Source organism: Prunus mume, linkage group LG6 (genome assembly GCF_029339155.1).
Source record: "Prunus mume cultivar Tortuosa linkage group LG6, ASM2933915v1, whole genome shotgun sequence".
Taxonomy (NCBI): Eukaryota; Viridiplantae; Streptophyta; class Magnoliopsida; order Rosales; family Rosaceae; genus Prunus; species Prunus mume.
Window position 1 is genome coordinate 20,182,709 of NC_142703.1, and position 144,179 is coordinate 20,326,887.

At 37.2% G+C, this 144,179-nt stretch overlaps 3 protein-coding genes, 1 long non-coding RNA gene and 3 pseudogenes across 6 annotated transcripts; 1 reads left to right on the forward strand and 6 right to left on the reverse strand.

Annotated features, from left to right (window-relative positions):
• Positions 1-443: 443 nt before the first annotated feature.
• LOC148916387 (uncharacterized) lies at positions 444-101,660 on the reverse strand (annotated as a pseudogene).
• Positions 12,129-16,558, forward strand: LOC103335981 (gamma-glutamyl peptidase 5-like). 2 transcript variants are annotated; one of them, XM_089054985.1, is made up of 4 exons: positions 12,129-12,638; positions 15,738-15,890; positions 15,969-16,142; positions 16,224-16,558. In XM_089054985.1, the coding sequence occupies exons 1-4, from the start codon at positions 12,330-12,332 to the stop codon at positions 16,323-16,325; spliced, it is 738 nt and encodes a 245-aa protein (XP_088911111.1). In that variant the 5' UTR covers positions 12,129-12,329; the 3' UTR covers positions 16,326-16,558. The 2 variants fall into 2 exon arrangements, with proteins under 2 accessions (XP_088911111.1, XP_008237237.1); XM_008239015.3 differs by having other exon boundaries at positions 12,131-12,638; positions 15,969-16,136.
• Positions 27,557-28,041, reverse strand: LOC103335983 (pathogenesis-related protein 1-like; annotated as a pseudogene).
• Positions 101,661-109,435: 7,775 nt separating the features above from the next.
• Positions 109,436-112,403, reverse strand: LOC103335996 (uncharacterized; annotated as a pseudogene).
• Positions 112,404-131,186: 18,783 nt separating this feature from the next.
• On the reverse strand, positions 131,187-131,559 carry LOC148916388 (uncharacterized). The gene is made up of 2 exons (XR_016128038.1): positions 131,530-131,559; positions 131,187-131,498 (listed from the first exon to the last, which is right to left on the reverse strand). It is a non-coding gene; the product is annotated as an uncharacterized LOC148916388 (long non-coding RNA).
• Positions 131,560-132,316: 757 nt separating this feature from the next.
• LOC148916389 (uncharacterized) lies at positions 132,317-132,999 on the reverse strand. Its single transcript, XM_089055122.1, has 3 exons — positions 132,847-132,999; positions 132,612-132,680; positions 132,317-132,418 (listed from the first exon to the last, which is right to left on the reverse strand). The coding sequence occupies exons 1-3, from the start codon at positions 132,997-132,999 to the stop codon at positions 132,317-132,319; spliced, it is 324 nt and encodes a 107-aa protein (XP_088911248.1).
• A 3,531-nt stretch (positions 133,000-136,530) lies between these two features.
• LOC148916390 (uncharacterized) lies at positions 136,531-139,258 on the reverse strand. 2 transcript variants are annotated; one of them, XM_089055314.1, is made up of 3 exons: positions 137,010-139,258; positions 136,846-136,888; positions 136,549-136,691 (listed from the first exon to the last, which is right to left on the reverse strand). In XM_089055314.1, exons 1-3 carry the CDS (start codon positions 138,100-138,102, stop codon positions 136,682-136,684), a joined length of 1,146 nt encoding a protein of 381 aa, XP_088911440.1. In that variant the 5' UTR covers positions 138,103-139,258; the 3' UTR covers positions 136,549-136,681. The 2 variants fall into 2 exon arrangements, with proteins under 2 accessions (XP_088911439.1, XP_088911440.1); XM_089055313.1 differs by having other exon boundaries at positions 136,531-136,691; positions 136,846-139,258.
• Positions 139,259-144,179: the final 4,921 nt, after the last annotated feature.

Below are 144,179 nucleotides of genomic sequence, written 5' to 3' on the forward strand. Positions count from 1 at the left end.
TTTTGTACAAAAATGAATTTGATTTTTTTTTGGTAATAAAATGAAATTGCAAAAAAATATATATAATAATTGTAAAGAATACATCTATTATATAAAATAAAATAAATGTATATAATACAAGAGAAAAATTTTAAAAATAATTATGAAAATAAAAAACTAATCAAATAATGTTCCAAAATCTACATTGTCGTTTGGGTGGACAGGCTCGGAGGTCGACGTATGAAACTGCTGGATTGAAATGCCGGGCCGTGCGAGGACTCTAGAATCACCGACATCCGACTCGAGCGTGGCCACTGTGCAATCAAAGCGATTACCTAACTTGGGGTTGTTGGGCGGGTCCGGGTTCCCTCTGCGGCATTCCCATCCTCGACCTTGAGTCCTCCTCCCGAGAGTCTCGATCCAACGTCTCCGTCGGGATCTGAAACCCAGATCCTGTGGAGGATTCACAGACTCGATCGAGTCTCAGGAGGAAGCTGGGAGGCGGACTCCTGAAGAACCAATTGGCTCCTCTCCACCATCGTCGTCTATTTAACATAACATAAAATATAAATTAAAACATTCATATAATAACGTTTAAACTTGAATGCATAACATAAGAATTAACATTAAAAAATACTTACATGAAGGGACTCGACCAACTCATTCTCAGGCCGAACATAAATGTCACCAAAGATGTCGATCTCTGGGAATTTGGACCCCCTAAATTGAACAAGAGAAGAAAAATATTAGTACGAAAAAAATAAATTAAGAATAATGACATATTAAAAAATAAAATAAAATAATTTTATTATTACCCGGCGCCGTGCATCCATCCTATAGGAAAAAGGCCTAGAACCTGAATGGTGGAGAAGAGTCTTCGTCTTCCTATTGCCCTTATTGACTTTGGCCCTGTTATACAAAAAATAAACAGTATTAGTTGAAAATTGAAATGAAATATAAAAAATTAAATAAACATTAATAAGAAGTATAAAATAAATTTGAAATTCATATTACAAATTACCACAAAATCGGGCGCCTGAAAATGAGTGCAGAGCCACGCCCAACTATCCTCCCGCCCCTCAAGCTCCTTCGGGCAACCCTCCTGAAGAGCGACTTAGGATCCTCAAAAGCCTCAAAATAGTGGTGCAAGTCGCTCTTCCACTGCTTGTACCTATCAGAGAAGAGTTTGTTGAGGTACGCCAAAGACTTATCATTGAGGTCCTCCAAGTTGTAGTTCGTCTGCAATAAATTCATTACATACAAATATATAAAGTTTGAAAGAAAAAGAATGAAAAGATAGGATACATACCGACAACTGGCCGCGAACCTCTGTCTTGATCTCGTCAAGCATGACTTTCCAAGACTTCCATTGCATCGGGCAATGGGTACGCACGACCAACGTCGTGGGCCAAGGAGCTATGCAACTCGGCGTCGGTGCAGCCCGATGTCGCTCGTCGTATCCGATGTTGATACGATCGTTGGTCATCCGGGTGACCTTCGCCGCCTTCAACTGCCGACACAACCCGCGAGTGTTCCTCTTGGCTGCAAAGAAATATGACATTAATAAATAACAAATTTAACTATAAAATACAAAAATAAAAACAAAAACAAAAACAAAAAAGAATTGGAATTGTAGGAAATCTATACGGTGTGAGCCCGACGCATCGATCGATGTGGTGTCGGTGGTGTTGACGGGCCGATGACGCCGCTGGCGCTAACAGGCTGCACCACCGATGAAGCCGATGAAGCGGATGAAGCAGGCGTCTGGAACCCAGGCCAATCGCCAACTGGTCCATCTGTCTGGCGCAATGCCGGCAGAATCTTTGGCCGAGGCGGGGCTCAGTACTCGGTGTAGTTGTCACCGACCTACGACGTCTAATCAGGTCTGACATCTGCACAATTTCATTAGTACACATACAAATTTAAAAAATTATACGAATATTTGTAAGCACATATAATTTTATTCAAATTCTTAACTAATTAATTAAAAGCATAGACCTAGGGTTTGCGAGTTCGGAGTATCTGAGACTCCAATCCACGATCCGTCGACTCCTATACAATCCTAGAAATACAATGTACAACATGCATGAGTTTGAGTTCGATCCAACGGTTCGAGCATATCGAACCCGGAAATCGCACAATAGGCAAAATCCGTTCGACACTCAAACGGTAACCAAATTCCAATCCAAACACATCTACTCGGGACAACCAGGATTGCTGGGACTCAATGCACCCGCTATAGTATCCCACGCCACCACACGCGGTGGCAGCGCGTGGGTGTCCAAAGCGATAACAATCGTCGGAATTTTCTACAAATTAATGGCCAAGGTTCCTACCCAGGTTCAAAACATGAATTAGAGGCACTTTTGTTCTCGAACCTACCCCAAAAAACGGTCGGAAGTGGCCGGAATTTGAATTCAAAAACCGGCCGAAACCTAGGGTTTCAAATAGACTACCATATTCGAACAATTATGCAAATCCTACCCAACCATCAGCTAAAGCATAAAAAATAGGCAAGAAATCATACCTCAATTGTCGGATTTGGTGGCCGGAGGAGAGAGAACGAGGCCGCCGAGGATTCGGTGAAAACCGAGCAATTTTGGCGAGAGGATCAGACAGTGGGAAGGGAGCTTGGGGTGACGGTGGGAAGCTACAGGGTTAGAAGGCACTTTGGGCTGAGGTGACGGCGGAGAGAGAGACAAAGAGATTTGCAGAAATCGAATATGGGGAAGGAGGCGCTCGCGTGGTTTTGAAACTTTATTCGAGTTTGCGCGACGAAGTGACAAACAGCGTCGCGCAATGATGTGGTATCGCCCAAAATTTGGGATTAGGGTTTCGAGTTTGCACGACGAAGATTAAAAATCGTTGCGCAAGGGTTTCTACAACAACTTTGCGCGACGCAAACACACATTATTCGTCGCGCAATGTTCTGAGTCCGCCAAAATTTGGGATTAGGGTTTAGGCTTTGTGTGGCTTGCACGATGAAGATAACTGCGTCGCGCAAGCTTGTGATTTGCCAAAAATTTCGACCAAGTGTTGACGGGGAAAATGAAAGGTCTGGATGACATTGCGTGATGAAGACGTCCTGTCATCGCGCAATGCTATGCTCTGCGCACATTGCGCGACGAAAGCTGTCACACTTCGTCACGCAAACTAGTGATTTGCCAACAATTTCGACTAAGTGTTTAGGGGGGAAGAGTAAAAGGTCTAGATGATCTTGCGCGACAAAGAAGCTCATCCGTCGTGCAAATCCTAAACCCAAAACACTAAACCCTAAACCCTAAACCCTATAAAACCTAAACCCTAAATCCTAAACTTGTTTGAATGATCCAACCGGTAAACTTGATTTTTTATACTGCGAGATCGTATACGCCGAAAATCGGAAAAAACAAATATTCAGAGATCAAGTAACGAGCCAAAACTTTTCGACGGTTATAAATAAAAAGTCACGATTTAACGGTAATTTTAACTCCGATTTTGGTGATTTTTTACAGATACATTTCTTGACCCAATATGAATACAATGACTGAATTTGATCTTCAATTTAATATATTTACACTAAGGGATAACACATAATCTTATGTTATGAATAAAAGTCATGATTTAACGGGACAAATCGGAAAAAATAAAAATAAAAGTTCAGAGATCAAGTAACGGGACAAAACTTTTCGACAGTTATAAATAAAAAGTCATGATTTAACGGTTTTTTGAACTCCGATTTTGAAGATTTTTTACAGCTACACTCCTTGACCCTATATGAATACAATGAACTAATTCGATCGTGAATTTCAAATATATACATGTGTATATATTAAAATATATATATATATATTTGCTCGACGAGGGCACTGTTTCATCGTGCAAAATGTCTTCTCATACGGCTGGTTTTGTCAAGCAAAAGTTTAACTTTACCCGACGAGAGGCTTATGCGTGGCGCAAAATTAGCGCAATGATGTTTACTTCGTCGCACAAGGGTTTGGCGCCAATTGTTTATCATTCTCATTTTTTGAAACTTTGGTTCATTATTAAATAACACAATTTTTTTTTTCTTTTGAAAACTTATGTAAGTAGTTGAATAAAAAAAAATTTGTTTTGTATAAGGGCATTTTGGTAATAAAATTGGTTTTGATTTCGATTTTCATTATGATTTCTGACCGTTAATATTGGAATGCTAACTCTGATTCCTTATTACAATTCATGTACATATATGCAGACATTTGTATTACACAAAATATGTACACTAACACAAAAAAATTACAAAAAAATTCATTATTCATCATCTGAACTATAATGACTTTCGTTATCGTAGCTATCATCACTTTCGGTCTCTTAATCCTCCTCCTCCTCCTCCTCTATAACTACATCATCGTCGTTTTTCGGGCCCACTGCAACATCGTATCGCGGAAGATCACCGAGGTCAATTATAATTGACTGAATCAGTATTTCGATTGAAGACACTCCTTGTATTTGAAACGGTTCTTGTATAACATTTGTATCTCGAAGTGTTTCCGCATCATTTTCCATTGAAGATTCTAAACGATGGTCAGCCACATTGTCGACGTCGTTATCAGTTGGGTCTAGTTCTGGTATAGCATACACGTTCCTATGATCCATCTTCTAAACAACTTCCCAACCGTTCCCGGCTTTAGGGTTATCTAGATACACAATCTGTGTTGCCAGGTTTGCCAAAATGTAAGGATTGTCATCATACCAAGTTCTGTTATTGTTCACAGATAGTAAGCCATTGTCGATTTTAACATTTCCCGACTTATTTGGGTTGGTATCAAACCATCGACACTTAAACATGATAACTTGGTATCGATCTTTGTAAAGCAACTGCACGACAGTTGTGAGTTTGCCATAGAAATCAATGTTCGTACTTTCGCCTCCACCTGGGATATGGACACCGCTGTTTTGCGTACACAACTTGTCATCTCGTGCAACCCCCAAAAATTTGATCTGTTAACATTACAGCCCGAGAACAATTCAGTGCGAATCGGACCGAACGCCAAGTTATATAACTTATCACTGTCGTGGGGGAATTCGATGATTTCAACTTATTCACCTAATATTATACAAAACCATTCACATGTTAGTCTGACAAAATTAAATACTACAATTTATATTTTTCAAATACAAAACACTTATAACTTACAGAATCCAAAAATCATTGTGGAAACAATTCACGGTGTTTCTGGGCAACCAAACGTGATGGATGTTCTCGCTTCATCATCTCTTCATGCTCATCTAAGTATGCCATTATCTTGTCACAATTGTTCAGTATGAACCAATGCGCTACCTCCATGTCATTTCTAGAAAACGACTCTCCTAGTCCAGGATCTCCAAAGGGTCGTGCGCTTTGGGCAAAAACAGAAAGTTTTTCATTTCTCATACCTCCGTCATTATTGCACTGAGGATGATTGAAAGCCGTCTCCACAACTTTTTAATACATTCTACAAAAGTAAGCGACTCATATTGAACCCAAGCCTCTATAATTGATCCTTGCCTCGCCTGTTGCGTACATTTTTTTCAACTCTCAAGAAGCGGCCAAAATAAAGCGATATGATACAAATTAGCAAGCTTGTGATAATGATGCATACACAAAAACGGGATTATATACCTTTCTATGGATACATGCGATAGTTGACAGGACCAACAAGTAATGCCTCTTGGCAAGTGAACCATCACGTGGATCATACTTGTATATCATCTCAAACTTGCATCGGACTTGGACAATGTCATGCCGCAACTAATTAATGTAAATGTTTTCACCGTGAGTTGTGAAAAATCAACATGATTACTACATCTTCCAATAAATACCCACGAAGTAGGCGAAACACATGGCGATCATGGCTCTTCAAAGAAATTTACGTAACATTCATAGCGTCGATATTAGAAGCATACCTATCGGGAAACTTTACAGGCGATACAAACTTTAGAAACTCTTTCTTGTCATTCGGTTTCATAGAAAAGAATGCAAGATCCCTTCTAGCTTTATCACTTGTCCCTATTCATCCATAAACCCCTTAGTATGCCCATTCTTTCCAAATCAAGACGAGCTTTGATCGTATCCTTTGTCTTGCCCTCGATATCTAGAATCGTGCCCACCAATGTGTCGAATACATTTTTCTCAACATGCATCACATCTAGATTATGCCTCAATTTGAGTTTCGACCAATATGGGAGCTCAAAAAACATAGGCTTGTGCGTCCAGTTCATATGTGTAGAAGGTCTGATCCGGCTAACTGTTTTCCCAAACGAAGCAAAATCTAAACGGTTAAGCTGTTCCAATATCTCATCACCGGACCATTCTCTAGGTCTGAGGCGACTCTCTGTATTTCCGTCGAATTCTTTATCTTTTTTCCTCCACTTGTGGTTCCATGGCAACCATCTCCGATGACCAAGGTAACAAACTTTTCTAGCGTGCCAACCAAAAGTTACATCTTCCTTGCATACAGGACATGCCATATAACCCTTTGTGCTCCACCCAGAAACCATTGCATATGTTGGGAAATCATTCACAGTCCACATAACTGCTGCTTGCAAAGTGAACATCTTCCCAGTTGATTTATCATATGTGCATACACCGTTTGTCCATAAATCCTTCAGCTCATCAACCAGCGGCCTTAAGTAAACATCGATTGACCTGCTAGGATCCTCAGTTATGAAAACAGTCATCATCATGTATTCTTTTTTCATGCATTTCCAAGGCGGCAAATTATATGGGAATACGAAAATCGGCCAAGTGTTGTGGTGTTGGTTTAGAACCTTATACGGATTGAATCCGTCAGTGGCAAGTCCCAATCTAACATTTCATGGATCAGCAGCAAACTCGGGGAACGTTCGATTGAACTCTTTCCATGCCTCCCCATCTGCAGGATGTCGCATCACATCATCGTCTACCCGTTTTTCCTTATGTCATCTCATGTCTGTGGCAGTATGCATCGACATATACAATCGCTGCAACCTAGGTTTCAGGGGAAGATAACGCATGACTTTTTGAGGGATCTTAGTCGTTTTATTCTGAGATGTCGTTTTGAACCTCGACTCATTGCATATAGGGCATGTATCCAACGTTTCATGCTTTTTGTAGAATAACATGCAATTGTTTTTGTAAGCATAAATTTTTTCATAACCCAGTCCCAGACCATTCAACACCTTCTGCGCCTGTTTATGGTCTTTCGGCAAACAGTTGTCCGTCGGAAGCATTCTCTTGACAACCCCCGAAAAGTAATCGAAACACAGGTTCGACATACGATACTTTATTTTTCCGTGCATTAGCTCCACAATGGCCGTGATAACAGAAAAGCTCTCGCACCCCGGATATAACTCTTAGTTGGCATTTTTTAACAATTTTTTATATTGTTCAAACTCCGCACTGTCTATTGGTGTAGGCACGTCATCTTCCCCTTCCTAATTGATATTGGTCGATGCAAATGGAAAAGTATCATGTATAATATCCATGACTTCATCATTAGGATCCACAATAGTTTCAACATTCGCCACTCTTGTGGCATTTGAAGACGAGGCATGGTCTAATTATTCCCCGTGAAGGTTTCAAATGTTATATGTCTCAATCATTCCATTCCTTACTAAATGAAATCCAACATTTTCAATTGTCTCCCACAACGTGTTGTTACACCTCCTACAAGGACAACGAATTCTAGTTGCACGGGTTGTGTCTACGTGCAAACTCAATAAAATCCTGGATTCCATCCAAGTATTCGTCTGCGCATCTATTTGGGTTCTGTATCCACCTTCTGCTCATAATTCCTGAAACCACAATCACAACACAACAATCACAACAACTTCATATGAAGTTATAATGTCACCTTATGCCTCCAGTAAGGGTCCTATCCTATTCGGGAATGCATAGTCCTGTCACGTAACCTACAACTACATGAGATTAGATTTCGACGTGGATGAATTTCGGCAGCATCTCGATGCAGTTCTTGAGGTGGGCATAGGTATAAATACCTACGTACCACCCGAAGAACGTACCGAGATGACACCGAAATCTCCACAATCGAAACCTAATCATGTAGCCGTAGATTACGTGACAACACTATGCATTACCAAACCGTCCAAATAATGGGACAATTCAAGAATTAATTGGACCGCAGTCATGCATTACGTATCCATGCACGAAATCCAACTAATCTCGAACGGGAAACTAAGTGTTACTAAACATAAAAATAAAAGTACGAAGTTAATTTCAATTAACTTCGTACATCACAACATATTGTACTACGTCACGCACAATTTAACAACATAATATAAATATAACTTCACAAAAAAAAATTTAAACATAACAAACTAACTTTAACATTATTAATTTATAAAACTAATAAAATACCTTCTCAATCGATCTCCACCAATCGCTAATTACAAATATCCCTAACGAGAACAAAATAAATAGCGTTAGCACGAATTTAAATTAATACTTTTAAACTAATGACGAAAAATACTTACCCAATGAATGTATTGAAGTCCCAGCAGCAGCAGAAAGGTTGAGAGAGAGGCAGAGGCAGAATGCTTTTTTTTTTTTTGCATTCTGCCTCTGCAATGGCAGAATTCTAATATGAAGAAGAAGGACTTTGCGCGACGAATCAATAATTTCGTCGCGCAAACTGCCGTCGCGAAAAACCAAATTTTCCGTCCCACAAACCAAATTTTTCGTCGCACAATCACGTGCCAACATCGAACTTTTGCGCGACGCATGGTATTTTTTGTCGCACAAACTTTTGTCACGCAAAAACCACCATTCGTCGCATAAACGTGAAACTTTACACGACGAAAATTATTTACGTCACGCAAACAAAAATATCCCACCCAGGTATTTTTGGAGCCAAAAATAAAATATCTCTCATTTTCTTACGCGACGAAATATCTTCCCGTCGCGCTAAAGTCTTTTGCGACGAACAGTTTCGTCGCACAAGTTTTTACCGCCAAATAAAGGGACCCACTACTTTCTGTCCATTTTTGAGCGACGAATTTTAGAATCGTCGCGTGAGGTTGTCTTAAGTGACGATATTCCTCGTCATGCAAGTGTTTCGCGCCAAAAAAAATTTCCCGGCTATTTTTAACTCACTTTGCGTGACAACGAATTTGTTTGTCGCGCAAAGCCATTTTGTGCGACGACAAATTTGGTTGCGCAAGTTTTCAGTAGTATGTGCGAATTTTTTTCGTCTCCGATCGTTTTGCACGAATATTTCTTCGTCACGCAAACTTTCTTCATGCAAATGGTAAAACATAGTAGTGATATAACTATTGATCTGAAGCTATTGAAATATATCATTGTAAGTAAAATTGCAATTCAAGTATAACACACATGCGTACAAGATGTACCACGTGATCGTACTACCATAGTATTCTATAATCACTCCTAGTTGACATCCAAATCATTCCAGAATGTCCATGTATATGAATAAAACGACGAATAGTGAGAGAAGGATAATGAAAACAACATGGACCATTTCTTTAATTGCGTGAAAACAAAATAATGTCATAATTAATCACATAAATCGTACTAAAAGTATTCCTTATTTTCTTTCCCATTCTATTGCTTTTTCCATGTCTTAAATCCTATTAAAGAATCCTTCTATCTGTTAGGAATGTTATGGAGACAACGAACAAAATTTCTAGTCCAAAGAAAGATCACACAAGCCAATGTCCAGAAAAACTAAAGTAGAAAACACAAACCCAAGATAAAACATGGTGCACCTCGAACCGTGCTAAGTCCACGGGCGATGATGATGAATCTAATAAAAGAGAAGACGATCAAAATGGAAGAGAAAATAACCTCTCACATATTCTCAAAATAATCACTCTCTACCAACGATGGGTGATCTGTAAAAACAATACCTCTTGGTGGGTAATCTGTAAAAACCAAAAAAGGGACTAAGACCCTCTCTATAAGTTCTCAAAGAGACCTTAATATGCCCTGACTATGAAATGGGGTAGCTTCCTCTCCCTACTTTTGTTCATTAAAAAAAAATAAATTCAATCAGTCTCCTCTTCACCCAAATCTCAGTGGAGAATATTTCCCTGTAGGCCCAAAAACACAATCTTGTAGAGTCACAAATCCAATACTTTAGTTGTGTCTCTCTCAACACTAACAGAGATTCAAACGTCAAACTTTTCTAATTTCTCAAGATAATTTTGTTTCTATAAAAAAACTTTATCATATAAATGGATAAACGCTCATAAAAAAAAAATAAATGGACAAACTCCCATAAAAAAAATATATAAATGGACAAACTCTCATAAAAAAGATATATAAATGGACAAACTCTCATAATATATATATATATATATATATATGGACAAACTAATTTCTCAACATTATCATATATAAACCAACAAACTAACTTTTTTTCTTCTTTATGATAAGGAAGATAATAAATAAATTAGATGATTATCATTTTGCAAAGAAAAAAAACTAAATTTTTTTTCTTCTTTTTTCTTCTTTATGCAAAGAAGAAAAGCTTTTGGCTCGAACTTTTTCTTATCAATGGAACAGTAGATTTAAATTTGGAACTTATGTTTGATTATTAAGATTGGATTGCATTGAATTACATTGAATTGAAAATGATAATACTAATGCGCTGATGTGTTTAATACTACACACATGATTAAGGAATTGGATTAGTACTATTGAATGGCTTAGTAGGGGCTTAGTATAATCTTATCCAACTTAATCCCAACATTTTAGTAGAATTAATAAGCCTACTAGTTTTGGCCCTAGTAGAATTAAACATAATTCAATCCATGTTGTTAAGCCACCAAACATTTGACTAGGATTATGCATCTTATCCAACTACATAATCCAACTTACTAAAGAAACACAACTAGACCAAAAATTAATTTAAAAATATGGACTATTTTTAACCTAAAATGCAATACAAATAATGCTACAAACGTAAATTCGAAACAGGGGAGGGGTGTTTTGCTTTTGCCAATGTATCAATAGGGTTCAAACTTCATACTACTAATTTGTAAAGTAAGGTCTTTTTTATTGAGGTATACCCAATCAACATTTGTTTATACAAGTAAGAATATGACACATTATTTTAATGATCATTAACATTTAATGAGACTTGTGATGATTTGTGTTCCTTCTGCATGTATTGCCTATAGCTTTTATATCGATCAATGGAAAAGGGTTCTGTTCCTTTTCAGTTCACCAATGGCCACTAACATGCACATAAGTTGCAATACAGCAAATTTTTTTCCACTTTTTTTTATACAAATTTATAAATAAACCCAAAGACATGTATTTATAAAAAAACCCAAGCACTATTTAAACATAGAAACACACCCAAAATCAACCCCAAAGTCAACTTTTTGGGTGTGTTTATAAATGGGTTTTGAGTGTGTGTAATGATAGGTTTTGGGTGTGTTTATATGTTTAAATAGTGCTTGGGTTTTTTTATAATTTCAACCCCCATTTTGGGTGTTTTAGTGAAACTCCTTTTTTTTATAAAAAAATGCATTAAAAGAGGGGCGTGCGGGCACTCCATTCTCCGATAATCTGCATGGGACAAAAGGTCACGAAAGGAAATAAATAAAAAAAAGCAAACAAATTGTTTTCCATTTAAAAACAAAAATAATTTTAAAGAAACTACTAATATAATGATTTGGAGCAATTGCTCCTCGAGATAAGGCCTTAGGTTGAGTTCGAGTCCTAGAATCTGTGTAGTGTGTGTGAGTTTAATATATTATCGTCTCTTTCAATATCTTCAAAAAAAAATTATATTGTTTAAACAAAGCCTCCAATACAATGCCTTATTGGGTTAAAATAATAAATGAAAATACCCCAATCAAACACCAAAAAAAATGCTTTAAAAGATTAGAGAACAGATTTTGCTTTTTAGGTCTTTGTCTCTTTGACATGGCAGTGCAAAAAAAGGCAACTTTGCCCGGGGATTGTGAGAAGGTTCATTTCTGGTTCAAATGGAGGCCAATTTGGTAGCCAGATTCATATTTGTTCACTGTAGAATATTTTATACAACAAAATAAATAAATAAGATGAGGCAAATGGAAAGGGGTAGATCTGACAAATCACCCTAGGGTGTCAAATTTGTAAAATAGGAAGCCAAACATGGCCCTTTCTAGAACACCACCAGTTTAAAACCAGCCCCATTGGTTTTCCAATTGCCCCATCTGGCAATCTCCATTCTTCTTCAACAGCCAAGTCCAAGGAGTTTCAACTTTCCACACCAAAATCCTGTCTCTCTCAAAAAATCCCATTTTGAAGAGTCAGAGAGGCCTTCCAACCTCTCTCTAGAAACCCCTAAACAACACAGGAGTTAATCCACATTAAGAGGGAGAGAGAGGGAGAGGGGAAGATGGGTGGGAAGAAATTTGCTCTGCTTTTGTGTGCAGAGGACTCGGAGTACGTGAAGAAGATGTATGGGGGTTACTTTGGAGTTTTTCTGAAAATGCTGGCTGAGGAAGGGGAGGCCTGGGACCTGTACAGAGTGGCATGTGGTGAGTTCCCATTGGATGAGGAGATAGACGGCTATGATGGGTTTGTGATATCTGGCAGCAGCAGAGATGCCCATGGCAATGATGCTTGGATCTGCAGGCTCTTGGCCCTCCTGAAGAAATTGGATGACATGAAGAAGAAGGTCCTGGGCATTTGCTTTGGCCACCAGGTAAGTTCATTTTCTCACCCCTCAAAGGTTTACAAGGGCATTATGGTCATATCAGTTTAATTTGCTTGAACAGGTTCCCAGTTTTTCCTGGGTTTTTGGGTTTTGGATTTGATTCCAAGAAGAAAAAAGTTCCAATCCAAGGCATTTTTTGGCTTTTAAAAGTGAGGGCAGTTTAGACATTTTCATGCTATAAGGGTATAAGGGTCATTTCGGGTGTGCGGAATTAATTGAGATTAAAATAAGTCCATCCAATAGGCGTCGATGAAAACGAAACGCCAAGACACGCTTGAAATGGGAAGGTGTGTCTTTTTTGGGTCGAATGGGAAGTTTGAGGCCGTTGTCAGGTTGTTCTTGCGAAAGGGAGGGGTCCACCGCCTATAACGTACGCGCAGACAGTTTGGGGTTTGAGTTGAGAATGGCTCCGAAAAGGTTGTTGTGTGGTCCATCAGACGGGAACTTGTGTGTCAGTGGTCCATCGACCGTACGATTGTGACGCCTTTGTCCGCACATCGTGTTTATGAGATTCTCATGCTATTATAACCCACGCGCCACCTCCTTTTATAGTATCTCTCTTTTCTTAGTAACAAATAATTACGGTGTGTCATAAGATTATATCTTATATACAATCTACATGAATTTAAATACTATGATTTTATATGCTTTAAAATAAAACGAAAAAAGTAAATCTTTTGCCCTCTTTTGTTGTTTACTTTTTTATTTATGCGAATACGAGAATTACAAACCGAAATTTTACAGGCACGCATGTCCAAAGAGGTCGAAAAAGAAAACAGAAGCAACAAAAAGAGAGAGCGCAGTCTCCCAAGGAAAGGAAGTTGAAAAAATTTGTCACATCCTAACAATTTCTATAATATCTGAAATAATGCTAGGTTTACCACAATTTTATATCATATTGTGTACTACATCTCTAATACTGAGATACTGTGAGACTCATCTCTATTAAAAAGATGATACACAATGTAGTATAAAAATATGATAAACTTAGCATTTTCCTACTTTTTAATGTTAAAAAAACATGTCAATTTCAACGGTTGTAGATGTTTTTGTAATCAATTTACAATCTCCATTTGGATTTTGTTGTTAGGGACAGGAGGGGTTCCACTCCTCTCTTATGGGCCCAAGTTAAACCATTTGTTTGTTCCACGTGTTAACAACGTGGCTTACTCACTAGTGCTTGGCTTTTACATGACATGTAGATCATGGACACCAAGTACGTGGTGCCCACTAATAACCTTACCCAGTAGGGCACTAGACTAAATGCTTCACCTAAAGGAGTTGATATTATTTACATAAAAATGAATAATTCATACTAAATAATTGTAATATTTGGCCATATGGATATAGATTACATTATTGAGCGGACAAATAATTTTGTTATTATTAGACATAGAGAAACAATAGCAATTGTCAAAACCCTAAATTCCGTAAACTTTGTCAATACACATATAGTGTGGTTTAAATTTGTTGAGTAGCATCACAAATCTTAGTCCGTTTTGATATACAGTTTAAAATTGCCTCAAATTAATTAGACCTGATCTTTTAACTGAAATATTCTACCGCTGTATATGCTTTGTCACATAGTATCATGTATAAAAGACTCATTATAGTGAATATGTTACACGTGTGACACGTTTTGAATGGAGATTATTCTCATATACATGTATGTGGGTTCTCTTGATCATTGATGACTGGGTTAGGATAAACTTCCACATACGATTGAGGGGCACACAAAAAGCTGAAAACCCATGTCACTGAAAGCTAATTCAATTGACGTAGGCCAGACTTCAATTATAATATGTATGGAAGTTTCATTGCATTTGCATGCTTGATATCTATCCAACAGTCTAATGTGGACGAAAGGGTAGTTTGTGGAAGTCCTTTTAGGCTCATGTTGTGTGCTTTTCACATTGAAAGTAGTCGGTCGCTCTCTCCCTCTCTCTCTCTCTATCTATATACTATATATAACTTGTGGAAAAAAATGAGGACCTTTGCCATTGTTTTTATTAAATTTGGATTTCTCATGGCTTTTACTTTCACCATTTGGGTGCTCTCTCTCTCTCTCTATATATATATATAACTTGTGGAAAAAAATGAGGACCTTTGCCATTGTTTTTATTAAATTTGGATTTCTCATGGCTTTTAACGTCACCAGTTGGGTGCTTTCTCTCTCGCTCTCTCTCTCTCTCTATATATATATATAACTTGTGGAAAAAAATGTGGACCTTTGCCATTGTTTTTATTAAATCTGGATTTCTCATAGCTCTTAACGTCACCAGTTGGGTGCTTTCTCTCTTGCTCTCTCTCTCTCTCTATATATATATATATAACTTGTGGAAAAAAATGTGGACCTTTGCCATTGTTTATATTAAATCTGGATTTCTCATGGCTTTTAACGTCACCAGTTGGGTGCTTTCTCTCTCGCTCTCTCTCTCTCTCTCTCTCTCTCTCTCTCTCTATATATATATATAACTTGTGGAAAAAAAAAGTGGACCTTTGCCATTGTTTTTATTAAATTTGGATTTCTCATGGCTTTTACCTTCACCAATTGGGTGTTTCTCTCTCTCTCTCTCTCTCTCTCTATATATATATATATATATATATATATAACTTGTGAAAAAAAAATGTGGACCTTGCCATTGTTTTTATTAAATTTGGGTTTCTCATGGCTTTTACCCACACCAGTTGGGTGCTTGGTGCAAGGTCTTGCTTTGTCCCCCATTATGAACATTTAAGATAAAGTTGTGTAACATCAAATGCACAAATTAGAATATCATTTTTTCTTTAATCTTTTTGAATTGTAATGGAATCTGTGATATCGTAGAATCTATGTAGGATCAATGGAGGTAAAAAGATTGAGCTCAATGGTTATTATTATTATTATCAATGGTCAATTCTTTGAATGAAATAATAAGATATTTCTTTATGTTATATGAAAATGGTTGAGCTGCCAACCCCTTATCCACCCTATAAATTATTTGCCTTTCTCTATCTTGAACATCTGTTTCTTTTTCTGGTCCCTATATATATATATATATATATGATAAATGATGTAATTGATATTGTTTTTTATGGTTTGATTAGATTTTGAGCCGTGCGTTGGGAGGAAAATCCGGCAGGGCCATCACCGGGTGGGACATAGGAATCCGGACCGTCCACTTGTCAGCATCTTCCAAGGCTTTCTCATCTCTCAAAATTCCAGCTCTTCTCTCCATATATGAAATCCATCGAGATGAGGTTTGTATCTCCAGAAATGCACTGCTAATAGACCTAGTAAGTTTTGCTTACTGGAATTAAAAATTAAAAATGAATTAGGTGTGGGAGCTTCCTCCTAAGGCTGAGTTGATTGCATGGTCGGAGAAGACTGGGGTGGAGATGTTCAAGTATGGAGATCACATCATGGGCATCCAAGGCCACCCTGAGTACACCAAGGACATCCTTCTCAACCTTATTGATCGTCTCGTGAAACTCGAATACATCGTGGTACGAGTATGTATTGTGCTAGAAGCTAAACTGAGAGTGCTATTTTTATTTCGCAACGTAATTTCTTTACTGTTAATTTGGTTTTAGGACACTGAAACTGAGGAGTTGAAGGCCAAGCTGCAGGCGAGTGAGCCAGACCAAGAGGCATGGAAGAGTGTCTGCAGAAGCTTTCTCAAGGGTGAATTATGATGATAAATTTCCAATGTATGGGAAAAAAATAAAAAAAAAGAGATGTGTAAATATGGTGTGTTTTGAGGAGAGGCTAAGAAAGGGTTGGGCGGGTTGGGCAGTTGTCAGTGTGATAGGCAGAAGAAGCTTAGGTGGGTAACTGTGTTTAGGTTGTAAACTTAAGATGTTATCTAGTGTATTCCCAAGGGAATTTGCAAGGTTGGTTACTCTAATAAAATCTGTGTTTTTAAAAATATTCCCACTAACATTATATTGAGATAAATATGGCACTTGGTGAATGTTGTTAGAGTACCAAACTTAGCCAACACATCGTGAAATTAAAGCATGCACCAAAAAGAATAAAATAAATTTTACTATCCTCCTTATTGATTAAATTTTTAGAGTAATATTTCTTTTCAGATTTTGAATATAAGTGATGGTCTGAACTACAAAGGAATGGTTTTTCACACACACTACCAATGTATCATGGGGATTTGAAACTGAGACCATTGGTTTGCAAGCCAAGATCCTTTTCCACTTGGCTAGAACTCATTGGCTATTTCTTTTTAGAATATTATATATTTTTTAGAACAAGCATAATTTCATTAATAAATGGGTAACTACAAGAGATGTACAAGAAGAACACACCTCACAAGGAGGTTCTTGCATACAATAAATCCAGTAAGACAGTGAGTAATAACTATTACAAATTCAAGCCCAATTCACTTAGAGTGATAGATAGAAGATCAAGAAGACTCTTTATAGCACCAGTGCTACAAAGAGACCATGAGAACAACTAATTTTACATGAACAAGGATCCAAAAGCACCAAAAGTGAAATGGTTTTACCGCTCAACATCCACTTAGCCAAAGAAGGCCACAGCAACTCCAACATTCCACATGATCTTACAGCCAGTATGAAAGATCCATCTAGATCTAGCAACTCTACCTTCTCAACATAAAGGACTTTAAAAGCCAATCCAAAAGGACTAGGAAGAAGCAAAACCCAGCATAGAATTGGGGGAAAAATATCTCTACAATATGCGGGGGAGAGAGTCGCTCGGTTTATGTAATACCCCAAAAAATTCAAAGTAGATTTTTGTATATTAGTGAAAAAATAATATTACGGTGAATGATAATTATGGGTATTTTATCAAGTGATTTTGGATTGAGAATATTGGATTAACTGTGTTTAATTTCAAGTTGGACAAAAATGCCCTCATGTAACATTTTTTGAATTTTTCAAAGGAAGTGTAAGAAATTGAAGTGATGTCATTATCATTCTTAGGTAGAATGATAGTATATTCGACTCAACAAACACGTAGGAAATCATTTCTGAATTTTGGGCCAAAATGATCAAAATACCCCTACATGTGAAAATTGCCAAAATGCCCTTGTAGGAATTTTAAAAAATCAAATAAAATCAAATAATTTGAAAAGTGGAGGGCAGCAGCCCACTCTTCCTCTCATTCTTTCCCCCTTGCTTCAACCTTTCAAACACAAAATCATTTTGGAGATGAATTGGTACCTTAATTATTGGTGAGTCATTAGCCTAAGGTGTGAGTTGGAAGTCTACTAGGGGGTGAGTCACCTAGGCTAAGATTCCTCAATGATGAATATGATTTTTTAGAGCTAAGAGAGGTGAGTCGTTGGCGGGAGGGGGGAAGATAATGAGAGAGAGAGAGAGAGAGAGAGAGAGAGAGAGAGAGAGAGAGAAGAAGAAGAAGAAGAAGAAGAAGAAGAAGAAGAAGAAGAAGAAGAAGAAGAAGAAGAAGAAGAGGAGAAGACTTAGAAATAAGGGAGATGGAAATTTATTACTATTACATCCATGAAAGAATTAAGAAAGCAAATGTGAGAGGTAGAAAAGAAAAGGAAAGAAGTCCTTCTCGGTTCATGTAATTTGTCAATTTTACCACTTTGGTCCATGTAATTTTAATTTGATCAATTTTGTACCTAAAAGATAAATAAATCTTGGGACTGTCTCGGATTGACCTAAGCTGGATTAAGTTCTAACCTATGTTTGGTGATGCATCATACTACAAAGCTGGATTGTAAAAATAGTGAAGACATAGTTGGTGCAGTGTCGGACTAAAAAAATAATTTTATAATATTTAAATTTAATTGGATTTTTTACCTAAAAGATAAATAAATGCTACAAAGAAACCCAATTCAAAGATTTATACAAATATATAGCAAAAAAAATAAATAAAGATTTAAAACAATAATTTTAAAAAAATTATGTTTTTATTTTTATTTTTTTATATATAAAGAATAAAATTATGATATTTGTCTTTTGGCTTCTCAAGATTAATCTTAAAGGAGCTAAGCTCACTGTATATAATTCTAGGTTTTTCAAGGACCAAGCAAAACAAAAATTAAAAATATTATATATATATATGTGTGTGTGTGTGTGTATGTGTATAATTTTTGTATATTTGACTTTTGACTTCAAACTGAAAAATATAATTTGATAAGGTAAAAATTTATTGCGATAAAGAAAGCATCACATCATGAATTATTAAACTTGTTTCAATATAAAAAAAATATCAAACATTTTTAAGTTACTATAGTTGATTTTCCAAATGCAATATCAAAATAATTATTGTAATATTTAAATTTAATTAAGGATTTTTATCTAAAATAAATAAATGCTGCAAAAAGAACCCATTTAAAGATCTAAAATAATAATTAAAAGAAAACAAATAAAATTTAATATTTTTTAAAGAGAAGCATCGGACTCACGTGTTTTATTTAGTAAGTGTGCTATTTAGCGAACCACTTTTCAGGCTCACTATATTAGATGAGCAAGTGAGGCGTTTTTTCACTATTAGACTATACAGTCTCATTTAAGTTAGTCCCGTCTCTTACCAAATAAGGATTTCGAGTGCTATTTAACTCAGTCCAGTCCATTGACGTTTAGTAAACATGGTTGTAGTTTTCAATTTAAGCTATTCAAGGACAAATTATAATCTATATCAAAATAGAGTAACTACCATTAGTTGTTGAGGGGCATTTTGGTCCAAAAACAAAGGTAACCAAAATCCTAAAACAATCAAGAATGAAATAACAATTTTTTTTTTTAAAAAAAGTAACAGAAAAAAAAAACCCAGATTATCCAAACCCCACCGGCCCTATCATCTGTGGCGGATCCAGGATCAACACCCCATGGGGATGGTGTAAATGTTACAAATTTTTTTTTTCTTTCTACAAATAAAACTAAGCTAGAGATAGAGATGTTCCTAAATGGCTGGCACATGGACGCCCAAAGAGCAACTTTATGCTTTTGAGTGATTTCAAACAATCCAGCAAGCCCCACCCAACACCCAATTAAACCTAATAAAATGAAAAATGAGGGCAAGTGAGGCCATCCTAGAAAACACCCGAAGGTGGTGGGAGTTGGGAAGACGAGAGAAAGGAATTGGGAATTTGGGGTTTTGGGGGCTTAGGGTTTGAGAAGATGAGAGAGAATTTGGGAATTGGGGAATTGGGGAGACGGAGTCGAATGCTGCTCTTTAAAATCGTTCTGACCTTTTTTATTAGAGATTTTCTATTTAAACCCCACACTTCTCTTAGTTCACCTCATGTTCTAAGTTCACCCCAACTTTTAATTTAAATTTTCAAAATTTCCAAGAAAACCCCACTATCTTCCCAAACTGAAAAAATAAGAATTAAAAGAGATTTTCTATTTAAACCCCACAATTTTCTTTGTTCCCAACAAAAAAAACACAAACAAATGAAACCCTAAATCCGAAATTTAATATCTAGAGGAAGAGAACAGCTTTACCTCTCTTCAATGATTGTAACTGGAATTCTAACACTTGGGTATTGTTGAGTTGAGAACTTGAGAGAGAGAGAGAGAGAGAGAGTTTGTAAACAGGAAGTTGGAAGGATGTTTCTAAAACTTAATATGAAGAGTGGTGGAGTGTGTGGGGTGTGTGTACTAGGGTTAATTATTAAGTTCGATGACCTTTTTTGTCTTTTTACACAATAATAAAACTTACAAATTAATGATTTGAGTATTGGGGTGAAACAAAAGAAGTCAGGGTTTAAATAGAAAATCTCTTTTATTATTATTATTTATTTTTTTATTTTTTTAAGGCTTGGCTCAAAACGGTGTCGTTTTGGACAGTTCATTGAAAAAATTGTATCTGCCTGGATCAAAACAACGTCGTTTTCGCTAGGGTTTTTTTTTAAAATTTTTTAAAAGGAACGTGCGCACACAATTCTCCTCCTCTAGTTCAGCCATTTCGTCGAGCACCTGGGGTAGAAAACCAGCCATCCATGGGGTCTAGCTCAAGACCTCCATAACTAGTTTTCCAACCGCAATGGGGTCCCTAGACCCTTCTGGTCCCTCTGTGCTACGCCACTGCCTAATCATTCTCCCCCAACCCAACCCAACAACCTCCCCCACCCCATCCCCTGCCACATCCACCCCAACTGTTCACCAGCTCCCCTCTGCGAACTCTCTCTCTCCCCCCGTCTCTTATTCTCTATCCTCGTCTTTTTCTCTCTCTCCCCATCTCTGTCCAAGCCCTCCTCGACCTCATCAACTCCACCCTCTATGTCCTCCTTCTCGCTTGTCTCAAGACTATGTCGTTGGCGACGCCGATCCAGACTCCGCTAGTCTGCACAAAGCTAGGCAGTGCTGAGAGAAGTTCCCAACCGCCCAGCTCGGCACCGTGCTTCTCGTTTTGGTGCTCGCGATTGGCTACTTGGCGTTTAGGAGCGGGGACGATGACATGGTGAGCGACGGATTACAAGGACTGGATGTGAGAGATTTTTGGGTGAGCGTGGGTTGCAGTTGTCTTGGTCTGGTATTGTTGGGGTAGGGGAGGCTGCGGCCTAGGAAGAAGAGACGGGGAAAGAGAGAAAAAAGACGGGGAAAGAGAATAAGAGACGAGGAGAGAGAGAGAGAGAGAGGGTTCACACATAAGGGGATTAGGTAATCTGAGTTGCGGGGTTGTGTTGGGATGGGGTGGGGCAGGATGAGGTAGGGGAGCATGATAGGGGTGGGTGGGGTTTGGGTAATTTGGGTTTCTTTTTTTTTTTTTTTTTTTTAAATTTGGGTTTTGGTTACCTTTGTTTTGGACCGAAATGCCCCTCAACAACTAACAACAGTTATTTTAGTTTGATAAAAATTAGAGTTTGTCCTTAAATTGTTTAGATTGAAAACTACATAGACAAAATTGATCAAATTAAAATGACATGGACCAAAGTGGTAAAAGTGGCAAACTATAAGGACCTAAAAAGACTTTTTGCCAAAAGAAAATGATGAAGTGTAGAAGCAATTGGAATGATGAAAAGTGGGACTCTTGTTCTAAGTTCATTTTCAATTCTTGAGTTTTTGTATAATTATTTGTTCGAGTGAATTTATAGTCGTAACTGAGTAAGAGAATGATTTATGAACCTTGTGAGGCATAAGAAAATCAAAAGAAGAATTTTGAAATCAAGATTTTCAGATTTTGGGTGTGTTGATAAATTTATGGGTTTGGTTGTTCAAAATTTAGATCCAAATCTTATTTTTGGGAAGCTTAGGTCAAGGATATGATTTTGGAGTATGATTTCGAGCCTTAAGGATGGTATTTGAGGTGTTGAAAGAGACCCTTGAGAAAATTTTGAAATTTCGTATTTTTTTTGGAAATTTTAGTTCATGGGCCTTATTTTGCCTCTCATTTTCCTTTGATTTGTGAAGTATTTTTTTTGAAAGGTTTTTGATGTTTTGGAAACTAGGAATAGCAAGGGTCAAAACCCTTTTGATTTCACTGATTTTGGTTAAGTTTTGGGGATCAAATATTGGAGTGAACTTAGGTTTTCAAAACTACCAAAACAGAGGAAGCTGGAAAACGAAAATTCAGATTATTGGGTCTGTCTTTGGGTTCGAATTTCTCACTAATCTTGGCTCTGTTTTGACATATCTTTATATGTATAGAAAGCTAAGGTTACAAGCTTCAATTTGAGTACAGTCTTGCAAAGCTTTCCAATTTTAGTTACGCTAAAAATGAAGTGGAAAACAGGGAAAAAGAAAAGGTCTTTTGGGAAGATGAATAGTACCATGCAGTCACCATATGTGTGTTCAGCACATGTGGTGTGATGTTAGTGTCATTTGTCATCCTCCCCAACTTGGTTTTTCATTTTAAGTTCGTTAATGTTAGTTTCGGGACCATCCGAGACCCGTTGCTTTTTGACCAAAATTATGTTAAGCGAAAGTACTAGTTATTATTTGTCACTATTGTTCGATTTAGGCTCAAGTAAAAATAGAAGAATTGGAAGGGTAATTCAATAATCTAACTAGTCGGATATGAGGTAAAATTTTCTGATTTCCTGATGATTGGGCTATGTCACTTTTAATCTTGGTGCTTATATATAGTATTATATATGAATATTATTGTTGTTTTGCTCCATGAATGTTATTTGATGTTTGATAAAATACTATTTGATGTTATGTGAATATTATTATTTATATTGCTCCGTGAATAATATTTGACGTTGGATGAAAATTATTATTTATTTGATTAAACTTGAAATATTATTGTTTTTATGTGAATTATTATTATTTCGTAGAGATTAATGATGTTTGAGTTGCATTACATATGCATCATAAATATGGTTATGTTTTGAGTTTGTGTATGGTTTGAGGTATATCTAAGGAGTGGGAGAAGACTTTAGATATATTTGAGTAAAAATATAGAATATATATTTAGGTGACAAAAGCAGATGATGGGAGCAGGCCTTTAATGAAAAGTGAAAGTTGAGAAATTCATAAATACAAAAATAGGGTTAAGGGACGGATGAGGGCTAGTTCATCTTTTAGGTATTCCGAGCCACAGTGATAAAACTCATGGTATGGGACATATAGGCTTGTTGCTCTAAGGTATGAATTAGTGAGATTAGAAGGGAGTGAGTTCATGGTATCATTGCATATGCAAATTTATTTATTTGGTATGGTTGCATATTTATGTATCTTGTGTTGTTTGATGATGACACTTTGATTAACTATGATAGCTGACCTTAAGGGTTTGAGATACTCTATTAGGCATTAGAATGCTCAAATCTTAACAAATTGTGCAGGATTCAAATGTGAAGTTTGAGGAAGTAGTTGTTCCACTAAGCTACTAGGCATTTGTTGTTGACTTGTGTAATATTAGTAGTGAGTAGTCAATCGTTGAATAAGGATCTTAGTGTGTTTTTTACTACGAGCTACTACGACTTTGATTTTGTATTATTAAGTAAATTTATATTTTTTTTTTGCTCTAATTTTCATCATATCATGGTCATAAGGATTTATTCTATAAATATGATATGACTCACACTCTAATTTGAGAATATTCCTTATTTTCAGATTGAGACATGACCATTCAAAACTAAAGTGGTTTTGTTTTTCGTTTTGGCCAGGAAACTACAATGGAGTGCAAACAATGTTCCTTTAATAAAAGAAAGAAATTAAAGTTCACAATCAATTTATTTTTGGGGCATTTCATATTTATATGTTAGGGCAAGTTTCACTTTATTACTTAGAAGTTTACCAAATTTCAGCTTTTACTATATCTAAAGTTATTTTTATCTCACTTTATATCTAACGTTTATTTTCCCCACAACTTTCATACCTTCATCTGTGTTTTAGTCAAGATCCCTATTAAACTGTGACGTGGAGAAGTTATAACCCATTAGATGCGCGTAAGTTAACGTGGCCCAAGTAGATTCCAGACTTGATAAACTCCTGCAAAAAGGGAAAAGAAAGAAGAAGAAGCATATAGATACCGAGCCATGAGCTTGCCAAATTAGATACCTCTTACCTATAGCCTACTAGGCATTCTCTGTTTGACCTTCCATGTTGTTTGACATATTCTTAATACTTTTGTCACTTTAAGGTGAAAGTAATTATATTCTACTTTTTCTAATCAATATGATTTATAGCTCAATGCGATTCCAATAAAGAGCAGCAAAGAAATTAGCTAGCTTAAACAAACCTCTTACTGGGGGCTATACATTTTGGCCAGCACAAGAATGGTATACGTGGCAGATCCAATAGTTGATGATGACTAATTAATAGCTAGGGCGGGTCCTACGTACTTTTCAGAACACTTGGGGAGAAAATGAATGTGTGCCCTTTTGTAGACACTCGTTTCTCATTTTCAAAGTATATGTTAAAAAAATAACTTTTGTTTATTTAGATGAATTAAGGGCCCTTGAGCTTTTTTAATTTTTTTATTTATAAACATTTTATAAGAATTAGTAAAATCATAAATGAATCAGACCTTTTAAATTTTATACAAATTTAGTCACATACCCAATTTTAGACATAGTCTTATAAAGAAACCCTATACCATTTAAAAACTATAAACACACCCAAAAAAAACCCAAAAATCGCAGCTGTCAATTTTTTTAAAATTAAATAGCTATTTTTTAGTTTATTTGTGTGTGTAAAATACCTATATTGCCTTTGTACTATGGATTTGAGAGAGAAAAAGCAAATCTGCCCAGATCTGTCCAGATCTGCCAAAAACCAAATCTGCCAAAAAAAATCAAATCTGCCAAAAAACCAAATCAGATTTTATTTTCTCCTTTCTTGTTAGTGTTTTATCAATGTTGGAGCAAGAGGAGCTTCCATTGAAGCTCAATCTCAGGTCCAGCTATATTCTTCATCTATCTTCTACAATTTTTAATATTTCATCTTCGATTTCTTGTTCTAAAATCGTGCTTATATTGATTTTTTTTTTCCGGATTGTTTGGAACCTTGAACGAACCTCAATCAGATGCTCTTAGCTCTACTCATCATCTTCAAGCTCTACTCCTCTTTCACCATGTCATTGTCCTCGTCATCATCATCATCATCTTTATTGTCGTCGTCATCGTTTGGTTTGGAGACTTGAGATTTTTGATCTTTTGCTTCAATTATGTGTTTCTCTTCATATTTTAATTGATTTTCGAAATGTATTTTAAGTTTTGATGATTGATTTATCCATTGTTACTATTTCAGTTATGGATCTCATTTTTGTTTAACAATGTACTTCTATGACAGAGTATTAACAATGTCATTTTTTAACATAATAGTATTAACAATATGGGCTCGGCTTGTTTTGAGTTGGTCTAGTTTGTTCTTTCTTCTTTTCTTTGGTGGACATGTATCAGAAATAGTAACAAGACAAACATTAATCAATATGACAGTAAACTAGCAGTGTTATTACCTTAGACTGGAATATTACAGGGGTAGATATGCATTAGTAATAGGATATCATCGGAACTTAGCAGTGTTATTACCATAGACTGGAACATTACATAAGTAGACATGCATTAGAAATAGGATGTCATAGGAAACTAGTAGTGTTATTACCTTATAAATAGGATGTCATAGGAAACTAATAGTGTTATTACCTTAGACTGGAACATTACAAGGGGTAGACATGCATTAGAAATAGGATGTCATATGAAATTAATAGTGTTATTACCCTAGACTAGAACATTACAGCCATTAATCAACATGACAGTAAACTAGCAATGTTATTACCCTAGATTAGAACATTATAGCCATTAATCAACATGACAGTAAACTAGCAATGTTATTACCCTGGACTAGAACATTACAAAATAGCAGTGTCATTACTCTATACTAGAACATTACATGGGTAGACATGCATTAGAAATAAGATGTCATAGAAAACTAGCAGTGTTATTACCTTAAACTGGAACATTACATGGGTAAATATGAATTAGAAATAGGATATCATAGGAAACTAATAGTGTTATTATCCTAGACTAGAACATTACATGGGTAGACATGCATTAAAAATAAGATGTCATTTTAAACTAGCAGTGTTGTTATTACCCTAGACTGGAACATTACAGCCATTAATCAACATGAGAGTAAAATAACAGTGTTATTACCATAGACTGAAACATTACAGCCATTAATCAACATGACAATAAAAGTGTGGAACATTACAATCATTAATCAATATGACACGTTAATAAAGCTACAGTTTTCAAGACATCTTTTTGTAATGAATTGTTTGGGTTTTTTTATAAAATTGGGCTGGGCTTGTTTTGGGTGCTATTTAAGTTTTTTTTGTTGGGCTTCTTTTAAGTTGATCAATGGCAGTCATGTAATTTATAGGAACTTCAACACTAATTTCTTATGTAGTAAATGAATTTTGGGTGTGTTTCTAAAGTGCATTCCATGTGGGGGTTTTTTATAATTTCAGCCTCTATTTTGGGTATATTAGTGAAGCTCCCTAAATTTTATTATGGAAAAAAATATTAATTTTTATAAGAATGGGGCTCTTTATAAACAACATTTTCTAAATAAAATAAAAAAATTGGGCCAATATAAGTTACTTGGGCTATGGACCGTCGCTCTGCCTGCATAAAAGGGGCTACAATGAGGAGTTTAAAACGATCAACAAATGTAAAGAAATCATGGACTTAAACATTTTGAATGTTTTGATGGTCAGATTGGTCTCCTCAAATAGTCTCCTTACTTTAAATTCCTCATTTATAGCCTTCCCACTGCCCGCCCTAGGGCTAGGACTGGGCCTGTTAATAACCCAAACAGTGAAGGAGAATAAGGTAATGAGGTATGTTTAGAATGGATCTAAGTTTCAATTTCCTTCAATGTAACGAAGAAAAAAGAAAATTAGGAACAAATTTTGACTAGATTAATGGATTATTACTGTAAGCTTTATTTTTTAGAAGCACTTAACACCTAGTATTTTAGTAAGAGACTTGTCATGTTCTAAATATTGGTTGGATGACAAGGGATTTGTAGCTCAAATGGTTATTAAGACAGCCTGCACCTGAGGTCCTAGATTTTTCCGCCATTATCAATTGTATAAAATAAAAAAAAGTATTCGTTGGAAGAAAATTAATTCAACCAAACTGACATATTTCATAGATGATTTAAATTACATGCTCTAAGCCTCTCCCTTATTAATTAACTGCAGATGAAACTTCTTCCACAAGTATATGGTTGGTGCTATTAGCGAGATCCTAGCTTAATTAGGAGATTTATTTCCTAGTTTATTATGACTATATTTCTTTCCTTTTGTATAGATATTGTGTAATTAGGATTTTATCTTGTTTCCTAATTTGACCCTACTAGGGTTACATCCTTGTATTATAAATACATCCTTTTGAATAATGAATTACAACCTGAAAATATTCTACCCATATTGTTTGACTTGGTATCAAAGCCAGGTTTTCTGGTGACCTATGTGCTGTGCCCACCTGTGTTCTAGCCCCATATTTTCAAAAGCTTAGTTAATAAGGCCTCTATCCATTATAATCTTCTGGGGGATCATGGTTGCACCCAATGAAGGTGCCTCCATTGTTCCACCTTGCTTTTGCACACCCTAGACGAACTGAGTTGGGCCAAACAACTTGAGTATAATGGCCACACACCTTGCCGGAAGCACGTGAGTTAGAATTGTAATCATAGCTAGACCTCTCTGATACAAACATGTTCAAGGCCGCCATGGCCGACAAGTCACGGCTACTCTTCGCTATGTTTTCGCCATAAGGTCCACGAGAGTGAACAAGATTGCAGTCACCAATACGGGAATCGAGGTATCTTTGCGCATAGGCCTCTACGTTGGGATCCCAGGTCAGGTGCGGAGCACCCACCTGCGCTTGAGCGGGGTTGTGGGCATTGAGGTAGTCTTATGGTGAGTCTTGGCCGACATTTTTTGGACTAGGGTTAAGCCTAGGAGAAAAACTAGGGCAAACGAATTCTTACACAACCCCATATTGGCTTGTATGCTCATTGCAAATAATATCTTGGGTGCGATTGATGAGGAATGAGAGATGGAGCATGCAGTTTTTATAAGGGAAATGTTTGAGGGAGTACTGTATTTTACCCGTACGGTTGTCACATTGTACATAGGTTTGAGAGCCTTTGAGAGAGTAAATGATAGTGAAATAACAACTTAGGTTACAATTGAAGGGAGCATTCACTTAAATAGGCAAGGCTAGGGCCTTCCATTGTGGCTTCCTTGTGGGCTTCATGTAAGCTTAGTGAGGCCCAATGTACAAACATTCTCTACATTTACATTGATTTGATACCCCATGTGTAAGATCAATACGGTTCCCATAAAGCATGGCAGAAATTTAGTTAGCATCAAAACACCTCTCATATGGAATTACATACTAGTTCATCTTCTTTCTTTCCCTCTGGTCTCTCTTTTTATTATCCAATCAAATTATAGATGTGATCTGAATGATTTTTGTTGTACAAAACAAAGCTTAAATGAGTAAAGTTTTTTCTGTTGTTGAGAAGATTGGATTTCATTAACACATCAAGAAAACAATACACGATATGATATCATGTATACAAGTGGCCGCATTAAAACCTTTTTGAGGAAAACCCAAAGACAAAATCTCAGAAGAGGAAAGAGTATCACATATGCCACAGACTACAGAAGAGTCAAACATCACCAAAACTATTAGGACGGTCCCACAACAAAGAAGGTAGCTCCTGAAACCAAAAAGATAGATCCTCCTGACAAAAGCTAAAACGTGCAATACGATATGCAACCCCATTAGCAGTCCGGAGAACATAGTGAACAAAATATGATGACACTGAAGCCAAGAGGTGATGGATGTCCTCCACTAGAACCCCTTCCGCCGCATAGCATACCTCATCCTTGAGAATAAAGTGGGTTGCAGATAAAGAGTTAGTCTTAATAACCAAGGGAAAAAAGATGCATCACTCGCAAAGGAAATCCTAAACTTTAACTTATATAACTTAGTGGCTAGGACATACAGCAAACTGGGAGCACGCAATGCAACTACGTCATAGAAACAGCCCATTGAATCACACATCACCATACCAACACCATGGGTCCCTGAAGACATATTGAGTGTGTGGGAGCATATATTTTCGTCTCCAATCAGGGCACGCCACGTGGAAAAGAAGATTATCTCTTAAATTAATTAATTGAACCAGTTTATCTGGTCAATTAATTAATTGGGATAAATATCTTAATTAATGAGATATTATCTTTATTTAATAAGATAATACCATTAATTTAGATATTATCCTAATAAAGAGAAGATCATTTAATTCAGATATTATCTTCAATAAAGAGAAGATAATGTCATTAAATCAGATATTATCTAAGTCCGACTCGATCCCTACGAATTTAGGTAGAGAATAAACTCAGCATATTCTCTACGAAACCTTAGCCCCGAGGCTTCTATAAATAGATGACTTCGTTCATCATTCAAGGTACATCTAAACCTACTCCTAAACCAGAGAAAAAATACCTGAAGCTCTCTCTCCCTCTCCACTCTCCATATTTTCTCCATACGGCTCCGGCCACCATACACGGCTCCAGTCGCCTGATTTACACCATACATACAACTCCGTACCGTTTGCTTAGCTATTGTTTTCCTACAAACACTCGAACTAACTTAGGCATCGGAGGGCCTTTGGCCAACACCCCCCGGGTGTGGTCTATTTACACCAGTCTTTTTTACAGGAAACGAGGAAGAGAGAGAAGGAAGATCGAAGGTTGAAGGATCTAGAAGCGAATATTCTCCTGCGAGATTATTTGCACAAACAGAGTGCACCATTAACATTAAGTTTACAAAAATCAGCAGCCATCACTTTTCAGGAACTGACACAGAAGATCGCCTATGATGAAGTAAAAGGATCTTTTGGAACTCAGCATCATAGTCCTTAGCACAATAAACAATCTGCGTAGGGGGTATCACCTCTGAATCAAAGAGAATATAATTGTGGACATTCCATTATAACCAAAACATAATCGAAAACAAAGGAACGGTGACCACTAGGTACAATGTCCCAAGCAGCCAACAACTAGCTGGCGGCATCAGTAACAGGTAAACTAACAAGACATGACTCCTAGCCCAAAAGTTCCCATACCGGATAAACAACCTCACAATCCTTATGGGCATGTAGAGATGTGTCAACCCGGTCGGTACACCGTAAACAATTGACCTCATGCGTGATCTTCCGCTTAAAGAGAACATTACATGTAGGTTATTTACCATTTTTTTGGCCAGTGTAGGTATTTACTTGGAAAAAAGTCATTTTGGTCCCTGTGGTTTATCACTTTTATCATTAAGGTCCATGTGGTTTCAATTTGATCACTTTAGTCCTTGCGATTTCAATTTGAAGTAATTCAATGACAATCCTCAATTTCAGTCAACCGTTACTTGTGGAGGGGTAATTCGGTCCAATTATTAAAAAATTCAATCCTTTTAAAAATAAACGATAAAAAATGGAAAAATAAATAAATAAATAAATCTCTTCTTCACCCGCTCTTTCTCGTCCCCTCACCCCCCACTACAAAACTTCTCAAGATACCCCACGTCACTCTTTATCTCTCTCTGTTTCTCTCTCTTCTCCCAAGCCTAGCCCCAACACCCACCCAGCCATGACCTTCCTCCTCTCTCGAGAGCCCTTTAGAGGTTGGGGGTGTTAAAGCTTTCCACGTACTGTGGGATAAATAGGTGAAGCATGTGTTTTAGCCTAGTTGAAATTTGGTCGGGTCATGCCCAAGATCCGACAAATGAATCACCATTAGGGCCTAAGCTTTGCTCGAGCTGTCCTAAATCAATAAAGATGGCTAGAAGCTCAAAATCATATATGCATTTGAGCACCTAAAAGGTGCCAAGAGCCTAAATGCGGTTGAATGCATAAAAGCGGCCGAATGCCTAAAAACGACCAAATGCTTTAAGCAACCAATGCTAAGAGAGGCAATGACAGATTAATTGCATTTCCTTTCAATTCCTTATACTTTCTCGTTCAATCTTTATTACCACACACTTACGGTTTCAGATTTATGGTTTTAACCTTCAAATTGAAGGAATGTGACAAAAAGTCTTAATTGGCATGACTGGGAGAGTTGGATGACCAAATTGATTAAAAAAATAAAAATTTAAGGACCAAATTGCGGTTAAAAAACTAAATAAAATTGATGCAATGCTTTTAAAATTGAATCACCATGATAGCATATATTTCATATAACCATTTATAGAATCCACAACAGCAATTTTTGTAAGAGGAAAGCAATTGAAATTAATAAGATGAGCTCCCAAAGTCAATGAACTCAAGTCATCTCCGAAATATCTTGGGATTGACACCATTTGAACAATCTCCCCTTTCATTTCCACTCACAGCTCCACCTCGTCTATAGGACAAATTCAGGAACATCGAACAGTATTTCCCACTAGTTTTCCTTCTTTTGACTCTATCTTGTTTAGTCTTTGTCTTGAACTTGCGCATGATAGATAGTCATTTAAATATATCATTCCAAATATGTCAATTCCAACGCCCATGGAATCTACAAGCTCGTGCCGGGTAGTCATCAACGCACTCAAGAGGAAGGGATCAAATCAAAGCTGGAACTGAATCCTAGAAAGATTTACGACACACACACCTTTTGCTGATAGCTAAAAAAGGTCACAATAGTCATTAGAAAAAGCGTCGAGAGTACCGACATCAATAAAGGGTACTATCGTTCTTGACACTTATTATTTCCTGACATCTAAAAAAAGGCACAAACCAGTCGAAAATCGTCAATGAACTCTTCTCTTAATGCTTTGTAACTATCAACAAATATATTTCCTGATATTCAAGAGCTCTTTCTTGATGATTTTAGCCGAGTTAGGGTAACTATCTATATAAAGAAATCAATATCGAGGCTAGACTGCGTATTTTTGTACTTAATGTGAGGCAACCTGGCTATAGCTATATTTAGTTTACCATAATTCAACCAAGATAACCCACCAGATACAATTAAGTCTTCCCAAGTTATTTATTATATGCGAAATTATTATTATCTAAAATTCATATTTCATTGATCAAGGTGTTGATACCGTGACTAACCGAACAATTAGCTAAACAGGATCAGCCACGTGCCGTGTTTTGAGAGTGTAGAGGTTCTTTTCGTTCTGGCAGCTACTGATGGGCCTAGACTGCTGTAAATAGCCTAATGTGTGAAATTGCCCCTTGAGTTTAAGTTCAAGTATTAGACCCCAAGAGTGTTTCGAAAGGGTAGCTGAGCCTTAGGAAACACCTTGGTCTTCTTCACCAATGAAACCAACAGTCGCTTACAGATAAATTCTTGGCTTGACATGAGAAACTTGTGGCATGGGAGTTGAGCATTCATGAGTTTGGCATGAGAGAGAGAAAGAGCTGCGATTTCCTATGAGAAACAAGAGTTTTAAGGCAAGAGGGAAGGGATTCTAAGAGGGTTCCTTGAAGAGAGAGAAAAGAGGGAATAACAATGGGTGTGTTGAGTAATCTTCGACAGCCTGACAAAAGCTCGCCAGACTCTGGAATGGCTTGCCATAAGAGAAAATGAGAAGAGATGGAGGAATAGAGCTCGAAATTAAAGGGTTCCAGGGATGAGAGATGAAGCTTGCTTTCTGGATGTGGATTGCTTGCCCTTTTTTTTGAGTTGTTTTTGGTGGGTAGAAGGTGGCTCCCTTTTATAAGCGCTGGAAGCTTTTTCTTCCCAAGAAAACACTAGTTGGTTCTCTCCAATTTTGCCAAGTCTCCCCCTCCCTTTCTCTTCTCGTCCTTTGATTCATCCCTATTTCATGAAATCTTCCTTAGTCCAAGCACTCAAAGACAAGATTTTTGGGAGCTCTAAGGCTTTCCTGCAGCTGCTTTAGTAATGAACTCCCATTTTTGGCTACCTCCTCACTTTCTTTCCTTCCCTCTTACATGGAAAAAGCTGGTGGGAGAAAGAAATGGGTAAGTGTGCTGGTTTGAAGGGTGTTTTGCTCAAGTATCTTTTTGGTTTTTTGATGGCTTCTATTGAGACTTGTCTTTGGCCATGTGTTGGAGATTCTCAACAGCCTGCAGATGTGAGTGGCTGTTGGCTTTTGTCATGGTTTTGTCTCCAGCCATGTGGTGGAGACTTTCAAATATTTTGTTGGTCACTTAGGCCATTCTTTAAGGTAATGGGCTAGTTCACTAAAGGTATGGGCAAATGGACTATTTTTACTAAGGTGATGGGCCAATTTTCTAGGGTAATGAGCTACCCTTTTTTCTCTCTTAAATACTTACCCATATATTTGGGCTCAAGAAATGGGTTTGAGTTTTGGGGCTCCTAAGCAGCCCAAAACTTCAATTTCTCTGCTCATCAATGGGCCTCATGAAAACTCGTAACCATCCATACAACAATCCGCTTAGCAAGTCCCAGGCATTAGCGTGGCTTGGGCCCACTTAAGCTTGTAGCGTGGCGTTTGCTTATTTGCTTGGCGTGGCAAGTGTGCAAGCGTATGTGACGAACTCTTGCCCAAGTTAGGTGTCGTACTGGGCTAGAAATATATTTGGGCCCAACCTTGGATTTTTTTGGCCTCAATAGAGAGGTCGTCACCTTTTCCATAGAAGCCTTGCCACAAGTCACAACTAGGGGCAATGTCAAGAGTCCCACATTGGAAGACTACAAGAGGTGTAGACTCCCCTTCATCTAGAAAAGAAGACCACTTTCCACTTAGAAAAGGGTCTTGACTTTTGGATCTTGTATCTTGGACCACCATCTTGGGCCTTGGGCCTTGGGCCTTCCCTTTCTTTCCTTCACTTCGGGTCTAACCCCCCATGTAAACAACTACTATTATAATGAAAACATCCTTCTTTGTGAATGTAGCCCATCATTCGGGTGAACCACGTATATCTGTCTTATACATACATACTTACTTTATTTATGTTGACTGTCATAACCTACTGAAGGCAATAACCTACGGAAAGCCTTTACTATCCACTAACCTACCGAAGGTCCTCACTTTCACTCAACCTGCCGAAGGCAATTACTTGCCTTGCTTCCTGAAGACACATACATACACATGCTGAAGGCCCTCTCCTTCATACATCATCCATCACTTCACATCTATCTAAGTTGAACCCGATTTTGAACATCAACACAAGGATTACGTCATACACATGTTTGCTTTTGTATGATAATTGCTGAACATAGAAAATCATAAATATTCTTCACTAGATCCACTTTATTATTGCCAACGAAGGTATGGTAGAGTCACAGGAGTTACACTATTATTTAGAAGCAACGTAAGCCCTTATTTTTCATATTTCAAACCCATGGGCATCCAAAAGCACGGACTGAGTCAGCAATTGAAGCTGTTTAATTTAGCATACCCAGCCAAAAACATGATTTTCGACCTAATGCTTCTTACAAAAGTAGCAGAAACACTCGAATCCTGTACGGACTTTAACCCCGAAAAATTTGCCAAAAGTAGCATGGCAAGCACCGTGCTTCGCGCGCTCCTATGTTCTGCATTGTTTTTCACAGTTCTTGGTTTTGATACAAATGCCTGACCATGTCTTGCTTCGCCTCGACTCCAACCAGCACGGCACTGCTGTGGCTTCTGCCATTGGCACTAATGCTGTAGCACAAATTGCAGAAATAGAATAGTATATTAGAATTAGAATGCAAGCATACACTTAACCCAATAATAATGCATGTTTCTGATGTTAAACAAGGATGATATAAGCTGTTGATGAGTTCATATAAAAGTTGGGTTCTAATAACTCACCCCAAGGAAGCAATGAAAATCAAAACAATTAGAAGGGCAATTATTGTACGGAAGGCGGCGAGAGACTTTGCCATCTTTGAACTCTTTCTTAGTTCTTGTGCTTGATACTGCAAGTGAGGACCAACCCCTAATTTATGGTCTTAGGAAGCAGTTTCTCTCTTAATTTTTTAAAAATTTATTTTCTTTCTTTATGAACATCATGACCATTAAATTAATTAGTTGTTATTCTCCACAAATTTGTAGAATCCGGCCTTTTAATATTTCTATACACACCTCATTGACTGGATCTCTACAAATGTGGATGCAACAGTATTCTAATTTCTGGAAATAATTCAACTTCCGTGCTGGAAATTTCCGGAAAGCGAAATGAAATGGTTCTTTCCGCAGGAAGAACCCTAAAATCTACCGTGCGGCTCAACTAATCAAAACCTTTTCTTTTATTCTTATCCACAGGCGCAGCCTTCTCTGACAAATTCCAAGTGTTTAAGTACATGTTTTCTCTATCTTTAAAAATAAAAACTACAGTAGAAACAAAATGAAAAAGTTATCAAACGAACCCATAGACATCACATGTTGGTAAAATTGCTCTAGTTTTCTAATTATCTAGTTTTCTTCTTGTGATGAGATAGTTGACAATTTTAATGTCACGGTCAATCCTAATTTATAACCTGATGACCTATTTCATGTACAGAGTACAAGCAGCAAAACAAAACCTATAGATACTGCCCATGCATAACCTGATGACCTTGCACACTCAGATACCTACAGGCCCTTCCCAATTTGGCCTTCATGGCGGTGACAAGCCTACAAATATTTAAAACTTTTATTGACATGGAAGGTTACTACTCTTTTTGTAGACTACAATATTCTGACCAAGTTATGAGCACTAAGTATCTGAAACATTAACGAAAATTTGAAATATTTATACAACTACTTTCACTAGCGGACCTATTACGGAGTAAAGAGGTGCAGCTGCACCTCCCATCACCAGAAAAACCATTGTTGGTGCTTGAAATTGCTCATTTGCTCCTTATTTACTTTCACCAGAAAAACTTAAGTAAATGTCTGTTTTTTTTTTTACTTTCATTTATTTTTATATTACTTCATTTACTTAAGTTTACAATGTAAATAAGGAAGTACCCCCCATTTGGATTCAAAGAAAAATACTAGAAAATCAAATTCCCCCCAAATCAAAATTTGAAAAATCGGTTTTAGTGCAAAATACGATTTATGCTAAAAATGATAGCTTAGTAAGTCAATATATACTTCATAATAAAATCCCATAAAATCGAGTTTTCTTATTTGATGTGTAAGGAATAAAAGCCGCCAAAAATTATCTTAAGAAAATGATTATTTCGAAAAATCATTTTTCATACGTAGTCAATATTTTTACATAGAACCATTTTTCATGTATGATCTGATGCATGAAGGGACCTACGGCCAATCTAGGTAAAAAGTCTTAGATATTCAATCCACAAAGAATTTTTAACATTTCAAAATTGCACATCCGCTAAAAAAAATTTAGGTCCGCCAGTGACTACTTTCTTTTATATTAGTTTGTACCAATGTTGCCAGTAGGATCTGGCCCAAGCTTTACGAGCTAGTTATGAGATCCAGACGTAAAAAAGGGCATTGACTTATAAATCAGAAATCTCAATTTTGAACCCCCATGACCAGTGACGGAGCTCGAATTGTATGTATGGAGGGCCGAACTATAATACATGTATAGAAAAAAAAAAAATCAATCTTAAATCAATAATATATATACTAGCCTCTTTGCACGCGCTATAGAGACTTTTTTTTAAAAAAATTTAAATTTATTTTAGAATTAAAAAAGATAATGGGCAATTATGTTTCATAAAAATAGGATCCATTATATAATTTTTCTTTTAATTTTAATTTTTTAAATATGAAAAAGTGTGAATTTACCATATTATCCTCATTTAATTAATAATTTCAATTCTAAATTTTTGCATTATCCATGGGCATTTTATAGTATTTTGAATGTTTCACCATTCTCTGTCTTTTACTTTATATATATAAGAAAAAATGGACATTTTTTAGAATTTTGCACTCAATTTCATGTATCAAAACGGCAAATTCTATTGATTAAATCTCATTTCCCCTTAAATCTATATTTTTTTTTTGTCAAACTATTTTCTATTCCCTTGGCTTCCCGGTTTGATTATTAGAGGATTAATACTTTCCTTTTTTTATGTCAGCTGTGTAATGAGCCCACAACATTTTACATATAATTATAAATGAAGTTATTATGGATTGCAATTGGGAGGCCATTAGAATGGTTATATGGTTTGCATTGTTATATATATGAACTAAAGCCCAAGCTTTACTGTGTTGAGAACAAATTGTGGAGGGGCCAGGGCCACCTCAGACCCTAGTGTACCTCCGTCCCTATTCATGGAATTATTTATGTGTGTGTGAGAAATTCTCTCTCTTTTTATAGGGTTTATCTTGCTAAGATTTATTTTTAACTTCCCTTAACAACTTCGTATTTACATTTTTATGTGTAAAAAATTCAGCTAAGTAGTCTTTGCTTGGTTCAAGTATTATCGCAAGAAGTCTTATGCAATCAAGATGGAATCCCACTCTATGAAGGTTTCAGACGGTAAGTTATTACATGCATTTCATTCATTCTGCATTTAGCATTTCGAATGTTTGAAAAATGTTTTTTTTTTCTGTTATCTGATGTGTTTTATTCTGCTTTTTCTTGCCAGATCATTAAACTGTTCCACGTGATTTTCACATGGTTTTCATGTTTGTCCTCTTGTGAGTACCATGATTGGCTGAGAGCTGCATTGAATTTAGGGTAGAATTCTGTAGGACAAGTAGGGCACTGTGCATAGCTGCCGTCACGACTTTTAGCTCATTTAAGGAAATTTTTTGAAAGTCACTGCCTTTGCATTTTTTCCTCTGAGCTTGGTCTGAAATGTTTTTGAGCAAGAGAACCTTTTTAAAATCTGCTGGTCTTTTCCTTCTTGAGTATGCATAATCTAGAATCACATCTTCATCTAGATTTAGATAAGATACTTGCATTTGAAGTACTAATTTATACACTACTTTTATATTACTTTGGTACTTATAGCTCAATTCAGTTCCCAAAGAGCAGGGAAGATTTTTTATTTTGTATTTTTGAGTATAAGCGATTAGGGAGGGGGTTTTACACAAATATTCATTGGATGCATGGGAGTTTCGAATCTCTGCTCACATGAGTTTCACCTAACTCAACCAACTGAGCTATATCTCACTGACAAGCGTGGAAGAAATTGGGTTTGCTTGAAAAAAAAAAAGGTGCAATAGTGAATTAAACAATAATTTGAAGTCCACAAAAAGAAAAAAGAAAAAGAAAGAAACAACAACAAAGAGCAAAGTACATAGTTGGTAAACTATATCATGCTTCGATACTACAAGTTCTGAATCGAATGTCAAACAAATGTTACAGATAGTGTGACTAGCTAGCCTTTTCAAAGGTTTCTTTTTAAAGGAAGTCGAGGTTCCACTCTAAAATTAATTAACAATACGGGGAGTAGCCCAACACTTTATAAGTCCTTACTAGGTTTCTTAACTTTCCAATGTGAGACATTGTCACCTTCACATGCAGACATTTGAAGGAAGATTGACATCTAACTCAAGGGTCTCGAGCCAAATTTTAGTTGAACAAGTTTTTTTTCTTTGGCTCGAGACGTGAGCCAGTTTTTTTTCTTTTTTTCTTTTGGCTTTGAAATTCAGTAGTTCGAGACGTGAACTTAAATTCTGGCTACATTGCCGCACATATTCAACGGGGCCAATTTTGCCAAATTTCATCTTTTTGTGGTTAATTTAATAACCGTAATTAAATTAATGATGAATGCATTAACTGGTTAAGATTCTACGATATCTTCATGAAAGTCAGTCAAACATGTATTCGCAGTACGGATTCTATCTATCTATCTTGATTCTCTCAACCCTGTCTTGACATTGTTTAGACCCGATGCTCAAATCTCAATGCTCATAATTCATTAAATTTATATATGCAGGGCGACATTAGCTTCTTTCATTAGTCTGCAACAGCAATGCATATGTTAAGATTTAAGCAAATTAATATTTCATTAGATTAAAGAATAAATCGGTTTGTTGTCTTCATCAATCATATCTTGTTGCAGGGATCTCAAAAGAGACAAATAATATAAAAAGAACATTAACTAAATGGTTACTTTCTATTTAAAATTACACCGCGCGCTTTGAATTAGTATTATTTGGTTAAATTATATTAAATGGTTGAATGGTCTCTAAAATGATCCTCAAAAGAAGACCTAATTAACAGATGAATGATTTTTATTATTAGGTCGTATCGAGATTTAGGTACACATACACTACAGATTACAATACGGAATGGACCTCATAATTTGAACAGTTTGAATCACCATATTGGAAACGGAGATATATAGCTTATTGTAAACAACAAGGGGAGGGTACAAATTTAAAGCAGCATAACCATGAGTTACATGATTACTTAGCAACAACACGTGTAGGTTCTCGCCGATCCAGCAGAACTGCGAGAACCCTTATGTTTTAGCTTCCAAACAGAAAACTACTCGATCCACAAGCATAGAACGAGGCAGCAGCAAAACCTCTTTATTTCCTGCATGCCTAGCCAAAACATAAACTTGCTTGGTTGACCTAATTATTAATGTTTTTTACAAAAGTAGCAGAAGCATGCAAACCCTTTAAAGACCTTCACACCGAGAACGTTGCCATAGGTTGCATGGCAGGCACCGTGCTTTGCACGTTCCCATGTCCTGCATTGTTTGTCACAGTTCTTGGATTGGGCACAAACCCCTGACCATGTCTTGCTACGCTTCGACTCCAGCGGGCATATTACTCCCTCTGCCGTTGGCACCACTGTTTATCGCACAAATTCAACAAAATATTCAATATCGCATATATTACAAATAAAATTTATAGGATGATAATTATAAAAACAATATAAATAAAAAATATATATGATTACGAAGTTGGAAAATGCAACTTTTTTATGCCCTACATGAATAAATTCATGAGTCCGCTACTGATACAGATTAGGGTTTAGCTATGCTCACCCAAGGAAACAATGAGAAGGAAAGCAATTAGGATTGCAACTGTAGGACGGATTCCAGCAACAGACTTCGCCATCTTTGAACTCTTTAGTTGGTTCTTTTTCTTGATGATACAAGTGAGGACCAACCCCAATTTATAGGCAGAATATGTTGTCCCTTCTCTCTCTCTCTCTCTCTCTCTCTCTCTCTCTCTCTCTGTTTGTTTATTTTATTTTTGTTCTAAATGAAAATCCGATCAGTAAATTAGGCGTTGTTCACAACGTCATCAATCTGTACATGACACGTAGAAGTATATATGAATAAGAAGTGTTTATTAAAATGTTTACTTTCTTGTAAGTTCTGCATGTGCTTATGAAATATTAATAATTCTATGAACCTCATGGATCTGATCTCTACAGTCTAACTTGTAGGCACGTCTTTGGGCAAAATTCTGGGAACAGTGAATTATAGCTGCTTTAAGTTTAAGCAAAGTCAAACCTAAGACGGCAAGAGCCTTGTAATAAAAAGTCCGTTTCCGCAATCGAGGGAAAGAAGCCCCAGCATCAAAAGTGAAGTCAAATCCCTTTCTAAACTGAATCCCCTTAATTAGGAAACTTAATTAAGGTTGACCTCAACACAATTACAACATATATTAATTTATCTATGTTGGTGTAAGTGGCTCGATACAAGCCATGATGTGTAAGTTTCACATTGAAGAATACAACAATAATCTACAGTTCAAATAGAGATGTTCTACTTCTAATTGCACCGAGGCTTTTCGTGATAAAACCTCATATCTAGAGGTCTATTCGGCCAAATTCAACCCAAGAATTAGATCTAGTGGTTAGTGTATGGACAATATCAATGCATGATTTAGATATGTAGTGGACTACCATTGAGCCGTTGGGAAAACAATCTCAACTCCTTTTTAATATGTTCTCTTGGCATACTCAACGCCTTGGAAATTTGCCTTATATGTTTTTTATGAAACAACTTTCACCCGAACGAGTTGAATCCAGCATCTCGCCAATAGACTTTACTAATTAAGGTTCCAATAGTTACGGATGTTGTTTAGTGGTTATTAACCCCTTATTAGACACGAATATCATCTCGACATTTATCTGCCTTATAATGGGAACACCTATGTGTGTAATACGTGTGCCCAATTTGAGTGTGATAGCCAACAGACATCCGTAATTGTTTAGGCTCGCTTTTAATAGTAAACGTGGAAACTTGCTTTACTTTAGTTTCACCAGGTCTGATTCTGTTGACGTCCAAAATGGAGTTCAACTTTGATAAATGTGAAGTGGTGTATGTGCCTTCAAGAAGTAAGGCAAGAAACTACCTTCGATAGGTTATTGCTTTCGGCAGTCAACGATGTTCAGCATAAGTAAAGTAAATAAGTATATAGAAAATAAGGTACGTATATGTGGTTCATGACCCGAATGATGGGCTATGTCCACGGAGAATAATGGTCTTATTATAATAATGTTTGTTTACATTTGTACAAGGGGATTAGACCCAAATATAAAGGGAGGAAGGAAGAGGCCAAAGGCTTAAGGTTCAAAGCCCAAGAGTCTGAGCTCCAAGGGTCAAGACCCTTTTCTCAATTAAGAGTGGTCTTATTTTCTAGGTGAAGGTGAGTCTCCACATCTTGTAGTCCTACACTGTGGGACTCTTGATATTACCCATAGTTGTGACTTTTGGCAAGACTTCTTAGACTAAGGTGATGATTTCTCAAAGCATGGTATGTGGCTGATTTTGCTTAGCTAATTGCTCGGTTAGTCATGATATCAACAAGGTATTTATCATAAAACAAGAGATATAGGAATGTTGATCCTCTGAACAATCTTAAAACCGCCATTTTAGAGATCTGTATCTTTATTTTAAAACCCCAAGTCTTTCTAATAAATGTTTCTGGTATCATTTACCCTAAAATTACGCATTTTATTGTAACTTAGACAAAGCGTATAGAGATGTGAACCTTCTTAACCTGACACCTGTGAGGCATTCTCATTTTCATCTTCATGGCATTGACAAGTCTCGAAACATAATTTTAAAGCTTCTTTTCATTATAATGATTGGAATAATGAGATAAGATTGGTTGCATATATCCTTTTAATATATGGTTTACTAAAAACAGAAGCACATGGCGTTGTAGTGCTGGCCTATAATTTCTACTCTTTTTTAATAAGATTATAATATTTGGACGATTGACCAAGATTTTGAATATTAGATTATTATTATTTGTTTCCTCAAAAGTTAGGAAGGAAAGAGAGGTATTTCTCATACACACTGTCAAAATACCATAGAAGTTTGAAGGATTTTAAAACTCAATTTTAAGAAAAATCAAATTTTTTGAATTTCCCACTCGGAGGCGAAACCACAACCAAGGCTGTTTTGCCAAGTTGGTGCCTTTTGGTTTTTTCCTTTGCAAAATCAGCGGCCTTTGGTTTTGTTTTTTCTCAAAGTCTGCTGTCTTTTATTTATTTATTTATATTATGCCTTTTTGTCGTGAAAGTATCTGTTACCTTTGGCAAAAGATTTTTTAAGAAGAAAAAAAACCTGGCCCATCATCAACTATAACATTAGGGAAATATTATCTCAAGTTTATTTGTATTGTCTTTCAACAACGGAACAATACATTAACCAAATTATATTGTTCTTGTGTTTACGACTTATATATTTATGTAAAACTTAATTATTAACATTTTTTTACTTTGCATTTTAGAAGCTTATTCGGTTGAGCCAGCGAATAAGGGACTCACCTGGACCATAGCCCAGGTGACTTGTTATTTTATTAGTCTAAAATTTAATTTAGCCCACCTATGTCTACTAATGACGATCATGCCACGCTCACATTCAAAGACTCATAGACTCATAGCTCATTCAACAATACACTCAAGGAAAAAAAGATGAGACAAACTAATGAATTAAATTCTCTTTGACTATTCCAGGACATTCTTGTGTAGGGCATATTTGTAAAGTTCTCTCTAAAATGAAAAGTACTTCCATCTTGTTATTACTTTTTTAGCCTATTGCCAACTTTTTATTTATTTATATTTATATTTAGTTCTATGAAGAGTCTATTGCTAATTTTCCTTTCACTAAGAACCATCTTCACACATAATCCCTTTAATTGAAAAATAAATTAAATTAAATAAATAAAAGGACGAATTGGTATGCTGCAGCAGCTGCATCTTTATGTTCCACTTTCCGGTGCTTATATAAGGTAAATTTAACTCATCTCATTTTAAAATCCTAGGTCCGTCCCTGTGGAGAAGGTCACATTAGAGAATACAAATTGAGTATATATGTGTAAAGGTAGGCAACGGAACTAAAATATCTCTGGAGGTCGGCAACCGCATGATGAACCTCAGTTTGCCATTTCTTAGGACCAACGCTGAGCAGACACTCAGTTCAACTGAAGGATCGGTTAGTTGAAAAATTGGCTAGATTGTCAGTTCACGGTGGCTTAGTGGAAAGAGTGAAAGAGAAGAGAGAAGACAGTGAAGTCGGCGACTAGAGAAAGGGGAAAAACAAAAGGGTTCTTATATCTAGGTCCATAATGATTAGCTGCCCTGGGGTTAAGTCAACACATTGTTGGTTTTAGATGTAGGTCCTTTGACTTCTTTGACTTCTTTTGCTGTGTCAATTTTACTCTTTGAGGTAAATAAGAAAAACACATTGAAAATCCAAATTTAGTGCATTATTTCCTTGTAATTGAATTTCAGAATTTAAATTTTGAATTCTTTCCTTGATATTATGTACTTATGCATAGGTAAACACCCAGTATTAAACATATTGAAAACATAATATGTTTAATACTTATCAATTTGATTGGCGGTGTTCATGCATAACAACAAATAAAAAATTGAGAAAAAACAATAAAAACAAGAGAACTATTAATTGATGATGGTTTCTTAAATAATATGTACCTGATACATAGGTAGTATGAGCTAAATATATAGGTAGAACTTTCTAACATACCTGATTACTAGGTAAATATGAGATAATGTACATGATTACTAAGTAAATATGTACATAATTACTAGGTAAATATGAGATATATGTACCTACAAGGTAATTTTTTAATGCACCTAATAAACATGTGGTATGGGATAATGTGTGGATCTCATTAATACAACTGATTCTTGATAAGTTCATCATGTTCTAATTTCTTTTTGCTAGGGCTATGATGTAATCTAGTCATGAATACCTTACTTCGGAATAAGCTGAATTCCCTAAGTATGGAGAATGTTGAATCAGACGAGTGGTTCGGATGGTTCAGATTTCAATTTAATCATATGTATACATGCATGCTTGTGCATGGTTACTTTTTGAATATTTTCATTAAAAGAACCATTAGTAAACAGAAGTATCTGAATTGTAAAGAGTCACACGATTATTTTTGAAGCACAAGTGTTCTTCTAGCCTGTACAACAGAGCCACAAAAGCCTTTATTTCCAGTTTCAGACCGAAGAGTACTCTATCCACAAGCATATATAGAGCGAGCCAGCAAAAGCTGTTTATTTATCAATTTGTTTTCCTGGCCAAACACAGACATGCTTGACCTAATGCTTTTTGCAAAAATAGCAGAAGCATGCAATCCCTAAAGGGACCTTCACGTACACCTAAAACATGGCCCCAAGTTGCGTGGCAAGCACCGTGCTTTGCCCGTTCCCATGTCCTGCATTGGTTGTCACAGCTCTTGGATTTGGCACAAAAGCGGAACCATGTGTTGCTTCGCTTTGCTTCCAGGGGCATATCGCTCTGCTGTTGGCGTTGTAGCACAAATTCAAAAAAAAAAAAATCAATATCGTACATATTACTGTTAACTGTAAAATTACCAATAGAATTAATCTCCGTTGCATATCATACGGCTATACAGATTATAGAATAATTATAAAATGTATAATTGAGTTGAAAAAAGTTAGATTCTAGCTAATAGCTCACCCAAGGAAATGATGAGAAGGAAAGCTGCGTATTCCTTCATACGGCTCTCTCTCTCTCTCTCTCTCTCTCTCTTTTATTCCTTCATTTGTTTAATTTTTATATATTTTTGTAACTTTGTTTATAAACATCTAATGCTGCGTAAAAGAGAGCTACATGCAAGCAGTGGGCATGACACGAGGAACCCGAGGTGTTTTAGTATTTTATATTTTTTATGTTTTTGTTAGCAATTTCTAGATTGAGCTTATATGGCTTGCATCTCTATAAACATGGATGCAATGAACAGTCTAATTTGTAGGCAAGTCTTGCGGCAAAACTTTCGGAACAGCGAAATACAAACTTATAAGAAATACAAATCATATCTATCTTGGAGCTTGAGTATTTCTTATTAGGGAGATTTACTATTATACCCAATATAGGATCCCAAATTTAAAAAATTTAAAAAATTAAAAAATAAAAATCCTATATAAAATGGACTTTAGAAACACACACAAAACTCATTTACAACATAACAAAAGGCTTTTAACTTCTTTTAAATTACCAAACTACCATTGATTTCTTAAAACAAACCAAACCCCCCAAAGCCTCATAAAAAAGCCCAAAACACTCAATAGGGCATCAAAGTAATTTAATAATCAAAATTAAATTCAATAGAGCCAGCTTTTATTTTTTGGGTTTTTTTTGGGTTTCTTTATAGAAATTAAATGGTGCAGGGTTTATTTATAGTTTTAGTACTAAGAATGGATAAATGACTAAATATCTCTTGTTGTTACTGAAATTAACATTACGTCAGATTAAATAAAAGCTCGAGTATATATGTGTGTATGTATATTATAATATATAATATATAGATGGGTATGTTATAATAATAATAATAATAATAATATACATGCATATACGTGTATATATGTATATTATATAATATATATATATATTATATGTGTATATACATGTATATATGTACATTATAGTATATGTGTATGTAAGTATAATATAATATAATATATATGGGTATATTATAATAATAATAATAATAATAATAATAATATATGCATCTTATACATTGGTGAGTATGAGACTAGTTAATTCTCTCTTTCCACATAGATTTAGCAGTCCTCTTCTACGAAGGTGTTTTTGGTGGGCCCGGTATTCGAATCAACCATGGCATACTTGAGAAATTTGCCAATCACGGGCATCTTCTATTTTGTTTTTTGTTTTTTAAAAAAAAACTTCCTTTGCAGAATTGTATGATGAATAAATGTCATACAGAGAATCATAAGCCTGTTAAGTAGTCTCTACACAGGAAATCAAATTGTTTCCAAGCCTCAATGGTCAACATTGTCTCCTTGGACATTGGATTTTCGTCCATTTTGGAGTCGCCTCTCTGACAACATGTGCATGATTCAGGGTTGTGAGATAGAACAACATCTTATGTGGCCATCTCTTGAAGTCAATTCCCATGAACTTCTCAGGATTCTCGTCATGGGGATTCTTAGTCACCCCCATTCACAGTCACTAATGATTGTGAATCCATCAAATTTACTGTCTTTAGATTGTTGGAAAAAAAAAAAAAACAATCAGTGACTAATAACAATATATAAATACCCACGAAATTGAATTTATAACAAACTGTAACTTGAAATATAGTAAACAATAAATAAATGAAATTGACTTGGATTCGAGGTAGAGACTTGCAGATTTGATGCAATGTCCTAAAGACAGTCATTTCACCTCTTCTCGGTGTTTGAAGTTCTAAAGGTGACCGCCGCCCAGGATTCAACTATCTATATTCTAAGCCCTAGCACTAGGATTTACAATCTAGCGAAGTTTGTTTGTTTTCCTCTTAGAAAATATGAATGTGCTTATAGAATGCTTTTTCTACATTGAGCGAATGAGACCTCTTCTAATTTAAATAGACCTCTGAAACCCTATCAGAAGAGATACAACTGTTAAAAACCAGTTAATTAAACTAATCCGAATTAATAAAAAATATTAATTCGAAACTAAAAGACTAATTTAAATCTAAAGTGCCCAAGTGCCCCAAGGATTAGGCCCATCTTTTTGATAATTAAATATTAAATATTATATATATAATATTTAATGCCCAAATCGAATTTAAAGCCCAATTGGCTTCTACTTAGTCCAACTTCTATTTACTAAGTGTGGGGCTACCACACTTATAAAGACCACACTTTTTCTTCTTTCTATCAATGTAGGACAAAAGTCCTTGAATTTCATTCAAACTTCTAACAATAGTGAACTAGTCACTCAGTGAATTTTATATCCAATTTTGCACTGCATGAATTACAAGTCAAGGGAGTAACCATCAATAGAAACTAGTTATATCTTCCTCATATACATCCAAAGGTTGATTCTCCTCTGAGCCACCTTTATTGGCACTTGCATTAGGCCCGCTTTGCCCATCCTGGTCTAGCATCTTGCTGAGTAGGCTGGTCTTGCGCTTGGGTGTCTAAAGCCCGGCCTGTTTGAGCCCAAAAAAGCCCATCTCAGCCATAAAAGCCCAATCGGCGAGCCCACATACATATAAAGAAATATAAAAATATAAAAAAACTCAAGTTAAATGAAAGATGGAGAAAATCATTATCTATTGTAATTGTGAGAACAAAAAAAATGAAGTGGGGGATAAAACATGATTTTGTTAGTATGGCGGTAGTATAATTATATCTTCATATTTATGGAAAAAGTAAAAAAAAAAAAAAAAAAAACTATGAAGTTATGAACAAAGAAAACTATGGAAGTTATAAGCATATAGACAAATGTAAAAAAAGAACTATGAAAAAAAGGGAAACATAGAAGAAAAAAAAAAAACAAAGAATTGTCCAAAAAAAATCTATACAAAAAAAAAGGTAAAATAAAGTAGGCCCATTTTGGCCCTCCCTTGCCTGATGGGCTTTCTTAGGCTCAACCCATGGGCCAGACCTAGGCTTTGAATTTTTTGAGGTTGGCAAGGTCCTTGCCTCCATTATTGTATGTTTGATGTTTTCAGATTTAGTATGGTGATTTAGATGGTGGCTATGGTGGTGGTGTTTTAGACGGTGGAGGGATATAGGAGGTGTGTGCTGTGGTTGGTGGTGGTGTTTTAGACGGTGGAGGGATATAGGAGGTGTGTGCTGTGGTTGGTGTTGGGTGGGTCATTGTGGTTGAGGCGTCAGTTTATTGGGTGAGGGCTGGGAAGGAGAGAGAGAGAGAGAGAGAGAGAGAGAGAGAGAGAGAGCCCTTTAGAGGTTGGGGATGTTAAAGCTTTCCACGTACTGTGGGATAGATAGGTGAAGCATGTGTTTTAGCCTAGTTGAAATTTGGTCGGGTCATGCCCAAGATCCGATAAATGAATCACCATTTGGGCCTAAGCTTTTTTCGAGCGGTCCTAAATCAATAGAGATGGCTAGAAGCTCAAAATCATATATGCATTTGAGTGCCTAAAAGGTGCCAAGAGCCTAAATGTAGTCGAATGCATAAAAGCGGCCGAATGCCTAACAACGACCAAATGCTTTAAGCAACCAATGCTAAGAGAGGCAATGACAGATTAATTGCATTTCCTTTCAATTCCTTATACTTTCTTGTTCAATCTTTATTAACACACACTTATGGTTTCATATTTATGGTTTTAACCTTCAAAATGAAGGAATTTGACAAAAGGTCTTAATTGGCATGACTGAGAGAGTTGGATGACCAAATTGATTAAAAAAATAAAAATTTAAGGACCAAATTGCGGTTAAAAAACTAAATAAAATTGATGCAATGTTTTTGAAATTGAATTACCATGATAGCATATAATCTACTTTCATATAACCATTTATAGAATTCACAACAGCATTTTTTGTAAGAGGAAAGCAATTGAAAAATTAAATAAATTTAGGTTTTAGCCAAAAAAAAAAAATTTCACTTTTGGAAAAAGCCAAATTTTTTTCAAAAAAGACAGAAAAACCTCTCAACTTTCAAGTCAAAGACATGCAAATGTAAAGGATTCCTTAGGAAATCCAAAAATAAATAAGAGCAATTTTGTTCATTTTGGCTTCTTTTACAAAATTTCTCTCTCCTTTGTGTTTTTCCAAAGTCTCCCTTGAAATTAATAAGATCAGCTCCCAAAGTCCATGAACTCAAGTCATCTCCGAAATATCTTGGGAATGACACCATTTGAACAATCTTTCAGTTCCACTCACAGCTTCACCTCGTCTATAGGACAAATTCAGGAACATCGAACAGTATTTCCCACTAGTTTTACTTCTCTTGACTCTATCTTGTTTAGTCTTTGTCTTGAACTTGCGCATGATAGATAGTCATTTAAATATATCATTCCAAATATGTCAATTCCAACGCCCATGGGATCTACAAGTTCGTGCCGGGTAGTCATCAACGCACTCAAGAGGAAGGGATCAAATCAAAGCTGGAACTGAATCCTAAGATTTACGACACACACCTTTTGCTAATAGCTAAAAAAGGTCACAATAGTCATTAGAAAAGCGTCGAGAGTACCGACATCAATAAAGGGCACTATCGTTCTTGACACTTATTATTTCCTGACATCTAAAAAACGGCACAAACCAGTCGAAAATCGTCAATCAACTCTTCTCTTAATGCTTTGTAACTATCAACAAATATATTTCCTGACATTCAAGAGCTCTTTCTTGATGATTTTTTAGGCGAGTTAGGGTAACTATCTATATAAAGAAATCAATATCGAGGCTAGACTGCGTATTTTTGTACTTCATGTGAGACAACCTGGCTATAGCTATATTTAGTTTACCATAATTCAACCAAGATAACCCACCATATACAATTAAGTCTTCCCTAGTTATTTATTATATGTGAAATTATTATTATCTAAAATTCATATTTCATTGATCAAGGTGCTGATACCGTGACTCACCAAACAATTAGCTAAGCAGGATCAGCCATGTGCCGTGTTTTGAGAGTGTAGGGGTTTTTTTCGTTCCGGCAGCAACTGATGGGCCTAGACTGCTGTAAAGAGTCAAATGTGTGAATTTGCCCTTGAGTCTGAGTTCAAGGATCAGATCCCAAGAGTGTTTCGAAATGGTAGCTGAGCCTTAAGAAACACCTTAGTCTTCTTCACCAATGAAACCAACAGTCGCTTACAGATAAATTCTTGGCTTGGCATGAGAAGCTTGTGGCATGGGAGTTGAGCATTCATGAGTTTGGCATGAGAGAGAGAAAGAGCTGCGATTTCCTATAAGAAGCAGGAGTTTTAAGGCAAGAAGGAAGAGATTCTAAGAGGGTTCGTTGAAGAGCAAGAGATGAGGGAATAACAATGGGTGTGTTGAGTAATCTTCGGTAGCCTGACAAAAGTTCTGCCAGACTCTGGAATGGCTTGCCATAAGAGAAAATGAGAAGAGAGAGGAATAGAGCTCGAAATTGAAGGGTTCGAATGATGAGAGATGAAGCTTGCTTTCTGGATGTGGGTTGCTTGCCTTTTTTTTATAGTTGTTTTTGGTGGGTAGAAGGTGCCTCCTTTTTATAGGCGCTGGAAGCTTCTTCTTCCCAAGAAAACACTAGTTGGTTCTCTCCAATTTTGCCAAGTCTCCCCCTCCCTTTCTCTTCTCTTCCTTTGATTCATCCCTATTTTGTGAAATCTTCCTTAGTCCAAGCACTCAAAGACAAGATTTTTGGGAGCTCTAAGGCTTTCCCGCAGCTGCTTCAGTAATGAACTCCCATTTTTGTCTACCTCGTCACCTTCTTTCCTTCCTTCTTCTATGGCAAAAGCTTGTGGGAGAAAGAAATGGGTAAGGGCGCTGGTTTGAAGGGTGTTTTGCTCAAGTATCCTTTTGTTTTTTGATGGCTTCTGTTGGGACTTGTCTTTGGCCATGTGCTGGAGATTCCCAGCAGCCTGCAAATGTGGGTGGCTTTTGGCTTTTGTCATGGTTTTGTCTCCAGCCATGTGCTGGAGACTTTCAGATATTTTGTTGGTAACTTAGGCCATTCTTTAAGGTGATAGGCCAATGGACTACTTTTACTAAGGTGATAGGCCAATTTTCTGGGGTAATGAGCTACCCGTTTTCTCTCTTTCATACTTACCCATTTATTTGGGCTCAAGAAATTGGTTTGAGTTTTGGGGCTCCCAAGTAGCCCAAAACTTCAATTTCTCTGCTCATCAATGAGCCTCATGAAAACTCGTAACCATCCATACAACAACCCGCTCAAGAAGCCCCAGGCATTCGCGTGGCTTGGGCCCTCTTAAGCTTGTAGCGTGGCGTATTATTTATTTGCTTGGCGTGGCAAGTGTGCAAGCATATATGACGAACTCTTGCGTACCTAAGTTGGGTTTCTTCCCAAGTTAGGTGTCGTACTGTGCTAGAAATATATTTGGGCCCAGCCTTGGATTTTTTGGGCCTCAACAGAGAGGTCGTCACCTTTTTCATAGAAGCCTTGCCAGAAGTCACAACACCTTAGTCCCCCATTGGAAGACTACAAGAAGTGGAGACTCCCCTTCATCTAGAAAAGAAGACCACTTTTCACTTAGAAAAAGGTCTTGACTTTTGGGTCTTGGATCTTGGATCACCATCTTGGGCCTTGGGCCTTCCCTTTCTTTCCTTCACTTCGGGTCTAACCCCCCATGTAAACAACTACTATTATAATGAAAACATCCTTCTTCGTGAATGTAGTCCATCATTTGGGTGAACCACGTATATCTGTCTTATGCATACTTACTTACTTTATTTATGTTGACTATCACAACCTACTGAAGGCAATAACCTACGGAAGGCCTTTACTATCCACTAACCTACCGAAGGTCCTCACTTTCACTCAACCTGCTGAACGCAGTTACTTGCCTTGCTTCTTGAAGACACATACATACACATGCTGAAGGCCCTCTCCTTCACACATCATCCATCACTTCACATCTATCTAAGTTGAACCCAATTTTGATCAACACAAGGATTACGTCATACACATGTTTGCTTTTGTATGATAATTGCTGAACATAGAAAATCATAAATATTCTTCAATAGATCCACTTTATTATTGCCAACAAAGGTACTGTAAACAGTGATGGTAGAGTCACAGGAGTTACACGATTATTTAGAAGCAACGTAAGCCCTTATTTTTCATATTTCAAACCCATGGGCATCGAAAAGCAAGTACTGAGTCAGCAATTGAAGCTGTTTAAACATGATTTTCGACCTAATGCTTCTTACAAAAGTAGCAGAAACACGCAAATCCTGTACGGACTTTACGCGCTCCTATGTTCTGTATTGTTTTTCACAGTTCTTGGTTTTGATACAAATGCCTGACCATGTCTTGCTTCGCCTCGACTCCAACGGGCACGGCACTGTTGTGGCTTCTGCCATTGGCACTAATGCTGTAGCACAAATTGCAGAAATAGAATAGTATATTAGAATTAGAATGCAAGCATACACTTAACCCAATAATAATGCATGTTTCTGATGTTAAACAAGGATGATATAAGCTGTTGATGAGTTCATATAAAAGTTGGGTTCTAATAACTCACCCCAAGGAAGCAATGAAAATCAAAACAATTAGAAGGGCAATTATTGTACGGAAGGCGGCGAGAGACTTTGCCATCTTTGAACTCTTTCTTAGTTCTTGTGCTTGATACTGCAAGTGAGGACCAACCCCTAATTTATGGTCTTAGGAAGCAGTTTCTCTCTTAATTTTTTAAAAATTTATTTTCTTTCTTTATGAACATCATGACCATTAAATTAATTAGTTGTTATTCTCCACAAATTTGTAGAATCCGGCCTTTTAATATTTCTATACACACCTCATTGACTGGATCTCTACAAATGTGGATGCAACAGTATTCTAATTTCTGGAAATAATTCAACTTCCGTGCTGGAAATTTCCGGAAAGCGAAATGAAATGGTTCTTTCCGCAGGAAGAACCCTAAAATCTACCGTGCGGCTCAACTAATCAAAACCTTTTCTTTTATTCTTATCCACAGGCGCAGCCTTCTCTGACAAATTCCAAGTGTTTAAGTACATGTTTTCTCTATCTTTAAAAATAAAAACTACAGTAGAAACAAAATGAAAAAGTTATCAAACGAACCCATAGACATCACATGTTGGTAAAATTGCTCTAGTTTTCTAATTATCTAGTTTTCTTCTTGTGATGAGATAGTTGACAATTTTAATGTCACGGTCAATCCTAATTTATAACCTGATGACCTATTTCATGTACAGAGTACAAGCAGCAAAACAAAACCTATAGATACTGCCCATGCATAACCTGATGACCTTGCACACTCAGATACCTACAGGCCCTTCCCAATTTGGCCTTCATGGCGGTGACAAGCCTACAAATATTTAAAACTTTTATTGACATGGAAGGTTACTACTCTTTTTGTAGACTACAATATTCTGACCAAGTTATGAGCACTAAGTATCTGAAACATTAACGAAAATTTGAAATATTTATAGAACTACTTTCTTTATATTAATTTGTACCAATGTTGTCAACAGGATCTGGCCCATGCTTTACGAGCTAGTTATGAGATCCAGACGTAAAAAAGGGCATTGACTTATAAATCAGAGATTTCAATTTTGAACCCCCATGACCAGTGACGGAGCCCGAATTGTATGTATGGAGGGCTGAACTATAATACAAGTGTAGAAAAAAAAAATCAATCTTAAATCAATAATATATATACTAGCCTCTCTGCACGCGCTTGTGAAACTTTTTTTTAAAAAATTTAAATTTATTTTAGAATTAAAAAAGATAACGGGCAGTTATATTTCATAAAAATAGAATCCATTATCTAATTTTTCTTTTAATTTTAATTTTTTAAATATAAAAAAGTGTGAATTTACCATATTATTCTCATTTAATTAATAATTTCAATTTTAAATTTTTGCATTAACCATGAGAATTTTCTAGTATTTTGAATGTTTCACCATTCTCTGTCTTTTACTTTACATATATAAGAAAAAATAGACATTTTTTTAGAATTTTGTACTTAATTTCATGTATCAAAACGGAAAATTCTATTGATTAAATCTCATTTCTCCTTAAACTATTTTTTTTCTATTTTTTATTTCTCAAACTATTTTCTATTCCCTTGGCTTGTTGGTTTGATTATTAGAGGATTAATACGTTCCTTTTTTTTATATCAGCTGTGTAATGGGCCCCCAACATTTTACATATAATTATAAATGAAGTTATTATGGATTGCAATTGGGGGGCCATTAGAATGGTTATATGGTTTGCATTGTTAAATATATGAACTAAAGCCCAAGCTTTACTGTGTTGAGAACAAATTGTGGAAGGGCCAAGGCCACCTCAGACCCTAGTGTACCTCCGTCCCTCTTCATGGAATTATTTATGTGTGTGTGAGAAATCCTCTTTTTTTTTTTAGGGTTTATCTTGGTAAGATTTATTTTTAACTTCCCTTGACAATTTCGTATTTACATTTTTATGTGTAAAAAATTCAGCTTAGTAGTCTTTGCTTGGTTCAAGTATTGTCGCAAGAAGTCTTATGCAATCAAGATGGAATCCCACTCTATGAAGGTTTCAGACGGTAAGTTATTACATGCATTTCATTCAGTCTGCATTTAGCATTTCGAATGTTTGAAATTTTTTTTTTTTTTTTTTTCTGTTATCTGATGTGTTTCATTCTGCTTTTTCTTGCCAGATCATTAAACTGTTCCACGTGATTTTCACATGGTTTTCATTCTGCTTTATCTGATGTGTTTGTCCTCTTGTGAGTAACATGATTGGCTGACAGCTGCATTGAATTTCGGGTAGAACTCTGTAGGACACGTAGGACTGTGCATAGCTGCCGTCACGACTTTTAGCTCATTTAAGGAAATGTTTTGAAAGTCACTGCCTTTGCATTTTTTTCCTCTGCGCTTGGTCTGAAAGGTTTTTGAGCAAGAGAACCTTTTTAAAATCTGCTGGTCTTTTCCTTCTTGAGTATGCATCCATGTCTAGAATCACATCTTCATCTAGATTTAGATAAGATACTTGCATTTGAAGTACTAATTTACACACAAATTTTATATTACTTTGGTACATATAGCTCAATTCAGTTCCCAAAGAGCCGGGAAGATTTTTTATTTTGTATTTTTGAGTATAAGCGATTAGGGAGAGGGTTTTACACAAATATTCATTGCGTGCATGGGAGTTTCGAATCTCTGCTCACATGGGTTTCACCTAACTCAACCAACTGAGCTATATCCCACTGACAAACGTGGAAGAAATTGGGTTTGCTTGAAAAAAAAAAAAAGGTGCAATAGTGAATTAAACAATAATTTGAAGTCCACAAAAAAGAAAAAAGAAAAAGAAAGAAACAACAAAGAGCAAAATACGTAGTTGGTGAACTATATCATGCTTTGATACTCCAAGTTCTGAATCGAATGTCAAACTAATGTTACAGATAGTGTGACTAGCTGGCCTTTTCGAAGGTTTATTTTTAAAAGAAGTTGAGGTTTTACTCCAAAATTAATTAGCAATGCGGGGAGTAGCCCCACACTTTATAAGTCCTTACTAGGTTTCTTAACTTTCCAATGGGAGACACTGTCACCTTCACATGCAAACATTTGAAGGAAGATTGACATCTAGCTCAAGGGTCTCGAGCCAAATTTTAGTTGAACAAGTTGTACCAGTTTTTTTTTTTTTTTTTTTTCCTTTTGGCTTTGAAATTCGGTAGTTCGAGACGTGAACTTAAATTCTGGCTCCACTGCCGCACATATTCAACAGGGGCCAGTTTTGCCAAATTTCATCTTTTTGTGATTAATTTAACAACCGTAATTAAATTAATGATGAACGCATTAACTAGTTAAGATTCTACGATATCTTCATGAAAGTCAGTCAAACACGTATTGGCAGTACGGATTCTATCTATCTATCTTGATTCTCTCAACCCTGTCTTGACATTGTTTAGACCTGATGCTCAAATCTCAATGCTCATAATTCATTAAATTTATATATGCAGGGCGACATTAGCTTCTTTCATTAGTCTGCAACAGCAATGCATATGTTAAGATTTAAGCAAATTAATATTTCATTAGATTAAAGAATAAATCGGTTTGTTGTCTTCATCAATCATATCTTGTTGCAGGGATCTCAAAAGAGACAAATAATATAAAAAGAACATTAACTAAATGGTTACTTTCTATTTAAAATTACACCGCGCGCTTTGAATTAGTATTATTTGGTTAAATTATATTAAATGGTTGAATGGTCTCTAAAATGATCCTCAAAAGAAGACCTAATTAACAGATGAATGATTTTTATTATTGGGTCGTATCGAGATTTAGGTACACATACACTACAGATTACAATACGGAATGGACCTCATAATTTGAACAGTTTGAATCACCATATTGGAAACGGAGATATATAGCTTATTGTAAACAACAAGGGGAGGGTACAAATTTAAAGCAGCATAACCATGAGTTACATGATTACTTAGCAACAACACGTGTAGGTTCTCGCCGATCCAGCAGAACTGCGAGAACCCTTATGTTTTAGCTTCCAAACAGAAAACTACTCGATCCACAAGCATAGAACGAGGCAGCAGCAAAACCTCTTTATTTCCTGCATGCATGCATGCCTAGCCAAAACATAAACTTGCTTGGGTGACCTAATTATTAATGTTTTTTACAAAAGTAGCAGAAGCATGCAAACCCTTTAAAGACCTTCACACCGAGAACGTTGCCATAGGTTGCATGGCAGGCACCGTGCTTTGCACGTTCCCATGTCCTGCATTGTTTGTCACAGTTCTTGGATTGGGCACAAACCCCTGACCATGTCTTGCTACGCTTCGACTCCAGCGGGCATATTACTCCCTCTGCCGTTGGCACCACTGTTTATCGCACAAATTCAACAAAATATTCAATATCGCATATATTACAAATAAAATTTATAGGATGATAATTATAAAAACCATATAAAAAAAAAAATGATTACGAAGTTGGAAAATGCAACTTTTTTATGCCCTACATGAATAAATTTATGAGTCCGTTACTGATACAGATTAGGGTTTAGCTATGCTCACCCAAGGAAACAATGAGAAGGAAAGCAATTAGGATTGCAACTGTAGGACGGATTCCAGCAACAGACTTCGCCATCTTTGAACTCTTTAGTTGGTTCTTTTTCTTGATGATACAAGTGAGGACCAACCCCAATTTATAGGCAGAATATGTTGTCCCTTCTCTCTCTCTCTCTCTCTCTCTCTTGTTTGTTTATTTTATTTTTGTTCTGAATGAAAATCCGATGAGTAAATTAGGCGGTGTTCACAACTTGATCAATCTGTACATGACACGTAGAAGTATATATGAATGAGAAGTGTTTATTAAAATGTTTACTTTCTTGTAAGTTCTGCATGTGCTTATGAAATATTAATAATTCTATGAACCTCATGGATCTGATCTCTACAGTCAAACTTGTAGGCACGTCGCACGTCTTTCGGCAAAATTCTGGGAACAGTGAATTATAGCTGCTTTAAGTTTAAGCAAAGTCAAACCTAAGACGGCAAGAGCCTTGTAATAAAAAGTCCGTTTCCTCAATCGAGGGAAAGAAGCCCCAGCATCAAAAGTGAAGTCAAATCCCTTTCTAAACTGAATCCCTTTAATTAGGAAACTTAATTAAGGTTGACCTCAACACAATTACAACATATATTAATTTATCTATGTTGGTGCAAGTGGCTCGATACAAGCCATGATGTGTAAGTCTCACATTGGAGAATACAACAATAATCTACAGTTCAAATAGAGATGTTCTACTTCTAATTGCACCGATGCCTTTTGTGATAAAACCTCATATCTAGAGGTCTACTCGACCTAATTCAACCTAAGGATTAGATCTAATGGTTAGTGTATGGACAATATCAGTGCACGATTTAGATATGTAGTGGACTACCATTGAGCCGTTGGGAAAACAATCTCAACTCCTTTTTAATATGTTCTCTTGGCATACTCGACGCCTAGGAAATTTGCCTTATATGTTTTTTATGAAACAACTTTCACCCGAACGAGTTGAATCTAGCATCTCGCCAATAGACTTTAGTAATTAATGTTCCAATAGTTACGGGTGTTGTTGAGTGGTTATTAACCCCTTATTAGACACGAATATCATCTCGACATTTATCTGCCTTATAATGGGAACACCTATGTGTGTAATACGTGTGCCCAATTTGAGTGTGATAGCCAACAGACATCCGTAATTGTTCAGGCTCGCCTTTAATAGTAAACGTGAAAACTTGCTTTGCTTTAGTTTCACCAGGTCTGATTCTGATGACGTCCAAAATGGAGTTCAACTTTGATAAATGTGAAGTGGTGTATGTGCCTTCAAGAGGTAAGGCAAGAAACTATCTTCGATAGGTTATTGCTTTCGGCAGTCAATGATATTCAGCATAAGTAAAGTAAATAAGTATGCAGAAAATAAGGTACGTATACGTGGTTCATGACCCGAATGATGGGCTACGTCTACGGAGAATGATGTTCTCATTATAATAATGTTTATTTACATTTGTACAAGAGGATTAGACCCAAATATAAAGGGAAGAAGGAAGAGGCCAAAGGCCTAAGGTTCAAAGCCCAAGAATCTGAGCTCCAAGGGTCAAGACCCTTTTCTCAGTGAAGAGAGTGGTCTTATTTTCTAGGTGAAGGGGAGTCTCTACATCTTGTAGTCCTCTATCGTGGGACTCTTGATATTGCCCATAGTTGTGACTTTTGGCAAGGCTTCTTAGACTAAGGTGATAACCTCTCAAAGCACGGTATGTGGTTGATTTTGCTTAGCTAATTGCTCGGTTAGTCCTGATATCAACAAGGTGTTTATCATAAAACAAGAGTTATATGAATGTTGATCCTCTTAACAATCTTAAAACCGCCATTTTAGAGATCTGTATCTTTATTTTAAAACCCCAAGTCTTTCTAATAAATGTTTCTGGTATCATTTACCCTAAAATTACGCATTTTATTGTAACTTAGACAAAGCGTATAGAGATGTGAACCTTCTTAACCTGACACCTGTGAGGCATTCTCATTTTCATCTTCATGGCATTGACAAGTCTCGAAACATAATTTTAAAGCTTCTTTTCATTATAATGATTGGAATAATGAGATAAGATTGGTTGCATATATCCTTTTAATATATGGTTTACTAAAAACAGAAGCACATGGCGTTGTAGTGCTGGCCTATAATTTCTACTCTTTTTTAATAAGATTAAAATATTTGGACGATTGACCAAGATTTTGAATATTAGATTATTATTATTTTTTTCCTCAAAAGTTAGGAAGGGAAGAGAGGTATTTCTCATACACACTGCCAAAATACCATAGAAGTTTGAAGGATTTTAAAACCTTTGCAAAATCTGCTGCCTTTGGTTTTGTTTTTTCTGAAAGTCTGCTGTCTTTTTTTTTTTTTTTTTTTATATTCTGCCTTTTTGTCGTGAAAGTATCTGCTACCTTTGGCAAAAGATTAGGGACTAAAAAAAAGATGAGACAAACTAATGAATTCAATTCTCTTTGTCTATTCCAGGACATTCTTGTGTAGGACATATCTGTAAAGTTCTCTCTAAAATGAAAAGTACTTCCATCTTGTTATTACTTTTTTAGCCTATTGCCAACTTTTTATTTATTTATATTTATATTTAGTTTTATGAAGAGTCTATTGCTAATTTTCCTTTCACTAATAACCATCTTCACACATGATCCCTTTAAGTGAAAGGACGAATTGGTATGCTGCAGCAGCTGCATATTTATGTTCCACTTTCTGGTGCGTATATAAGGTAAATTTAACTCTCCTTATTTTAAAATCCTAGGTCCGTCCCTGTGGAGAAGGTCACATTAGAGAATACAAATTGAGTATATATGTGTAAAGGTGGGCAACTGAACTGAAATATATCTGGAGGTCGGAAACCGCATGATGAACCGTCAATTTGCCATTTCTTAGGACCAATGCTGAGCAGACACTTAGTTCAACTGAAGGATCGGTTAGTTGAAAAATTGGCTAGATTGTCAGTTCGCGGTGGCTTAGCGGAAAGAGTGAAAGAGAAGAGAGAGAGAGACAGTGAAGTCGGCGACTAGAGAAAGGGAAAGAAAAAAAAGGGGTTCTTATATCTGGGTCCATAATGATTAGTTGCCATGGGGTTAAGTCAACACATTGCTGGTTTTAGATGTAGGTCCTTTGACTTCTTTGACTTCTTTTGTTGTGTCGATTTTACTCTTTGAGGTAAATAAGAAAAACACATTGAAAATCCAAATTTAATGCATTATTTCCTTGTAATTGAATTTCAGAATTTAAATTTTGAATTCTTTCCTTGATATTATGTACTTATGCATAGGTAAACACCTTGTATTAAACATATTGAAAACATAATATGTTTAATACTTATCAATTTGATTGGTGGTGTTCATGCATAACAACAAATAAAAAATTGAGAAAAAACAATAAAAACAAGAGAACTATTAATTGATGATGGTTTCTTAAATAATATGTACCTGATATATGGGTAGTATGAGCTAAATATATAGGTAGAACTTTCTAACATACCTGATTAGTAGGTAAATATGAGATAATGTACATGATTACTAAGTAAATACGTACATAATTACTAGGTAAATATGAGATATGTGTACCTACAAGGTAATTTTTTAATGCACCTAATAAACATGTGGTATGGGATAATGTGTGGATCTCATTAATACAACTAATTCCTGATAAGTTCATCATGTTCTAATTTCTTTTTGCTAGGGCTACGATGTAATCTAGTCATCAATACCTTACTTCGGAATAAGCTGAATTCCCTAAGTATGGAGAATGTTGAATCAGACGAGTGGTTCGGATGGTTCAGATTTCAATTTAATCATATGTATACATGCATGCTTGTGCATGGTTACTTTTTGAATATTTTTCATTAAAAGAACCATTAGTAAACAGAAGTATCTGAATTGTAAAGAGTCACACGATTATTTTTGAAGCACAAGTGTTCTTCTAGCCTGTACAACAGAGCCACAAAAGCCTTTATTTCAGTTTGAGACCGAAGAGTACTCGATCCACAAGCATATATAGAGCGAGCCAGCAAAAGCTGTTTATTTATCAATTTGTTTTCCTGGCCAAACACAGACATGCTTGACCTAATGCTTTTTGCAAAAGTAGCAGAAGCATGCAATCCCTGAAGGGACCTTCACGTACACCTAAAACATGGCGCCAAGTTGCGTGGCAAGCACCGTGCTTTGCCTGTTCCCATGTCCTGCATTGGTTGTCACAGCTCTTGGATTTGGCACAAAAGTAGAACCATGTGTTGCTTCGCTTCGCTTCCGGGGCATATCGTCAAGCCTGCTGGCACTCTTGTTGTAGCACAAATTAAAAAATAAAAATAAACCAATATCGTACATATTACTGTTAACTGTAAAATTACCAATAGAATTAATCTCCGTTACATATCATACGGCTATACAGATTATAGAATAATTATAAAATGTATAATTGAGTTGAAAAAAGTTAGATTCTAGCTAATAGCTCACCCAAGGAAATGATGAGAAGGAATTAATTCCTTCATTTGTTTAATTTTTATATATTTTTGTAACTTTGTTTATAAACATCTGATGCTGCGTAAAAGAGATCTACATGAAAGCAGTGGGCATGACACGAGGAACCCGAGGTGTTTTAGTATTTTATATTTTTTATGTTTTTGTCAGCAATTTCTAGATTGAGCTTATATGGCTTGCATCTCTATAAACATGGATGCAATGAACAGTCTAATTTGTAGGCAAGTCTTGCGGCAAAACTTTCGGAACAGCGAAATATAAACTTATAAGAAATACAAATCATATCTATCTTGGAGCTCGAGTATTTGTTATTAGGGAGATTTACTATTATACCCAATATAGGATCCCAAATTACAAAAATTAAAAAATTAAAAAATAAAAAAAAAATAAAAACCCTATATAAAATGGACTTTAGAAACACACACAAAACCCATTTACAATATAACAAAAGGCTTTTAACTTCTTTTAAATTACAAAACTACCATTGATTTCTTAAAACAAACCAAACCCCAAAGCCTCATAAAAAAGCTCAAAACACTCAATAGGGCATCAAAGTAATTTACTAATCAAAATTAAATTCAATAGAGCCAGCTTTTATTTTTTGGGTTTTTTTTGGGTTTCTTTATAGAAATTAAATGGTGCAGGGTTTATTTATAGTTTTAGTGCTAAGAATGGGTATATGACTAAATATCTCTTGTTGTTACTGAAATTAACGGTAGGTCAGATTAAATAAAAGCTCGAGTATATATGTGTGTATGTATATTATAATATATAATATATAGATGGGTATGTTATAATAATAATAATAATATACATGCATATACGTGTATATATGTATATTATAATATATATATATTATATGTGTATATACATGTATATATGTACATTATAGTATATGTGTATGTAAGTATAATATAATATAATATATATGGGTACACAATAATAATAATAATAATAATAATAATAATAATAATAATAATATATGCATCTTATACATTGGTGAGTATGGGACTATTTAATCCTCTCTTTCCACATAGATTTAGTAGTCCTCTTCTACGAAGGTGTTTTTGGTGGGCCCGGTATTCGAATCAACCATGGCATACTTGAGAAATTTGCCAATCACGGGCATCTTCTATTTTCTTTTTCTTTTTTCAAGTAATTCCCAAACTTCCTTTGCAGAATTGTATGATGAATAAATGTCATACAGAGAATCATAAGCCTGTTAAGTAGTCTCTGCACAAGAAATTAGATTGTTTTCAAGCCTCAATGGTCAACATTGTCTCCTTGGACATTGGATTTTCGTCCATTTTGGAGTCGCCTCTCTGACAACATGTGCATGATTCAGGGTTGTGAGATAGAACAACATCTTATGTGGCCATCTCTTGAAGTCAATTCCCATGAACTTCTCAGGATTCTCGTCATGGGGATTCTTAGTCACCCCCATTCACAGTCACTGATGATTGTGAATCCATCAAATTTACTGTCTTTAGATTGTTGGAAAAAAATAAAACAAACAGTGACTAATAACAATATATAAATACCCACGAAATTGAATTTATAACAAACTATAATTTGAAATATAGTAAACAATAAATAAATGAAGTTGACTTGGATTCGAGGTAGAGGCTTGCTAATTTGATGCAATGTCCTAAAGACAGTCATTTCACCTCTTCTCGGTGTTTGAAGTTCTAAATGTGACCGCCTCCCAGGATTCAACTATCTATATTCTAAGCCCTAGCACTAGGATTTACAATCTAGCGAAGTTTGTTTGTTTTCCTCTTAGAAAATATGAATGTGCTTATAGAATGTTTTTCTACATTGAGCAAATGAGACCTCTTCTAATTTAAATAGACTTCTGAAACCCTATTAGGAGAGATACAACTGTTAAAAATCAGTTAATTAAACTAATCCGAATTAATAAAAAATATTAATTCGAAACTAAAAGACTAATTTAAATCTAAAGTGCCCAAGTGCCCCAAGGATTAGGCCCATCTTTTTGATAATTAAATATTAAATATTATCTATATAATATTTAATGCCCAAATCAAATTTAAAGCTCAATTGGCTTCTACTTAGTCCAACTTCTATTTACTAAGTGTGGGTCTACCACACTTATAAAGACCACACTTTTTCTTCTTTCTATCAATGTAGGACAAAAGTCCTTGAATTTCATTCAAACTTCTAACAGTAGTGAACTAGTCACTCAGTGAATTATATATCCAATTTTGCACTGCATGAATTACAAGTCAATGGAGTAACCATCAATAGAAACTAGTTACATCTTCCGCATATACATCCAAAGGTTGATTCTCCTCTGAGCCAGCTTCATTGGCACCTACATTAGGCCCGCTTTGCCATCCTGGTCTAGCATCTTGCTGAGTAGGCTGGTCTTGCGCTTGGGTGTCTAAAGCCCGGCCTGTTTGAGCCCAAGAAAGCCCATCTCAGCCATAAAAGCCCAATCCGCGAGCCCACATACATATAAAGAAATATAAAATATAAAAAAATTCAAGTTAAATGAAAGATGGAGAAAATCGTTATCTATTATCATTGTAAGAACAAAAAAAAAAAAATGAAGTGGGAGATAAAACATGATTTTGTTAATACGGCGGTTGTATAATTATATCTTCATATTTATGGAAAAAGAAAAAAAAAAACTATGAAGATATGAACAAAGAAAACTATGGAAGTTATAAGCATATAGACAAATATAAAAAAAGAACTATGAAAAAAAGGGAAACATAGAAAAAAAAAATAAAGAATTGACCAAAAAAAATCCATACAAAAGAAAGGTAACATAAAGTAGGCCCATTTTGGCCCTCCCTTGCCCGATGGGCTTTCTTAGGCTCAACCCATGGGCCAGACCTAGGCTTTGAATTTTCTGAGGTTGGCAAGGTCCTCGCCTCCATTATTGTATGTTTGATGTTTTCAGATTTAGTATGGTGATTTAGATGGTGGCTATGGTGGTGGTGTTTTAGACGGCGGAGGGATATAGGAGGTGTGTGCAGTGGTTGGTGTTGGGTGGGTCATTGTGGTTGAGGCGTCAGTTTATTGGGTGAGGGCTGGGAAGGGGTCGAGAAAGACCTAAGGGAGGGAGAGAGAGAGAGAGAGAGCCCTTTAGAGGTTGGGGATGTTAAAGCTTTCCACGTACTGTGGGATAGATAGGTGAAGCATGTGTTTTAGCCTAGTTGAAATTTGGTTGGGTCATGCCCAAGATCAGAAAAATGAATCACCATTTGGGCCTAAGCTTTGCTCGAGCGGTCCTAAATCAATAGAGATGGCTAGAAGCTCAAAATCATATATGCATTTGAGTGCCTAAAAGGTGCCAAGAGCCTAAATGTAGTCGAATGCATAAAAGCGGTCGAATGCCTAACAACGACCAAATGCTTTAAGCAACCAATGCTAAGAGAGGCAATGACAGATTAATTGCATTTCCTTTCAATTCCATACACTTTCTCGTTCAATCTTTATTACCATACACTTATGGTTTCATATTTATGGTTTTAACCTTCAAAATGAAGGAATGTGACAAAAGGTCTTAATTGGCATGACTGAGAGAGTTGGATGACCAAATTGATTAAAAAAATAAAAATTTAAGGACCAAATGGCTGTTAAAAAACTAAATAAAATTGATGCAATGTTTTTGAAATTGAATCACCATGATAGCATATATATCTACTTTCATATAACCATTTATAGAATTCACAACAGCAATTTTTGTAAGAGGAAAGCAATTGAAATTAATAAGATCAGCTCCCAAAGTCCATGAACTCAAGTCATCTCCGAAATATCTTGGGATTGACACCATTTGAACAATCTTTCAGTTCCACTCACAGCTTCACCTCGTCTATAGGACAAATTCAGGAACATCGAACAGTATTTCCCACTAGTTTTACTTCTCTTGACTCTATCTTGTTTAGTCTTTGTCTTGAACTTGCGCATGATAGATAGTCATTTAAATATATCATTCCAAATATGTCAATTCCAACGCCCATGGGATCTACAAGTTCGTGCCGGGTAGTCATCAACGCACTCAAGAGGAAGGGATCAAATCAAAGCTGGAACTGAATCCTAGAAAGATTTACGACACACACCTTTTGCTGATAGCTAAAAAAGGTCACAATAGTCATTAGAAAAAGCGTCGAGAGTACCGACATCAATAAAGGGTACTATCGTTCTTGACACTTATTATTTCCTGACATCTAAAAAAAGGCACAAACTAGTCGAAAATCGTCAATCAACTCTTCTCTTAATGCTTTGTAACTATCAACAAATATATTTCCTGATATTCAAGAGCTCTTTCTTGATGATTTTTTAGCCGAGTTAGGGTAACTATCTATATAAAGAAATCAATATCGAGGCTAGACTGTTGGCGTGACTTGTGGATATTGACTTACTTTCCTTACACACCAAGGATTCCTATTTTATTTGTAATTGATTTACTTTAATTCCTGATTTCCTACTGTAAATAGATTTAGGAATTTATTATTTACTTGCCCATTCAGGTTTTGTTGTATTATAAATATGACCTCCTACAAGGAGAAGAATACATAGAAAATTCCCATAAACAAATATTCTCTCATAGTTTTCATATTTTAGTATGGTATCAGAGCGGCGATCTTGGAATTGCTGACTCTAGTTCCAAACCCCTGCCGCCGCTATGGGGGTTGATGATTTTTTCAACCCTCATGTAGGTAGCACCACCGACTCCTTCTCTCCTTCTCAACCAATCATACCTGAGTTGAGTGCCCAAATGGCTCAGCTCCTACAGATGCAAGACTTTGGCCCCGAATTTGATCTTGAATCAGGATCCTATTTTGATGACCCCGAACCCGATCCGGAATCAGGATCCTATTTTGACGACCCCAACCCCGACCTCGACTACGACGACGACGACCCCGACCCCAACTCCGAAGACGACCTCGACCCCAACTCCGATGATGACCACAACCCCGAATTTGTCTATGATTCATACCTCGATCCCGATTTCGACTCCGACTCCAGCCTCGACTCAGGCTCAGATCCCGATCCGAATTCCTACTCTACTGATCCTATGCATCTTCCGCTGCACAGATTATGACTTCTCGACTAACGACACCGACACATGGACTAGATTGCGCATATTGTGGTGATCCGAGACACACTCGTGAGACTTGTTTTAAATTGCATGGCTACCCCGATTGGTGGGCTACTCTTAAAGATCGAGGACAATGCAATACGACCAGTAATGGTACTGGTTATGGATTCCATACTTCCGATAAGATTGATTCCAGGAGTTGGATAATTGATTCCGGTGCAACTGATCATATGACGTTTGATCCTGATGATTTTTGAATACTACACAACCTCGACGAACCTGTATTGCAAATGACAATGGCGTTACTTATCTGTGATGTAATGCACTGTTGCACTCTCATCCTCTCTCACACTGTCTAATACTTTACTTGTTCCATCTTTATCCACTAAATTGTTGTCCGTTAGTCAGCTTACTGAACAATTGAATTGTTGTGTACTCATTTATCCGAGTTTTTGTTTGCTTTAGGATATTCACACTAAGGAGATTCTTGGTCGTGGTACTAAGAGAGGGGCTATATTATGTCGATGACTTCAGTCCTGGCATGGCTAACAGACGCATCCCTTTGATAGCAAACAAAAGCAAATTTGGTTGTGGCACCGTCGATTGGGACATCCGTCTTTTAGTTATATGAAGCATCTTATACCAGATTTATTCTCAGGTTTCAAGGACTCCGACTTCATATGTGATACTTGTATTTTGGCTAAGAGTCACCGTGTGCCCTACCCGTTGAGTACGCACAAGTGTACTACTCCATTTACGTTAATTCACTCTGATGTCCGGGGACCTTCACCTATCACTGCTCCTTCTGGTGTTCGATGGTTTGTCACATTCATAGATGATTGTACACGGATGACATGGCTTTATTTATCTGAAGAATAAAAACGAAGTGTTTTCCGTTTTCAGTCATTCCACAAATAGATGACAACTCAGTTTAATGCTCAAATCCAGATTCTTCGCTCCGACAATGGTGGAGAATTTGTCAATCATGACTTTCAGACTTACTTCCAACAACATGGAATTATCCATGAAACGACTTGTCCTCGACACCGCAACAAAATGGTGTTGCTGAACGAAAGAATCGACATCTTCTTGAAACCGCCCGAGCACTTCTGATTGGCGCTCATGTTCCTCGCCATCACTGGGATGATGCTATTGTCACCGCAGTTCACCTAATCAACCGCATACCTTCGGTGTATTGACTTTTAAAACTCCCTTACAGTGCTTGCGCAATACGACCTCTGCCCTCTGTTTTGGTACTCACACCCCGAATCTTTGGATGTGTGGCTTTCGTTCATCTCCACAAAAATCAACGTAGCAAACTTGATCCATGTGCGCTTCGTTGTGTTTTTGTGGGTTATGCCACTCATCGAAAGGCTACCGTTGTTATCACCCTCATACCCGACGTACCTATGTCACTTTGGATGTGACCTTTCGGAATCTGAGCTGTTCTTCCATGACCCATCATCCAATTCTACACTTCAGGGGGAGATACGAAATGAAGAGCAGAATGGACCAACTTGGAAAACGAAGAAATTCTCCTATGTACAGAAATGATTGATCATCCCGAGTCTGGAGCACAAGATTACTCTCTGCCGAAAAGCGACCAATCGCCCATTCATAGCGATCAATTACCTGACCCACTTGATCCATACGAAGATATTTCTGATCCGAGTCTCACACCTACAGACAATACAGAACAACAAGATGAAGACCCCTCTAACTCAACAGTACCAACAGACCAATCTCCTGAGAATATCCTTGAGGTAACTACTCCTACTAGACTTATTCATTTAGAGGATAAAACTATTGGATATCAATTACCTTTCAGGCAAAATCGTGGGAAGCCACCAAACCGCTATTCACCTGATATTGGCAAGACATCCAAGTATCCAATTGCAAATCATGTATCTACTGAGAAGCTGTCTGAACCACTCAAGACTTTTGTGCATCAGTTGTCTGCTATCCATATTCCAACCAAGGTCTCTGAAGCATTGAAAGATCCTAAGTGGGTCCAAGCTATAAAAGAGAAGATGAAAGCTCTTGAGAAAAATCAGACTTGGACATTGGAGACTATACCACGAGGAAAAAAGACTATCGGATGTAGATGAGTGTTTACTATAAAACACAATGCAGATGGATCTATCGAGCGATACAAGGCAAGACTTGTGGCAAAATGGTACACACAGACCTATGGTATAGACTATGAAGAAACCTTTGCTCCAGTTGCAAAGTTAAACACCGTCAGAGTCTTATTGTCCCTTGCAGCTAATTTGGATTGGCCATTACACCAGTTTGATGTAAAGAATGCTTTTCTACATGGCGAACTCACGGAGGAGGTGTACATGGACATTCCTCCTGGTTATAATACTACTCAGATTGGAACAGTTTGCAGGCTACGAAAAGCATTATATGGGTTGAAATAATCACCACGTGCATGGTTTGGACGGTTCACCATGGCAATGAAGAACAATGGTTTCAAACAGTGCAACTCAGATCATACTTTGTTCTTGAAACATCGGAAAGGAAAGGTAACAGCATTAATAATTTATGTTGATGATATGATTATTATTGGGAATGATAAACAGGAAATATCACAGCTACAAGACTATCTGGCTACAGAATTTGAGATGAAGGATCTAGGTGGACTCAAGTATTTCTTAGGAATTGAGGTGGCTCGATCGCAGCAAGGCATATTTCTCTCTCAAAGGAAATATATCTTGGACTTGTTGACAGACACAGGAATGCTAGATTGCAAACCTGCGGACACTCCTATTGTTCAGAATCATCATCTTGGAGAATATCCAAATCAAGTTCCAACTAACAAAGAAAGATACCAAAGGTTAGTGGGAAGATTGATCTATTTGTCACATACTCGACCAGACATTGCTTATGCAGTGAGCGTTGTCAGTCAATTTATGCACTCACCAAGTGAAGACCACATGAATATAGTTCTTTGGATACTTAGATATTTGAAGTCTGCGCCTGGAAAAAACTTATGTTCTCAAAGCATGGTCATCTAAATATTGATGGTTATTCAGATGCAGATTGGGCAGGTAATGTAACAGATAGAAAATCCACATCGGGTTACTTCACATTCGTGGGAAGTAATTTGGTGACATGGAGGAGCAAGAAACAGAATGTAGTAGCTTTATCCAGTTCAGAAGCCGAGTTCAAAGGCATGACTAAAGGGATTTGTGAACTTCTTTGGTTAAGAAAGTTGCTTACTGAACTTGGGTATTAACCTACATCTACAATGAATCTCTTTTGTGACAACAAGGCTGCTGTAGCCATTGCACAGAATCCGGTTCAGCATGATCGTACTAAACATGTTGAGGTGGATCGACACTTCATCAAACAGAAGCTTGAGGCTAAAGTGTTTCAGTTTCCTTTTGTGAAATCCGAGGATCAATTGGCGGATATTTTGACAAAGGCGACAATTCACTGGATCAGTTGGGCATTGGCGACATCTATGCACCAACGTGAGGAGGAGTGTTGGCGTGACTTGTGGATATTGACTTACTTTCCTTACACACCAAGGATTCCTATTTTATTTGTAATTGATTTACTTTAATTCCTGATTTCCTACTATAAATAGATTTAGGAATTTATTATTTACTTGCCCATTCAGGTTTTGTTGTATTATAAATATGACCTCCTACAAGGAGAAGAATACATAGAAAATTCCCACAAACAAATATTCTCTCATAGTTTTCATATTTTAGCATAGACTGCGTATTTTTGTACTTAATGTGAGACAACCTGGCTATAGCTATATTAGTTTACCATAATTCAACCAAGATAACCCACCAGATACAATTAAGTCTTCCCTAGTTATTTATTATATGCGAAATTATTATTATCTAAAATTCATATTTCATTGATCAAGGTGCTGATACCGTGACTAACCAAACAATTAGCTAAGCAGGATCAACCACGTGCCGTGTTTTGAGAGTGTAGGGGTTTTTCGTTCCGCAGCGACTGATGGGCTTGACTGCTGTAAAGAGCCAAATGTGTGAAATTGCCCCTTGAGTCTGAGTTCAGGGATCAGACCCCAAGAGTGTTTCGAAAGGGTAGTTGAGCCTTAGGAAACACCTTAGTCTTCTTCACCAATGAAACCAACAGTCGCTTACAGATAAATTCTTGACTTGGCATGAGAAGCTTGTAGCATGAGAGTTGAGCATTCATGAGTTTGGCATGAGAGAGAGAAAGAGCTGCGATTTCCTATGAGAAACAGGAGTTTTAAGGCAAGAAGGAAGGGATTCTAAGAGGGTTCATTGAAGAGCAAGAGATGAGGGAATAACAATGGGTGTGTTGAGTAATCTTCGGCAACCTAACAAAAGCTCTGCCAGACTCTGGAATGGCTTGCCATAAGAGAAAATGAGCAGAGATAGAGGAATAGAACTCAAAATTGAAGGGTTCCAAGGATGAGAGATGAAGCTTGCTTTCTGGATGTGGGTTGCTTGCCCTTTTTTTTGAGTTGTTTTTGGTGGGTAGAAGGTGCCTCCTTTTTATAGGCACTGGAAGCTTTTTCTTCCCAAGAAAACACTAGTTGGTTCTCTCCAATTTTGCCAAGTCTCCCCCTCCCTTTCTCTTCTCTTCCTTTGATTCATCTATATTTTGTGAAATCTTCCTTAGTCCAAGCACTCAAAGACAAGATTTTTGGGAGCTCTAAGGCTTTCCCGTAGCTGCTTCAGTAATGAACTCCCATTTTTGGCTACCTCCTTACCTTCTTTCCTTCCTTCTTCTATGGCAAAAGCTGGTGGGAGAAAGAAATGGATAAGGGCGCTGGTTTGAAGGGTGTTTTGCTCAAGTATCCTTTTGTTTTTTGATGGCTTCATGTTGGGACTTGTCTTTGGCCATGTGCTGGAGATTCCCAGCAGCCTGCAGATGTGAGTGGCTTTTGGCTTTTGTCATGGTTTTTCTCCAGCCATGTGCTGGAGACTTTCAGATATTTTGTTGGTCACTTAGGCCATTCTTTAAGGTAATGGGCTAGTTCACTAAAGTGATGGGCCAATGGACTACTTTTACTAAGGTGATAGGCTAATTTTCTGGGGTAATGAGCTACCTTTTTTCTCTCTTTCATACTTACCCATTTATTTGGGCTCAAGAAATTGGTTTGCGTTTTGGGGCTCCCAAGCAGCCCAAAACTTCAATTTTCTGCTCATCAATGAGCCTCATGAAAACTCGTAACTATCCATACAACAACCCGCTCAGCAAGCCCCAGACATTCGCGTGGCTTGGACCCACTTAAGCTTGTCGCGTGTTGCTTATTTGCTTGGCGTGGCAAGTGTGCAAGCATATATGATTTAACTCTTGCGTACCTAAGTTGGGTTTTTCCCAAGTTAGGTGTCGACTGGGCTAGAAATATATTTGGGCCCAGCCTTGGATTTTTTAGGCCTCAATAGAGAGGTCATCACCTTTTCCATAGAAGCCTTGCCACAAGTCACAACTATGGGCAATGTCAAGAATCCCACATTGGAAGACTACAAGAGGTGGAGACTCCCCTTCATCTAGAAAAGAAGACCACTTTTCACTTAGAAAAAGGTCTTGACTTTTTGGTCTTGGATCTTGGATCACCATCTTGGGCCTTGGGCCTCCCCTTTCTTTCCTTCACTTCGGGTCTAACCCCCCATGTAAACAACTACTATTATAATGAAAACATCCTTCTTCGTGAATGTAGCCCATCATTGGGGTGAACCACGTATATCTGTCTTATGCATACTTACTTACTTTATTTATGTTCACTGTCACAACCTACTGAAGGCAATAACCTACGGAAGGCATTTACTATCCACTAACCTACCGAAGGTCCTCACTTTCACTCAACCTGCTGAAGGCAGTTACTTGCCTTGCTTCCTGAGGACACATACATCCACATGCTGAAGGCCCTCTCCTTCACACATCATCCATCACTTCACATCTATTTAAGTTGAACCCGATTTTGAACATCAACACAAGGATTACGTCATACACATGTTTGCTTTTGTATGATGATTGCTGAACATAGAAAATCATAAATATTCTTCAATAGATCCACTTTATTATTGCCAACAAAGGTACTGTAAACAGAGATGGTAGAGTCACAAGAGTTACACGATTATTTAGAAGCAACGTAAGCCCTTATTTTTCCTATTTCAAACCCATGGGCATCCAAAAGCACGGACTGAGTCAGCAATTGAAGCTGTTTAAACATGATTTTCGACCTAATGCTTCTTACAAAAGTTGCAGAAACACGCAAATCCTGTACGGACTTTAACCCCGAAAAATTTGCCAAAAGTAGCATGGCAAGCACCGTGCTTTGCGCGCTCCTACGTTCTGCATTGTTTTTCACAGTTCTTGGTTTTGTACAAATGCCTGACCATGTCTTGCTTCGCCTCGACTCCAACCAACACGGCACTGCTGTGGCTTCTGCCGTTGGCACTAATGCTGTAGCACAAATTGCAGAAATAGAATAGTATATTAGAATTAGAATGCAAGCATACACTTAACCCAATAATAATGCATGGTTCTGATTTTAAACAGAGATGATATAAGCTGTTGATGAGTTCATATAAAAGTTGGGTTCTAATAACTCACCCCAAGTAAGCAATGAAAAGCAAAACAATTAGAAGGGCAATTATTGTACGGAAGGCGGCGAGAGACTTTGCCATCTTTGAACTCTTTCTTAGTTCTTGTGCTTGATACTGCAAGTGAGGACCAACCCCTAATTTATGGTCTTAGGAAGCAGTTTCTCTCTTAATTTTTTAAAAATTTATTTTCTTTCTTTATGAACATCATGACCATTAAATTAATTAGTTGTTATTCTCCACAAATTTGTAGAATCCGGCCTTTTAATATTTCTATACACACCTCATTGACTGGATCTCTACAAACGTGGATGCAACAGTATTCTAATTTCTGGAAATAATTCAACTTCCGTGCTGGAAATTTCCGGAAAGCGAAATGAAATGGTTCTTTCAGCAGGAAGAACCCTAAAATCTATTTTGCGGCTCAACTAATCAAAACCTTTTCTTTTATTCTTATCCACAGGCGCAGCCCTTCTCCGACAAATTCCAAGTGTTTAAGTACATGTTTTCTCTATCTATAAAAATAAAAACTACAGTAGAAACAAAATGAAAAAGTTATCAAACGAACCCATAGACATCACATGTCGGTAAAATTGCTCAGGTCTCATCAAAACTATAATATAATTATCTAGTTTTCTTCTTGTGATCGATGAGATAGTTGACAATTTTAATGTCACGGTCAATCCTAATTTATAACCTGATGACCTATTTCATGTACAGAGTACAAGCAGCAAAACAAAAACCTATAGATACTACCCATGCATAACCTGATGACCTTGCACGCTCAGATACCTACAGGCCCTTCCCAATTTGGCCTTCATGGCGGTGACAAGCCTACAAATATTTAAAACTTTTATTGACATGGAAGTTTACTACTCTTTTTGTAGACTACAATATTATGACCAAGTTATGAGCACTAAGTATCTGAAACATTAACGAAAATTTGAAATATTTATACAACTACTTTCTTTATATTAATTTGTACCAATGTTGCCAACAGGATCTGACCCATGCTTTACGAGCTAGTTATGAGATCCAGACGTAAAAAAGGGCATTGACTTATAAATCAGAGATTTCAATTTTGAACCCCCATGACCAGTGACGGAGCCCGAATTGTATGTATGGAGGGCCGAACTATAATACAAGTGTAGAAAAAAAAAATCAATCTTAAATCAGTAATATATATACTAGCCTCTCTGCACGCGCTTCAGCGCTTGTGAGAGACTTTTTAAAAAAAAAATTAATTTATTTTAGAATTAAAAAAGATAATGGGCAGTTATGTTTCATAAAAATAGGATCCATTATCTCATTTTTCTTTTAATTTTAATTTTTTAAATATGAAAAAGTGTGAATTTACCATATTATCCTCATTTAATTAATAATTTCAATTCTAAATTTTTGCATTAACTATGAGAATTTTCTAGTATTTTGAATGTTTCACCATTCTCTGTCTTTTACGTTATATATATATAAGAAAAAATGGACATTTTTTAGAATTTTGTACTCAATTTCATGTATCAAAACGGAAAATTCTATTGATTAAATCTCATTTCTCCTTAAACTATTTTTTTTTTTTTTTTTTTGTCAAACTATTTTCTATTCCCTTGGCTTGCCAGTTTGATTATTAGAGGATTAATACATTCCTTTTTTTATGTCAGCTGTGTAATGGGCCCACAACATTTTACATATAATTATAAATGAATTTATTTTGGATTGCAATTGGGGGCCCATCAGAATGGTTATATGGTTTGCATTTTTAAATATATGAACTAAAGCCCAAGCTTTACTGTGTTGAGAACAAATTGTGGAAGGGTCAAGGCCACCTCAGACCCTAGTGTACCTCTGTTCCTGTTCATGGAATTATTTATGTGTGTGTGAGAAATCCTCTTTTTTTTTTTTTAAAGGTTTATCTTGGTAAGATTTATTTTTAACACTACAACAAAAAGTGAAAAAGACGACCAGAAAAACACGACGGTCTAAGTGAAAACCGTCGTTGTTTTTTAAAAGACGACGGTTTTATAAAACCGCCGTGAAATAACACATTAGACAACTAAAAAATGGAGTTTCAAATGGCTGTTCATAAAACACGACGTACTTAATTTAAAAACCGACGTCTTATTGAAATAGGATTTTCAAGAGGTAAAATCGAAGCCAACAAATAACGGCGGAAGTTATGAACCGACCAACGTAGAAAGTAAAGACGACGGTTTCAAAAAGCCGTCGTTTTTACCCGAAATTAACACGACCAAGTTTTCGTATAAGGCGCCGTATAATTACAAATAAATCCACGGCGGTAAAATACAAAATACCGCCGTATTAAATTAATGTACAACTACGGCAAAGGTAAATATAACGACGTCTTTCTCGTATTTCTACGACGACATCTTTAATTCTTACCAAGTTGGGGTTTTCATATAACGACGTATTATATAATTTAACGTCGTATTTGTCCACTTTATACGTCATACATTATATTTAAACCGTCGTCTGAATAAGAATTGTTTTTAACAATTTATTTCTTGGATTTTGTTATCCTACGTCGGTAGATCTACTTAACGACAAGAATTGAAATAACCACGACGGTTTATATAGAAAACCGCCGACATAATCAGATTATTCTGAGATCACAAGGGTTAGGAAATCTTACAAGATGGAACTCTGTTGCTCATCATCATCTTACCAGAAGACAATATTTTAGAGGTTAATGATGTATGTGTATTTGTGTCTTTGAGATACACAAACGCACATACACATTAACATCCAAAAAATTGCATCTGAAATTTGACGACGGCAGCCTCAGATTTGCAATCAGAGAGACAATTTTTTGGAAGTGAATGATGCGTGTGCGTTTGTGTATCTACACAAACGCACACACACATTCACATCCAAACAATTGCCTCCTAAAACTTCACGACGGCAGCCACAGATTTGCAATCAGAGAGACAATTTATTGAAAATTGGTGATTTGCAATCAGCCACAGATAACCAACATTCAAACAATTGCCTCCCAAGAGATGAGGTGAGACAGAGAAAGGGGCAAGAAGAAGTTGAAACCCTAATCGAATACTAAAACTGAAAGAACCCGTGGAAAAAAACCCTATTTATAATTAAAAAACCAAATCCACGTCGGTTATATTACACATAACGACGTTTAACAAAAATAATCCTCGTCGGTAACAAATACATTACGTCGTTTTCTTCTTACTTAAGATTTCGACAAGAAACAACGACGGTATAACAAAAACAGTCGTTGTTTTATATTTTTATTTGATTTAAATCAGTCACCTAGAAAAGAAACTTTATAAATTCTAGAACATTAATTTCCTCGGGAAAAAAAACTATATGTATAAGGCACTGTTTTTGAAAAATAAACTATAAGAAAAAGGAGAAAAAAATTATATTTATAATAAAAAAATAAAATCCACGTCGGTTATATTACACATAACGACGTGTAAAAACGAATCCACGTCGTGAAAAAAATAATACGTCGTTTTAGTTTAGTGTTATCCACGTCGGTATATTACAATAAAACGACGTATATTATGAAAATAAACGTCGTAACTTTAAAATAACCGTCGTGTTAAATATTTCTACCATGACGCGAGATATTGAGTTATCGACTTTTATTTAGGAGTTTACTACGGCGGTACCTACAACACTACTGTCGTATTATGTACCACGTCATAAGTTCAAATTAACGTCGTAGTTTGTCTATTAATACGTCGTCGTTATATGTAAACCGCCGTCTTATTACTATGAAACGGTTTGTATACATATACAACTTTTCGTCTACCTGACTTACACATGCACTGTTTCCAAACCCGAGAAAAAATTTCAATCTCCCAGAGAAAACTTTTCGTCTTTTTTCCTTGTCGAGCATCAGAGTATCTCATCGTCTTCCTCTTGTCTTCGTCGTCGCCTCTGAACTTAAACACCAAAATCCGAGAGAAAGCTTTCATTGCACGCAAAAGGTAAGCTTTCATTTCTCTGTTTTTGTTGCTATTTTTGTTGCTATTTTGCATGCTCATACTGTTTTTGTTTTGAAAATCTTTTTACCTTTTTTCTGGCGAAAATCATTTTTACTCTTTCAAGTTTGATAAAATACACAGAAAGAGAGGGAAAGTTTCAACTTTGAACACAACTAATTCAACTAAATAAGACGACGGTAGCTTTGTATTTGCGTGGTTAAATATGTAGACCACGACGGTTCGTCAGTCGTCCTAGCGTCGTCTTAAAATTGATCTAAGTTGTTTTTAAACAGACGTCAAATTTTTATTTCCTTGTTTAGTTGCAGGTTTGATTTCTCTGAACCATGGTTTTCGTTTTTCCTAATTTGATAAAATACAGAGAGAAAGAAAGTAGGGTTTGGTATCTTATATAGACGACGGTATCTTATTATTGACGCCGTGTGAATGTTCATACCACGACGTTGTTTTAAGATACCGTCGTCTATAAAAAGATGCCAAAGCTTTTTTTCTTTCTATTTTATCAAATTAGGAAAAACAAAAACCATGTTTCAGAGAAATTAAACCTGCAATCAAACATTCACAGAGAAAGAAAAATGTTTTTGGTTTCTTATAAATACGACGGTAGCTTATTATTCACGTCGTGTGAATATCCATAACACGACGGTATATTAATATTTACGTCGTGTTAATATGAATATCACGACGTCGTGTAAATATCGCCGTAATAAGTTCTTATTACGTCTTATTTAATATTGTTTCGTCGTTGTTTAAACATTTGTATTGTTTCTTCTTTAAACATTTATTACGTCTGATGTTATGTTATTACGTCGTGTAAAATCTTATCATACGTCGTAGTTTATAAATAACCGTCGTTTGTGTTCTAATTTTTTCCCGAAATATTTTCACTTGCAGTGTTTGTTTATTCAGAACCATGGTTTCTCAAGACCAAAGTAAGTACTCTGGCTCCAAAAAAAATGGAGGTAAGGAGCTTGGAATGGAAACTCCTCAAGACAAGCCCTTGAAGAAGATGAAGTTTGTTTCATCTGCTGAGACAGAACCAAGCAGCCCGACAACAATTTCTGAGGATTCAAAGTCAGGTCGAGGTATGAGCACAATGCCTCGTGTTGTGAAGAGAAAATTGCAGAAAATCAAGCCAGTTGTTGAGTACAATAAAAGGGGGAAAGGATGTGGCCCTGCACATACTGAGATGCAGTCCTACATTGGTGTGTTGGCATGCTCCAGAGTCCCACTTGTGGACAAGAAATGGGCTGAAATCCCCAATGATATAAAGGAGCAGATTTGGGAAGCCGTTGACATGGCTTTTGTGGTAGGTCAAGGGGGCAAGACCTCGGTGTTATCTTCTGCTGCCAAGAAATGGAAGGATTTCAAGTCTACACTGACAAGGCATTATATCCTTCCATACATCAAGGAGAGGGAGAAATTAAGCCAACCCCCTGAAGTATATAAATTCATAGAGAAAGCAGAATGGGATGCCTTTGTAGCTTCAAGGTTATCCAAAGAATTTGAGTCTGTGCATTCTCAACATGCATGATTAGGGAGAAACTTGAGTACAATCATCGATTGTCTCGAAAAGGATATGCTGGTTTGGAGGATCAATTGGAGGAAACCATGCCTGGGGTAGAAATTGATCGATCTACCTTATGGAAGAAAGCTAGACAGGACAAACATGGTAACATCCCAGATCCAAAGGTGGCAGAGAAAGCAAAATTAATTGTAAGCCTACACACTCTGTTTTAAAAATTTATTAAACTGTGTATATATAATTCTTATTACGTCTAATGTTATATTTTTTCGTCGTGTCAATGATTTTACTACGTCGAAATATTTTAAAAAACGTCGTGAAAGATCTAAAACTGGAATCACAACTCTGTTTTCTGTAAGTATAGATAAGACGTCGGTGGTTAATTTTTTCGTCGTTTTAATGTTATTACTACGTCGAAATGTTTTCAAAAACGTCGTGAAAGATCTAAATCTGGAATCACAACTCGTTTTCAGTAATTACAGAAAAAGACGTCGGTGGTTTATTTATTGCGTCGTTTTAAACATCTAACCACGCCGGTTTTAATTAACGTCCGTTATAAATATATTATAACGTCGAGTTCTATTTTGGTGCGTCGTGTGAAATTATATACTGCGTCGTTTGTTTATAAATAACCGTCGTGTGTTTTCTTGTGCTGACTTTTTGTATGTCTTTGTTTTAGGATGAATTGCAAAAACAAGTGGTGAAGGCAGTCTGAGTGTAATCGCAAGTAATGATGTCTTGACCTTGGCCTTGGGTCCCGAGCATCCAGGGAGAGTAAGAGGGGTAGGTGCTGGGATTTCCCCTAGGCAATTCTTCAATTTACCTAGACCACAGAGGGTAAAGTTTGCTGATCAATTGAAGGAAAGTGTAAGACTTGTCCTTCAAGAGGAGACTAAGAAGATGGAAGCTAGAACCAAACAATTAGTAGAGGCTGAGAGGGAACATTTACTAAGTCAGCTTTCCCACCTTATCCCCAATTTTGATCCAAGCATGCTTAAACCGAAAACTAGCCCCTCTCAAAACCAAGGTCTACAGCAAAGCCCCATAAATCCAATGTCTGATAAAGCTAGCTGTTCTGGGGCTGAAGGGAGATCCCAACATTTAGAAAATGATACTGCCAAAAATGGGGAGCAGCAGGAAGAAACGGGTAACATAACTGAACTTTGAATTCTCTGTTTTTTTTTTACATTAGACGTCGTTATTATGAATAAACCCGTCGTTTTAAAACCATACCACGACGATTTTATAAATAACCCGTCGTTTTTATTTAAATATCACGTCGTATTTAGTTTACTTGTTTTACACGCCACTAGACGTCGTACTTTGTGGTTTTTAGACGACGGTTTTAGTCCTTAACGACGTAATATACAATTACCACGACGTTTATTATTTACCATCGTTTAATAATTTTAAGACGTCCATAATTCTTACATACCGTCCTTAGGTTATGCCTTACCACGACGTTTTGGTTTAATTTTTTTACTCTCTGTACAATCTGTCTTATATATATATATTTCTTTATTATTTAAAACAGAAATCTGGGGCTTTAGATAATCAAGATGAAGAGAAGAAAGGAGAAAACAAAGATGAAGGGAAGAAGGAAGAAAAACAAGAGAAAAAAGATGAAGGACAAAAGGAAGAAACAAATGATGAAGAGAAGAAAGAAGAAAAACAAGAAGAAGAAAAGCATGACGAGGAGGTATATTCTCATAACTTTGCCTTTTTAATTTGTTTTTCACATTTCAGACGTCGATATTTTTCTTTAAACCGTCGTTTGTTTTCACATTAGACGTCGGAATTTATTTTCTACGACGTCTATAGTTATATAAAACGACGGTATTTAATTATCGTCGTTTAAATTATAATAAGACGACGTTTTTTAATTTAAACCGTCGTTTTTAATGAATTACCACGTCATTTTATTTTACTTTATTTCTTTAAACAGGGTATCTGAAGTAGTTGATTATTCGAATGTGGAGGTGCCATCTTCCTTACAGTCCCTTTGTCGTTATGTGGAAACGACACTAAAGCCTCAGGAGAAGATCATGACCTTCAACATTGAGAAGGAGGTGTTTGGTGCAGCTCGAAGTACCTTCGTCTTGCATGAAGATATTACACAGTTTGCAGGCATGGAAGAAATTGGGGCTACTGTGGTTGCAGTATATATGAGGTTTGTCATAAGACGTCGGTTGTTTAATTATTACGTCGTTTTAAACCACTAAAAACGTCGTTCTTTTTCTACCGTCGTGATAAATTAGTTATCACGTCTGCTTTCTATTTCATTTCGTCGTGTGAAATTGTATAATACGTCGTTTGTGTATAAATAACCGTCGTTTGTTTTATATATTTAGGTGCTTATATGATGTTTTGAGAGACGCAAATATGTGCAGCATGGTTGGCTTTATCGACCCTGCTCAAGTTAGTGCCAACGCTGGGTCACTAATCGATGATCACGAATTGTAGCCAATCGACTTCAAAAAACAGATGGTGAACAGATTTTCATGATGCCTTACAATCCAGGGTTAGTCTCCTTAAAAGGATTTTGTTTGTATGATTTTCACTAATTGACCACTTATAAAACTGTTTAACTAATTCTGTGTCGTTTGAAACATCTAACCACGTCGGTTATTTATTTATTGAGTCGTTTGAAACAACTAACCACGTCGGTAGTTAATTATCGTCGTGATAAATTTATAATAACGTCGATGATTAAGTTATTACGTCGTGTGAAACTATATAATACGTCGGTTTTTATATTAACCGTCGTTTTTTATTTTATTTTTGTGCAGCCGTCGTTTTTTATATGATTGTGAGGGCAAAGAGGGAAACCGTCTATTTTCTGGATCCTCTGCCTGGAAATCGTGTGGTTGATGAGGAGGGCAAAAACATCGTGAATGTGCTTTAAAAATTTATAATTCCCACATAGGCGACAGCCGTAAAGCACCAACTGAAAACTCGCCAGGGCACACCAAAGCAACCCAGCAAGTGTCGAATGCGGGTATTATGTGATGCGCTTCATGAGGGACATCATCATGGATCCTTCCTTGGAGTTTGAGAAGAAGGTAAGAATAAAATTTTCAGAAACATTTTTTGTGGTTTTTTGTATTATCAACGACGGTCATTTAAAATTACCGTCGTTGAATCGATATACTACGTCGGTTATGATAAAACAACGTCGTCTGTCTCTGAATTTCTTTTTATTTTGTAAAGCTTTAATAATCATTGTTTATGGATTGCAGTTTGCCAAGGGAAAAGATCAAGCGCCATACCCCCAAGCAGCCATTGATGAAGTCAGGAAAGAATGGGCAGAGTTTGTTTGCCTTCATATGGATTAGATGATTGTTGGAACACTTGATATTTTTATATAATATATAATTTTTTCTATAATATATAATGTCCAAATTTTGTTTATAATATACATCCTTTTTTTCCCTGAAAATTTGTTGAGGTTTTCATATTATAAAAGAAAAAACAAATTGCGTAACCGACGTGTAATAACTTTCCAACGACATAATTATGTAAAAACAGACGTAAAATGATATTTAGACGTGATGGGGCGTACATAAGACGTCGTTTTGATGACAATTTCGCCATGGTTTCGCTTTTAAACGACGTGCTTTTGAACAAGTAAGTCGTTTATTAGGGTTTAGGTTAATACCTTATAACGACGGTGATTAGGTCGTTGAATATGTATTTTACGTCTGATGGTGAAACATCCGCCATGGTTTCTCTTTTCAACGACGTCTTTTTACATGTGAGTCGTTTATTATTATTTACAACGTCGTGGTTTGTTGTTGACATAAGAATATTTTATTATTTTTAATTCAAAATTTTAAAAATAAATTTAAAATAAATTCAAAAAATTCAACTTCAACTCCTATGAAGTCATTGATATATTTTCTTCCCCCTAAAACCCAAAAAAATGCAGTTTGTGTAATAAAAGATTAAAATGTCCAACCTAAATAAAATTGTTTTGATGAGTCATAGCATCACTTACATAGTTTGATGGTTTAGGGTCTAGGGTTTGGGGATTAGGTTGTTATTTATTAGGTTTATGGTTAAAGTATAATTTTTGGGGTTTAGGGTTTATGTTTGTTATTTCTTAGGATGTAAAACCATAAACAATTTTATAAAATTAAATTTTACAAATATATAATTTAGGGTTTTAAAGTTTAGGGTATTATTTTTAACGACGGTGATTGAGTCGTGGAATATGGAGTTTACGTCGTATGGAGAAAAATCCGACGTCGTTTCTCTTTTAAACGACGTTTTGTTTACACGTGAGTCGTTTGTTATTGTTTACAACGTCGGTAGTTAATTAACCTCGCCGTGGTTTGTTGTTGACATAAGAATATTTTATTATTTTTAATTCAAAATTTTAAAAATAAATTTAAAATAAATTCAAAAAATTCAACTTCAACTCCTATGAAGTCATTGATATATTTTCTTCCCCCTAAAACCCAAAAAAATGCAGTTTGTGTAATAAAAGATTAAAATGTCCAACCTAAATAAAATTGTTTTGATGAGTCATAGCATCACTTACATAGTTTGATGGTTTAGGGTCTAGGGTTTGGGGATTAGGGTTGTTATTTATTAGGGTTTATGGTTAAAGTATAATTTTTGGGGTTTAGGGTTTATGTTTGTTATTTCTTAGGATGTAAAAACATAAACAATTTTATAAAATTAAATTTTACAAATATATAATTTAGGGTTTTAAAGTTTAGGGTATTACTTTTAACGACGGTGATTGAGTCGTGGAATATGGAGTTTACGTCGTATGGTGAAAAATCCGACGTCGTTTCTCTTTTAAACGACGTGTTGTTTACACGTGAGTCGTTTATTATTGTTTACAACGTCGGTAGTTAATTAACCCCGCCGTGGTTTTTCATAGTTTTAACGCCTCTTTTGATTTTGCGTGGTACATATTTTACCACGACGTCCTTAATGTAATTAGCGTCATGTTTAATGTTAAATTTTAACGACGCGTGTTTTTTCGGTCGATGTTTTAAAAAGCGCGGTTTCTTAAAATATTCGCGGGACCTAAAATTTTCAGATTTGGCTCTTATTTTTATACTTCTAACCCTGAACCCTAAAATTGTTAGATTTCGCGCAACATAACATTTCGCTCTCTCACTTCATCTCTAATTCAAAGTTGGGCCAGGCTGTGTCAAATCCAATTTGGTCATAATCTGTGAGCTCTGCCAACCTGTAAGTACAAACCCTCTCTTCCCCTTGTAAATTCATTGAATGATATATTACGTTGTTTTGTTAAAGGGTTTTAGGTATATGTTTTGCGATCTGTTAATAATGTTGTTAAAGGGTTCATGGATTTTCTGTTTAATGTTTTCTTGATCACTCTCTGTTATGTTGAATTGGGAATGGATTTCATTTTGTCGGATCTTTTAATCACTCTCTGTTATGTTGAATTGGGAATGGATTTATTGTTTTCATGCTTAGTATATGTTGGTTTCACGTATATGTTAGTTTCTTGCTTGGTTTCATGTCTATGTTGTGTTGTTAATAGGGTTTTCGGATCTTGAAAATAAACTGTTTAACGACGCGTTTTCAGGCATACAACGACGGTTTTTACTTTAAACCGTCGTTGTTATTACTTATACACGACGGTGTTATGTAACTACCGTCGTGGTTATAATTAGACGACGTAAAATCCGTCGTCTATAAATGTCAAATACGTCTGTTTTTGTTTAAAAACCGTCGTCTATGTTGTATATTACTTGCTATTAGACTTTATATAATCTGCTATAGTGATGGTCATTGCTTTCCTTTTCACTTTATTATATATAATAGGGTATAGTGTCGGAGATGGATAAGTCATGGATGCACTCGGATAGAAGATCGAAGCATATGAGTTAGGGGTGGAAGCATTTTTGAACTTTTCTGTAGAAAATCTTCTAACTACCACACATATCCGTTGTCCATGTGTTAAATGTGTTAATTTGAAATTGTTTGGGGTTGGAATTATAAGGGATCACTTATACTTTAATGGAGTTGACCAAACCTATAAGAATTGGACATTTCACGGAGAACCTTGGGAAGCGACTACTAATGCTAGTAGAAATGTTGAAGAAGATGATGACCATAGTAGGTACAGTTTTGTGTCCAAGAAATAGAGATGGATGATAATGATTTTGGTGATTTTGGATCTGATCCTTATGAGTTTGCCAATGTGATTGGGGATGGAGATCAACCATTGTACCCTGGTTGTAGAAAGTACACGAAGTTATCGGCATTAGTGAAGTTGTATAATTTGAAGGCAAAATATGGGATGAGTGATGGCTGTTTTACAGAATTATTGATACTTCAAGGCGATTTGCTTCCAGAAGGAAATACAATACCGGCCTCTATGTATGAGGCAAAAAAGACTTTGTGTGCATTGGGGCTGAGTTATGAGAAAATGCACGCATGCCCCAATGATTGCATCTTGTATAGGAAGGAGTATGAGGATTTAACTCATTGTCCTAATTGTGGTATCTCAAGGTGGAAGGAAGGCAAAGATTCAATCTTGAAAGAGGGTGTGCCAGCGAAGGTGGTGTGGTATTTTCCTCCAATTTCAAGGTTTAAAAGGATGTTTCGATCACATGAGACTGCTAAGAGTTTGACTTGGCATGCTGCTAGAAAATCAATTGACGGTTATATGTCTCATCCAGCGGATTCCCCGTCTTGGAAACTTCTTGATGATAAATGGCCCGAGTTTGGTAATGAGCCGAGAAACTTGAGATTGGCTCTGTCATCCGATGGATTCAATCCCCACAGTTCTCTAAGTAGCAGATATAGTTGCTGGCCGCTTATCTTAGTTACATATAATCTCCCTCCATGGCTGTGCATGAAACGAAAGTTCATGATGTTGACCTTATTGATTTCCGGTCCTAAACAGCCCGGAAATGATATAGACGTCTACTTGGAGCCTTTGATTGATGATTTAAAATCTTTGTGGGATGGGATTGGAGGAGTGTATGATGCACATAATGGAGAATACTTTACACTCAGAGCTGCATTAATGTGGACAATTAATGATTTCCCCGCCTATGGAAACTTATCTGGTTGTGTTGTTAAAGGATATAAAGCTTGTCCAATATGCGGCGATGATACACCTAGTCACAGGTTGAAAAATGGCCACAAAATTTGTTACATTGGGCATAGAAAATGGTTACCGATCAATCATCCATATAGGAGGCAACGTGCAGCTTTTAATGGGAAACCTGAATATGGCACGCCTCCCGAGCCATTAACCGGAGAAGAAGTGCTACATATGGTTGAAGATGGTGACAGAGTTTGTTGGAAGAAGAAATTAATATTCTTTGATCTCGAGTATTGGAAATACCTTCCTGTGAGGCATGTCCTAGATGTTATGCACATTGAGAAGAATGTTTGCGATAGTATCATTGGTACATTGCTGGAGATCCTGGAAAAAATAAAGATGGGATTGCTGCTCGATTAGATTTATTGAACATGGGGTCAAAACTGATTTGCAACCCGAGTATGGAGAAAGACGTACTCGTTTGCCTCCCGGGCCTTGGAATTTGTCAAGAGCAGAGAAGAGAGAGGTTTGCAATTCTTTCTATGGTATGAAGGTCCCTGAAGGTTATTCTTCAAATATAAAAAATCTTGTATCTTTACAAGATTCAAGACTTCTTGGCCTTAAATCACATGATTGTCATACCTTAATGCAACAATTGCTCCTGTGGCAATTCGTTACTGCTTTTGGAGAAGCCTGCAAGGTATGCAATAACTCGTTTGTGCTTCTTCTTCAATGCTATATGTGCAAAGAGTGTTAATGTTTCCAAGCTAGATAAGTTGGAAGAAGATGTAGTAGTTACTTTGTGTTTGCTTGAGAAGTACTTTCCCCCTTCATTCTTTGATATCATGGTTCATCTAGTAGTACATCTTGTCAGAGAAGTTCGTCTGTGTGGGCCAGTATATTTTAGATGGATGTACCCGTTTGAAAGATATATGAAAGTGCTAAAGGGGTATGTTCAGAATCGTACTCGTCCCGAAGGTTGCATTGCTTGAGCGGTATATAGTCAAGAAGTCAGTAGAGTTTTGTACTTGAGCATTTATCCGATGTTAGTACAGTTGGAGTGCCTTCAAGCCAAAAGATGGGAGTTTCAAAGCCATTATCAGGTTGCACAGTGAGCGTAGTTGATCGGGACTGTTGAACCAAGCACATCTATATGTCTTGGAGAATACGGAGGAAGTCCTACCTTATATCGAGTACGTATGAGTTTTATTCTTTAAGTTTCCATTTTAAATTATTTCTTATGTTTATCTTATATGTTTGGGACCGTAATACTTGAATTTTGTGTGTCATGTAGGCAACATATGATTCACATCCAGACCACTTATCCAAAATTTAGAAAGAGAACAAAGTGGCTGCAGGATAAGCACAATAGCACTTTCATTCAATGGCTACGCTTCAAGGTATATGTTATTGAATAACATATTGGACTTTTAATTTTCTTCTTTCTATGTTAGATTGAATGAAGTTATATGATTAATTTGCAGGTTCAAAGTGAACTTAATGAGGAAGACAATCATGGCGTATCAGAAAATTTAAGGTGGCTAGCAGCTGGTCCAAACATGGCAGTGCCATTATATAGGAGCTATCTCATTAAAGGTATTAAATTCAACATCAAGGCACAAGATGATGTGCGGACAACTCAAAATAGTGGAGTTTATTTACTTGCACATACTATGCAAGTTGCTAGTGCCAAGGATAAAAACCCAATTCTCTCAAATATGGGTTTCTATGGTGTCATTCAAGAAATTTGGGACCTTGACTACCAAAAGTTTACAATCCCAGTCTTTAGGTGTGATTGGATTGATAATACTTCTGGTCTTGTAGTGGACGAACTTGGATTTACCCTTGTAGATTTGAGTAAAATTGGACATAGGAATGACCAATTTGTTTTGGCTTCTCAAGTCAAACAAGTATTTTTTGTTGACGACCCGATGCATCGTGGTTGGTCGGTAGTGTTATCAATGCCTAATAGAGAATATAATGATGTTATTGGTGATGATGTCTTAGGTGATGTGAGAATTGAGTGTGAGCCATTTACTAGGGGATGCCAAATGTTGACACATTTGATGAAGTGGTGGTTGAGTTAGGGAGTCAAAATATTCGAGATGGGTGTGAAGATATATGGGTTGAATGATGCTTTTAATTGGCAGTGTATGACATTAATTTTGTAATATATTGTAATGTGATTTCTTCACTTTCATTATACAGGTTTTGGCCACAAAACAATCAGAACAAAAATTACTGGTTCCAGATTACAAAACACGACGGTTTTGATAAAAATGTAATAAAACGACGTCTGTTCTAATAAATAACGACGTTTTGGAGCATTCAACGACCGCAATATATTTACCGACGTCTTAAAGCAAAGTAACAATGAAGAACCACGACGCTATTGTGAAACAGTAATCCAGGATAACACGTCGGACAAGCATAAAGAACCGCCATGTAATTCAAAATAACACGACTCCAATCCCATAATACCGACGTCTAAAAGATGAGAATGTTAACCTGAACGTTACAAAAGACGACGTCGTCATGAATTTACCACGTCGTAAGTTCTTTAATAAACGAAGTGGAAAAGATGAATTCACGACGGTATTTGAAGTCCATTAAATTAAATCGTCGACGTTAAGATGAATTAGACAACGTTAATTTTTTTAATGAAGACGTATAAATTATTAAACACGACGGTCTTTTTCATGGTACCGACGTTGTATATAACGACAACGTCGTCCTTATAAATTACTGTGTCGTAATTAATGACCCCATCATTTTTTCCACGTTGTTTATTTTCAAAATATGACGTATAAATTCTGTAATACGGCTCTCATTTATTTGGAACCGACGTTGTTTATTCATTTCAACGTCGTCTAAGTAAATACATACGTCGTAATTAATGAACCTTACATTTATTTCCACGTCATAATTCATAAAAAATCGAAGTGGAAAATTTATTTTACGACGGTTGTGGGAAATGTTGTGACGTAGTAGGTGTCAATAACGTCGTCTATTATGATTGTAAAGACGTCGTATTTATATTTGTCATCTGTTTCCTTTTTAACGACGTTTTTTTTGTTGGAGTTTGTCGTCTATTCTCATCCTCGACTGTTTTTTATGTCTTTTTGCAGCACAAAGACGTCGGTTTTATTTTTGATGACGTTTTTTGGTTTAACAACGACGGTTATTCACCGTCGTGGTTTTGTTATGGAAAAGATGTCGGTGGATTCCACGACGATTTGAAAACAGAATACACGACGGTGAATACCCGTCGTGGTTTTCCTTTTTTGTAGTAGTGTAACTTCCCTTGACAACTTCGTATTTACATTTTTATGTGTAAAAAATTCAGCTTAGTAGTCTTTGCTTGGTTCAAGTATTATCGCAAGAAGTCTTATGCTATCAAGATGGAATCCCACTCTACGAAGGTTTCAGACGGTAAGTTATTATGCATTCATTCTGCATTCATTCTGCATTTAGCATTTCGAATGTTTTTTTTTCTGTTATCTGATGTGTTTCATTAAACTGTTCCACGTGATTTTCACATGGTTTTCATGTTTGTCCTCTTGTGAGTAACATGATTGGCTGACAGCTGCATTGAATTTCGGGTAGAACTCTGTAGGACAAGTAGGGCACTGTGCATAGCTGCCGTCTCGACTTTTAGCTCATTTAAGGAAATTTTTTGAAAGTCACTGCCTTTGCATTTTTTTCCTCTGCGCTTGGTCTGAAAGGTTTTTGAGCAAGAGAACCTTTTTAAAATCTGCTGGTCGTTTCCTTCTTGAGTATGCATCCATATCTAGAATCACATCTTCATCTAGATTTAGATAAGATACTTGCATTTGAAGTACTAATTTACACACTAATTTTATATTACTTTGGTACTTATAGCTCAATTCAGTTCCCAAAGAGCCGGGAAGATTTTTTATTTTGTATTTTTTAGTATAAGCGATTAGGGAGAGGGTTTAACACAAATATTCATTGAGTGCATGGGAGTGTCGAATCTCTGCTCACATGGGTTTCACCTAACTCAACCAACTGAGCTATATCCCACTGACAAACGTGAAAGAAATTGGGTTTGCTTGAAAAAAAAAAGGTGCAATAGTGAATTAAACAATAATTTGAAGTCCACAAAAAAGAAAAAAGAAAAAGAAAGAAACAACAAAGAGCAAAATACATAGTTGGTAGACTACATCATGCTTTGACACTCCAAGTTCTGAATCGAATGTCAAACTAATGTTACAGATAGTGTGACTAGCTGGCCTTTTCGAAGGTTTATTTTTAAAGGAAGTTGAAGTTCTACTCCAAAATTAATTGGCAATGCAGGGAGTAGCCCCACACTTTATAAGTCCTTATTAAGTTTCTTAACTTTCCAATGTGAGACACTGTCACCTTCACATGCAAACATTTGAAGGAAGATTGACATCTAGCTCAAGGGTCTCGAGCCAAATTTTAGTTGAACAAGTTGTACCAGTTTTTTTTTTTTTCTTTAGGCTTTGAAATTCGGTAGTTCGAGACGTGAACTTAAATTCTGGCTCCATTGCCGCACATATTCAACAGGGGCCAGTTTTGCCAAATTTCATTTTTTGTGATTAATTTAACAACCGTAATTAAATTAATGATGAACGCATTAACTGGTTAAGATTCTACGATATCTTCATGAAAGTCAGTCAAACACGTATTGGCAGTACGGATTCTATCTATCTATCTTGATTCTCTCAACCCTGTCTTGACATTGTTTAGACCTGATGCTCAAATCTCAATGCTCATAATTCATTAAATTTATATATGCAGGGCGACATTAGCTTCTTTCATTAGTCTGCAACTGCAATGCATATGTTAAGATTTAAGCAAATTAATATTTCATTAGATTAAAGAATAAATCGGTTTGTTGTCTTCATCAATCATATCTTGTTGCAGGGATCTCAAAAGAGACAAAGAATATAAAAAGAACATTAACTAAATGGTTACTTTCTATTTAAAATCACACCGCGCGCTTTGAATTAGTATTATTTGGTTAAATTATATTAAATGGTTGAATGGTCTCTAAGATGATCCTCAAAAGAAGACCTAATTAACAGATGAATGATTTTTATTATTGGGTCGTATCGAGATTTAGGTACACATACACTACAGATTACAATACGGAATGGACCTCATAATTTGAACAGTTTGAATCACCATATTGGAAACGGAGATATATAACTTATTGTAAACAACAAGGGGAGGGTACAAATTTAAAGCAGCATAAACATGAGTTACATGATTACTTAGAAACAACACGTGGTGGTTTTCGCCGATCCAGCAGAACTGCGAGAACCTTTAATTTTGAGCTTCCAAACAGAAAACTACTCGATCCGCAAGCATAGAACGAGGCAGCAGCAAAACCTCTTTATTTCCTGCATGCATGATGCATGCATGCCTAGCCAAAACATAAACTTGCTTGGTTGACCTAATTATTAATGTTTTTTACAAAAGTAGCAGAAGCATGCAAACCCTTTAAAGACCTTCACACCGAGAACTTTGCCATAAGTTGCATGGCAGGCACCGTGCTTTGCACGTTCCCATGTCCTGCATTGTTTGTCACAGTTCTTGGATTGGGCACAAACCCCTGACCATGTCTTGCTACGCTTCGACTCCAGCGGGCATATTACTCCCTCTGCCGTTGGCACCACTGTTTATCGCACAAATTCAACAAAATATTCAATATCGCATATATTACAAATAAAATTTATAGGATGATAATTATAAAAACAATATAAATAAAAAGTATGATTACGAAGTTGGAAAATGCAACTTTTTTATGCCCTACATGAATAAATTCATGAGTCCGCTACTGATACAAATTAGGGTTTAGCTTTGCTCACCCAAGGAAACAATGAGAAGGAAAGCAATTAGGATTGCAACTGTAGGACGGATTCCAGCAACAGACTTCGCCATCTTTGAACTCTTTAGTTGGTTCTTTTTCTTGATGATACAAGTGAGGACCAACCCCAATTTATAGGCAGAATATGTTGTCCCTTCTCTCTCTCTCTCTCTCTCTCTCTCTCTCTCTCTCTCTCTTGTTTGTTTATTTTATTTTTGTTCTAAATGAAAATCCTATCAGTAAATTAGGCGTTGTTCACAACTTGATCAATCTGTACATGACACGTAGAAGTATATATGAATGAGAAGTGTTTATTAAAATGTTTACTTTCTTGTAAGTTCTGCATGTGCTTATGAAATATTAATAATTCTATGAACCTCATGGATCTGATCTCTACAGTCTAACTTGTAGGCACGTCTTTCGGCAAAATTCTGGGAACAGTGACTTATAGCTGCTTTAAGTTTAAGCAAAGTCAAACCTAAGACGGCAAGAGCCTTGTAATAAAAAGTCCGTTTCCTCAATCGAGGGAAAGAAGCCCCAGCATCAAAAGTGAAGTCAAATCCCTTTCTAAACTGAATCCCTTTAATTAGGAAACTTAATAAAGGTTGACCTCAACACAATTACAACGTATATTAATTTATCTATGTTGGTGTAAGTGGCTCGATACAAGCCATGATGTGTAAGTCTCACATTGAAAAATACAACAATAATCTACTTCTAATTGCACCAATACCTTTTGTGATAAAACCTCATATCTAGAGGTCTACTCGACCTAATTCAACCTAAGGATTAGATCTAGTGGTTTGTGTATGGACAAAATCAGTGCATGATTTAGATATGTAGTGGACCACCATTGAGCCGTTGGGAAAACAATCTCAACTCCTTTTTAATATGTTCTCTTGGCATACTCGACGCCTTGGAAATTTGCCTTATATGTTTTTTATGAAACAACTTTCACCCGAACGAGTTGAATCCAGCATCTCGCCAATAGACTTTACTAATTAAAGTTCCAATAGTTACGGGTGTTGTTTAGTGGTTATTAACCCCTTATTAGACACGAACATCATCTCGACATTTATCTGCCTTATAATGGGAACACCTATGTGTGTAATACGTGTGCCCAATTTGAGTGTGATAGCCGACAGACATCCGTAATTGTTCAGGCTCGCCTTTAATAGTAAACGTGGAAACTTGCTTTACTTTAATTTCACCAGGTCTGATTCTGTTGACGTCCAAAATGGAGTTCAACTTTGATAAATGTGAAGTGGTGTATGTGCCTTCAAGAGATAAGGCACACTACTACATTTTAGTCTTTGCGCGACGAAAGGGTATTCGTCGCGCAAAAATGATTTTAGTCGCACATCATTATGCGCGACAGAAGTTTCGTCGCGCATCGTCCGTCGCGCAAAGTTCGTGAAGAAAGGATTTGCGCGACGAACAAATGTCATTCGTCGCGCAGTTTGCGCTACGTATAACAACCTCGTTTCAAAAAACATTTCGGGACGAACTCACCGTCCGTCGCACAAATATTTGCGCGACGAAATAGTGGTCGCCGCAAAAAAACTGCGCGACGGAAATTTCCGTCGCGAGCTACATTAACCTCGCGCGACGAAATATTATTCGTCGCATACACATTTTGCGCAACGAAATTCTGCGTCGCGCAAGATTAAAATATATATGTCGATTTGTTATTTAAATATTTTTGCGTGACGATTTACGTTTACGTCGCGCAAAAGCAATATTTATTATTAAAAAAAATTTATTATTTGATTTTTAATTTTGTAAAAAAATAAATTTGGTTTTTTTATAATTAAAATGAAATTACAATAAAAAAAATTAATCATAAAGAAAACATCTATTATATAAAATAAAATAAATGTATACAAATTGTAAAAGTAATTATAAAAATAAAAAACTAATCAAACAATGTTCCAAAATCTACTTGGTCATCTGCCACATGCGGCTCGGAGGTATGGGTGTCTGCAGGGGCCGTGGTGTGCTGGGGATGCTCGGGGTGGACGGGCTCGGAGGTCGACGCACCAAAAGTCGGGATTGGAATGCCGGACCGCGCAAGGGACTGCAGAATCACCGACATCGACCCTCAAGCTCGGCAACCCGCGATGTCAAAACAGTCACCGATCGCTTTCGCGACGAAGTCCGCGGTCGAGGTTCCCTCTCGGGCATTCCCATCCCCTACAATACATTCCCGGCCTCCTCCCGAGAGTCCGATCCAACGTCTGCGTCAAAATCTGAAATCCAGGCATCATGCGGAGGATCCACAGACTCGATCGGAGTCTCGGGAGGAAGTTGGGAGGCGGACTCTTGAAGAACCAACGGCTCCTCTCTACCATCGTCGTCTGCTTAACATTACATAAAATATAAATTAAAAATGCATATAAATTGAAAGTGTAACATAAGAATTAAAAATACATAATACTTACATGAAGGGACTCGGCCAACTCATTCCTGAACATAAACGTCACCAAAGACGTCGATCTGAATTTCATTTCTTAATTGAACAAGAGAAGAAAAATATTAGTATGAACAAAAGAAATTAATAATAATGACGTATTAAAAATTAAATATAAATTATATTATTCTTACCCGACGCCGTGCATCCATCCTATATGAGAAGGACTGGAGGAATGGTGAAGAAGAGTCTTCTTCTTCCTATTGCCCTTATTCACTTGGGCTTTATTCTGTTATACAAAAAATAAAACATAATAATTGAACTATAAATAAATTAAATAATAATGAGATATAAAAAATAAAATAAACATTAAACAAATATTATTAAAAGAATACCACATAATCGGGCGCCTGAAAATGAGCGCAGAGCCACGCCAACTATCCTCCCGCCCTTCAAGCTCCTTCGGGCAACCCTCCCAAGAGCGACTTCCGGATCATCAAACGCCTGGAAATGGTGGTGCAAGTCGCTCTTCCACTGCTTGTACCTCTCACCGAAGAGTCTGTTGACGTACGCCAAAGTCTCCTCGTTGATGTCCTCTAAGTCGTAGTTCGTCTGCAATAAATTGATTACATACATTAAGTAATAGAAATATATAAAGTTTGAAAGAAAAATAATTAAAAGATAGGAAAAATACCGACAACTGGCCGCGAACTTGCATCTTGATCTCGTCAGGTATGACCTTCCAAGACTTCCATTGCATCGGGCAATGGGTCCGAACGACGTGCCCAATGTCGTGGGCCAAGGAGCTATGCAAATCCGCCGTCGGTGCAGCCCGATGGCGCTCGTCATATCCGATCTTGTCGATTGTTGGTCACCGGGTGACCTTCGCCGTCTTCAGCCGACACGGCCCTCGGGTGTTCCTCTTGGCTGCAAAGGAATATGACAATATTGTTACATATACAATCAAATTGAACCATAAAATTCTCCAATTAAAAAAATGTTTAAAAAAATGAAAGGGGAAGGGTATTACCTGTAGAGGTGCCCCGAGGCACCAGTACAATCGATGGATGTGGTGTCGGTGGTGGTAGCGGGCGGTGTCGCCGCCTAGCGCTAAGAGGCTGCACCACCGAAGAAGATGATGATGCAGCCGCCGATCCCCAGGACCAGCTAGCACGTGGTCTGCTCCATCGATCTTTGGAGCGGTGGTAGTGATACTGGCCGAGCTCGAACTTCGGTGTAGCCGTCACCGCCCTACGACGTCTAATCAAGTCGACATCTGCACAATTTCATTAATCCAATGTAGCACATACAATGTCGGTAAAGAATTGAACTAACTAATTAAAATCATAGTTTGACCTAGGGTTTGCGATTTCGGAGTATCCGGGACTCCGATCCACAATCCGTCGATTCCTAAGCGATCCTATAAATACATGGTACAACATCGTGAGTTTCAGCTCGATCCAACGATCCGAACATATCAAACCCTAAAATCACACAATAGGTTCGAACCGTTCGAGACTCAAACGATAACCAAATTCCAATCCGAGCACACCTACGCGCTCGTGACAGCGAAATGTTTGCACTTTGGGACAAAATGCCCTATGGCACAGTACCCCACGCGCCACCACACGCGCCGGCAGCGCGTGGGTGCCCTAGCGATAACAATCACCGGGAAATCCTAAAAATTAAGGGCCAAGGTTCCTACCCTAGGTTGAAAACATCAATTGGAGGCACTTTTGTTCTCGGACCTACCCCGAAAAACGGACGGAAGTGGCCGGAATTTCAATTTCAAAACCGGCCGAAACCTAGGGTTTCAAATTGACTACCCTATGCACACAATGAATCAAATCCTACACAACCATCAGCTAGAGCATGAAAAATAGCCCAGAAAGCATACCTCAATTGCCGGATTTGGTGCCCCGAGGAGAGAGAACAACGGCGGCGGAGATTCGGCCTAAGCGGAGCAATTCACGGCGGCAGGATGGACGGGCACGGAGAAGCTCACAGGTTCGATGGTGGCGACGGCAGGGTCTGATTTGGGGCGGATTAGGGGCTGAGGTCACGGCGGAGAGATTTGGGAGGTTTTAGGGTTAGGTTTCAGAAATTGGGGACGAAGGAGAAGATCGCGATTTTCAGAATACTTATTCGACTTTGCGCGACGAACAACGATATCCGTCGCGCAAACTTAATTAAAATAACCTTTGCGCGACGCAAAAATAAACTTTTCGTCGCGCAATATTATAAAAATTTGACCTTTGCGCGACTAAAAAACTTGATTTCGTCGCGCAAAGTTGTGAACAGATTAACCTTGCGCGACGACAAACCTACGTCGTCGCGCATACTTGTCCCGCCCAAAATTTTGGGATTTGATTTTGCGCGGAAAAATCAACGGAAAGAGATTGCGCGACGAATGGGCGTGTGTTCGCCGCGCAAAGGGTTTTGATAAAAAATTTCACTAAGTCCGGAGCGGGGAAAATTTTTTGAATGAGATTGCGCGACGAATGGGCGTGTGTTCGCAAAGCGGCTTTTGATAAAAAATTTCACTAAGTCTTTGGAGCGGAGAGGGAAATTTTTGAATGAGATTGCGCGACGAATGGGCGTGTGTTCGCGCGCAAACCGCTTTTGATAAAAAAATTCACTAAGTCTTTGGAAGCGGAGAGGGAGGGAAATTTTTTGAATGAGATTGCGCGACGAATGGGCGTGTGTTAAATCGCGCAAACTGGTTTTTGATAAAAAAAATTTCACTAATGGATTATTAATGATTTTGCGCGACGAATGGATTTTGTTTGTCGCATATGGTTTGCGCGACGCGTAAGTGTCTCTTCGTCGAGCAAAACCGTACCCTAGTACCCTAAGCCCTAAACCCGAACTCCTGAACTAGTTTCAATGATCCAACCGGCAATCTTCTTTTTTCATAGTTCAAGATCGTATACGTCAAAAATCATAATGAATGAACATTCAGAGATTGAGGAACGGGACAAAACGTTTCGACGGTTGTAAACAAATTGTCCCGATTCAACGGTGATTTTAGCTCCGATCTTGAAAATTTTTTACAGCTGCGGTTCTTGACCCTATATGAATACAGAGATGTAATTCGATCTTCAATTTCAGATATTTACAGTACAAGACATCACATAATCGTATGTTTGGTGAAGGAATGTATAAAGAAATTATTCAGTTTTTATGAATATTGTGTTTTTATGCAATACGCATTCTAGGAAACTAGTTTCAGTAATCTAGCCGTCAAATATGTTTGTTTATACTTCGAGATCTTATACGTCAAAAATGAGAAAAAAAAAACATTCAGAGCTCAAGTAACGGGACAAAGCGTTTCGACGGTTATAAGCGAAAAGTCATGATTTAACGGTTATTTTGACTCTGATTTTGATGATTTTTTACAGCTATACTGTTTAACCCTATGTGAATACAGTGAACTACTTCGATCGTCAATTTCAACTCTATACGTGTGTATAATTCAGAAATATATATATATGTATATGTTTGCGTGACGGGGACTATTTTTCGTCGCGCTAAAGATACTTGCGCGACGATATTATTTGTCGCGCAAATTATAGAGTATGCGCGACGTGTATGTTATCCGTCGCGCAAACATTGCGCGACAATTATGCCTTCGTCGCGCAAGATTATTTGTATTCACATATTATTAATCTGAAGTATTATACATTACATATAATTACTTGTATGAAAGTATGATTTATTATATTTTCTTTCGATTTCAGAATGGAAGGATTGTTGATAATCTTATGTTCTTTGTATTCATTTTTTCGGTTATATGGTTTTCATTTTTTAAAAGTTTTTTGTGAAAATAAATTTAAACTTTATGATACAAATTAGTTGGCTATATTTATTTACCAATGGTTTATAACTACAATTATTTTAATAATGTTTCACTTGGTATCATATATAATGTTTGGATATAACAAGTACATATATGAAAACATTTGCATTACACAAAATATGTCCGCTAACATAATAAAATTACAATAAAATTAATCATTCATCATCTGAACTATAATAACTTTCGTTATCGTTGCTATCATCACTTTCGGTCTCCCAATCCTCTTCCTCCTCCTCCTCCTCCGCCTCCTCTATAACTACATCATCGTCGTTGCTCGGGCCAACCATGCAACATCATATCGCGGAAGATCACCGAGGTCAATTGTAATTGACTGAATCGGTATTTCGATTGAAGACACTCCTTGTATTTGAAATGGCTCTTGTATAACATTAGTATCTCGAAGTGTTTCCGCATCATTTTCCATTGAAGATTCTAAACGTTGGTCAGCTACATTGTTGACGTTGTTGTCAGTTGGGTCTAGTTCTGGTATAGCATACACGTTCCTGTGATCCATCTTTTGAACAACGTTCCAACCGCTTCCGGCTTTAGGGTCATCTAGATACACAATTTGTGTTGCCATGTTTGCCAAAATATAAGGGTCGTCATCATACCAAGTTCTGTTCATGTTCACAGATAGTAAGCCATGATCGATTTTAACACTTCCCGGCCTATTTGGGTTGGTGTCAAACCATCGACACTTAAACATGATCACTTGGTATCGATCTTTGTAAAGCAATTGCACGACAGTTGTGAGTTTGCCATAGAAATCAATGTCCGTACTTTCGCCTCCACAGGACATGGACACCGCTGTTTTGCGTACACAACTTGTCATCTCGTGCTTCGGCCAAAAATTTGACACCGTTGACATTACAACCCGAGAACAATTCAGCGCGAATCGGGCCAAATGCCAAGTTATATAACTCATCACTGTAAGTTGGGGAATTCGATGATTTCAACTTATTCACCTAATATTATACAAAACCATTCATATGTTAGTCTGACAAAATATATTAACGAAATTTATATTTCTCAAATAACAAACACGATAACTTACAGAATCCAAAAACCATTGTGGAAACAATTCACGGTGTTTCTGAGCAACCAAATGTGATGGATGTTCTCGCTTCATCATCTCTTCATGCTCATATAAGTATCCCATGATCTCATCACAATTGTTCAGTACGAACCAATGCGCTACCTCCATGTCATTTCTAGAAAACGACTCTCCGCGTCCAGGATCTCCGAAGGGTCGTGCGCTTTGGGCAAAAACAGAAAGTTTTTCATTTCTCATACCTCCATCATGATTGCGCTGAGGACGATTGAAAACCGTCTCCACATCTTTTAAATACATTCCGCAGAAAGTAAGCGACTCATATTGAACCCAAGCCTCTACGATTGATCCTTCGGGCCATGCTATGCGTACACTTTTTTTCAGCTCTCCGAGAAGCCTGCCAAAATAAAACGATATGATTGAAATTAGCAAGCATGTGATAATGATGCATACACAAATGATAATGATTATATACCTTTCTATTGGATACATCCAGCGATAGTTGACAGGACCAGCAAGTAATGCCTCTTCTGGCAAGTGAACCATCACGTGCATCATACTTGTGAAGAAAGCTGGAGGAAATATCATCTCAAACTTGCATAGGACTTGGACAATGTCATGGCGCAACTGAAACATGTCCGTTTTTCGCAAAGTTTTCGCCGTCAGTTGGGAAAAAAATCTGGACAACAAAATGATTGGCTTCACTACATCTTCCGGCAATAGGTGTCGAATACCAACAGAAGTAGGCGTTGCATAAACACATGGCAGTCATGGCTTTTAAGTCCAGTAAATTTACCCCGTCAACATTCACACAACGTGCGATATTAGAAGCATACCCATCGGGAAACTTTACTGACGATACAAACTTTAGAAACTCTTTCTTGTCATTCGGTTTCATAGAAAAGAATGCAAGATCCCTTCGAGCTTTATCATTGTCCCTATTCATCCATAAACCCCTTCGTATGCCCATTCTTTCCAAATCAAGACGAGCTTTGATCGTGTCCTTTGTCTTCCTCGATATCTAGAATCGTGCCCACCAATGTGTCGAATACATTTTTCTCAACACATCACATCTAGATTGTGCCTCAATTTTAGTTTCGACCAATATGGGAGCTCAAAAAACATAGGTTTGTGCGTCCAGTTCATATGTGTAGAAGGTCCGATACGAGTAACTTTTTCCCAAAGGGAGCAAAATCCAACCGGTTAAGCTGGTCCAATATCTCATCACCGGACCATTCTGGGTCTAAGGCGACGCTGTGTTCCCGTCGAACTCTTTATCTTTTTCCCTCCACTCATGGTCCCATGGCAACCATCTCCGATGACCAAGGTAACAAACTTTTCCAGCATGCCAACCAGAAGTTACATCTTCCTTGCATACAGGACATGCCATATAACCTTTGTGCTCCACCCAGAAACCATTGCATATGCTCGGGAAATCATTCACACCACATAATCGCTGCCCGCAAAGTGAACATCTTCCCATTGATTTATCGTACGTGCGAACACCGTTTGTCCACAAATCCTTCAGCTCATCAACCAGCGGCCTTAAGTAAACATCGATTGACCTCCCAGGATCCTCGTTATCAAAACAGTCATCATCATGTATTCTTTTTCATGCATTTCCAAGGCGGCAAATTATATGGGAATACGAAAATCGGCCAAGTGCTGTGGTGTTGGTTTAGAACCCCATACGGATTGAATCCGTCAGTGGCAAGTCCCAATCTAACATTTCGGGGATCAGCAGCAAACTCGGGAACGTTCGATCGAACTCTTTCCATGCCTCCCCATCTGCAGGATGCCGCATCACATCATCGTCTACCCGTTTTTCCTGATGCCATCTCATGTCTGTGGCAGTATGCGTCGACATATACAATCGCTGCAACCTAGGTTTCAGGGGCAAATAACGCATGACTTTTTGTGGGATCTTAGTCGTCCTATTCTGAGATGTCATCTTGAACCTCGACTCATTGCATATAGGACATGTATCCAACGATTCATGCTCTTTGTAGAATAACATGCAATTGTTTTTGCAAGCATGGATTTTTTCATAACCTAATCCAAGACCATTCAACACCTTCTGCGCCTGTTTATGATCTTTCGGCAAACAATTGTCCGTCGGAAGCATTCTCTTGAAAACCCCCAAAAAGTAATCGAAACACAGGTTCGACATACGATACTTTATTTTTCCGTGCATTAGCTCCACAATGGCCGTGAGAACGGAAAAGCTCTCGCATCCCGGGTATAACTCTTGGTTGGCATTTTTTAACAATTTCTCATATTGTTCAAACTCCGCACTGTCTATTGGTGTAGGCACATCATCTTGCTCTTCTTGATTCATGTTGGTCGATGCAAATGGAAAAACATCCTGTATAATATCCATGACTTCATCATTACCATTCACAATAGGTTGAACATTGTCCACTCTTGTGGCATTTGAAGACGAAGCATGCTCTAATTGTTCCCCGTGAAGGTTCCAAATGCTATATGTCTCAATCATTCCATTCCTTACTAAATGAAATCCAACATTTTCAATTGTCTCCCTAACGTGTTGTTGCACCTCCTACAAGGACAACGGATTCTAGTTGCACCCGGGTTGTGTCTACGTGCAAACTCAATAAAATCCTCGATTCCATCCAAGTATTCGTCTGCGCATCTGTTCGGGTTTTGTATCCACCTTCTGTCCATAATCCAAACCAGAATCACAACACAACAATCACAACAACTTCATACGAAGTTATAATGTCACCTTATGCCTCCGGTAAGGGTCCTATCCCATTCGAATGCATACTCGCCACGTAACCTACGACTTACATGAGATTAGATTTCGACGTGGATGAATTTACGACATCTCGCCATAGTTCTTGAGGTGGCCATAGGTATAAATACCTATGTACCACCCAAGAACGTCCGAGATGACAACGAAATATCCACAATCAAAACCTAATCCTGTAGCCATAGATTACGTGACAACACTATGTATTACCAAACTGTCCAAATAATGGGACAATTCAAGAATTAATTGGACCGCAGTCATGCATTACGCATCCATGCACGAAATCCAACTAATCTCGAACGGGAAACTAAGTGTTACTAAACATAAAAATAAAAGCACGAAGTTAATTTCAATTAACTTCGTACATCACAACAGATTGTACTACGTTACGCACAACATAATATAAATATAACTTCACAAGAACATTTTAAACATATATAAAACAAATAAAATACCTTCTCAATCGTTCTCCACCAATCGCTAATTCGAATATCCCTAACGAAAACAAATTAAAAAACCTTAGTACGAACTTAAATTAATACTTTTAAACTAATGACGAAAAATACTTACCCAATCAATGTATTGAAATCCCAACAGCAGCAGAGAGTTTGAGAGAGAGGCAGAGGCAGAATGCTTTGTTTTTGCATTCTGCCTCTGCAATGGCAGAAATCTAATATGAAGAAGAAGGACTTTGCGCGACGAACATACCTATTCGTCGCGCAAACTCCCCGTCAAAATTATTCGTCGCGCAAACACATTTTTTCGTCGCGCAAACACCTGCCGACATCTAACTTTTTGCGCGACGCTGGTACTTTCCGTCGCGCAAAATTTCGTCGCGCAAAAACAAAATTCCGTCGCGCAAAACAAGATTTTCGTCGCGTAAACGTTGAACTTTACGCGACGAAAAATAATTACGTCGCGCAAAAAAAATCCCACCTAGGTCATTTTTGGCGCCAAAAATAAAATATCTCTTGTTCTCTTACGCGACGAAACGCTTTCCGTCGCGCTAAATCAGGATCGTCCTATTTGCGCGACGGAGTATGTGTTCGTCGCGCATTGTTCCTTCAGCGACGATATTTCGTCGCGCAAATGTTTCGCGCTAAAAAATTCCCCGCTTTTTAACTCTGTTTGCGCGATTTAAAATTTGTTTTGTCGCGCATATACATTTTGCGCGACGAAAAAGTTTGGTAGCGCAAATTTTCAGTGGATTGAGCGACGAATATATATTTTCGTCGCGCAAGTATTGTTTGCGCGACGTGTTGTTCTTCGTCGCGCAATATTTCGTCGCGCAAATAGTGAAACGTAGTAGTGGCAAGAAACTACCTTCGATAGGTTATAATAATGTTTGTTTACATTTATACAAGAGGATTAGACCCAAATATAAAGGGAAGAAGGAAAAGGCCAAAGGCCTAAGGTTCAAAGCCCAAGAGTCTGAGCTCCAAGGGTCAAGACCCTTTTCTCAGTGAAGAGTGGTCTTATTTTCTAGGTGAAGGGGAGTCTCTACATCTTGTAGTCCTCTACTGTGGGACTCTTGATATTGCCCCTAGTTGTGACTTTTGGTAAGGCTTCTTAGACTAAGGTGATAACCTCTCAAAGAACGGTATGTGGCTGATTTTGCTTATAAGCTAATTGCTCGGTTAGTCATGATATCAACAAGGTGTTTATCATAAAACAAGAGTTATATGAATGTTGATCCTCTGAACAATCTTAAAACCGCCATTTTAGAGATCTGTATCTTTATTTTAAAACCCCAAGTCTTTCTAATAAATGTTTCTGGTAATCGTTTACCCTAAAATTACGTATTTTATTGTAACTTAGACAAAGCGTATAGAGATGTGAACCTTCTTAACCTGACACCTGTGAGGCATTCTCATTTTCATCTTCACGGCATCGACAAGTCTCGAAACATAATTTTAAAGCTTCTTTTCATTATAATGATTGGAATAATGAGATAAGATTGGTTGCATATATCCTTTTAATATATGGTTTACTAAAAACAGAAGCACATGGCGTTGTAGTGCTGGCCTATAATTTCTACTCTTTTCTAATAGGATTAAAATATTTTGACGATTGACCAAGATTTTGAATATTAGATTATTATTATCATTTTCCTCAAAAGTTAGGAAGGAAAATACCATAGAAGTTTGAAAAATTTTAAAATTCAATTTTAAGAAAAATCAAATTTTTTGAATTTCCCACTCAGAGGCGAAACCACAACCAAGGCTGTTTTGAAGAAAAACTAATAATAGACCACAAGTTGGTGCCTTTTGGTTTTTTCCTTTGTAAAATCTGCTGCCTTTGGTTTTGTTTTTTCTCAAAGTCTGCTGTCTTTTTGTTTTATATTCGGCCTTTTTGTCGTGAAAGTATCTGCTACCTTTGGCAAAAGATTTTTTAAGAAGAAAAAAAACCTGGCCCATCATCAACTATAACATTAGGGAAATATTATCTCAAGTTTATTTGTATTGTCTTTCAACAACGGAACAATACATTAACCAAATTATATTGTTCTTGTGTTTACAACTTATATATTTATGTAAAACTTAATTATTAACATTTTTTTACTTTGCATTTTAGAAGCTTATTCGGTTGAGCCAGCGAATAAGGGACTAACCTGGACTATAGCCCAGGTGACTTGTTATTTTATTAGTCTAAAATTTAATTTAGCCCACCCATGTCTACTAATGACGATCATGCCACGCTCACATTCAAAGACTCATAGACTCATAGCTCATTCAACAATACACTCAAGGAAAAAAAGATGAGACAAACTAATGAATTAAATTCTCTTTGACTATTCCAGGACATTCTTGTGTAGGACATATCTGTAAAGTTCTCTCTAAAATGAAAAGTACTTCCATCTTGTTATTACTTTTTTAGCCTATTGCCAACTTTTTATTTATTTATATTTATATTTAGTTTTATGAAGAGTCTATTGCTAATTTTCCTTTCACTAAATAACCATCTTCACACATAATTCCTTTAAGTGAAAAATAAAATAAAATAAATAAATAAAAGGACGAATTGGTATGCTGCAGCAGCTGCATCTTTATGTTCCACTTTCCGGTGCGTATATAAGGTGTTGAGGCCCAAAAAATTCATGGTTGGGCCCGAATAAATTATCAGCCCAAAACGACACTATATTAAGGAAAAGCGTAAAGCGGAGTACACGAAAACCCGCCACATGCGAGTTGTAGTTCACGTGTCATGCTAAATAAATTCGCCATGCTAGGGGTTGAGATAAAATACAATGGCTCTACAAGCCCATGCCGAAATTAAACATCGCAGTCCTTCCCAAGGACGATAAAATTAAAACATGCCAAGCAACATGCCGTGCCAAGCGCAAAATCGTTATCTCACACCCAATCACGCTACAAGCCTAAGTGGGCCCAAGCCACTCAAATGCCCGGGGCTTACTTGAGTGGGTTGTGGTATGGATGGTAATAAATCAACATGAGGCCCATTGATGGGCCGAGAAATGGAAAGTCTCGAGTTGCTTGGGAGCCTTAGGACTCAAGCCCATTTCTTAGGCTCAAACATGTGGGTGAGCACAAGGGAGAAAAATAGCCCAATAGCCCAAGCAAAAAATAGCCTATTGACTCAACCAAAGAGCCCAATGTTTAACAAAAATAGTCCACTTGCTTAAGGAACCACTTTAGCCCATACAAAACTCCAAAATAAGCCACAGCCCTTTGCTAAAAAAATAAAAGTCAAGTAGAGAAGGTCCGCAGGTTTATTGAATAGAGCTGCCAGCACATGGAGGGAGCAAGTTTCAAAGCCAAAACATTCAAGGAACCAAGGGGTATTAGCATATATGATGCCAGAGAGAGAAACATCCTTCGAACCAGCGTATATATTCCAACTCCTTTTCCCATCAGACTTAGCCATGGAAAAAAGGGAAGAAAGCAATAAAAGAGATGGCTGGGAATAGAAGTCTGCCATTGACACAACTACGGGAAAAGGGGGCCTTAAGCTTCAAAAACTCTGATCTAGTGCAAATAGATAGAAGAGATTTCATCAAAATGGGAAAAGCCAAGGAAAAAGATGAGAAAGGGGGGAAAAGCTTGGCCAAAATAGGTAGAAGCCATTAGGGTTTTTTGAAAAATGGTGGTTTCCAGCGGCTATAAATTCAGGTTTCTCCTACCTAACAAATCCAACTCAGATTTAGAGAGCAAGCTTTCTCTCTAACTTGCAAAAACCTAGCAATCTCGTGCACTGTTCACCTTTTTCTTCATTTTTCTCTTTTGGCGCATGAGTATCTATGTCACTAAGAGTATTGTTCTTCATTTCTCTCTTCCTAGCCAAATCCCCTACAAGCTTCTTCTTTCTTACCTTAACACTCCCTTTTTCCCGTAAGAAAGCATAAAGTTCCCCTCAGTGCTAAACTCATGTTGATTTTGCTTCCATGCCACATGCCTCTCATGCCAAGCTCAAAATTTTATCTGTAAGCATGCATAAATTATCTGTAAGTTGCTATCGTTTTAGTCGGTGAAGGTAACCAAGCTGCTTCCTAAGGCTCTATTTCCCTTTCGAAGCATTTTTGGGGCTTAATTTTCAATCTCAGCACATTGGGACGCATTTCTTCGATTTGCTCCTTATGGCAGACCCATTTGTAGTCGCTTAAGAAAAAGCCCTACATAAGGTAAATTTAACTCACCTCATTTTAAAATCCTAGGTCCGTCCCTGTGGAGAAGGTCACATTAGAGAATACAAACTGAGTATATATGTGTAAAGGTGGGCAACCGAACTAAAATATATCTGGAGGTCGGAAACCACATGATGAACCATCAGTTTGCCATTTCTTAGGACCAACGCTGAGCAGACATTCAGATTCAACCGAAGGATCGGTTAGTTGAAAAATTGGCTAGATTGTGGGTTCACGGCGGCTTAGCGGAAAGAGTGAAAGAGAAGAGAGAGAGACAGTGAAGTCGATGACTAGAGAAAAGGGAAAAAAAAAGGGGGTTCGTATATCTAGGTCCATAATGATTAGCTGCCATAGTGTTAAGTCAACACATTGTTGGTTTTAGATGTAGGTCCTTTGACTTCTTTGACCTCTTTTGTTGTGTCGATTTTACTCTTTGAGGTAAATAAGAAAAACACATTGAAAATCCAAATTTAATGCATTATTTCTTTGTAATTGAATTTCAGAATTTAAATTTTGAATTCTTTCCTTGATATTATGTACTTATGCATAGGTAAACACCCAGTATTAAACATATTGAAAACATAATATGTTTAATACTTATCAATTTGATTGGCGGTGTTCATGCATAACAACAAATTAAAAATTGAGAAAAAACAATAAAAACAAGAGAACTATTAATTGATGATGGTTTCTCAAATAATATGTACCTGATATATAGGTAGTATGAGCTAAATATATAGGTAGAACTTTCTAACATACCTGATTACTAGGTAAATATGAGATAATGTACATGATTACTAAGTAAATATGTACATAATTACTAGGTAAATATGAGATATATGTACCTACAAGGTAATTTTTTAATGCACCTAATAAACATGTGGTATGGGATAATGTGTGGATCTCATTAATACAACTGATTCTTGATAAGTTCATCATGTTCTAATTTCCTTTTGCTAGGGCTACAATGTAATCTAGCCATGAATACCTTACTTCAGAATAAGCTAAATTCCCTAAGTATGGAGAATGTTGAATCAAACGAGTGGTTCGGATGGTTCAGATTTCAATTTAATCATATGTATGCATGCATGCTTGTGCATGGTTACTTTTTGAATATTTTTCATTAAAAGAACCATTAGTAAACAGAAGTATCTGAATTGTAAAGAGTCACACGATTATTTTTGAAGCACAAGTGTTCTTCTAGCCTGTACAGAGCCACAAAAGCTTTTATTTCCAGTTTCAGACCGAAGAGTAGTCGATCCACAAGCATATATAGAGCGAGCCAGCAAAAGCTGTTTATTTATTAATTTGTTTTCCTGGCCAAACACAGACATGCTTGACCTAATGCTTTTTGCAAAAGTAGCGAAGCATGCAATCCCTGAAGGGACCTTCACTTACACCTAAAACATGGCGCCAAGTTGCGTGGCAAGCACCGTGCTTTGCCCGTTCCCATGTCCTGCATTGGTTGTCACAGCTCTTGGATTTGGCACAAATGTGGAACCATGTGTTGCTTCTCTTTGCTTCCAGGGGGCATATAAACGCTTTGCTGGCACTACTGTTGTAGCACAAATTAAAAAAAAATTCAATATCGTACATATTACTATTAACTGTAAAATTACCAATAGAACTAAGGGTTAATAACATTTTAGTACCCTAAACTTACAACGCTAAGGCATGTTAGTCCCTACCTTTTCAATTTTAACAATCGCATACCCCGAGCTTGTAAATTTGTTACATTCCACTTAGGGTTTCCATCGCTTGTACCGTTAGTTGCTGATCCGCACTCGATGGGGCCCACGTATCCACTAGTTTCGAAGTCCTTCCAAGGGCATTTTCGAACTTGGATTTTTCCCTTTCCCGCCCTCATGCCCTCCAACCCTTGTCTTCAGATTAAGCCGACATGGCATGGGGTGATTGGCTTGCAACTCAGAAATTTTTAAAATTTCTTTAAAATTTCTGTTTCAACTTGTCGTCCATATAGCTCAATAGGAACAAGAACCCTAAGTTCCCAAATTCTCTCACACCAAATATCTCCAAATCCTCAAATTTTCTTCGTGAAGTTATGAAAGCTGGAATGAGTGAGACGCATCGATGCTTTTGTGGTGGGTTTGCTCGACTGGAAACCTCTTGGACCAAAGATAATCCAGGGAGAAGATTCTGGACATGCTGCCGCAAGGTAATTTCAGTAAATTCTTTGTTATTTGGGTGTAATTGTTTGAAATTGTAAGAATTTTTGAATTGGGCGATCATTTAAGTTATTTACCTCATGTTGAGCAGAAAAGGTGTGGGTATTTCGACCGCTTCGATCCTCAAATGTGTGCCTGGTCAAAGATGATAATTCTTGGGTTGTTGAAGAGGATAGATAAGGCTAATGATGAACTAAAGAGTTCGCGCAGGAGAGAGAAGCTACTTTGGTTTTTGATCGTTATTGGCGTCCTTGTTATTGTGCTCTCAGCAAATGCAACTCAACATAATGGTTCAAGTGGAACAAAGACAGTACTGGAACTTGCTTGATGGTTTCAATCGCTTTTTGTGTACTGCAGGTTTTTGTAAGACCATTAACTGGTTGTAATGAAATGGGTTGTATGAAATTGGTTGTAATGAAATGGGTTGTATGAAATGTGAAATTGGAAATTGACGTTCCTTTTGCAAATTGGCATATCACATTCATTTTGCAAATTTTCCAAAATGAGTACATTGATCATAGCTTGCCAACAAAATAATAAGACTGCATTACACCAAAATAACAGTGCATTACATGAAGCATTTCATACCCAAAAGGTCAAAACCTACCAGGCTAACCCTTTTGTCCATAACCAAAAATACAATTATACCAATGCTGCCAAGAACTGTAATATAGTTTCTCCTTGGCCAAAATACATTACCAAATATGAGTCAGACCAAAGCCAACAAACAACCACATATGTCTATCCATACAATACCTTATTTGATCCTATACACCTTCCAATACAGTATGTCCATACAAAACACATTGGCCAAAAAACCTGCATATACAGTCTGTCCATACAAAACCCTAATTGATCCTACACTCCAATTTGTGATTCTTGGACAGAAGCATAATTGATGCATGTGGTGGTCCTTTGTTTAGTCCTTTTCCTCCCTCCAGTTGGATTGTTTGAATCTGCTGTAGACGATGCTGCATTTTCTGCCTTTTTTTTGTCTCTCTTTTCCTAAAAAAACAAACAAAGACAGAATGCTATCACCTATGTCACAGTTCCCATCATTCCAACAAGCAAATACAATGTGTAAAGTGCAATTATCTTCAGTATTTGAGCTCTTTGCTCTGCCTTCTGTCTCATTTTATTCTTCCTCTCCATCTCAACATCATAATTGTCAGGTATGGGATAAAACTTCCAACAGTAGACTTAGCCTTTTTTTTCTTTCCAAGTTGGGTTCTTTCATTTGGTGGCTTATGTCTATGACATGTTACTGAATTATGACCCTTTTGGCCACATGTACCACATTTGAGAGAGTCTTTGTATCTTCCTAGCTTCTTCCCACCTGTCTTGGTCTCTTTTTCACCAGACTCTTTCCTCCTAACCTTGGGTGGTCTGCCTGGTTGTCTATTGTACTTAGGAGGTAAGATTTCAGGGAAATCTGTTCTTTCCCATAGGTCCATTCCATTCACAAGTTGTATGATGTTCTCATATGCCTTTAGGAATGTCTCCTTCATGTAACACTTGTCTATATAAGTGTCAGGTCTATTCCCTCTCTTATGGTTAATAGCTGACACAACATGCTTACATGGGACACCAGATAAATCCCAATTCCTGCATGAGCAGGTCCTCTCATCCAAATCAACTATAAACTACCCACTAATTGCAGTATCTACTTGGAACTTAGGTTCTCCAGACATAATAGCAATGCAATCAGCAGCTTGTTTTTTGCTGGTTTCAAGCTTTGCTAAGGGCCTGAGACATATTGCACGCTCCCATCTCATCATCAAATCTCTTCTCATCTGTATCCTTCTCATCAACTTAACCCTAATCTCGTCCATCATTGAAATTATTGGCTTAGACCTAGCTGACATGATCCAGGAATTAAAAGACTCACATAGATTGTTCGATAGTATTGGACACTTCAAAGTAGTGTTGAAATGTGACCTTGACCAATGTCTTGGTGGTCTCTCTGGAGCTGTTTCACATAAATAACATTTAGATTAGTAAATGTACATTGAGTTCAATTATATCAAAATAATTGTGGTTGCAAATGCTCTTAAAATATTACCTGTTAGCCATGTATAAGCTTCACCATCTAATGTCCTCAACAATTCCATTGCCCTCATAAACTCTGGAACTGTGGTTGCAAATTCAGCCCTCCACATTGCATCCTTCAATAATTTTCCCTTGAACACCAAACCGAAGTTTGTAGATAGGTGTCTTGTACAAAATTTGTGATCACAATTAGGCACGACTTCCTCAAAAGCCTCCACTAAGCCTTTCTGCTTATCACTTATGAATGTAAACCCATATTGGTTTGCCAACTCAATATCCTTCACCAGCAGCTGCAAAAACCATATCCATGAATCATTGGTTTCCATTTCCACTTGGGCATAAGCAATAACCCATGTCATATTATTGGCATCTAGACCAATAGCTGAAAGCAACTGGCCTCTATATGGACTCTTCAAATGGCACCCATCTAGTCCTATTACAGGTCTGCATCCAGCCTTGAATCCCTCCTTACAGGCACCCAAGCAAATGTATCTTTGGAACATAGGCCTCTGTAACCATGTGTTGAAATCACATTTGATTTGCATTATTATTCCAGGATTTGTGTTCCTCAATTCTGCAGCATAGTCCCAGGGTCTAGCATATTGTGCACTAATGGAACCTTCTAGGATTTTCAAAGCTTTATTCTTTGCCGTCCTAGCCTTGGACAGTGATATTCCACTGTTAATATTCCTCTGCATTGTTGCCTTCAAGGACACCACTGATACAGTAGGGTTTGTCTTCACCTCCTCCACAAATGTTTGAGCCAACCATGAAGATCTTACCCCTTTGTTTTCCCATACCCTGCTACAAGTGTGTTTGGGATCTAGTCTCTTCATTTGTAGTGTGTCTTCATGTTGCATCTTGGATGCATAAATCTCAAATGGACAGTTCTCAGCTCCACAAATTGCCTGAATCCTATACTTCTCAGACTTCAACCAACATATTTCCCATCTTTCTTTGATTGAAATGGCCTTCAGAGCGTCTCTGAAGCTAAAACTATCTGCAAACTGCATGCCAACTTCAACCTCCACAGTTCCCATGTCACAAGAAGGAATAAACTCTGGGAATCTATGACCAGTGCTCTCCTTATCTGATTGTGGTGCTCTCCTAAAGTGCTGCTCCTCATCACTGTCTGCATACATGTCTTCATTATCCATAAAGTCTTCCACAAATGAAGGCTTTGGTACTGATTGCTCAGCATTTGCTCCACCCCACTCACCATCTATGTCAACCTCATGTAAGAACACTTCATCATCAGCATCCTCATCATCAATACCGTATTCATTATCCACAAAGTCAGGGTCACTCTCATCATCAGTTTCTGAGGAATCGTCAAGCATCATCAGCTTCATCAACTTCTTGTTGAATTGAGGGGTTCCTCTTCCTAACAGATCTTCTTACTTCATTTATCTCAGCATCTACAAACCCTTCATCAACTTCTACCACCTTTTGTTTGCCTTTGGTCCTAGCTTTGGTGATATCATGTTGTACACACTCTTCATCAACTGCTGCCACCTTTTGTTTGCCTTTGGAAGTATCTCTGTTTGTCTCATGTTGTAGACTGCCTTCATCAACTGCTGCCACCTTTGCTTTGCCTTTGGCAGTAAATGAATTCATGGATGGAGTTGGTTTCCTAGTCTTGTGTACCTCATTGGATATAGCTTTATCCAACCTATCATGTACAACAAGTGCTTTATCAAACTCTGGTAGCTCTTGAAGGATAACACCCGAACTTCTCACATCATCAGCATAATGATATACTTGTGAAGAATAACGGCAATAAACGCTAGAATTAGTTTGGCTATTCAGAACATCATCAATGTTGTCCCAATGATCCATGTACATGTTAATCATCCTAACCTCAGGCACATTTTCACACATTTGAATAACTTCTGAGTCAAATTCCATCCTCTTCAAATCACCCTCATCTTCAACCCTATACCAGTAATCAATCCTACCAACGTGCCCTAAATACACAGCCATGCAATCTATTTCAATTAAAGACATCTTGTCTTTATCCACATAATCAAAGTATGTAACAATTCCATCAACATAGTACTTGTGTATCAGTCTTCCATCATGGTGCATTCAAATGCTAAATAAGCAATCATCGTTTGCATACATAGATGATCCAACATTAGGCTACTGTTACACATTGCATGGATTTATAGACATGCACAGAAATCACCAACTAAACAATTACCACACAGAAAAATCCAAGCAAACACTTTTACTTTGCAGTTTACTATACCCAGTGTGAAACATTGTAAAGTCACTTTCCACACCAAAAGCCAAACATCACATGGGTTACAATAGGACCACAGACCAACTTTCCTTACTTAAAGGCCACTGACAACAACCAGAAAAGCCCAAATATGCGAATTGGGAAACCCTTATCCCCACAACTGTGAACTAAGAAGCTTAACCCCAAATTAAAACCCTCTTCCCCAAATATGCGAACTTTGAAACCATTTCCCCAAAAAATTGACCTCTAAACCCCCAAATAAATCAATATTAAAACCCTAATATCCAAATATGAGAACTTCAAAACCTTTATCTAGAAAAAAAAAATTCAAACCAAACCTCTATCCCCATATATCGTAAACTGGGTCGTCCTCTCCAGGTGGTCGTGGATCCCAACTCATCGGAGCCTTCTCTCAATCGACTCTGCGTCGTCGTCCGATCCAGCGTCTGACGGAAATCAAGTAGAAGATTTGCAAGTGTGGAAGATTTTGTTTGGTAATCTGGAGATTAATTTGTTGAAGACTCATTGGAGGGCGTGAGGGCGGGAGAGGCCGATTAATCCAAGTTCTAAAATGCCCTTGGAAGGACTTCGAAACTAGCGGATATGTGGGCCCCATCAGTGCCAGATCAGCAACTAACGGTACAACTGACGGAAACCCTAACAGTGGAATGGGATTGTAACAAATTTACAAGCTCAGGGCATGCGATTGTTAAAATTGAAAAGGCAAGGACTAACATGCCTTAGCGTTGTAAGTTTAGGGTACTAAAATGTTATTAACCCTAGAATTAATCTCCGTTACATATCATACGGCTATACAGATTATAGAATAATTATAAAATGTATAATTGAGTTGAAAAAAGTTAGATTCTAGCTAATAACTCACCCAAGGAAATTACGAGAAGGAAAACAGCGTATTCCTTCATACGGCTCTCTCTCTCTTTTATTCCTTCATTTGTTTAATTTGTATACATTTTTGTAACTTTGTTTATAAACATCTGATGCTGGGTAAAAAGAGAGCTACATGCAAGGAGTGGCTATGACATGAGGAACTCGAGGTGTTTTAGTATTTTATAATTTTTTATGTTTTTGTTAGAAATTTCTAGATTGAGCTTATATGGCTTGCATCTCTATAAACATGGATGCAATGAACAGTCTAATTTGTAGGCAAGTCTTGTGGCAAAACGTTCGAAACAGCAAAATACAAACTTATAAGAAATACAAATCATATCTATCTTTGAGCTCGAGTATTTGTTATTAGGGAGATTTACTATTATATCCAATATAGGATCCCAAATTATAAAAAAAAAAAATTAAAAAAACCCCTATATAAAATGGACTTTAGAAACACACACAAAGCCTATTTACAACATAACAAAAGGCTTTTAACTTCTTTTAGATTACAAAACTACCATTGATTTCTTAAAACAAACCCAACCCCAAAACCTCATAAAAAAGCCCAAAACACTCAATAGGGCATCAAAGTAATTTAATAATCAAAATTAAATTCAATAGGGCCAGCTTTTATTTTTTGGGTTTTTTTTGGGTTTCTTTATAGAAATTAAATGGTGTAAGGTTTATTTATAGTTTTAGTGCTAAGAATGAGTATATAACTAAATATATCTTGTTGTTACTGAAATTAACGTTAGGTCAGATTAAATAAAAGCTCGAGTATATATGTGTGTATGTATATTATAATATATAATATATAGATGGGTATGTTATAATAATAATAATATACATGCATATACGTGTATATATGCATATTATAATATATATATATATATTATATGTGTATATACGTGTATATATGTACATTATAGTATGTGTATGTAAGTATAATATAATATAATATATATGGGTATATAATAATAATAATAATATATGCATCTTATACATTGGTGAGTATAGGACTAGTTAATCCTCTCTTTCCACATAGATTTAGTAGTCCTCTTCTACGGCGGTGTTTTTGGTGGGCCCGGTATTCGAATCAACCATGGCATACTTGAGAAATTTGCCAATCACGGGCATCTTCTATTTTCTATTTTTTTTTTTTTCAAGTAATTCCCAAACTTCCTTTGCAGAATTGTATGATTAATAAATGTCATACAGAGAATCATAAGCCTATTAAGTAGTCTCTGCACAGGAAATCAGATTGTTTCCAAGCCTCAATGGTCATTATTGTCGCCTTAGACATTGGATTTTCGTCCATTTTTGGAGCCGCTTCTCTGACAACTTGTGCATGATTCAGGGTTGTGAGATAGAACAACATCTTATGTGGCCATCTCTTGAAGTCAATTCCCATGAACTTCTCAGGATTCTCGTCATGGGGATTCTTAGTCACCCTCATTCACAGTCACTGATGGTTGTGAATCCGTCAAATTTACTGTCTTTAGATTGTTGGAAAAAATACAACAATCAGTGACTAAAAACAATATATAAATACCCACGAAATTGAATTTATAACAAACTGTAATTTGAAATACAGTAAACAATAAAAAAAATGAAACTGACTTGGATTCGAGATAGAGGCTTGCAGATTTGATGCAATGTCCTAAAGACAGTCATTTCACCTGTTCTCGGTGTTTGAAGTTCTAAAGGTGACTGCCTCCTAGGATTCAACTATCTATATTTTAAGCCCTAGCACTAGGATTTAGAATCTAGCGAAGTTTGTTTGTTTTCCTCTTAGAAAATATGAATGCGCTTATAGAATGCTTTTTCTACATTGAGCGAATGAGACCTCTTCTAATTTAAATAGACTTCTGAAACCCTATCAGAAGAGATACAACTGTTAAAAAACAGTTAATTAAACTAATCTGAATTAATAAAAAATATTAATTCGAAACTAAAAGACTAATTTAAATCTAAAGTGCCCCAAGGATTAGGCCCATCTTTTTCATAATTAAATATTAAATATTATCTATATAATATTTAATGCCCAAATTAAATTTAAAGCCCAATTGGCTTCTACTTAGTCCAACTTCTATTTATTAAGTGTGGGGCTACTACACTTATAAAGACCATACTTTTTCTTCTTTCTATCAATGTAGGACAAAAGTCCTTGAATTTCATTCAGACTTCCAACATTAGTGAACTAGTCACTCAGTGAATTATATATCCAATTTTGCACTGCATGAATTACAAGTCAAGGGAGTAACCATCAATAGAAACTGGTTATATCTTCCTCATATACATCCAAAGGTTGATTCTCCTCTGAGCCACCTTCATTGGCACTTGCATTAGGCCCGCTTTGCCCCTGGGCCAAAGGGGGCCCGCTTTGCCCATCCTGGTCTAGCCTGTTGTCGAGTAGGCTGGTCTTGCGCTTGGGTGTCTAAAGCCCGGCCTGTTTGAGCCCAAGAAAGCCCAGCTCGACCATAAAAACCCAATCCGCGAGCCCAGATACATATAAAGAAATATAAAAATATAAAAAACCCAAGTTAAATGAAAGATGGAGAAAATCGTTATCTATTATCATTGTGAGAACAAAAAAAAAAGAAGTAGGGGATAAAACATGATTTTGTTAATATGGCGGTTGTATAATTATATCTTCATATTTATGGAGGAAAAAACTGTGAAGTTATGAACAAAGAAAACTATGGAAGTTATAAGCATATAGACAAATGTAAAAAAAGAACTATGAAAAAAAAGGGAAACATATAAACACAGCAAAACATAGAAAGAAAAAAAATAAAGAATTGACCAAAAAAAAATCCATATAAAAAAAGGTAAAATAAAGTAGGCTCATTTTGGCCCTCCCTTGCCCAATGGGCTTTCTTAGGCTCACCCCATGGGCCAGACTGGGCTTTGAATTTTCTGAAAAAGCCCAGTCCAGCTCGTTATTTTCTCTCTCCTCCTTAAAACCCAATTCAACTAGACCCGAGCCCATTAAATTTGAGTTGGGCTAGCCCAGCTTGGCCCATTGATGAGGCCTACCTACATTGATGTTCTTGTGGTGTAGATACTTGGTCCTGCAGCCCTTAACCTTTTTCACACACCAAATTGCCACTCAAATAACATGGAAGGCAAAGATCACTAGAATTATACCAAACTACATCTTCAACCATGTGGGGATGGAATAAAGAACTACATTCCAAATCCCTTCGGGTATTACCAATAAAATCAGTAGCATAAACATGATTGACACCAATATGAGACTAGCACACATAAGCATTAATAAGATGAACATGAATATACGATGTTTTGTAGGGAATCCACTACAAATTAGAAGATTAACTATCTGACAAGTGCAAAAACACATGTTGTTAAACATGTTGAAGTAGGAGTGTGTATAGCTTGACCAATGCGAATTACCAAGCAAGGCATGGTCTTTCTATAAAGTCTCCATCATCAGTATTTGTTGTAGTTTGTTACTGAAGACCTCCTGGTGGGTTAAGAAAATTTTGAAAACAGAAGATGGCTACCATAGAAGAGAGAAGCAGCAACGTGCTGTGACCTTCCTCCACCCAATACTTGTGTTCGTAGAATTCTGTCAATTTGCTAAAAAATATGCTTGCAAAACTTGCATTTCCTTCTATGTTGCCAACCACTGGCGGACTTATTAGGGCACAAGGAGATTCAATTGCACCTCCCCTCACCGGAAAAGTCTCTACTAAGGTTGTGGGGCATGCTCTAAGTGTTCGACGAATTGCCTCAACCAAGGCTTGCATGTGATGAGCTGTTGTTGCTGCTGTAGCGTCATTTTTTTCAAAACACCCTGGCCAAAACGACGTCGTTTTAGACCAGGGTTATAAAAATTTTATAACCAAAAAAAAAAAAAAAGAGGAAATTGGACTGCGCTGCTCACGTGATGTTTCTTGACTTCATTTTGAATTAAACCACTCACGTGAAGTCAAGAAAGAAGCTAATCAACAACAACAACAAAAAAAGGGCTTTTAAACAAGCTTTCTTTTTCTTCTTTTTAAACAAGAATTAAAAAATAAAAGGAAACTTTTGCATTGTACAACTCCTTATTTACATGGGATTGGGAGGAGTTTTCTTTATAAAGGATTAATACCATCACATCACGCAAATTTATCAAATAAGTCTGATGCTCCATTCCAAAGAATTATATAATAAGCCAATCCAAGAATTCTACGTTTTTTCTTTTCAAACTCGAGGAGGAAAAGGCTGCGCGATACACGAGAAGGGTTTTATCAGCCTCGTAGAAGGAATACAACGATGCACATTTTGGATCAATTTGGCTTAAAGCAATGACGATTGTTTTGGGTTGGGTTGGCTCCACATTGGTTATGGCTAGAGGTGTCAAACGGGACGGGCCGGCCCAGCAAGGCCCGAGCCTAGCTCGCTTAAATGAGGCACAGCTTGGCCCGAGCCCACTTCAAGCAAGGCCCGAGCCCAAGCTCGCTTCAAGCCCGCCCCACTTAACTTTTTTTTTTCCTCAAAAGTCAAAATGCAATAATTTGACATTTAATGTAATCGTTTATATATATTTTTTAATCATAAACATATATATGATGTCTTGCATTTTAGGAAAATTACTTGGATCCTTAATTAATTAAACATATCAATTACAAATTAATTAAACAACATTGGACTTGATATCTAATCAGTAAATATGATATACACGCTTCTCTTATAATCAAAGTAAGACATTTCTTCACGTATAAAATAATAAATTGTATAAAGATGAAATGTTGAAGTGGACTTGTGGAGTAGGACACTTTTTGCACTCCACCCTTTCATATTATTTGGATGTTTGATTGATTAATGTTTTCAAATAATTTATCATTTCTTGCCAATAATTATATTTTTAATGTTTATAATTTGAATTATCTAGTGGGAAAAAAATTAAGTGAAAAAAATTCAAATTAAATGGGTTGGTTCTTGGGCCCGAGTATAGCATGAGCACAAGCACAAGCCCGCCCCGGCCTGTTTTAATGTGGACATGGACTTTGGGTCGGGCTGGGATCAATGATTTTACTAAATGAGCTGGCTCAGCCTGGCACGAAAACGTTAAAAGCACGAGTTTAAATGGGATGGGCTGGCCCGACCCTGCCTATTTGATAGCTTTACTCAGTGCTCTTCGATCAGGTCAAGGTTCAGAGCAATTTGGGCTTCGTTGGCTTGGGGGCAAAGTTCACTGTTCGGTAGGAGGCCTCGCCAATCTAGACTGGCACAACGGCTTCTGAACCGAATGCGAGCTAGAAGGGATTTTCCCCTGTGGATGTTCGAAATGATGTCTACATAGCCCGCAATGTTTCTGGAAGCTTCTCCGGCCATGCATCTTTGGCATTATTTGATGTATAATTTTGCAACCTGAAAATTAGATAGTTAAATTGAAGAAATAAACTTGCAAGCGCACAAGGTTAATGCAATATGGCCAAGGCAAGTACAAGGTCGTTCCCACAGAGACTGAATAAATTCTCAAGTTGTTGTGAATTATAAACTAATTTAAATCCTAAATTACTCTAGACACCATAATTAATAAACTTAAAACTAATGACTCAACTAAAACTTAATAGAGGAGTTTTGAAAGTTGGTTTTGAAAGATTTTCTTTAAAAGAACGTTGAAAACAAGAAAATTAAAAGACAAGATAACGAAGAAAAATGTGAACTAAATAAGTTTGTGAAAGATTTTAAAGAAGCTTACCAAGAAAACAATTTCACCACAATTCCTTTTATCCAAACCTTAGCATGCATACTATCAAAATTCCCAAGTTATTATGATGATTGGTTCTCCAAAATTATGATTAAGTCTTTTCACAGCAATTAACCACTTCTTCTTCTTACATGCAATTTATCCTTGGCGTGAGGTATAAATATAAACATATAAAAAGACCTTCGGTTCAATGAGAACTTCACACAATCACACAAACCCCTAAGAGTATGATGTTTACCTTAGGCGCATTCATGAATTTAATCACAAGAAGCAAAACTCATATTAGGCATGGCGTGTACCCTAACGTAACATGCATCAAATTACTTAACCAAAAACCTAGATGGTAGCTAAGCATCAAGATCATTAGTTAATAAAATAAGCACAGTGATTAAATTTCAACAACATGAAAATTCTAATAGCATGACATAACTAAGCTTTGAATAATTAGAAAAGGGTTACATTGTGTCTTAGTAAAAGAAAATTAGTTACTCATAATCATGGTAACAAAGCAAAAATAAAACATAGAGAAAGAGATAAGAAAAACCCTTAGAGTTTAGAGGCATGGTGGCTCTTCCTTGCTCCACGGTTGAAGTCTGAAATTTCTGGTGTCTCTCTTGAGCCCCCACGACCTCCCCTCTTAAAAGAACCTAAAACCTAGTTAGAATGGGCATAAACAAGTGGCCTTACATGAACACTTGATTTCCAAGTCAGTTCCTAAATAGAAAAGGTAATTAAAACTAAGTTTCCTAAAACCTCCAAGAAACTGCATGTGATCCTCATTGCGAATGTGATTTGGACACCTTTCTGACCTCCAAAAATTGCGTACATCCACTCTTTGGAAAGCTCTGGATGTCTTCTTTTCAGCCACATATCGTGTGCCTCAATCCGATGTCATATGAGTGAGTTATGGCCAAAATATCGTGTGCCTCAATCTGATGTCATATATCGTGTGACTCAGTATTCTCCGGGAATTGGTTTATGCTGAGTTGTCTAATTAAAAATGGGCACCTTAGCAGTCTTCAAAAATTATGAAAATACTCATGGATAAACTTCAAGATGATGTCTTCCATCTCTAATTGGAATCATGTCAAACTCTATTACAATGAATATTTGGCAAATTTATACATTTCGTGGTTCATAAGCTAAAAAACCAGGAAATAACTAAACTCAGCATCTTTAGTCCAAATTAATTCACAAAACTAAGTAAAAAGGATATAAAATCATGTGAAATTATGAACATATCATTATTCAACTGTCGTTTCATAACTTTCTTAATGATTTTGTTTATGGCTTCGAACTGACCGTTCGACTGAGGATGGGCTGGTGAGGCAAAGAATAGATTGATTTTGAGGCGATTGCAGAATTGTCTAAAAAGGTCCGAATCAAATTGCTTGCCTTGACGGTGATAATTGCGTATGAGATACCAAATCGGTAACATATATGGGTCCAGACAAAATCCTTTATCCTTGCTACAGCGATGGTCGCCAGGGCTTCGACTTCTACCCACTTGGTGAAGTAGTCCACGGCTACCACTACGTACTTGACCTGCCCTTTTCCATGGGGCATTGGACCGATCAGGTCGAGCCCCACTGTACAAAAGGCCATGGGCTTACAATGGGTGTTAAGGGTTCGGCAGGCACGTGGGGTATGTTGCGAATCTCGGCATTTGTCGCATCTTTTACCAAAGCAGTTGCATCTTAGTGCATGGTTGGCTAGAAATAACCCTGCCAAAACACCTTGTGGGCCAGTGAATGGGAGCCTGAGCGATCGCCGCAGATGCCCCCATGGATATCCCGAAGGACATATCCCCCTGTTCGGCAATAATACATTTGAGATAGAGGGTAGTGTAACCGCATTTGTAGAGGATGTCACTAATGACGGTGTACCTTGCCGATCGGTATCGTATCTTCCTTGCCTAGTCCCTGCCGTTTGGCAAGATGCTGTTCATAAGATAAGAGAATATGTGAGACATCCAAGTGTCATCATAGCATAGATGTGAGGCATCCAAGTGTCATCATAGCGTACGACACACACCTCGGGGCCTACCATGCTCGGTTGAGTCAGGATTTCAACAGGGGACTTGCCGCCTGATTTTATCATCAAAAGTCAACATGTTGACCGGAGCAATTGACCAAAGTCAAATAGTTCGACTGGGTCAATTAAGTAAAACTATAATTATAATTTAATAGTTAAATTTTAATTAAATTATTAATTATATAATTAATATTGACATATAGAAATGTTGGATTGGGCTTTTAAATATGATTTAAAAGGAAATAGACAAAATAGTCCAAAAGGCTATTGGGCCCAAGGAATAAGTGGCATAAGATGACATGACTCATGGACCAACTAGAGCCCAAATACCCACCCAATTGTCTTTTGTGTTATCCTATATAACCTAAGTGTTGGAGAAAACCTAGCTATGGTTTTTGGTTTCCTACTTCGATTGATGAGTGATCATCTTTGTATCTCATCTTCCTTAAACCAAAAATTGGTCCAATCAAGAAGTAGACTAGCATTCATACTTCTTGATTGCCTTATCTTCGTCTCTAAGAGCATTTGGTGTGGTGAGGTAGAGGACTCCAATCTTGGAGCCTTAAGATGAAGGAGTCAAAATCAAGAGAAACAAAAGGTCTTTCCAACAAAGATGTTCATTTTTGAGAAATCAAGAAAAGGTAATCAAGGGTAAAGATCTATTCGCTTTTTCCCTTTTCTATTTGTGTCCAAAGAGACTAGGCTAAAATACTTAGTTTAAAATGAAAAAGGTTTAGCTCAACTAATATAAACAAAATGAATCCACCATTTAGAATGTTTTTGTTATATAGGTTATGGCTAAAGTTCATTTCCTAAGCATTAGATACATGTTTCCTTTAAATAGGTAAGCTGACATGAATGCATCTTTGGCGGCAAAGTCGGTAGTCACTTGATTCACAATGGGTTGGGAGTCACTATGTATGTTGATCTGTCTGGCGCATATACCCTTATCTAGCCAATGGCCGGCTAAGAGGGCTTTGTATTTAGCCTCGTTATTGGAGGTTTTGAAGTTGAAACAGAGGGCATATTCAATCTTGACCCCATCGGACGTGGTTAAGACAAGGCCAGCACTGTATCCTTGTTGATTGGCCTACCCATCAACGTTCAAGACCTAAATTGTGGTTGTAGGATCGACGCACTTGCCTTTCGGCAGATTAGCTGATGCCGTTGTCTTATCTGAGCTTTCTAGTGCTGCCGATTGTGTCAATTCGAATATGAAGTCTTTAACGGCCTAGCCTTTTTCCGCTAGCCTGGGTTTAAACTGGACATCAAATTCTCCTAGATCAATTGCCCATTTGACCAATCGGATGGATGTTTCAGGCTTCTTGAAGACATGTCGTAGTGGTTGATTGGTCAAGACAATGATGGTATGAACTTGGAAGTAGAGGCGGTTTACGCATCGTGGTGATAAGAGCTAAGGCTAGCTGTTCAAAGGAAGGGTACCGAAGTTCAGTGTTCTGCAATGCTTGGCTGACATAAAAGATTGATAGTTCCTCTTTTTCGGGCTTCCATATAAATATGGAGCTAACGACAATGTTTGATACGAAGAGATAAAGGATTATGACCTCTCCAGGAAGGGGTTTCAATAGCAAAGGTGTCTTGCTCATGTAGTCATTTAGCTCTTCGAATGCCAGATCACATTCGGCCGTCCAGGTTATGTACTGCTTGCTTCCCTTCAAAGCTTTGAAGAACGGTGCGTTTATTAGTAGCCTTTGAAATGAATCGCATTAAGGCCACAACTCATCCCGTGAGGCTTTGAATGTCCTTCTGTGTCTATGTCTTCTGCCATTCCATATCTATCAGAGCTTTGATTTTCTCAGGGTTTGCTTCAATTCCTCACTAGCTAATCATGAAACCAAGGAACTTTCCTAAAGATACACCGAAGACGCACTTCGTCGGGTTTAATCTCCTTAGGTATTCTTTCAGGATGCCAAACATGAGGGATAAGTTGTGAAGGTGTTGATCGACAGTTTGCCTTTTTACTAACATGTCGTCAACATAGATTTCCATAGTGCTCCTAATGTGCTCAACAAAGATTCGGTTGACTAATCGCTAGTACGTTGCCCCTGCATTCTTCAAGCCTTTGTCTATTATGAATGTCGTATACTCGCTATCGACAGGGTGCATGAAAATCTGGTTGTAGCATGCATAAGCATCCATGAAGTTGATGAGCTGATCGATTCGTGATAACTGGAAACTGTCCTTTGGGCACGTATTGTTGAAATCGGTATAGTCTTGGCACATTCACCATCCGTCTTTTGCCTTTCGAACCATTATAGAGTTCGCCATCCACACTGGACAGGTAGCCTCTCGGCTAAAGCCGATTGCGCGAAGCTTGTCAAGTTCGGCCTTCATGGCTTTATATTGTACGATATCATACAATCGTCGCTTCTATCGTATTGGCTTATAAGCAGGGGAAATGCTGAGTTTGTGACAGATGACTTCAGGGAAAATGCCCAGCATATCATCGTATGACCAAGCAAATATCTCGAAATGATGACACAAGAACTCAATGAACTCATATCGAAAGGCCACCGTTAGTGTGGTGCCAATTTTCACACATCGGTCGAGATGGCTCTCATGTAAAACAACTATCTCCAAATCCTCAGTCGGCTAGGCTTGCGGCATCGACGCCTCATCCTCGGGATCATCCAACACTCGATGCCGCTTGGTACACTTGCACCGAGAGCGCTTCCTTAGGGGTTTGAGAGCCGCAGATCGGAGTGCCGTTGCATAGCTGATCTCCCCTAATTACTTATGTTCTGTAGCAAATCGGAAATTTCATAAGCAACATGTATGGGGAGAGATGCGCCTTGATTCCAGTAAGTGTCGTTCGACCGATAATGACATTCTATGTCTTTGGGCAATCAACAATTAGAAATTGATCATACCCCGTAGTCTCTTGCGGGGCCACGCCAAAAGCGATGGGTCAGCTGATGCTACTAATTGGCTGAACCAGATCTCCTGAAAAGCCAAGGGGATGGTGAGTTGCCGATTGACATGGCTATCATTTATCCCCAATTCTACGAATGCATCGGTAAAAATGACATTGACTTAACTGCCTGTATCAATGAGGATAATCATCGAAATCGACGAAAATGACATCGAATAGGCAATCTCGGCTCAGATAATCATCGAATCGCCGTGTGGGTAAAAGATCCCTTCTTCTTCTTCTTCGTAGAAGGTATTGGGCTCCTATTGAATCCTTGATACCTTTTAGTGCCGGTTGCTTTTGATGCCCAAGACCTAGGGATATTGGGCTGCTCGGACCTATTGTTTCCTAGAGCGATTGGATATGCCTGGTTGGTCATCCACTAATGGTGCCTATCATATTGATCTGCCAATTGGGATTCAGAGCAGGTGCTTGCTGTGGTCTAGCTATTATGGCTGTTATGCACTCTTCAGTATTTTGGCTGTTATGTGGGTGGTATCGGTAGAATTTTCCAGTATCCCTGTTGTCCTGCCGATTAGACTTCCAATTGGATGGTTTAGGGATGATCTCATGTTCGTTCATGAGGAAAGCCTTGTACAAAGTGTTAAGCATGGTAAAGACTTCATGTCCTTGTCCACAATTCGGCAATGGCCCTCAGCGATCGTTACGGCTATATTTCCCTTTGCCTTTCTAATAATTCTCTTGTTGATGATTAGAGGTGTCTTGTCGCTTATGGCCGAGTTAATACCCGTTAGATTTGTCAACGGTAGCATACGAGAGTTTCTACGTCGAGAACTTTTGTTGCTCAGGTTCTTCTTGCCCGAGCCGAAGGCCCAGTTTTTGAGTTGAAGTATTTGTCTTCGCATGGATGGCAGCCTTCTTCATTAATTCGCCATAAGTGTGCCAATTACCACTATGCACCAGGTATCGAAAATTAGATGACTGAATGCCACTTTTGAAGGCACCGAAGGCTGCCCGATAATCAGTTTCTGGGCACAGTGAGTACTCTTGGCTAAACCGTGCAACATATTCCCACAAATGCTCGTCATCCCGTTGCCGAATGTTATACAAGTCGTCGACTGAGTTCAAACGGTCTGTCTGAATCATGATGTGGTAAGGAAACTTTGTTTCAATTCATTAAAGGAATCCACCATACCTGGCTCCAATCATAAAACCAATTGAGGACTGCTTCATGTTAGTGCAAACGGGAACAGAAGGCAATATCCTTCGTCGCTAAGTCCCTTGCATCCTAGGGCTAATTGGAATAGTATATGTAGGGTTTGCACATCCTTATCATGTCTGGAGTTTTTTCTATGTTCGGTGAACGGTCCTGGTTGAAGCTTGCCCCACTTCGATTATTAGGAACGGGTTCTGTCATCCTCTATTTTCTGAACCTTTTGGAAGAGAAGCCGAATGACGGGATCTTGGCTAGGATTTCTTCTGTCCCGTACTCTTCTGAATGATGTGGTGACCCCTTCTGATGGATTTTTGAGTACTATATAGGCGTTGCCAAAAGGTAGGTGGCCCCATGGGTTTCGAATGGAATGTACTCGGGATTCGAGTCCTCAGTGGATTCCAGACCCTACACTCGCCCAATAAGGGATCGGTGACTTGTCTATTTCTTCTTGTTGATCCATCAAGCGGTGGCGACAATCGGAGTAAACCTTCTGCAGTAGATGGGGCTCATTCATGGAAGTTGGGACAACCAAGTGTCTGGAAGGTGTGGGTGCTGCCTTCGCCCCTTTTTTTCCCTTCTTCTGCCGATTAGAGGTTTGCAAGCTTTGAGAAGATTGATCAGTCTAAATGTTCTCAGTCAACTACTGATTGAGCTGTTGCTGTGTTTCATCCACTTTTGAAGAGAGAATGTTGTTGTGTTCCTCTAGTTTCACCATGTACTGTTGAAGTGCCGCGATTTGGGCTAAGAGTTATGCTTCGGCAGTGGTTTGCGGTGTTCAAGAATTACCAACCGGAGTGCATGGGGCGATCTGGGCCTGTTCGCTTTGTTTACGAATGATAACCTTTACTGTTAGTAGAAACGTTGGTACTGATGCAGTCCCCATGTGATAGAGACAGAGGTCGATTATTGTTTCCCACAAACGGCGTAAAGCTGATGCTCAAAAATGGTTCAAGACTTTTGGGCCCAACTGTGATGTCTTTACCTTCGCACCTCCGTCGCAAAGTGAACGATTTGCAAGATAGAAAACGCTCGTAAGCCCTTGGGCACTAGTGTGGTACCAGCCAAAGGCTCTCTGATGCTTAAGTAAGAATAAGTTCGGAGTGTGTAATAATCTGGACAGAGTAATGGCTAATTTGCCGAAAGTCTCTACTACCTCCTTTTTGGGACTTGTGCCCACTTTTATAAGTCTTGGGAGTTGTGTAAAACTTCGATGTGGGACTGCGGATATTTCATGTGGTGGCTCCACGTGTCCCAGAGGTAATTTCGGATAAGGGTCCGGTGTTGCGCTCAGCAGTGAGGGGTGTCGAATGTTGCTCTATCGCTGGTGCTTTTTAGTCCACATGTGACCTCTATATTGGTCGATCTAAGTGGGTGTAAACAACCTGTAACCCAAATAAATTTTTTATTCCTTGTGTATGAGAAGAAAATACATAATAATTTAGATTCGCATGAGTTATACCACATGAGAAGCATGAGTTGACATGTTTCCAATACTCATTCTTGATAAATAAACATGTTATATATTCAAAGCCTATAGAGGCAGAAATATTTGTTTGAATCTCTACAAAATCATATTTTCCTTCATAAATAGTATATGTTTTCTGCAGTTGTCATGTGTATCAATTATGATAAATCGCGTGAATCTATTCAAGTTGTGTTTGTACCATATTTTGTAAATAGGCCAAAAATGATCTATCTCTCAAGGGAACATATTTGTGAAGCCCAAGCGTCAGCTGGCCCAAGTCGTTGAGCCGCACTAAAGTTAAAAAGATTGGTAACCAGTGCACATAGACCTACGTGAGGGTCTAAAGAAGGATTGTCACCATTAATGGTGACTTGACCTTTTTCTCGCCCAACAAGAAAGCAAGCTGGATAAAAGTCACCAGAACCAAAGGGAGTCGAATTACCAACCAGATTTCCAGGGTACAAAGAACTCAAGTCAAAGAAACACCTCGAAAAACCAACGGTTTTGTCAAAGATCAACATATCAATAGCTGACTTTGGATAGTAGCCAAATATCCTCTTTCAGCTTTCATCATTGAAGTTTCTTGCCTCTAAATAAAGAGCCTCCATAATATAAGAAGTGGACTCTCTCTCCAAAACTAGACGCAACATCTCAAAAATACTTGACAAACTCAAGATCTTTTCAAACAAGCCTACTTAATTTCCAGATAACCAATTGACAACTCATGTGTTCATCTTTTTGTTGCTCTGCCATCTCCGTGGTATGATTTCTTTCAAATAATCAAATTGAATTCATGTATCCATCTAATTGGATAGAGAAATCTCTAGTTTTTCCTTGCTTTGTAATTGATATTTTGAATTAGTTAAATGGATAAATTCAGAACTCTCGTTCTTCCTTGTTATCAAGTTAAAATTAGATGAAGAGAACTCGGAGTTTATTGTAACTGTTTCATTGAGTATCTGCTATTTAATTGTATTTATATATTTTAAATATCTCTATAGATTAATTTAATTTCCCACCTTCGTATCATTTAAATTTATCATTTGAACCAAAGTAGAGGTCTAGGCCCGAATAGGGCCCTGTTAGTCCAAAAGGAAAAGGTTAATTCAGGCCCAAACTACATCGCTGAGCCCGAATTGACTGGAATCTTGACCTGATCTAAGATTGAATTTAAATTAGGTTCCTAAACCTAGATAGGGTATCATTTACCATGATCCTAGTTCCCTCCTTGTTTGATTAGGTATTGCTCGTATCTATCAGACCGACACACATAAATGAAAGAATATTGAAATCCTCTTGATTGAGGCATAGAAAAGAACCCATCCAAGCCAATACCCCCCTTGGAGCACAATGGCCTGAGTAGAAGTCCAGAATAAATGCAAACACAACAAATCAACATCCTACACCCCTCATACCAGGTCTATTGGACTGGTCTTACACCCAAAAATGGCACGCCTACGCAACTCTCAATCAGAACAGAAGGAACAAGCCAACAGGGCCTAGCCCAAGCTCGCTGCTTTTTGTTGAACCTGATTCAACTTTCAATTTTGTTCAGAAGTTGAAAAAATCCTCTTCGGAAGCCAAAAAATCAAACGGGGCATTGGTGTTGATCCAACGACCTCCTCACTCTGCAAAGCAATCATATCCAAGTCTATCAAGACCATCAAAAGGGGTGTTCGCAGGAAAAAGGACCAACATGTTGATTGGTCATTATTTCTGGTTGCTTTAAGGTACCTTATTGTGTCAGTTTATGAGTCTTGGTTTTGTTCTGTGGAAGTACTAAACAGTTAGTCAAGGCCGACCCTGACTTTTGGGTGGCCCTAGGCTAGAAATGAAAATGAAGCCCATTTTTCTTTCATTCTCCTGAATATAATAAAATAACATGGAAAAAAAATTATGCAATTAAATACAATTTGGATAAATAAACACGACTCCAGTATTGGTCATATAATCACTTCCCCAATCTGAAAATAAACAAGAATGAGGACACAAATAATTTGTGATTTCTTGCCTTAGCTGCCTTTTAATGCTCGAACTACACTACACTATTCTAGCTTCTTGCTTCCTAGCATCAGGCCTATGGTCCATCCAAACAAAGGCAGGAGTTCCCAGAAGGAACCTTACTCACCTGTATAATAATAATAGTATTATATATAAAAGGCATATCTAGAAGACAGAAGTCGCTTAACTGCTTGCCTGATTGCGCCTATTACCTCTTTGCTTTCTTTCATCTCAAAACTTATTCCAGGTATACTATCCCCTATTATCTTATATGAATGAGATAGCTTTCACAGGGCTTCTTGCTAAAGAAAAATGAACATAGAGAGCGACTAGAGTTCACGTCAGGAATAGAGGTTTTTGATGTAGTTGCTTGTACTTCTCTTTTTTCATATAAGATAATAGGGGATAGTATACCTGGAATAAGACTAATAGAGACTTCATAAGGGACCATTTGAGCTGCAGATCGTAATGCTCCTAGAAAGGCATATTTCGAATATAGAGGAGTGAAAGTTCCCAACAATCAATGAGTTGATCATACCCTTCTTTGAACCGTACAAGCACGTCCTCTGTCACCCCCCACCGCACTTACGGCTCTATACCCCAACCCAACTTGCCCGCCCCGGTCCTTCCTCGGGAGCGGACCGTGGGAGCATTTGGGGGAGGGAGGGGCGGTATCTGCTTTTGACTGATAGAAAGCATCTCTCTTTTGTCCCTCCAATAGAAGATTGTTGGGTTCTTAAAAATCAGATCCAAAAGTTCTTAAATGATGGTGTCATTGAAATAGACCCTCCTAAGCAACCTGTGGTCACCTCAAATCCGGTATTTGTAATAGTTGGAGATATTCTTTGCCCAATAGCGGAGATCTCGCCAAGCATAGCCTATTCTTGTTCTTGCACCAAAAGAGCAATTCCAGAGGAAGATAAAATCTCAAAATATGATGAAATGGATCTCGTGCCTTTTCTTGAACTTTCCCACTGGATTTTGGCGTGCAAGTGTTCTTGCTAATCCTGAAAACTAACGAGTCTTTCTAGGAATACATTCTAGCGGGACTGATCACTGACATCCCGCTCCACTCTTTCATATTTCCTCGCTAAATAATCTACTAACAAGAATTTTTGGATAAATAAAAGAATTTCTGGTCCCTTGCTTTCTTTCATTGATTGCTACTTTTAGCAATTAAATACTTTTTGACAATTAAATACTTAAATATATGCAATTGATGTTTGTATATTACATGATTTTCATTTGGACTCTTCAGAAACACTTGTAATTAGATTTGGGGCCTCCAAATGCCAAACTATTGAAATTATTCTCCTCTAAAATCATATTCTTCAACTTGGTACATATATAATGTATATAATTTGGTATATATATAATTTGGGGCCCTACAAATGCGATGCCCATGGCCATCGCCCTCCCTGCCCACCCTCAGGGCCGCCACTGCAGTTAGTGCCCTATGGAAGGTTGTTTAAGCTACCGGCTGATGCATTCTCTTCTCCTCCAGAATTTGTTTTGACTTTTCAGCTATGCATCTATAGTGATGCTCAAGAGTTCTTGTAATTAAGGAAAAAAAAGTAAAAAAATAATTTTCCAAAGTTCTTGGTGTTGACCACAAAATCTTTTTCGCCAACCACAGGATTATCTCGAATAAAATAATCCACGGGACGAGTGGATTTGGGAACAAAGTCGCCCTTCTTAGTGTGAGTGCTTTGCGCGACGTACCAGCCCCAACAATCAATGACGCTCATGAAAGCAAAGAGATGGTTTGTAAGTCCGACCTAGAGGTGTCAAACGGGCCGTGCCGTGCCGGCCCATCCCATTTAAACTCATGCTTTTAACGTTTTCGTGTCGGGTCGGGCCGGCCCATTTAATTTATCGGGCCGTGCCGTGCCGGCCCATTTAGTAAAATTATTGATCCCGGCCCGGCCCAAAGCCCATGTCCATATTGAAACGGGCCGGGCCGGGCTCGTGCCGTGCCCGTGCTCGTGCTCGTGCCACACTCGGGCCCAAGAACCAATCCATTTAATTTGAATTTTTTTCACTTCATTTTTTTTTTCACTAGATAATTCAAATTATAAACATTAAAAATATAATTAGAGGCAAGAAATGATGAACTATTTGAAAACATTAATCAATCAAACATCCAAACAATATGAAAATGGCAGAGGGCAAAAAGTGCCAAACTCTACAAAGTCCACTTCAACTTTTCATCTTTAAACAACTTATTATTTTATATGTGAAATAATGTCTTGCTTTGATTATAAGATAAGCATATATGTCATATGTACTGATTAGATATCAAGTCCAATATTGTTTAATTAATTTGTAGTTGATATGTTTAATTAATTAAGGACCCAAGTAATTTCCCTAAAATGAAATACATCAAATATATATTTATGATTAAAAAAACATATAAATAATGACATTATATGTCAAATTATTGCATTTTGACTTTTGAGAAAGAAAAAAATGTTAAGTGGGCCGTGCTTGGGCCGTGCTTGGGCTCGTGCTTGGGCTCGTGCCGTGCTTGAAGCGTGCTCGGGCCAAGCCCGGCCCATGTCGGGCCGTGGGCGGCCCGGTCCATTGGACCTCATTTTTTGATCCCGGCCCGGCCCAAGTTTTCGTGCCGTGCCGAGCACGGCCCATTAATATTCGTGCTCGTGCCGTGCCGTGCCTCACTTAAATGGGCTGGGCTCGTGCCGTGCTGGGCCGGCCCGTCCCGTTTGACACCTCTAAGCTCTGTGGGGTAGATATAGCTCAATCAGTTGAACTCTTTACCTCAAGCCTTGGGGGTAGAGATAGGTCAATCGGTTGAGCTCTTTGGCTGAGTAGAGGTTTGAAAGCACTCATGAATGCTACTAAACAAAAAATCAATGAGGAAGAGTATTTGTGTCCATAAACGGAGTTCGTATGGACACTTTTGGTGCCCAATAATACATTAAAGGGTACCCCTTTAATATAATTAGGTTGGCAAAGTTACTCTTGTAGTGATGAGCGATAATGTTCTTGTTGCTCAGTTGCCAAAAGGAAATCACGAACTGTGTTTTGGTCAGTATTCCAGAGACCAGAAAGGACGTAAACAAAAGAAATATACAGTTTATTTCATGCAAATTTTTAGTACTATCCAAATGCCAGAAAACTGGAGAAATCAGGAGATAAAACTTGGAAGATAGCAAATTTCAGCAGGAGATATCTAGCGCAAAACACCACAAACGAGAGGGTTTCTATTAAATCATAACCACATTAGCCACCATAACTCAAAAAAATCATTATTTCAGAACAGATTGTAAGGGACATGGATACTTCAAACAAGTACCAAGTTCGATCAACTACTTAATGCGGCATGTTCTACCATGCATATAAAAGATTCATATAAATCTTTCCCCACAATACACCACTAATTCACCATCATGACAGGCACAGGGTACGTAGAAGAATAAACTGAGCAAAATTTAACACTTTCAGTTCATTGAATGGAAAAATAGGTAGAGCTTAGGCACTCAACATGCCGGAGGCAGAGTTCTTCTTGCACTCGGACAGCATATCCATGTAGAACTGGCACTTGCTGTTATCATTTCCAAAGTGGTTGAGACACTACAATGAAAACACGAACAAAAGTTAGATCTGAAACCACCCCCTCATTTCAACCAAATTCATTACAAAAATGTTTTGAAACAATAGGGTTTAATGATAAAATAAAACAAAAATGAAACCCCTTGTGTAAAAATAATTCATTTTTCCATTAGTTAGAAGTGAAACCCCATTCCATGAAAACGAACACCATTACACAATTATCCAAACCTTGACCTCGCCAAAGCCAAAGCCAAACCTTGACCTCGGAATCGCGAAACACATGCTTCATAACAGAACAAGAAAACAAAAATTCAAACACAAACAAGGTGATATTGTCTACTAACCCCTACTCACCCCCAATAAACTGAACAAAGAAAGATTCAAACACTTCACTTGCATCGCTAAATTTTCAGGAAAAGATAAGGAAAAGGGTGTAGAGTTTTGCATACATCTTGGAAGGCCTCGGAGTGATTACTGCAGGCATCAGACCCAGTCATGCTGCTAGAAATGGGTGCTGGAGCAGCAGCAGCAGCCTCAGAGACTACGGTTTCAGGTTGAATAGTGCGAGGACCCATCAAAGCACCAATAACCCTGTGTGCCATCCAGTCCCAAAACCAATACCTGCAACAGAAGGGGAAAATCAGACATCCTACACGGAATTGAATGATTGCACATGCACCACTTCAAGCAACCAGATGAATTTCATCTAACTTGAACTATGGTTGATCTAAGTCCTGAGAAAACTCCACCACCTCCTCCCTGAACTGGAGCCGGAGGAGGAGCTTGTTTGACTGATCACATCAAGAAAATAACATTATTAGAGGTAAGAGGGGCAATATGGCATAAGCTAATAAAAACAAATCTTATTACAATAAAATCCATTTCAACTATAACGTTTCAAATAAGCACCTGTCTGAGGAGGGTTGCGTGCTGGTGCATGACGAGGAGCTGGAGCTGGACGGGCAGAACGACCTACAAGTGGTGTTTATGGCACATTAAAACTGTCTCTTTACAAGCAAACAGTTAAGAATAAGCCGGATAAATGCTGAAAATACCTGCAGGATGACTCAAAATGCCTAGAGAAGGGTGAATATGCCAATTTAAGATTCTAATCAAATAAATAAAAATAAACTTTGGTAGCAGGATTGATATGGCTTATCAATCCTGTAACGTGCTGGGCATAAAATAAAAGAACACACAGAGAATTATTTTACGTGGTAAAACCCCACCTCTGGGGAAAATCCACGGGACTCCTCAGTCCAACACAAATCCACTATAGAACGATGATTACAAGAAGTACTCACACACTTATCCTAGACACATTCTAGATAATGTTTACCGACTTCTTCGTAACTCAACTTCTGTCACGGGATGATCTTCGACACTCCTTATGTTGAACGCAATACTGGCCACGATTGCTTCAAGCTCACCGGAGGAAAACCGCCACCACGGTCTTGGTGCCCTCAACCGTATGAGTCACCGACATGCATATGAATGCAATATGAATGATTAAAGTGTTTGATAAATCACCAAGTAAAACATTGAACACTTGATGATTTATCTCAAATATACGCACAACAGCTTTTCTTAGAATTCTATATGCTCAGAACAAATATCTCAAAAGCTGTCCAAATAAAAGAATGGCACATCATCTTTTATACAAGGCTTGTTATCTCTCAAGAGAGAGAAACCTAATAGGCCACGAATCTTCAATTTCCTATTGCACCACAACCTATCATCAATAAGAGATTTGATTCACATTGGACTCAAAGTAATGACGCCTCTCTTTAAACCAAATTAACTAAGAGGTGAGCAACAAGCAAAGTCACAATAGGAAAAGATAATATTTTAACTTTAATTAAAATAGAGTTGAACTAGGAAAGTAATCTCAAGAGATAAAATCTAATCTTATTAAAAATAAGATTAAGATAAAAATACTTTGAGTGAAAAAACTCAAACTAGGAATCCTATAATGAATGCATGATTATGTCATGATTTACCTGAAATCAGATTCCTCATATCGGTCAAGTCATGCTTTGGAAACCTAAGATTGAATGTGTTGCGCCAAAACGTCTAGTAAACGATATTCACACACTAACTCCCAACCTATGCTAGAGTCTAGGAAATGACAATACAAATTTCATACTAACAATCTCCCCCTTTGGCATTTCCTAGACAAAACACCTATTACAACTCAAAAGAAATTACATGGGATTTAACAAATGAATTCTTATTCTAAGCTTGAAGCCCTGAATCCCTGCACATTATGAAACAACAAAACCAGTGAAGCATGTGGGAGAAGAAATGTAATTCAAAGCAAATTACAACACAACTCCCCCTTAATTCCATAACACAATCTCTCCCCCTTAATTCCATAACACAATCTCTCCCCCTTAATTCCACAACACAATCTCTCCCCCTTTTTGTCAGGAAATCCAAAGGGCAAATAATGAACATAAGGGAGCATATATAAGAGGGAATAAAAAATAAAAAAAATCAGATTGCATTCCCAACATATAAAGACATAGAGAATAACCAATAAAGCATGTAAGAGGCTTTATCTTGAAAACAAACAGAATTTTTTTTTTTTTTTTTTTTTTTTTTTTTGGAATAAGCGACAGGAAAATAGAGAAATAATGAGAAGTTGCTAAGAACCAAAACATACAAAAACAAAAGCAATACACTCAAGACAGAAAGCTCAAAACAATCAAGACATAAAACATACTGTAGATGCAGACCCAAAGTTCTCTTGAAGATATAATTATTTTCCATTCATAAACATGCCAAGTTTGTGGGTAAAGAATGAAAGAAGCAACAAACCCTTTGTTGTCTTGAACGCATGTGAAGCAAAGCATGTCAGGGACAAACACACGACAGCACACAAGACTCACAAACTCACAGAGAACAGTAGAGGCATACCACAGTCATGGTGAAAGATAAAAAGGCATCAAATGAGTCTACCATCAAGGAGCAAATGTGTTAAATGAACTCTTTTTCAATTAAGCACAAAAAATATGTCCACACAAGACGAATCCCACCAAAGATTGCACAAACACTAAGTGCATAGTAAGTATAAGAAGATCAATTTATATATATATTTTTTAATACGAATTTTGTGGCTCACTTTATCTAGCTTTCGACATGATCCATGTAACGGATGGTCAATCAGTGTGCTTACGTCAGATGACTGGAGGCAACTGGGTGATGAAGCACCCCTGGGGAAATACTGATCCGAATCATGAAGGCTCCAAAGATAAGCAAGGATAGCAAACCATCACAACCTGTTGACTCGAACCTCGACGTTGGTTAGACAAGAGGCCCGGTTACTGAGCAATGAGTGGTTGACACCCTTTTTTTTTTTTTTTTTTTATTATAATTTTATTTTTATAAACAGATCAAGAGCTTACGCACAGTAGTGTTATGGCAATCCAAAGAGAGACAAGTGCATGATAAGAGATATTCAAAGGACTTCAAGGAAAAGAGTGTGGTGTGAAAAATAAAAATAAAAATAAATAGATGGATAGATCATTTAATGAAGTTTATAATGCACCAAGACAATGGAAACCTTTGTGTGAAGCTGAGAGTGTAAGTTCTTAATATAGTGCAATGTTAGAGCCCAATCTAAGATCAACAAATACGTTCAGACAGTTACAGGATTGATACACCTTAACAATCCTTGCACGAGCTGGACAGATTTATAAACACAGAAATTAATTGAAATAACAAAAAACATGAAAGAGGCTTTGGCATGCAATAGACTCCAAATTAATCTAGAGCACATATACCTAAAGACTTTCTAAGAGTGTCAAATCGAAGATTATCCAAGGGTTTTGCAGCAATACATTTAAGATCCAAACTTTCTAAAGCAACGGGTTCATGCACAACATTAGTGGAGGAAGACATACAATTATGATTTTCCTTTTCCTCCAAACTAACTTTGTCTTAGTTGACGGCAAACAATGAAAAGAAGATAGTTTGGATAAGCGGTTTACCTCTTTCATAAGATTTGAAATCTTATGTTGGATACTTACTTTTCCACCCATGCCATGAGAATTTGAACGAACAAATTCGTTTCGAAGCTTATTGCATCTCGGTCTTATGTGCCCACGAGTTCCACAAAAGTGACAAATTGGAATAAATTTCTTGACTTCATGAGAGGCAGAAGGTTCAATAGGTGAAGTGGATTTGACAAACTTTGTTTTAGACACAGCGGAAGACTTATTACTTGGTTCAAATCCCAAGCCTCGTTTGTCACCATCTCTTCGTCCCATGCTAATCATCTTGTCAATTTTTTCTGCACCAATGGTTAAAGAAACAATCCTTTCTTTTGAATTTTTAAGTTCAAGTTCAAGGGCTTTGTTGTCAGAAGTTAGAGAAGCAATTAATTTATTCTGATCAGTCAATTTTTTCTGCAAAAACATCAATTTTTCGTTCATACCTGCACTTACCTTTTCGGAATCTGCATCAGGGGATTGAAACTCGTTTGCAATCCTGCAATTTTCCAGCTTCAGCACAGCAACTTCTTTGACGAGCTCACTATTTTGTTTACTGAGCTTCTGAGATGCAGCCAACAAATCATCATATTTGTTCATGATAAACTCAATATTTATACCTGTACAATCATCATCCTCACGTGATTCATCCAAGCTAACTGTGGTTATAAGTGCAACCGTCTTTTCATCATTCTCGCATTCCGATTCACTATCACTCCAAGTAGTATGCATTGCCTTATTCTTGCCATCCTTTTGTTTCTTTAAGGTGTTGGCACATTCCGAAGATATGTGTCCATAGCCTTCACATTCGAAACATTTGACCTTTTCTCTTGGATTCTTTCGTTCATTTAACCTGCGAAATTTAGATCCACCATCAGTATAGTTAACAAACCTATTTTTAGAATTTATACCTTTTGAATCTCGACTCCTTGGATCATGATTCTTGAGAAAGTTCATGAATCGTCTTGTGAGAATCGTTAATTCCTCATCACTGCAATCTTCATTTGAATGCTCATCATCTTCTTCATTCACAACCTTGAACGCAACATTTTTGCTCTTTTTAAGAGGTAGATGTTTCATCTCATAGGTTTGTATGGACCCTATGAGTTCTTGAACTTTCAAGGTGTTCAAGTCACGGATCTCTTCAATAGCCGTGATCTTTGGTTGAAACCGTTGAGGCAAGGATCTCAAAATCTTTTTCACAACTCTATCTTCTGGAATTTTTTCACCTAAACCTGAACAAGCATTCACAATTACACAAAGTTTAGCATAAAATTCAGAAAAAGTTTCATTCTCATCCATCATAAGTGTCTCAAACTGTAAAGTGTGCATTTGAAGCTTGGCTCCCTTGACAGTATCTGTTCCTTCATGAGTAACCTGCAAAATATCCCAAGCTTCCTTAGAAGTATCACAAGCACATATATATTCAAATTGATCGGAAGAGACAGCAGTAAATAAAGCATTTAACCCCTTTTGATTATTAGTGCTGTGTGTGACTTCTGCAGTGGTCCACTCCTCTCTAGTTTTGAGGACTGTGGTTTCTTCATCTCCTTTTCCGATCGTCTTTGTGGGTTTAGGAAATCCATGAACCACTGTGCTCCATACACGTTCATCTAAGGACCAAAGAAACGACTTCATTTTGGCCTTCCAAGCGCCATAGTTGTTGCCATCGAAATATGGTGGATGTGCAATTGAGCCCGAGGCACGATCCATCCTAAGGTATGTTAGATCTTGCTGAGTATGTCCAGCAACCTGCTCTGATGCCAATTGAAAATACCTGCAGGATGACTCAAAATGCCTAGAGAAGGGTGAATATGCCAATTTAAGATTCTAATCAAATAAATAAAAATAAACTTTGGTAGCAGGATTGATATGGCTTATCAATCCTGTAACGTGCTGGGCATAAAATAAAAGAACACACAGAGAATTATTTTACGTGGTAAAACCCCACCTCTGGGGAAAATCCACGGGACTCCTCAGTCCAACACAAATCCACTATAGAACGATGATTACAAGAAGTACTCACACACTTATCCTAGACACATTCTAGATAATGTTTACCGACTTCTTCGTAACTCAACTTCTGTCACGGGATGATCTTCGACACTCCTTATGTTGAACGCAATACTGGCCACGATTGCTTCAAGCTCACCGGAGGAAAACCGCCACCACGGTCTTGGTGCCCTCAACCGTATGAGTCACCGACATGCATATGAATGCAATATGAATGATTAAAGTGTTTGATAAATCACCAAGTAAAACATTGAACACTTGATGATTTATCTCAAATATACGCACAACAGCTTTTCTTAGAATTCTATATGCTCAGAACAAATATCTCAAAAGCTGTCCAAATAAAAGAATGGCACATCATCTTTTATACAAGGCTTGTTATCTCTCAAGAGAGAGAAACCTAATAGGCCACGAATCTTCAATTTCCTATTGCACCACAACCTATCATCAATAAGAGATTTGATTCACATTGGACTCAAAGTAATGACGCCTCTCTTTAAACCAAATTAACTAAGAGGTGAGCAACAAGCAAAGTCACAATAGGAAAAGATAATATTTTAACTTTAATTAAAATAGAGTTGAACTAGGAAAGTAATCTCAAGAGATAAAATCTAATCTTATTAAAAATAAGATTAAGATAAAAATACTTTGAGTGAAAAAAACTCAAACTAGGAATCCTATAATGAATGCATGATTATGTCATGATTTACCTGAAATCAGATTCCTCATATCGGTCAAGTCATGCTTTGGAAACCTAAGATTGAATGTGTTGCGCCAAAACGTCTAGTAAACGATATTCACACACTAACTCCCAACCTATGCTAGAGTCTAGGAAATGACAATACAAATTTCATACTAACAAATGCAACAACGACCCCTTTCCTTTCGTAATAAAGGAAAATCCATAAAAACAAATTTGTTAAAAAAAATACAGACAAACCCTAGAATCTCCATTCTCTTCGAAATTAGAAACCCACGGAATCCTAACAACATGCATACATTTATCAACAAAAATAATGGAGAGCGCAAACCTCCTGATCAGCAAGGCATGGCAGAAAATTAGGGCTTTGAGTCGGCGAAAATTAGAAAGATTTAGGGAGGTGTATTCAATTAAGATTTTAAAAGATTGAAATGGAGTAATAAAGTTTATAGAGTTAAACATATTTCAATTGATTTCTATAAACTCCACATAGAGTTTGATTGAATTCCAAAATTGATTTTAATGGTGTTTGTTAGAGTTTTATCATAAATTTTAAAGGCCAGTTTGGCGTTGTTGTGCTCTAAAAATAATCGTTGTCAGATTTGCTGTGAGAGAAATCAAATGCGAGACAAAGCAGTTTGACGTTTGGTAAACTTTTTGTTAAAAGTGTTGTTGGTACTATTTCCCAAATAATCAGAAAATGATTCCTACATAATCATTAAACCCAGTGCCTCTTCGAAACTGATTCATGCATAATTAGAAAATGAAAGCATCTCATTAGCTGCTTTCCCTTCCAGCAATTTTTAACAATAAGTGATTTTCTCATAGTTTACCAAACAGCCTGGGCTTCCCAAAAATTTTAAAAAATCACTTATCACCCCAAATAAGCAATACCAAACGAGCACTAAGTCTGTATATAAAATAGACATTAGGCTTCTACAAATCTTTCTTTCAAATGACATTTATACCTACAAATTCCTTGAGTTGCTTTTAAGCACACACACACAAAATAGAGTTACCACAAAATAACCACATGAAACAAAAATAAAAATCTAATAGATAATTTAAACAAAAATCAAGATGTGGCCAACTAGAAGGAAATGCATTCCCCCTAATGGACTATATCCAATTTTTCCATGGACATGTTTGTGCATGTTGTGCAGTTTCGAGGTTTTCCTTGAGGATTTGTCAATTATAAGTAAAGTGGAAAAATAATTGTCCATGGAATAAATTTGGGTAAACTACAGTAAACCCCCCAACCTATAGGGTCATTTACGAGTTCATACCCGATTTTGGGGACATTTATGAGTACATACTCAACGTCACGGAAAACCTACAATTTGCCCCCTCCTAACAAAACCGTTAGTGAATCTGTTAAATGCTGACGTGGCGAATGTGGGTTTTATTTTTTAATGAGGTGGACTTACAGGTGGACAAATAAATACTAAAAAAATTCTATATTATTTAAAAATAATTATAAACAAGTAAATAATATTATTCAATTAAATTAAAAATCAAAAATCAAAAGAAAACAATTTCTCTATCCTCGTCAACTGCCTCTTCCTCTTGCTTCCCTCGGAGACCTTACGATCGCCATCTTTGTTCCTCGGCCTCCCAATTAAGGATTGATCGTTGCTTGGGTTGGGGGTTTTCAATTTTCCGAATTGATCGTCATCGACCTCAACCATGGCTGTCGCCAGAAGATGTGATTTCAACTTCCAAGTTGCAGTCCTCAAAAAATGCGAACTTCGTTTTGGGGCTTCTGAGAAACCATGGATTCTCTCAAACCCAGATCTCATGGGATCAAGTTGTGAATGGTGGCTCTGGCGGCGGCGAAATGTCTATGGCTCAAAAGCTCTTGTTCACTTCAACGAGGAGCTTATCGGTTTCGTTTCAAGGCGAGTCATATTCGCTCCAGGTGAGTAAAGTGAAGCCGACGCCGTCTCTGAGTACAAGGAAAGGCACGCTGGAGAGGAGGACGGTGACAATGCCATTTTGAGCGGATCATAGTGAGAATTCAAAGCCGACAGAGCAGTAACGATGGCCTGCGTCCATTTTGGGGCTTCTGAGAAACCATGGATTCTCTCAAACCCATATCTCAAAGTTTTGCAAAATTTGCCTAGAAAGTAACAGGTTTTAATGGGTTGCCCTTCTTTTCTTGCTTTTTGGCTTTGTTTGGATGCTGAGAAAGTAGATTTGAGTGTATGTTTTGGTTGAATGAAACAGAACAAATGGTTTTTCTTTAAAATTGTGATGAAATCCAGTCATTTGCACTCTGTGATGTGTTTTGTATACTCATTCAAATGCTTCATTTTGGATCTGAGTAGTGGAATTCGACTGAGCTGAACTTGGGGTTTCATCTTTTTGGAAGAATCAAAGAGGTTCTCAGTGTTAGATTCATGAAATTTGGTTTGCACAATAACGAAACATAGGGATTATAAGCAATTGGGCAAGATGATGGCTGCGACGGAGAGGGGGGCCGAGGTAGAGATGGAGAGGGTCTAAGAAGGGGTGGGCAAGGTGGTCGGGGTGGTTGGCTGGGTTGGAGAAGAGAGATGAGATTTTTTTATTTTATTTTCATTTTTAATGATTTTAATATTATTTAAAAATTATCTTTTACACGTATATAATTTTTTATTATTTATTAGTCCACCTATAAGTCCACATCAATTAAAAAATAGGTCTCATAAATGCCATATAGGCAGATAACAGATTTTCTGACGACCTTGCTAACGGAGGGGCCAAATTGTAGGTTTTCTACGACATTGAGTATGTACTTATAGATGTTCCCAAAATTGGGTATGGACTTGTAAATGACCCTATAGGTTGAGAGGTTTACTATAGTTTACCTATAAATTTCATAATCAATATCAAAGATTTTAATCCATAACAAATGAAAGAACAAATTTGTAAAATCAACTCGATATATCTTAGTTCGATTATATTCTCTTAATGTGGTACTTAAATATTTACCAATTTTTTGGAGTAAAAGTAAAAATTATAAGCTTTAAATTCATAAAAAGATCATCAAAATTCATTTAGAAAGAATGAGATATGAGCATTTAAAGTTATGAACAATTTTAAAAATATCTGATGATATTTTCAAGGTCTTGAGTCATCACCATGAAAATTCAAAAATAAAAAAAAAAATTGTCTAAACTATTGTTTTTCACGTCAAACAATTAATCTTCTTATTCGTAGTGGATTCCCTACAAAGCATCGTATATTCATGTTCGTATTATTAATGTTTATCTGTGCTAGTTTCATATTGATGTCAATCATGTTTATGCTACTAATTTGGTTGGTGATGCCCGAAGGGATTCGAAATGCATCTCTTTTTTCCATCCCCACATGGTTGAAGATTTGGTTTGGTATGATTCTGGTGATCTTTGTCGTCCATGTTATTCAAGTGGCAATTTGGTGTGTGAAAAAGGTTTAAGGGCTACAGGACCAAGTATCTACACCACAAGAACATCAATGCAGGTAAGCCTCGTCAATGGGGAGGGATGGGTTAGTCCGACCCAAATTTAATGGGCTTGTTCCGAGCCAGGCTGGGCTTTAAGGATGAGAGAGAAAATAAGGAGTTGGGTCGGGCTGGGCTTTTTCAGAAAATTCAAAGCCAGACCCAGCCTGTGGGTTGAGCCTAAGAAAGCCTATCGAATCAAGGCGGGCCAAAATGTGCCTACTTTATTTTGTCTTCTTTTTTTTCTATGAGTTTCTTTTCTCAATTCTTTTTTTTTTCTTTCTATGTTTTGCTGTGTTTCTATGTTTCCCTTTTTTTCGTAGTTCTTTTTTTTTACATTTGTTTATATGTTTATAACTTCAATAATTTTCTTTGTTCATAACTTCATAGTTTTTTTCCCAATAAATATGAAGACATAATTATACAACCGCCATATTAACAAAATCATGTTTTATCCCCTACTTCATTTTTTATAGTTCTTACAATGATAAGCTTTCAATTCATATAATGACCATCAAAATTCATTTAGAACCGAATGAGATATGAGCATTTAAAGTTATGAACAATTTTAAAAATATCTGATGATATTTTCAAGGTCTTGAGTCATCACCATGAAAATTCAAAGCATCTTATATTCATGTTCGTCTTATTAATGTTTATGTGTGCTAGTCTCATATTGACGTCAATCATGTTTATGCTACTAATTTGGTTGGTGATGCCCGAAGGGATTTGAAATGCATCTCTTTTTTCCGTCCCCACATGGTTGAAGATTTGGTTTGGTATGATTCTGGTGATCTTTGTCGTCCATGTTATTCAAGTGGCAATTTGGTGTGTGAAAAAGGTTTGAGGGCTACAGGACCAAGTATCTACACCATAAGAACATCAATGCAGGTACTCCGCGTCAATAGGGAGGGATGGGCTAGTCCGACCCAAATTTAATGGTCTTGTGTCGAGACAGGCTGGGCTTCAAGGATGAGAGAGAAAATAACGAGTTGGGTCGGGCTAGGCATTTTCAGAAAATTCAAACCCAGACCCAGCCCGTGGGTTGAGCCTAAGAAAGCCTATCGAATCGAGGCGGGCCAAACTGTGCCTACTTTTTTTTTGTCTTCTTTTTTTTATATGAGTTTCTTTTGTCAATTTTTTTTTTTCCTTTCTATGTTTTGTTGTGTTTCTATGTTTCCCTTTTTTTTGTAGTTCTTTTTTTTACATTTGTCTATATGTTTATAACTTCCATAGTTTTCTTTGTTCATAACTTCATAGTTTTTTTCCCAACAAATATGAAGAAATAATTATACAACCTCCATATTAACGAAATCATGTTTTATCCCCTACTTCATTTTTTATGGTTCTTACAATGATAATCTTTCAATTCATATAAAGATCATCAAAATTCATTTAGAACCGAATGACACATGAGCATTTAAAGTTATGAACAATTTTAAAAATATCTGATGATATTTTCAAGGTCTTGAGTCATCACCATGAAAATTCCAAAAAAAAAAAAAACAATTGTCTAAAGTATTGTTTTTGCATGTCAGACAATTAATCTTCTTATTTGTGTCGGATTCCCTACAAAGCATCGTATATTCATGTTCATCTTATTAATGTTTATGT

Bases quoted from the DNA above. Each gene is read 5' to 3' on its own strand.
- LOC103335981 (XM_089054985.1), top strand. From the start codon at position 12,330: ATGGGTGGGAAGAAATTTGCTCTGCTTTTGTGTGCAGAGGACTCGGAG. The intron at 15,891-15,968 runs GTTTGTATCTCC...AAAATGAATTAG, and splicing joins ATGAAATCCATCGAGATGAG to GTGTGGGAGCTTCCTCCTAA. The intron at 16,143-16,223 runs GTATGTATTGTG...ATTTGGTTTTAG, and splicing joins TCGAATACATCGTGGTACGA to GACACTGAAACTGAGGAGTT.
- LOC148916390 (XM_089055313.1), bottom strand. From the start codon at position 138,102: ATGGATCGTGCCTCGGGCTCAATTGCACATCCACCATATTTCGATGGC.
- LOC148916389 (XM_089055122.1), bottom strand. From the start codon at position 132,999: ATGGCACACAGGGTTATTGGTGCTTTGATGGGTCCTCGCACTATTCAA. The intron at 132,681-132,846 runs GTATGCAAAACT...TCTGTTATGAAG, and splicing joins ACTCCGAGGCCTTCCAAGAT to CATGTGTTTCGCGATTCCGA. The intron at 132,419-132,611 runs GTAATGGTGTTC...TTTTCATTGTAG, and splicing joins GTCAAGGTTTGGATAATTGT to TGTCTCAACCACTTTGGAAA.